The following is a 131,841-nucleotide window of genomic DNA, read 5'->3' on the forward strand; positions in this document are numbered from 1 at the left end:
AGTAAGGTAGCAGACCATTTGAATGCATTGCAATTAAGTCAACTGTTCTGTTCACGTTTTAGGGAGTAAAAGTGGCCGTTCATAACAAAATTGAATTCCCATTATACTTGAGGGATTAGTTGAAAATTGTTGTTTCATCCTAAATCTTCTAATGCTTGAAACATGCCTTAGTAGATCTTAAATAAAAGATCCCTCAAATCTATAACAAAAACTACATGCTATGAGAAAATGAAACACTGTCATGAACACATGTATGAATGCTAATAAACAGGAATGCATATATGCATATGCACAGAGTTTTCCTCCAACACCGATAGATATTTGAAAATAAACTTATGCACTCAGAGAAAATCTCAATATTTATAATTCTCACCTTGTCATCGACATCAGTGAAATTTCGCACATAGGTAACTTCATAGCCCAAGTGTTGTAGGTATCTGCAGAGTTCAAATTCACTGTAAAGCGTGACTACTTTCCACATATTAATTATCACTCCTTCATACCTAATACAATTAGAATATTTCCGGGCACACTAATAAAGCAGACCACTAAATGACAATTGCATGAACGATATGCCAATAGCCCAAGCTGAAAAAATGGAATCACCTGCCCGGTTTAAAAGGTTGTTTAAGGCCAACCCCATTTCAGCTTGGAATTAGTTTATATTGGAGAGGACATCAATCTTAAATTGACATCGATTTAAAGGTCCACTAAAGTTTGCTCGGTAAGGTCCGCATAGGGTTCACCAAGTCAGAGGAAAGTGCAAACTAAGAAAAAAAAAACAAAGAGTTTGTACCCTGGTGGTTAAAAACACTGTATCTCATTTGTCCTTCAGGTTCCACAAAATACTATTTGAGTCTTTGTGCAGGAATTAAAATTCAAGACCATATTCGAATTCTGTATGTGCAAGAGGCCATCTAACAAAATCAAAAAATTTCACTAAGCTTTCATATTAGTTTACTGAATGGCATCATTCGCTGCACGAAAAACACACATCGCTTTCTAGTTTTTTTTCTTCTGTTTACAAGAAATGGCATTATACATTGTTAATTCCCATGCCTTTTTTTCTGTACAGAAAAAAAAAATGCTTTGGGAATAACATTTCTTTGTTACCATTACATAATAAATAGCCGAAATTGTTGGATCCGTAGCTAAATTAGCAACAAAAGCTTACTCTTGATTGGCCATTTTCTTCTAATTCTCATCCTATTAGATATCATAAAAACGGAAAATGAGTTCCAATCAAAATAGAGACGCACAAAGTGTGCGATTGAAATTCAAGAGACATGCCTGCAGAGGACGTCGAAGTTGACGGCCGCACGAGCGTGGCCGAGGTGGCTGAGGGCGTAGGCGGTGACGCCGCAGACGTACATGGCAACACGCCCCGGCACGTGCGGCTTGAAGATCTCCTTCTGCTGAGTCAAGGAGTTGTACACCCTGAATTCCTCCTCCTTCGCCATCCCACCTACACGTACAACTCACCTCTCCTTCCCTCTCTCTGTCTCTCCCAGTGCGCGCGTAAGAACGCAAGAAAACCCTAAATCTAAGAAGCCTGCTTCTTTTTTTTTTTTTCCTTTCCAAGTTTGTTCTCTTTTCTTTCTAAAGCAACCTAAGAAGCCCGTTGTCCGTTGATTCGCCGTAGATGAAAAAAAGGAGGGATTGCGTGCATGCCGTTATATTTTACTCGCTGTGAGATTCCCAATCTAACGTGTTTTCTGCCATTATGATCTTTATTAGTTAATGAAAAAGGAAAATTACAGAATTGATTTCTGTTCAGATTTATTATTTTAAAATAAATTATGGTAAGCCATTTAATTCTTTTGCAAATTTATAATATTTTAAAAATACAGAAAATTTATAATAGTTTTGTGAGAACAAATAGACAAAATTTATTGTGCGGACATATAAAAAAAAAAACTAAACTAAACCAAGGTTTACTCTGCAGGAATGGGTTCGAAGGGCCCTGTCTTGTAGAGGTTCCCCATATCAAAAATAAATAAATAGATAACCTAGTTGCATATATGTTAATATGTCATTGTATTTTCAACAATAAAATGTAATGTTTTTTTATTTTTTGACATGTCCGCACAAGAGGGGGGGAGATTCAAATTAGTGACTTCTGCTTCATAATGCATGATTTCCAGCCAATTGAGCTACCCTTGAGGACAAGACAACTTAATGTCATGTTTGACTGTTATATAAAAATGTTTAAATTCAATGGGTTGGATCTCAACTTTGATAAATTTCAACACCAAAATAGAAGATATTAAATTTGTTATTTAGTAAAATAATTTTTTTTTTTTTTTTAAAAAAAAAAAACATATCTATTGATATACCTAAATGAAAAATAAATTAAAAAATATTCGTCAAGAGCTCAACCCTCTCATGTTGACATAAATAATACAACATAATAATTTGATAAATGCTGTATAAATTATCACGTTGTTTACAATAAACTTATAATTAAAGTTATATTATCCCTAACAACAACAACAACAACATAATAATAATAAGTTGGTCGTTGTAAGAGGGACTTGTCAACGGCTGTTCGATTTGGGCCATAAAATTAGGCCAACCTCAGATTCAACGACGCTGCAGCCCAGCACATATGGGCCTAGCCGTCGTTCATGTATCACATTTTCTGTGCCCCGTAATGGTTCACGACCGAGAATGACCCAAAAGCAAAAAGGACCAAATGAAAATGTGCTTTCATTTGCCCACAGTGTATTTTTGGGCCATTTTTTGTAGTCTAACTCTAAAAACAAATGAATCACTCCTTTCTTCTTTCAATTCTCATTACAAAATGAGTCTCCTTTCTCTAGATAGATAGCTCAATCAAATCATTATTTTTCATTGTCCGACACATAACAAAAAAAAGGGAAATTACAGTTTACACCCTTATAGTTGACAGCGTTTTTCAATTCGAATATCAAAGTTTTAATTTTTGCAATCCACCCCCACAAAGTTTCAATTTTTTTCAATTCGATCAATATTATCTCAAAATTCACATATTACCCCTAATTTTTATTTTTTATTTTTTTATTTTTTTAAAAATGTGGGGTACAAAAATGGCCAGATGGCCAAAGGGGTGGCTACGGCCAACCCGGATTTTTTTTAAAAAAAAATTATAAAAAATAAAAAATAAAAAATTATGGATAATAGAGGAAGTTTTGGATACAATTGGTTAAATTGCAAAAATTTGAAACTTTAAGGCGGTGGATTACAAAAATTAAAACTTTAGTGTTCAAATTGAAAAACGCTATCAACTTTGAGGGAGTAAACTACAATTTTTTGAAAAAAATATCTCATTTTTCACATGTTATATATATTAACAAGGAAAAATGCAAAGCTTAGAAGTTTGGGACTCGCATGAAAAGGCGTTCTCTTTGGTAAGATCAGATCTCACATCTTCTATCACAATTCACTTATGCTCGCGGGAGGAACGAGGAATTTTAGTATAGGGAACAAAAATTAATTAATTAATTAATTAAATTTTAAAGGTTTACCTTATAAACAAAAAAAATAAAAATAAAAAATGTATTAAATTTTTAAGGAGGCTGAAGTCCTCTCAAGCCTTGTACTAAGTCCACCCCTACCTTATACTAATACGGTGTAAAGTTAGTATATGTGCTAACTTGTTTCTTAAGAGCACACTAGTAATCAAATGGGCAGCTTCATAATATTTAGGAAAAATTACAGTTTACCTTCTCAAAGTTGACAGCGTTTTTCAATTCTAACACTAAAGTTTCAATTTTTTGCAATTCACCCCCACAAAGTTTCAATTTTTTTCAATTCAACTAATATTATCCCAAATTTTTCATATTGCCTCTAATTTTTATTTTTATGAAGAAAAAAAACAAATTTGGGGTGTAAAAATGGCCAGATGGCCAAAGAGCCACCCCGAATTTTTATGAAAAATAAAAAAATAAAAATTAGGGGCAATGTAGGAAACTTTGGATAGAATTGGTCAAATTGCAAAAATTTGAAACTTTAGGGGTGGATTGCAAAAATTGAAACTTTAGTGTTCGAATTAAAAAACGTTGTCAACTTTAGGAGGGTAAACTGTAATTTTCCCTAATATTTATGGGTCCAGTCTCTCAAACTCTACCTCATTTTCTTTTATTATGATCAAAAGCGATAAAATTTTCTTTTCTAATCCTTTGTTTTTTTCCCCCCTATTTTACTTAAAAAAACACAGGTTCTTCCTCGTTTTTCTTTTATTATGATCAGTGGTAAAATTCTCATTTCTAATCCTTTTTCTTTCTTCCTATTTTACTTACAAAAAACCGGTAGATATTTTATTCGGTATTTGTGCTTTACCTCTTTATCAACTAGTTTGGATGTTGAAGGCATTATAGCACGATGAAGTGTTATTATTTGGGGTTTTAGCAAGAAGAATCCGGACCAGATGTAATACAGTATTGTAGGGAGGGGGGGGGGGGGGGGGGGGGGGTGTAATACAGTATTGTGGGGGGGGGGGGGGGGGTGTGTGGATTTCACCCCTCCCAACCGAATTGTCCTAGAAGCGAACGGAAAAAACACCTCATTTTAGAAAGTATAACGTTAATTGGGATGTGGCTATTAATTCAATAATGAGAAGAATAGGTGTTAGAATAATAGTAAGAGATTATTTGGGCCAAGTTCATGCAACTTCTGGTAAGACATTCCACTCAGTGCAGGAGCCGGTTGTGGCTGAAGCAATGTGAGCTTTACTTACAGCTAAGTTTAGCAGGGATTTGGGCATCCATGATATATAACTTGAAGGTGATTCTATGCAAGTGGTCCAAGCAATACGATATCCTGGTATACAATGGAGCACCTATAGGCATATATCGGGAGATACAAGATGGGTTTTTAATTCGTTGAAGAGTTGGACCATTGGTCACGTGAAGAGAGCAGCGAATTCGGCAGTTCACAAACTTGCAAAGGTAGCCATGAATAATATTATCGATAAAATTTGAATGGAGGAAGTTCCGATGTGTATATTTGATATTGTTACTCTATATCAACTTGCTTTTCCTAGTTAGAATCTTTGGGCTCTAGATGTTTATTCATTTTTATATGAAATGAAATCAGATATTATTTCAAAAAACTAGTTACTTCGGTTTGAAAAGGTATCATAAATAATTTATGTAAACATCTTATAAATGCAATTAACACTATAGTCCAAAAATTTAATAGCCATTATTATTATTATTCACTTCAAAAATTGAACGGTTCCTGTTTACCGGGAGCAGGCGCTCATTTCTTGAGAATATTCGAAGAAAAGTCGTCTTAGCTTTTCATGAAAGCATTTGACTATTAGCAAACGCCAATCCATACCAGAAAAGACTAAAGACATTGACCAAAACCAGGAAAGTGCGTCCAGATGCCCTACGCTCCACTGCTTATCTCCATCCAATCAAATCAATAACAAAGATGGCAACTTAGCTACATTGAATAATTTATTCAAACCAACTACTCTGCCACTCAATAAAAAAATTCACAGCTCCACACAGTGAAAAATCTCTGAACAAACAGTGAAATCAAAGCCTATCTCCACATCAACAAAAATCTTGTGGAGAATAGACAACAAAGGAACAAAAAATAAATAAAACAAAAACAACAAAACTTGATAACAGCATGCCATGTCCAATACTTCTTTCTCTGTTTTCTTTCCTCTGTTTTTTTGGGTAAATAAATTAATCCATGTTCAGCACTTGGTTGAGTTGCTAAAGTGATTCCTGCCTCTGCATTCTCATCTCTTCGTAGAATCTCCGGATAAACCTCTCAGCCCTTTGATCAACTGAATCTTCTTCATCTCCCGAATCAAACGGCTCCAAGAATTGCCCTGCAATGGCAGGCAAAGCAGGTAAAGATTCTAATCTATAATCTGCATTCCCTTTTTCAGCTCCCAAACTACCCAAACATGTACAATGAAATAACATCGAATAGATATCTCGAAGCCTTCGGCTTTTGGACTGGTTTCTGTGGTACTGAAAGAGGGGAGTGCTCGAAGCAGAGAACTGGTACTCTTCAAGAAAACCATAGTTGTAATGCTTGAGAAGCTTGAACTTCTTAAGCTTCCTTGCTTTCTTAAGAAAAATGAGCTTAGGAATGATGGGTTTTCTCATTTTGGCAACGAAGATTGAAACTTTGAGAAGATTTGAGAGCTTTTGGAGAATGGGTAATCTTTTTCTGGCCATTTTTCTGGCAGCTCTGTAAGGTAAGCAGAAAGGTTGGCTGGAGGCTTTGGGAGAGCTTCGAGGGTGGAGACATGGGTAGGGAAGCTTTTAACGAAGCATAAAAGGTGAATGATTTAGACGGATCTGAGTTGTGGTGCGGAGCCAAGCTGTAAAAAGATGGTGTGGTCGGTTGCATTTTGGACGCATATTATAATATATAAAGCAATAAGCAGCTAGCCGTTGCATCCCAGGTGGGTCTCGTACTAAGTTTTCCGAGTTTGAAGTTTTCCCTTTCTTTTACTTTTCCAAGTTTGAAGTTTGAATTTGGAGGCTTAATAGAAATTGAGGCACAAGGCAAAAACTTAAAATACAGTATTTTTAATTTTAAAATATTAATATAATAAAATTTTATAAGGCTCTGTTTACTTCAACGTAAAATGGTTTCCGTCGGAAAATATTTTCAGGGAAGTCATTTTTCCTGAAAATATTTTCCACCGAAAACATTTTACGGTGTTTACTTCGCGCACGGAAAATCAATTTTTTTAAAAAATATTTTCAAAAACAAATTTTAATTTTTTTAATTTTTAAAAATATTTTTTAAAAAAACTATTAATATAAAAAACTATTAATTTTTATATTAGCTATTCAACTGTACTAAAAATCAATTTTTTTATTTTTTTTTAAAATATTTTATACTAACCTATAAATATAATTTTTATTCATAATATAAAATAATTTATGTTTGATTGTTAAAATTCGACAAAAACAATCAACCTATCTGAGAATATTTTTTGATTTTCTATTTTTTCAGAAAAAAAAAAAAAGAAAAAAAAAAGTATTTTGAAAGTACTGTATCTAAAAATGTCCATACATCAATATTACGAATATTCCACATCTAGGAAGATTGATATATATGAAAGGGTAAGTACGTTAAAAAAGAAAAAAAAGAAAAAAAATAAAAGAAAAAACCATGAATTCTAAAATTCAACCATAAATATTACAATATTTTGGCCAAAGAACTACCATCCAAGTTCATTAGTATCTTACTACATATCGATAATACACAAATTCTAATTTCCATGGTTTTTGAAGAAGTTGTCCAACCAAAACTTTCTAAGTTTTGGTCAATACAATCTTGTCTGCTTATTTGGTCAATACAATCTTGTCTGCTTCCATAAAGAATACTATCCATATAAATCTCTCTTTCATACTCTTGATTAACATGAGGTTCCCTTCGTAATACTCTCCTAGATCTAATATCTTTTAAGATTACAAGCCCAACAGCAAGAACAGATGCAACTGTGGTCGTAACTGTCGAAAGAATTGTTTCATCCATCTACAAACAACATAAAAATAAGCAATAAGCAATAAATCATATATGCATTGTTTCCAATTCATCCAAGGATAACATGACAAAAAGTAATGTCAATGAAATCCAATTTCCTGGTGTGTGCCAATTATCAATCCTCCCTGACAAATTCAATCCTCAAACACTTTGATATGCCATACACCTACTATACTGATGTAAAAACAAGAAGTGCAAAATAATAATTGACCTCTAAAGTCTGAGAAAGCTTCCTGAAGTTTCTCTGATGTGGTTCTCTTGTTAAGCCCTTTAAGCACAAATGTTGAATGGTTCTATCAGGCCATATATAATCATGCATATATTACTCCAACAGCACAAGGAAATTTCCTGCTAATACAAGTAGCTGCCAAGACACTAACCACAGTTGGTGGCAGTCCCAACAGTATACCTTGGTCGATCCCCTTATCAACAATTGTAATAGAGAAAGACAACCTCTTTCCAACAATCCATTTGCATCAAGGGGAATGAAGGAATAATGGGAAATGTCTATGGAATTAACTTAAAACAATCCAAAATATTCTGCCTTACCACTCTACCCCTATCTGATGCTTAACTTACATTCCCTCAAGCAATTCATCAAACAGAAAAAGTGCAACCCACAAACAACACAGATCTCGTTTCCATCAAAATTACCTCACTCTGGCATAGAATAAAAGATTCAATTCCAGTGAGATACTACTACATGGTTTGATCAACACAATCAACCAAAGAAATCGAGGGACTACTACATACCGATTAGCCTCTAAGGCCAAACTACTGAGAAAGCTCAATGAGGCCCTAAAAGACGTACATACCAGCCTAGTGGAAGGCTTCACTCCCTCATATATATATATATATCCCGGATGCACTACTACGCCCAGGTAGATTCTCTTATCTCTTTTTACTAGATTTACTCTCTCTCAACTAGGGCCTTGACTAATTTGGGAGTCAGAATTCCTCCAGTTTACATACTAGCGAACTTTCTGACGATCTCTTCTCTATTTTACAGGCGGAGCTTCTCCTCGAAAGACGGTATGAGGCCACTGTTGGTTTTTGATATCAACACATTTCCCCTCCGTTAATAGGGAGGCAGAGACAACAAAATCGACAAAAGTGAATGAAAACCACAAAATCACACCTTTCTCGCTTTTTCTCCCACCCACAAGTTTCATAATTTCTTTTGCCACAGTGGGTACGTACTTGAAATGGAATTCAATTACATTACAAAAAGATCATATTTTTTATTGGGTTTGTTTCATCAGAAACTCATTCAAGTTTCGATACCCATTTCACCAAAACATCTCAAACCCCAGGAAGTCAAAGCCTTTAATCCATGGGGGTAACTATTGCGTAACTACGAAAATATAAAGAGAATAGCAGAATATGGGAAAATTGAGACAAAAGAATTTACTTGTAGTTCGGTTGTTAGACACATCAAAGATACAACAGTACTGCTGTTATTATGGGTCAATCCAGATTCTTCTCTGTACTGCTGTTATTTGGGCATGCAATTTTCTAGTTAAAAGTACATATTGTAGATACATATTCTAGTTAATCAATTCTAACACTCTCTCTGGTTTCCGGGAAGGCCAAGGAAAAAGAAAAATCATTCATTTCACAAGCTCGTATACCGGAAAGACCATAAAAGACCGGAATCCGAGTCTTTTCTCGGCAGCCAAACAAAGCATAACTCGAAACAACAAGAAGAAGAAAAGTAGGCCTTGAGGGGAAAGAGAACAGAGGATCTAAAAATTTCCTGTACACGAGAATCAAGCCAAGAGCCACAGAAAATCAGAAGGAAATAAAAACCCATTCGGTTGAGGTTCATCTCAAAATCAGAACTTCCAAGAATCAACAATCAAAAACAACCCATAACAACAAAGATCATAGAAGTTCTCATTTTCCAAAATCCACACCCTAGACCCAAAACCTAAATCGCAAATCTGATACGTTAATAGGGAAAGAAACCAAAATCAAAATCGCTCCATGATTTCTAGTTGTCCAACAGAGAAAGAAACCAAAATTAAACGAAAATTACCAAGAGAAATTCGTAGATTTGAATCACTCCATACATATGGTTCAACAAAGAAAGAGAAAGATGAGAGTACCTGCGTCGGGCTTGAAGAGTGAAGCTCGGCCGAGAGAGAGATGAGCGGTGCAGGTGAAGGAGAATCAGCAGCTGTGCGTGAAGGAGAAGGTGAAGGTGAAGGTGAAGGAGAGTGCGCGAAGGTGAGGAGTTGGGGGGGGGGGGGGGGTGTTTGGTTTTTTTTGTAATCAGGAGAGTGTCGGGATTTTTTTGATTGGGCAGGGAAAATGGTTTACGAATTTAAAAAGTGTAAACCATTTTCCTTAGAAATGTAAAGGTTTTTTGGTCAAACCGAAAATGATTTCGGTTTGACCACCATTTTACGGCGTAGTAAACACCGTAAAATGCGGAAAATATTTTCTGGAAATCATTTTACGTCGAAGTAAACGGAGCCTAACTATTAAAAATTTAATTTAAAATCATTATTCTTGCTTTTTGAAATGCAAAATTACTAATCAAATTTTCATGTTCAAGTTTTGTTAATATATTATTCTCAGTAAACAATATGACTAATCTATTTTATCTTTCTTGTAAGTAAGATTTAAGAGAAATGCAATTTCACAATCCCTTATTTATCTCGCATCAATCTTCATTCATCTTCTTTATTGTCTTTTCTTTTTTATTAAATGTTGTTTTGGTACTTGTGATTAGGGTTATTATCAAATGGCCACTTCAGTTTCATAAAGTGTCTGTAACACCTCGGTCCTATATTGAGAAGATGAGAAGAAGCTTACATAGAATGGATGGTTCATAGAGATAGTCATGGGTGTTAAGTCCCACATTGCCTAGTTACTAGGTGAAACCGGGCTTTATAATTAATTATAGGGAAACTCCAACTTGACTAGTCCTTTTGAGGTAATAGAGCAGATGTAGCTAGCGCTTTTTCCTGGGTCGTTACAGTGTCACAAGTGGTACTTGACGTTAATCAAAATACCCACTTAGTGTCTCTGTCCAAGTTTCGTCCATTTGTTTGATGGAGGTCCACGCCACTATTCATTAAAACGTGACACTTGTCCCTTGTAGCATTGTTGCCTCCTTAGATGCCAAAGTAATACAAAATTATCATCTCAAATGCCAAAATAAAAAATAAAAATAAAAATTACCTAAACTTATACTAAAACATAAATAAATAAATAAAAACCACCTTCATGGCTAAAATGGGGTAGTTAGCCACCTCCAATTTTGTCTAATTTTTAGCTTTTTTGGGTGTTTTTTTTTTTTTTTGGTGAGATATAGTGATGGATGCAATACACAGATCGGAACAAAAGCCTCTACCACTGGATCTGACCAAGTAAATACAAAGAGACATAAAACAAAAACCAACAAAAACTTAAAAGAAAATACAAAAACACCAACAAAACAACCAGCAAACATGAGTAGCGACTGAAGCACGAGAGGTGGGGTGTATTGACGGGTGTGTGGAGGTTGAATCAAAGCGTGACAAGCGACGTTGGGAAGTTAGGAAGCCGAGGAGCATGGTGGGCTGGCATGTGGGGAAAAGAAATTGATAGAAGATAATAGATCTAGCTTTGAAAAAACCAGATATAAAAACCCAATCAGCTTTGGGGATGTGATGCACGACACAATGGAGATTTGGTGGAGACATGGCAGAGAAGGCTGGGCGAAGGGTATGGAGGAGGTCGGAGCTCCTAGTATGTTTGGAAACAACAAAAAAAAACATCAAAAAAACACCAATAACAGGAAATAGAGCAAAGAATGTAAGAGATGGGGAGGAGTAAAGGAAAAGGGTCCATTCCTCCTCCCCTAAAAAGCCTCACAAGGAGGTGGAATGCCCTCATAGCATTCCCAGCATTTTCCCTTTGATTTTCCATAAATGTAAAGAATAAAATTACTTTTTGTTTTTCTATCCAAATATACTCCACATTAACTTCTCTCATCTTTTCCTATATCAATTAAATATTATTTTTTTACAAAATATAAGTTCCCACTACTCTCAACTATTTTATAAAATTTTAACATAATCCTCAATGAAAGATAAGAAAATGAGAGATGAGAGAGGATACATAAATAATTTGTATTAAAATAATGCATAAGAAAACTCTTTTGGTTTCATGCACGCTAGGTAGAACTGTAGCATTTTTAATATTTAGGGGATCAATAGTGTATATGTTGTTGATGATTTTTTTTTTTTTTGTGACTTTTTTTGACATTTTTTCTATATGTAGGGAACAGAATGAGTTATAATAGCATTCCCAGCAGACTCCCTATAAGAGAGTCTGTTCTCTAAGTTTAGGAAATATGTCCAAAAAATCGCAAAAAAATTATACAGCATACTTCTTAAATGAACCCTAAACATTATGATTGGTACAGTGGAACCCAATATTTTGGAATCTACTATTGCAATTCTTATGATTATTAAAAAAAAAAAAAAAAAAAATTATCTCTTCTTTCCTCTCTCCTCTCATGTCTTACAATTCTCTCATAAGAATTGCAATATATATATATATATTGTGAATGATTAAGATAAGCTATTTGAGTGTATTTTGACATAAGAAAACAAAAAGTAATTTGAATCCTTAAATGTAGGGAAAATTACAAAGAAACTGCTGGTAATGCTCTAAGGGAACTGTTAGGAATGCTCTCACAAAAGAGGTGAAAAAAACCCTCACAAGAGGTGGAAGATTTTCTAGAGAGAGGTTAGAGTTTCTCTCTAGAATGTTTATTTTCAGGGTCCGTGCTATGATTAGAGTTATATGAAGGATATTACAATTTTTATTATAAAATTATTTACAAACTGATATGATAGTTCAAAATTAATAAAATAATTAAACAAAAAATATAACCCATAAATTTATCTTAATTATTTCACCTTGCAAATTAGTTTGTAAATAATTTTGCAATAAAAGTTATAAATTTCTAAGCATTTTCCATTCGAAAAAAGTATCATCTATGAAGCTAAAAACCAAGGTCATATATTCTCCAACTCACCTAATTTTTACCTTTAAAAAAAAAAAAAAATTACCTAATTTTGTTTATTTATTATTTTCACCGTTTTTCACCATTCTCTCGTCCCAAGTGTTTTTCCTTCGATTTTCTGATTTATGTTACAGAGAAGGAATAATATTCTAATAGCAATTGAGATTCCTTTGGTGGTGTATAAAATATACAATACAATATACGTACATGCGACACGGAATACCGCGAAAGTAGTTTTCTTTAACGTTACACCTTCCTCTCTTTCTGTGTCACTTTCAATTAATTTGTATACCCAACTCCTGGCAGCTGCCTCAGATGCTTTAACCGTTTGTTGAAGAAAACGTTGCTTGTGTCGTGTCTAATTGAATAGGAATAAATTAATCGAGATAAAATACCTTTACTTATATCACTGTACGACCATATCTCTCTATACCGCAGATAAAACACGTGTTCCGGTACTTCATGTTTCGTATGTGGTCCATCACATTAACCTAATGATGCTCCTACGGCTACGAACCCTAAGGCCAATATTTACATACATGTATCTTATATTGTATATTTGTATATATCTATGCGTTTTTTTTTTTTTTAAATGAAATAAAATAACTACCTCTCATCAATAAAAACTTTAATTGTCAAATTCACCAATTTTTAAGGGGAAAATTCGTCTGGATTATTCTTGAAGGATTATATTCATCCTTTTAATTCATCATCATCATATATATATATATATATATATATATATATAAGTGAAGGCTTGCAAAAGTCTTTAGAGAGCACTTCTCTCTCTCTCTCCTCCCTCTCCAAAGAATTTTTTTCTCTTTGTAAGTGCCTTCTATGGTCATGTAATTATCGGTGCTCCCTTCTCTGTTATGATTTTCAAGTTTGCTTGTTGTTACAGTAGATATTGTTTAACGCAGCTACTCTTTTGAATTGCCCCAAAAAAAAGTCATTTCAAGCAACCTTTTTCTTGGTCGATGGATCATAAATCCAATGAGCTTAGACCATTCATTTGACCAATTTCTAGTAAATTTTTAGATTTTCATTGCACTGTAATGATTGCACTGAAATTGTTGTTGAATTGTCGGGCCCAAATTTTTGTTTTCTCTTTGTTGTTCTTTACTCCCTTGCATTACCTTAGTGAACCAAAAAAAAAAAAAGGCCCTTCCTAATAAGGAATGACACCCAATTAAGACCTTACTACGTTAAAAAAAAAAAAAGAAAAGGAAAATGATGGGTTTCCTTTGACCAATTCAAATATTATGATCAACCGTGTATTTTAACTCAAAGAGTCTGCACTATCCTTGACATCAAATTGTAGCCGTTTGTACATCCATGGCATTATATATCATTACACTTTGGAGGATTCATTTTGTTTTTTCTTGGTATGTTTTTCTAATTTCTCAAAATGAAAAGATGATGCCCCTCCTCTGGTTTGGTCCTCAAGAAGTATAAAAGGAGAATATAAGGTAAACACTTGAGTATGGCTTCGTTCCAGATACTCCATTATTGACTGTGTTTTTTCACATGTATTAATCATTTATGGTGCATTTCTCTGAGCAGCAAATATTGGGAGATAAAAAAATAATAAATTAAATTAAATTAAATTAAATTAAAGAAGTTTATTCTGTTATAAATCAACATCCATAGTTTAATAATGATATTTCTCATTTCAAATGTGAAAACAAAATGTACAATTCATTGTAACTACAAGATTAAGAACATTCTTCTTTTTTTTTTGTTTGGCAAAAAAACATAAAAGTTGTTAAAAACAGATGCCTCTCAATGGTAATGGTTGTGATTTCTCATGTAGGCTAAGTGAAATGAGGCAATTGGTAATTGGATTGGATCGAGATTGACTATAATTTTTTGTTTGGATTATAAGATGCCTGATTACATTCGCAAGAAGTTTTTAATAAAAATACTTTTTTCAAACAGGCATTTGAACAGTTAAAGACATGTTCAGACACGTAAAACCTAGTTATCAAACCTCTTTAAATTGTCTTTATGCTCGATTGCATTTGTATTGTTCGAGCAGGTTTTTAAATAATCTACGTAATTTTTAATTGCCAATTTGTTTGCATTATAATTTAGAAAGATAATTGCTGAACATATGAGTCCAATTGAAATAGGTTTGTGAAGTATATATAAACTAACTCAATTAATGAACCTCACAATGTCTTAAAATCTTGGCCAAGAAAAATGTTAGGAGAATAACTATTTGAGTTCGTTCCATTAACAATTGGGTGACCATGTTAATTTTTTAATTCAATAATTTACATCATCACGATGAGTTGCCCATTGCGAAGGCAATTTCTTTCTTTCACCATATATTTTTTTTACCTGGAAAGTGAAAAAAAAAATAATAATAAAAAAAAAAATTACTTATTTATTTTTGTGTCAACTTACATGGTTTTGAAATTCAAAATTGTATTCAGGGTGACGTTGTGGAGAATTTATAGGCAAGAAATAAATATTTTATAATTTAAGAAAATATTTTCAACTGAAAAAGGTTGGAACGGTGGGCCATTTTTATCGTGACTACTACAATTTTGAAATTTTTGATTGAGATTTTGCTAAGCAATCACAAAAACGCAAGAGGTGGACGGTGTTGGAGTGTTTTTAAAAAATCAGTAATTAAAAACATTGAAGATTAATGATCCCCCATCCTCATCCCCTCGAAAACGAAAAAAATAAAAAATAAATTGTCTGTTTTTGGACTTAAATTAATTCCTAGATTCTCAAGAAAATAACCGTGCCCAACTCGGATTACAATTTCCATTGTCGTTTTAAGTTCAAATCGGCAAAAAAAAAAAAAAAGGCTTGAATAAATCAACGGTAACAAGAAGAGATCATAAAACACAACTACATCCAACGGTTGCCATGTGCACCGTCACTCAAAAACGACGTATCACCCGGGAACAAACCCATGGCGCATTTTAGCGTCCGTCTCATTAACCCGAACGTTAAAACCGCCCTCTCTCTACCCATTCGCCTCACTTCTATATAAACTTCGTTTCCCGGCGATATTGAGAGAGAGAGAGAGAGAGAGAGAGAAAGAGAACAAACACACCAACAACTACAAAAAAAAAATTCCGATAAACAAAAGTCGGAAAATCTTAGGGAGAAGAGAGAAGGGAAGAGAGCTCTGATTTGAGTGCTCTCTGTGGAGTTTATTCTCTCCGTGGAGTCTATTCCGATAGATGGTGTGTGCGCGTGTGGGCGGAGACGGAGAGAGACCGCGGATATCTGAGAAGGCCATGGCGATGGGACAGGAGAGATCGAAGGCTCTGCACAATTTCACGCTGCCGTGTCTGAAGTGGGGGAACCAGAGGTACCTGAGGTGCAAGAAACCGAGTACTCCGGACGACGTTGTCGAAGTCGATCGGCGATCTCCGGTTCCGAGGCCGGAGAGCTCGCCGGCGACGCGGCGCAGGGAATTGGAGAGGAAGAGGAGGAGGGATTGGAAACCGGAGGAGGGGATCGAGGCGGTGAGAGAGAAGCTGATGTTTGATCTGAAAACGGCAGCGGATAAGATGAAAGACGCGATCTTTAGGAAGGAAGTGGAGGAAGATGAAGAGGAAGAGGAAATTGAAGAGGAGGAGGAGGAGATAGAGGAGGAGGCAGAGGAGTCGGCGTCGGCGGCGGCGGATGCGGCGAGGCCGTGGAATCTGAGGACGAGGAGGGCGGCATGTAAGGCTCCGATTGGAGGAGGGAAGGGGTTGAGGATCGAGGAGAGAAAGAAGGTGAATTCGTCTTCGCCGTTGAGGAGCGATAACAATGGCAGCGCGAGGTCGCCGAGGCTGAGAGGCGGCGTCGGAGGAGGAGCGGCGGAGAAGAAGGAGGAAAGGACCAAGTTGACGGTGTCGCTGTCGAGGAAGGAGGTCGAGGAGGATTTCATGGCGTTTCTGGGCCAGAGGCCGGCCAGGAGGCCCAAGAAGCGGCCCAGAACTGTTCAGAAGCAATTGGATGTAAGCACGACAAATCTTCTTTCTTTTCGCTTTCCTTGATGGTCTTGCGCCGTTGCGTTTGTGTGGGGGGTTTGATTTGGTGTTTATGTTTTCGATGTTTGTTTTCTGTGCAGTCGTTATTTCCGGGGTTGTGGTTGTCGGAGGTTACGCTCGATTCGTACAAGGTTCCTGAAGCCGCCGAGAACGGCAAGGTAATTGCTCTGTCCTCTGTCGGTTTTTGGTCTTGATTGGTGGCTGAGAAAATCTGAGAAATTTTGTTTCACCTCTAATGTCCTGATTCCTGAATTCGCCTCTGAAAAATGGCATTCGTGAAAGATTTTGTTTTCAGTTGCTTTTTGGTTCCGATCATTAGGTTTGTTTAACTTGGTGAGCTCAACGCCTGTTTTTTCTTTCTTGCAGAGGTAGCAATGGGAATGGCGGCCTGGATGGAATGTTTCAAAGCTTCTGTTTGCTGACTACCGGTAACTGGTGACGCTGACTAGTTGTATACCACACCATCTTTGTAAATGGGAAACTTGATATAAGTGTTGATTTCCCAACTTGTGGTGCATGTCCAGTTGCTTTTAAGTGCTAATTTTTGTTATGATCATGATTCGTTTTTTCTTTTTCTTTCTTTCTTTCTTTCTTCCTTCTTATCTGAATAATCTTGTGTAAAGGAAAGATCCTCAATGGATGTTATTAGATGAAAGAGAAGTTTTTCGTTTTATGAGTTTGATTTTCTGAGCACCTCTAATCAAGTTGGATTGTTCTCACTTCTCAGTCAACCCAATTTGATGTTTGTCTGGGTTAATTTGTTTGCGTTAAAAACATCCATTGAAGAGTGCATGCATTTATGTGACAATTTTGAAATTTTCATCTGTTTATTTTATTTTTCCTAATCTATCATACTGTGGCTTTGTTCTTTGTCTTCTACTCAATAGTAGGAGTAAGCATTAATGGTAGAACATTACTATTGAGCTCTGCTCACATACATTTAGAGGTGAAAATCATACCTCATACACATGTTTTTGGCTTGAATTTTACACTGCTGCAAAAGTCTTTTGTTTCCCTACAACAATGTAGGAGGGCTACTTCTTGTGTTCATCATTTGGTGATATTTGAAGTGTGAGATCCTTGTTGGTGTACAAGTTGTAGGTTAAGGGAAAAAGCTCAAAAGTCTTTTTGCATCTGTGATATGGGTACGAGATACTGCTTATTTTACAAAGCGATTTACATTATATTCCATGATTCTTGTGTATACTATTGAGATAAGAAGTTGATTGGTTGTTACTGATTTTGAATGGAGAGAAATTCTTTATGCAGACATGATCAGCCAAAGGATTTCTTTTGTGGTGACAATGTTTGTATGTTCTAAAAGAACCCCATATTTCTTCTTCTTGGATGCTTCTTATTGGATGAAATGTTCAGATGATACAATGGTCTCATTGGATGCTTCTTATTCCTTTCTCTACGGACTTCTTCTGATACTTGATGACCGTCGGCAAAACCCTAGAAATTGGGTAGTAAAAACTCGTTTTGAGCTTCCAAGATTTTTAAGCTGGAACCGTTTGATTGACGGTGTCATATGATGAGCACAATTTGGCGCAATTGGACCGACACCCAAATGCTGTTAATTGAGTCGACTAGTTGACCAATTTTTTCCTTTGGGCCCAAAGCTGATTATGAAATTCTCGTCCATATTTTGGTGTCCCATCTCTTGGTTACAGGTGCCGCGTGCCGAGTCTTCAGACCCAAGCCGCCTCCGCGTCCTTGCTCCTGGACGCAGCTTATTGCCACTCTGCTTGCGACCTTTCGGACCTTTTATTTTTCCTCTTTAGCTTGAAAGATGGCTAGTTTTTACTTTGCCATCTTTTTTAATAAGAAAGAAAATGTATAATAAGTCTTTGAGTTAATCTTTTAAAATTTAAAATTTTTAAATTTTTTCTTTTCTTTTGAAAATTTACTCTCAATTGAAATGATAATAAAATTCAATTAAAAATTAAAAAATTAATTTTTTATTAATTTAATTTAAAAATTAAATCTAAAAAAAAAATAAAAAATTAAAGCCACTCCTGGCCACCACCCAACCCCTACAGGGTGGCCCCAGGTGGTTTGGGGTGGCTCCCAGCCATCCCATGGGGGAACAGAATCCTCTCCAGTCCATAATGGACTGGAGAATATCCGGTTCATGATGAGGATTTCTCCTCATAAATCTTATGGTTAAAAATGAGACACATATCCCACTAAAATATATATATTATTTTAAATTAAAAATAAATTAATAAAAAAAGAAGGGGGTGGCTAGTGTGGCCGGCCACCCCCATTTTGGGGTAGGGGGTGGCTCAAGCCACCCCAATGGCCGGCCAGGGGGTGGCCGAGCCACCCCCATGGCCGGCCAGGGTGGTTCGGCCACCCCCATCTTGCAAAAGGGGGTGGCTCCCAATGTTCTTGGGGGTGGTGCGGCCACCCCCTTTTTGCAAGATGGGGGTGGCCGAACCACCCCCATGGGCCGGGCCGACCATTGGGGGTGGCTTGAGCCACCCCTACCCCAAAATGGGGGTGGCCAACCACCCCCTTCTTTTTTTTTCTTTTTTTATTTTATTTTATTTTAATTTAAAATAATATTTTATTATTATTTTTTTAGTAAGATATGTGTCTCATTTTTAGCCATAGGATTTATGAGGATAAATCCTCATCATGAACTGGATATTCTCCGGTCCATAATGGACTGGAGAGGATCCTGTTCCCCCCATGGGTGGTTTGGAGTGGCCCGAAGGCCACTCCATAGCGGGTGGGTCAATTTTTTTTTTTAGATTTAATTTTTTAAATTAAATTAATAAAAAAATTAATAGTTTAATCGGTAAAACGGTGCGTTTTGAGTAGCCTTAACGGCTGTTAACAAAATTTTACAGCAAAAATTTTATTGACATTTCAATTGATCCAAAGAGTAAATTTTCAAAAAAAAAAAAAAAAAAAAAACTCTTGGAGTTTTAAATTTTGAAGGGTTGACTCATGAACTTATTATACATTTTCCATTAATAAAAATAAGGAGAAATTTACTTTAAATTCTTGAATTACTGTGCATTTAAGAAAACTCTTCAAAATTCAAAAACTCTCAATTTACACCCATGAACTTTCAATTTCAATCAATTTACCTCCATCCGTTAGTTTTAGCCGTTAACTTTAAACGGAAATGCCTAAAAAGACCAAATTACCCTTCGATTTTTTTTTAAAAAAAATTGAAATTGAAGGTAAATTTAGAATTTTATAAAAAAACTCAAGGGTATAAACGTTATTTTATCACTTTTAACATTTAAAATTTCTACGGAGAGGGGTCAATTGAATCAAGGTAAAAGCTCAGGGGGTTCAATTGAGAGTTTTTGAAATTGAATGGGGTCTTCTCAAAATACGCAATAGTTAAAGGGTCTAAAGTGAAGTTTCTCCTAAAAACAATCGATACATATTCTCTATTGTTTAGAAACACTACAAATGAAGAAAGAAATAATAAAAATAATAATATTTAAATACAATAGCGAACATGGATAGTTAAAATAGAAAATGTGATTCTTTAACTAAAATTCACTAAGCTAGATGCAGATGCTCCATACACATGAAAATTGGTACTTTTTCCTACATTTGCGGTTGGACAAAATTTTTCAAATTAGGTTGCTGAAAAATGTTTCAACTTAGTTGAATGATAGTCATATATCAGTCTATTAAATAACATTACTCTTAAGCATAACATATTATATAGTCAAAGTGATTGACAACTAAATCCATCCGTACTTCAGCTAAATTAGGTTAAAGAAAAATTCTTTCACCCATTTTTGTGCATTTCTCTTTTTAAAATGCACATAAAAATCACTCTCTAAAGATATATGTTAGTTTAATAGACTACTTTTTTTTTTTTTCCTAATAAAAAAGGGTAGGCCAAAGAGACCAATTATGGCTATTCTACTAATGCGTGACCATAGTAGTACCTACCCGCTGAGAATTGCACAAGAGAGGCCTAGACGATAGGAACCGTAGGCGCTCTATCAAGTCCAAGTGTGCCATAGCTTGACCTAGTCCCACCAAGGCATCAGTATATGTGGAGATTCTTCATTACGGAGATTCGAACCCACGACCTAGTACATACCTAACCACTTTGAAAATTTTCTTGGGCTATTAAATGATAAAAACTCACAGGAGTATATAGGTCTTTAGTAGAGTAACTTAAAAGAAATGGCTGGGCCCTGTTGGGCTCAGACGCATGTGCCTTATTATAACGCCGAGTGAGATAACAATTTGAGGACCAAGCTAGGCCAGGATGGACCGGAACCGGCCCATGGACACTCCTAGTTCTGTTGGGTTGTTATCGACCAAAAAAATGAAGGTATCACCTATACACGTCTAGAAGATTTCTTTTGGTTTAAAAAATGCACCCCAAATCACTTTAAAATAAAAAAAACATTGAGGTGATGGTACGATGTGGAGGCCTCACCAAGTGCATCTTTTCGACAAATACTTTCAAAAACTTTCAAAAACCAGTTTGCTTACTGTTTATCAAAAACACACGTCATGCTGTTACTGGCCACCCCATGGCCAAAGGGGGGGTGGCCAGCCGCCCCCAATGTAGCTATCTCAAAAAAAAATTTCTGTTTTATATATATATAAAATTTTTTAATCTTTTGAATTTTTTTAAAAAATATTTTTTTAAAATTAATTATATGACACGTGACGACATTTGATTGGTGCTGACATAACATTTCGTTAAGTTTTGGACATAATTTTAACGGTAGTGCTATCTCGATTTTTATGAAAGCTACAATTACCTTCTGTAATAAAAATGAAATCATAAGGAGAAAAAAATAAAGTGTTGAAATCCTAGAGGGCAAAAGAGTATTTAACCTTTTATCTAATTTTCAATCATATTATGCCACGTCAGTTTGTAAATTTTTTTTGTAAACCTAACATTTTTCAAGTATATATATAGAGCTTGTAACATTTTATTTGAGCAAATAATTATAATTGGTCCCCTAAATTTTTTTCAAGGACCTCGATTGACCAACGGTTAAAAGAAGGTTGATTTTCAATTCAGGTTGATTATGGAGAACAAATGTTGACGAAGCTTAACTGCTCTAATCTTGTTGTGTTTGACGCTTTAGAAAGCTCATCTAATGAGAGATTAGGGATCCATGAAATGGGCCATGTTAGGTTTGTGATATCTTAGCTAATACAGACAAGTAGAGTATTTATTAGAAGACCAATCTTTAGATTATCAAGCTAAAAGTTAGAGGACCCCCTCAATCAATGATCTCTTTTTAAATCCCCAATCCCTTTGAAGCAACTGTTTTTGTCCTAATGTCACATTTAAAACAAATTACCAAATTGATGCTCCCCATCCATGCCCCGTGCAACTCACGTGTCCCGGTGATGGGTGTGTGCTACATGACCCGACATCTTTTTTTGTTTTCAGTGGCAGATCTTTGGCTCCCATCTCTATAACTATGCCTTCTTTTCACTATAAAAAATTAAAAACTTTCATATCCAATAATCCAATATTCACCGAATTGCTTCAAAAACTATAGTCTCCAATAGGGGTGGACAAATTAACCTTATATTGCTTATTGATAGCCACCGAACCATCACAGACTGATAATCGATTTCTGGCGGTCGGTAGGCAGAATAAAAATAATGTTTTGTGTTATAAAAATAACAGAGGGATAAAGTAGACATTATATTATAGTATATTTATATTTAAAATGAATTAGATTTCATTTACATTAGTTTTGAAATCAGTATTTTTTTATTAGAGATAAACATGCGTCTATTTAAATTTCAATTATCTAGTTATTTATTTTAGAGTCAGGATTGCATTAGTTATCTTTTTAGGTTTATCTGTATAGGAGTTTTACTCCAGGTCTAAATCGTTGTAATCTTCATATTTAAAGGATTATATTTTAATAAAAAAAAAATCAGAAAATTAATCTCAAACCTTGAGTTTGAAAAGAGTTTTTAGGTTTCCTCAAAATCAAAATTTAAAAAGTGTAGGTTCCCTCATAATCTAAGGTCTAAGTTCTAAGGGAACCTAAATTCTATCCCCGTTACGTATTCACGTAACATTTTGACATCGGTTCGGTTCGGTAGAATTTTTTGTCGATTAACTGACTTAACCGATTTTTCAAGTGAATTTTGAATTTTATTTGGTAACTTTCCTTATTGTATTTGTCTAGCTGATTTATGGTTGTCATTTTGGTCTGTGTTCTATGAACTTACTTTTTCTTTTAATTTATAAAACATATTCTTTATTGATTCTATAGTCACAAGGAAGATGGATAAATCTTAACATAAAAACTTATAACCGACCACCTATTTACCGACTAACCGATTAACCGAAAAAGTCGAAACTATTCATTATGAAGTTGGTTAATTAATCAACTGACTTTTACGAATACCGACCGAACCAATACCCACCCCGAGTCTCTGATAGTCTATTTCTTGGACTGTGAGCTAAGAAACTATTAGACTGGGCCATTTATTTGACCCCTTGGCTTTCTAAGATGTTCGGTTCTATTATGTACCGTGATATTTGTGCTAGGTTTATGTTGGGGGTGCTAGTGCTAAAGTTTTTTTTAATACAATCTCACTTATAAATAAAAATAAAAATTGAAGAGTATGTTTATAATAATACAAAAGAAAACACCCAAAGAAGCCATCAATCAAAGTCTAAAAGAACAAAAGACAATCACATTAAATATTAACAAAGAATTCAAAAGATAAAAAGAGAGAAAAAGCATAGGATCGGAGAGCCACAAAAGAAGGAAGCCTTGTTTCTCTGTCTCCCAGGCCCATAACATGTTGATGTGCATGAAAATTACTGCCCATCCAATCCTCCCACTGTAGTCTTCACTCTTCCCAAAGGAAGGTGAAAAAAAAAAAAATTATGATTTATGACACTCCATTTAATTTCTAAAGACTATTTTCATTTTCAGTAAAAAATTCTTTGAATTTACAGAGTCTGATCACATGCTGGTTCATGAAACAGAGTGATTGAATGACAGCTAAATCCATCAGTACTTGAACATGAACCAGGAAAGAAGCCATGAACATCATTTCTTCTTCTTTTTAACCTTACCGTTACAGAAGAGAGAACCAAATCCGAAAAAACTTACAGTTACTTTGGAAATGTACGGCGGTGCAAGGTTCAATACTGGACTAATTCGAACTCCATTGCCGTAAGATCCAGAATTCTTCTTTAACGAAGGCCTCTGTGACGAACTATATGAATAATAATATGTACTCGGACATGATGCCGATGACTTTCTACTTGACACCGACGGTTGTTTCTGCAAATTCGGCTTCTGGGTTTCCTTTGAAAGATTTGTTTGTTTTGAATTCGGAGCAGAACCGGTTGAATTGCTTCTGGACAAGAATTGTAATGAGCGGATTAAGCTTCGGCTTCTTGCGCTATCACAGTTGAGGCTGCTACTTCTCTTGAACTGCCAGAAAGATTTTGATGGAGGCTTTTCTTCCACGTCAAAACTGCCGGACAAGAACTCTTTTAGCCTCTTCTTTTCTGTATTTACAGTACAAGAAGGCAAAGAACAAGAAGAAACAGGGTCAGATCCGCGAACTTCATCTGGGTTTGTGACATTTTGCTTGATTTCTTTAGCGCGGATCTTGCCGTTGGAGAAAAGCTCGTCAGCCGGAGACAGCTCCTGCACAAAGCTACTGCCAATGCAGAAAACGAAGTCGGAGCCGGAATCCAAGAGGGTCAGGTCCGAGCGCCGGCGATGATCTTCATTTGGCAAAACATCTGTCTGGTTCAGATCATGGGAAAACGAGATTCTGGGGCTGATTCCTGCGCTGGAAATCTCCGAGCAGACATCGATGGCCATGGCTTATGAGACAGCAACCAAATCTATATCTGAGGAAGTGGAGCAGTTTAAAATGTTGGGTTTCGTTTCAGACCAGCCGCTAAAAAAGTTTGAAAAACAAGCTGCAAAGAATGTCACAGATTTGGAGTCAAAAAGGAAGGAAACGGTGGGAAAAGTCAGAAATTGCAGGCTTAGCTTTTCTTTTTGTCTGAGCCATGGGCGTCTTTTATATATACTGGGAAATCAGGGGTGTGATCGATTATGGATAGCGAAGCAGAGTGACAATTGAGATTGATTCCATTGTTCGAAGTTATCATCAGAAAACAAAAAGATGAGTAAAGGGAATGAAAGCAGTTGAATTGAAGCACCGAAAGGCTACAAAAGGATCCCTCTCTCGGTGGTTTCCAAAGACACTTTTTTTTTTCTTTTTTTTTTTTTTGGGTTCACTTCAGGAACGGTAACCCACCAGAAATGAAAGCGATATATATACACAAGGGGATATATGAGGGAGGGCTTAAAACTATTTGGTAATAAGCATTTACATTATAAAGGGTATGCTGCAATTATCTGCCTAAAATGAGGAGAGAGAGGGGAGGAAAATATTAACAAAAAATATATATGTGACAGGGAGCTTGGGTAGGGGAGTTCGAGGAATCAAAGAAATTTTCAAAGTGATTAGGTACGCATCAGTGGCATGGGTTTGAATTTCGCAATAAAATTATACATGCCTCATTAATACAAGATAATTTGGTTTTTATTGATGGCCTGGTAGGACTGAATCATGCTATGGCTCAATCAGATTTAAGGGAATATCTGCAGTTTTCATTGTCTAAACTCTTCGTGTACGGTCTAGTGGGTAAATGCTACTATAGTCACGCTTAAATAGAATAACCACAATTGATCTCCTATAATATATGTATTGTAGTTTTTTCAACTGTTCAAATTGAATTTAACTTCTCTCTTGCTCATAATTTTTTTTTTTTAAAAAAAAGAAATTAAATATGGACAAAAGTGTGATGTTATTTAGTAAATTATTATATAACTATCATATAATTGAGAAGACGTAACAGTCAAAATTACTTTTTATTTTTTGTAAGTCTTTGTCTAAAAGTTCATTTTTTACTGTCAAATCAATAAATTATATAATAATCGTATAATAATCCACTGCATAACATTTATCTTAAACAAATCACACCCTTTTCATGTAAAATTCAAATTGGGGGCAAGTGGAATCACAAGGTTAATAATGGAGACGCTAACAATTATATGCCACCCCGTGTAGGGTCCACTGATTTAATTTGTATGGTTTCACATAGGTAGGTTAATTATTAATTCGTGACTTAAAAATATATATATATTATTATTAAATCCGTGACCATGCTATCTATATATCTAATATCATTACAACCTACTGAAATAATTCTTCATCACTTGATGGCATGCATTGCATAAAGGCAAACCATGACATAAGGCTGCCTAATTTAGGGCAGTCAGAAGAGTGTATATGTCTCTACCAAGACTAGCATCAATACAATTATTATGCTCCTCATCCTGCACTTAACTCCAAAATCATATGACTTGCCCAACAAAATATATATATATATAAACCAAAAAATCATTTGCATTTTCATCATACTAAAAATAATATTCTAGTTTAAAAAGGAGACGAATGATATTTTTATTATCGCTCTTTAAGTACGGAATAATGAGTGACGTCATGATCCAGTGTTTGATTGATTTTAACAGTTCCAAAACGTGCCGTTTAAGAAAAAATAACAATGGAGTTAACGAAGAATGAAATTTTTGAAAGTGCAGTTTAGCATTTGATAAATTTTGTAGAAGAGTGTTGTTTTTGTCGATTGGGCCTTTAAAATCATGAGTTTTTTAAAACGAGTAATAGTATACATCTTCTAGTTCTCCTTTCATCTTCTAAAGCCTATTTGGTGTGGTTACTCATTTGGTGCATGAAAATTGATTTTTTAGTTCGAAAACCACGTCACATAAGCTTTGAGATGAAAATTAATCAATAAAATTACTATTTAAAAACACACTTATTTGCCTACCGTTTGAAAACGTACATTTAAACCGAACATAATGTTTAAAAAGCAGGTTGGATGTGCCAAATCGTGGGGTCAAACGGATTCTTGTAACCCGACAAGATATATAAGAGTTAAATCACTAGATAAATAATACAAACAAAAAGTCATATTAACAAAAAATAATTTGTACAAACTAATTACCATCTCCGTGATCTTTAGACTTTATTATACACTTTTTTTTGGGGGGGGGGTGGGGGGCTGTCAACATTGCAGCTGTTACTTGATAGCACAGCAAGTGAACAAGATCTCGTGTTGATGTTGGTTCACTCATAAATTGCTGTTTCCCCTGAATTTTTCATTATCGGCATCGTCATTATCGTTGTTTATTGGTTTGACGGTGGACAAATATCCAAGGAAGAAAAATCTTGGGGGGGTTGGGTTGGAGGAGGCATCTCACTTGGACCGGCAAAAATGGGGGGAGGACGAGAAAAGACAGGGGGCTGTCAGACTATCCCAAGTCCTTGTCAGCATTGATCATTCCTCGGCAGGCACATGTTAAAGACCACTCATGTCACGTTGGCTCTATTGGACGCATTCCTCATCTCCTAGGAAAAGTTTTTAACCCCCCCTCTTTTTTATTTTTTATTTTTTGAAATTATACTTATTTCCTTTTATTAACCACTTAATTTATAATATTTCATGTTTTTGTCTTACAAATTTAATATAAATATTTTTATTTTCTCTCTTTTCTTTCATCTTTTTGTCTTTAATTGTGAATTGTATTAAAATTTTGTGAAAAAAATGAGGGTAAGTAAGAAATTTGTATTTTGTAAATAAATAATATTTGAATGGTAAGAAAAAGTATTGTAAAATATATTTTCATAAGAAATAAAAAAATATTTATGTGCTATAAACTTAGGAAAAATTAAAGGGAAGCTGCTGCTAGTGCTCTAACTCATTCAATTATAATTTTTCATTAAACTCAACAAAAAAAAAAAGAATAATGTGTGATACACGTAAAATATCAATTACCTCTTATCATATATGTAAAAAATATAAGAGAAATGGTAGAGATCATTAAGTTCCTTATATTTGACTTATTGTCTTATAGATTTAATAGATTAATTATTAGATTTGTGAGGTTTACCATTGACCCATTGACTTATGTGTGGAGTCTACATAAGTCCACAAATTTAATTAATTTGTGAGATGAACATAGAAAAAATATGGACCATTAGGATTAAAATATAATAGTGTCCTTAATTTTTTTTTAATTATCAATGGAGACCCACGATGAGACTATCTCCTTCCATAGAGAATACTCAGAATAGAGACCCATAATCAGCCTGTGGGTCTCTGGTCGTGGAGACCCACAACCTAGCTATGAGTCTCATGCAAAACCTTAGGCGATGGACAAGGAGTTTACTTAAATATGTAGACGGGGGGCTGTCGGACTATCCGCAGTCCTTGTCACCGTTGCTATTGACTTTACTTTCTTGCTCAAAGGGCTGCTTTTTCTTCTGTAGTTTTTTTCTACCCTCTTTTCTCTGTTTGGGCAATGAGAAAATGAGGGAAAGAGATATTTTTTTGGATCTTAATTTTTGAAAATCTGAGACTCGGCATGTTTGGTTGTATTTTGCTCTCTTCTTAAGAACACGTTTCATTTCTGGTGGGTGATGTGTCTCTATCTTTCTGGATTTATATTATTTGCTACGTTATTAAGTTTCACAGAATCAGTCTATCAGAAATGCAGCATTTCTAAAAGCATATCAATGTTTTATATTTTTTCTCTTGTTAAAATTATATATTTTACAGAATGTCTTTCTACTGATTTGTCTCTTTAATTTATCTTTTCATCGCCAATGCTTATGTCGATTGCCTAACTAGGTTGTCTTTGATTACCATTTTTTTTTTTTGTAGAGAAAATTCTTCCATCTTTGTTGGACCAGGGTCTGGCCCATGAGAAAGCCCACCAAACCCAAAGAGTCCCACACAGGAGCGGGCTCAGATCCTTCGACGAGCCCAGTCCACATGTGACTTGAAAGCCCAATCCGCGACACAAACTGGCCCCGCGGACTGGAGACGTGAAGGCCCACGGTCCCAGACCGCGGACCGTGTCACAGTCCGATGCTCGTATGCCGGGTTCACACACCTCGATAACGAGCCCAAATGCCTTCGCCAAAAGCCAAGCTACGCGTGATCCCTACTAGGGGTGGGCAAAAACCCGCCCAACCCGCAAAACCGATCCGCCCCGCCCCGATCCGCCCCGAAAAAGCCGGATTTTAAGTCATTTTTCGCGGGTACGGGTGGTTTTTTCCCAAACCCGGGCGGGGCGGGGCGGGTTACGGGTTATAACAAAAATTTCCCCCGGATACCCGACCCGCCCCGCATTAATCAAATAAACTTAAAAAATAAAAACCCTACCTTTCTCCAGCCGCCTCCCCCTTTCCACTTTTTTTTTTTCCCCCTTCTCCTCTCTTCCTCTCAGTCTCGCCTCTCTCTCTCTCTGCTGTCTCGCCTCTCTCCCTCTCTCTCATCTCTCTTCCTCTCCCTCGTACGACTCTTCTCTCATCTGCGCCGCCGCTCAACCTCCGCCGATCCAGGTTTTTTTCTTCTCTAGAACTCTTTCATGAATGGGGATCCAAGAGATCTCGGGGTTTAGCAACTTCTGATTGTTGGGTTGTTTGTTTAGAAGGAAAATAGATGATAAATCTGCAGAAGAAATGAAAATGGAGGAGAAGAAAGAGAAGAAGAAAGAAACCCGCACAACCCGCCCAACCCGCCCCGATCTACCCCGCCCCGATCTACCCCGACCCGCGCGGATTTTGTTCCTTGTGCCAGACACTCGGGTTGAAATTTTCCAACCCGCAGGGTGCGGGTTCGGGTAGGAAAACTGCAGAAATCCGCCCCGAACCGACCCGTGCCCACCCCTAATCCCTACAAATAGGTTTCGTTGATAAAGGTTCACCTTGCCTCAATAGAAGAGAAAGCAAGCGTTTAATCAGAATAAAGTAGTCGTCACATTAGATGGGTTCTGTCACATCCTCGTCCCATTGAAGAACGCACCGTACCCCGAAGGCTTGACATAGCCATACCGAAGTCAGGCGAACTGCTCCGTCTGTCAGTCCCCAATCCCTAGGCGACACGTGTTGAGCTTCGGGGTAGTCGTGGGGCGAATCTCGAGGAAAAGAAGTATAAATGCTGAAAATTTGTAAATTAGAAGGGCATGTTTTTTATTTTCTTGAGAATTAGTAAAAGAAAGAAGAACAGTAATAAATTAAAAAAAGAAAAAGAAAGAGAGATTAATTTTTCATGAAATTTTTGGGATCCAATTCTATGCATTTTCCAGTAAGAATTAAGTGAGTGGCCGGCAAACTGTGTGAACAATCTTCATTCCATAATAAGATATCTAGAGCGTAAAGCTCTTACATAGAAACATAGCAAAAAGTTATGAAAAGTACAACATTGTAGATACACTGAATATTTAACAATAAAAAACGTATTTACCTCATCCGATCCAACTCATGTACACACTTCATTTAAGGGGCCAATCTGCTACGGGCACACTAAATTTTAATACATTGGTAGGTCTTATCCCTAAAGAAACAAGTTTTATTGACCCGGCCGTAAGACATCAAAACTATTCCTCCTCAACTCAAAGGCCATGATAACACAACAAAACCAAAAAAAAACCAACATCAATGGCAAGATTTAGCAAGAAAATGGCAAAGGAAACCTGGTGCGTGAGATCCACACGATCCACACTCTAGGTCACACAAACCACATTCGGCGCGTGCCAAAAAAAGAGAGAAAAGGTCTGGTGTCTACAGGGTAGAATGGCACTTAGGAAAAGCATGTAGTGGTGCGTACGGGCTTGGGCTAGCGACAAAAGAGTAGGTCGGCAAAACAAGGAGCCGATCTAAGTTTCCGAGCAAAATATCGATGAAACCCAAGCGCAAAAATAAGCCAAAAGACGAGATGGAAGAGACGGCTACTGTTGTTGCTGCTGAATTTGGACGCTGCTACTGGATTCCAAAATCAAACCGTAGCAAAGAAAAGGAAAGAAATAACAAAAAAAGGAGAGAGGAGGGAGGGATGGAAAAGGGTCTCACTAAAGAGGGACTAGAGAGAGGCTAGGGTTTTTTGTTATGTTCAGTTCTTCAATGAATCAGAAAAAAGAAGTTGGCAGTTAAGGAACGGTTGGTAAAATTGCTCTCATTTTTGTGTACTGTTTTGTTTTCTCTTCCTTTTCCATTTACCTTTCATTAAATTTCATCGTATCAACAATCTCCAACACTTTGAAAAACCAGAAGACTGATTTTGGGATGGATTGTTGGATTATTTACCCTGTGAATCTTTTTAGTTTGAATTTCTTACGATTGTGCAAGAAATTGCGGGTGCATGTTAACGTTTGACAATGTGGTAAGCAACTCAGCCGAAAATATATCTGTTCATACATGGTAAATATTGATGAAATATCATAACAATTTAGAGCATCACCAGCAGTATTAGGTATTTTACCTAGTAAAAAAGTATAATTCTTTACTTTAGCTATTTTTTTTTTCACTACATACTCCAAAAGATTCTCTATTTTATTCTCTACTTAGTTTAAAATATTATTTCTCATTCTTTTTTTATTATATGATTGCCAACACTTAATTAAAGAAAAAACAAACACATATATAAAAATCATTCATAAAAATAAAAATAAACACATATGAAAAACATTTATCTCATATGCAGATACTAATTCTTAAAATTAATAACATAAATAAATTTTTTAATTCAACTGCAATTGATTTATTTTCATCTATGTGTTTCTATGCATAATTTCTTTTTTTGCATTAAATTTTTTCATCAAACTGCAATTGATTTGTTTTCATCCGTGTGTTTCCATGAAATAAATTTTTTTCTGCATTCAATTTTTTAATCAAACTGTGTGAAGAAATTTTGTGAGCGAGAGAGATAAATTGTGTGAATAAATTTTGTATTTGAGAGAGAGAGACGTAGTAAATGTGAAGAGGTGTTCAGAAGAAATAAAAGATGTTGCGTGAAAAGAGGTGAAATAAATAAATAATAATAAAAAATAAAAAAATTTATTCATCTAGTGTGTTACAGTGAATAGTTTTAAATTGCTATTCACTGTAACAATGTAGCTATTATAGTTAATGGCAAGCTACTCCGTTATAGCTAAAAAAAAGAGTAATAATAACTAAATATAACTAATATTAGTCTTTTAGCTAAGCTGCTGGAGATGGTAATTACCGAATATATTGAAAAATCAGGAAAAATGTTGAAATATACTGGTTTTTTTTTTTTTTTTTGTAACAAAATATACTGGTTGATACATCGGTTTATCAGTCAATACATAAGAAAGTATCCAAAAATATCAAATTAAAAAAAAAAGAAAGGAGTTACCAACATCTCGTATTTCAATAACACCGATATTTTCCACATTTAAAACCTTGATTTCACTAAAGAAAACTAAAAATTGCTTGCATGAAAAAAAAAAGGAAGATTCAGTAAAATATAGATTTTAAAAATTGTATCATATATATATATATATATATATATATATATATATTTTGAGTAAAATATTCCATCATATTAATTAATATGTTTAATGGATATAGCGGATTGGGTTGCAACTTGCAAATGCATTGCTTGGAGTACAAGGCCCGAGGCAGTGGCGGGGACGGGTCAATGGTGACCGGGTCCTCGTCCTCCTTACATTTTCCACCGGGACCAGTTAGTACAAATATTCCGTTGATTTCCAAATTCGACCTAAACACAAAGAATCTAAAATAGAATCTCACCCCCCAAAACGCTAACAACGCCCCCCACAGATACTCTTTATCTCTCTTGGTTCTTACATTTAAGATTTATTAGGGTTTTTCCGTCAGTTTCTCAACCCGCCTCACTCCCAAACATTGACGCCAAAGGTCCGTCACGTTCTGAGAGAATGCCGGGGAAGGGTGAGAGCTCCGATAAGGAGAAGCACCTGGAGTCGTTTCTCAAGATCGGATTGGACGAGCGAACTGCGGGAAACACCGTCGCCAACAAGAAGGTCACGGCCAATCTGGTTGCTGTGATTGACGAGGTATTTGAACTTTCCCTTTTCCTCTCACACAGAACAGATTTGATTGGCTTAAGGCTTCTGCTTCCATCTATTTGGCTGCTGAGAAAATCGAGGAAGTGAAATTGAACTTGCTATCGAGGTTTTCGAGTTTTAAAGAATGAGTGAAGAAGAAGCTCAGTCAAAGTTGAGATAATCGGATTGGTTTTTTCAAGCTTAAAATTGAAGTACTTCTATTTTTTTCCCTTTGATTTCCTGGTGTCCCTTCTCAACCAACCGGAGCCTCCCTTGTTGAGATTTCTTTTGTTATTGCCTCTTCTGGAAGCTATTTGTTTATTTTATGAGTATGCATGTCTTGTTCACAAACTAATGCATTTGGTGATTTATTTTTGTTTTTTGTTGTTGTTGTGATTTTCAGGCTGGTGTAACTGATGGATGCAGTCGGACCGTTGGAAATCTCCTATACACGGTAAGTTAAATTTTTGAAGCAATAATTATGATATCTTGAAAATTTGCTTTCAGAAGTAGTAGCTCTTTTCATGTGAAGTTAATCCTATTTTTATCAAAATATGATTCTGGTCTCTGAACTGTTTGTCATATTCAAGTTTCATTCTTGAATGATTGATTTAACACAGTCCTTAAAATTTTAAAAACGCATCAAGTTACCCTTACGCACGCATGGTGGAGGGATCAATATTGTGTTTTGACCTTATATTAATTTTCCGTCAGCACTATTACAATTAATATGACTTTTTGCTGTGTGCCATATGCGTGACAGGTTGCTACAAAGTACCCAGCAAACGCTCTTGTGCATCGCCCAGCATTGCTGCAATACATTGTTTCCTCAAAGGTTTTGTCTTCTAAACAGCAATCACGACTTTGAATTCTATTATTCAAACGGCTGATTTTGCTCTCGTCTTTGCGAAGTTTTGATGGGATTGATTTATTTTAGAAAAGTTTCTGGATGTAATATTATTCTTACACAGTTTCTTCTTTGCAGATTAAAACTACAGCCCAGTTAGATGCAGCTCTTTCATTTTTTGGAGCTACTGCTTCGGAGGATTTCAAATTGAATGAATTTGAAGAAGCATGTGGTGTTGGTATGAAGAAAAAAAGAGCATTCTTTGACTTATTTTCGATGTTCAGGATGTTCAATACATTGTTTCTTAGTGTTTTTCATATATCAAATTGGAAGCTTTCATTCAATTCTCAGTCGGGAGTGTGCGGTTTTTTTGTTTGTTTGTTTTTAAGAGTGTAGTGGTTTTTTTTTTTTTTTTTTTTTTTTTTTTTTTTTAAAAAGAACTTCTTGCTTCATTTTAGACATTGATAACTTCATTGTTTATGCAACCAGGTGTTGAGGTTTCGGAGGAAGAAATTGAACGAGCTGTTAATGAGGTTTTTGAAGAGAATAAGAATGTGATTTTAGAGCAACGTTATCGAACGAATGGTTAGTAATTTTATTTATGTACTTTGATTTCCGCACTTTATTAAATGGTTTATCATATTATGATATAGACATATTGTAAACATTGTTACACTTGCTCTGGATCATTTTGTGATCAATTGGTTTGTTGTATGTGTAATACTCCAGTCTCATATTGGGAAGATGAGAAGTAGCCTATAAAGAATGGGTGGTTTATAAAAATAGTCATGAGTGCTAAGTCTCACATTGCCTAGTTATTAGTTAAAACTGGGCTGTATAAGGGATTTTAGGGAAGCTCAAAATTGACTAGTCATTTTGGGGTAATATTGTAGATATGGCCAACACTTTTTCCTGGATCGTTACACATGGTATTAGAGCCACCTAGTAGTGTCATGTGGTGCTTTAGCACTGCATGACGTGGCTCTAATCGGGATGTCAGGGGTTTAAGAGGAGAGTTTGTAACACTCCGGCCCTACATTGGAAGGATGAGGAAAAACCCACAGAGTGGGTGATTTATAAAGAAAGTCATGATTACTAAGTCCTACGTTGCATAGTTATTAGGTGAAATTAGGCTTTATAAGGGATTCTAGGAAATCTTCAATTTGACTAGTCCTTTTAGTGTGATAGTGCTAATGTGGCTAGCACTTTTTCTTAGATCGTTACAATATGCGTGGGAGTGCTGTGGGGGTGTATCTGTCCATAGGCTTATTTGTAAATGCATGACTTGTCAGCCTTTATTTATTTGTCCAGCCCCACCAGTTCATGCTTTTCCATACTATTCTTTTTATCATGATAACTTATTACTATTTTGTTCTATGAACATGCGCACCTGCTTCTATTTCTTGTGGTAAACATGTAACACATTCTGTTCAGCACTTAAATTTTATTATTATTTTTTTTTGGGGGGTCTCTAGTGGGTGAATTACTAGGGCATGTTCGGAAGAGGCACCCATGGGCTGATCCAAAGATTGTCAAGGTAATGTTTTTTCAATTTTATTAAAGTCTGATAGATTATCAACTTAATTTAATTCAAATTTTCACTAAGACCATTCTGCTTGCAATTATTTTTTTCCTTCCCCCCCCCACCCTCCCCTTCCTATTACAGCAATTCGTCGATGCGAAGTTGTATGATTTACTTGGTGAAAGGACTGCAGCAGATGATGAAAAGCCAACCAAAAAGAAAAAAGAAAAGCCTGCTAAAGTAGAGGTGGAGACATTTGCAGGGATTTTTTTTTATTTTTTATTTCTTTTCTCTTTTTTCCCAATTTTTCTACTCCCTTTTAAAATGCCACTGATAATTTTCTCCCCACTTTATACTTATGTAGGTTAAAACTGTTGCTGTTGTTACTCCAGAGCCATCTGAAGAAGATATTAATCCATTTTTGATATTCCCTCAACCGGAGGAAAATTTCAAGGTAAATAGTTGGCTATTTCTAATTTTTATTATGATCCCTTTTCAACTGTTCCTATTATTTGCTCATAGCTTCTTACTCTGTTTGGTGTTATTGACTCTGAATTTTTCCTACCACTTAACACATATGTTTATAAAATGTTAAAAAAAAGTGTAATATTTCTTTGCAAGCTTGTGTCATTTGGTGTGATGATTATAAATTGTGAATTAACAAGAAGATAAGTTAAGAAATAAGTGAAAAGGTTGGTCAGATAATATTTTATGAGCTTCTTCATTATTTATCTATGTGAAAACATCATTTTCTAATCATTGTAGTGATATTGAAAAGGATGTAGTGATATACTACTGAAGCGTTGATATTTTTTCATTGGATTCTTATTATTGTTGAATAATTCAGGATTTGATGCTGTTCACTAACCCACCGTTGTTTATGATATGTAATTCAAAACTGATATCAAGCTCATGCATATGTTGTTGTTACTCTGACTTATAAGCTAAGCAGTTAACAAGTTCATGATTGTCTTTTCTTGCTGGCTATAGTTCCTTGTTGACTTTTGAGTTCAGCTTTACACGTCATCACATATGCACCTCTGCATAAGCATTTTAAGATATATCACAATTCTCTTGTTTTTCAGGTGCATACTGAAGTATTTTTCAGTGATGGTTCTATCCTGAGATGTTGCAATACAAAGGAACTGCTTGAAAAACACTTAAAAGCAACAGGAGGAAAAGTTTTAACCCGCTTTCCTCCTGAACCAAATGGGTATCTACATATTGGTCATGCCAAGGTAAATAACATAATTAAGTTAGATTAGCTATTTGTTTAAATCTCCTCATTCTAGTTATATTATGGTTACTCAGGCGATGTTTATTGACTTTGGCTTGGCAAAAGAGAGAGGTGGTGGCTGCTACCTTAGGTGAGAATTTCACACACTGCTTCTTTGATATTCCCTCTGTGCTGCAAAAATAGTCCTTTTTCATAAAGCAAAAGTTTTAAGAACAATTATTAAAATGCTTTTCATCTACTTGCTTTATAACATTTTCCAATTTATCTTCTTTTTTTTAAAAAAAGAAAAATTAAAAGTGGAAAAGCACATTTAGACATTTGTAATTAATGGGAAAGCAAAATTTTAATTTAGTAAATATATGAAATCTATCTTTGACTTTGGAGCATGGACAAAGATTTTGAGATGTCTAAGAATGGAAATGTGGACACCTGTATGGGACAGAGGAAGGATATTTTTGGTGCTATCAATGTATCCCCCCTTTTTTTTTTGTGTGTGTGTGTGGAAGTTGTTATGAATATTTAATGGTCAGTCACCTATCTTGAGTGTTTTTAATCCAGTTTAATGGCTTGATGTTTCAAGTGCACTATCTTGAGTGTTTTTAATCCAGTTTAATGTCTTGATGTTTCAAGTGCACTATCTGTAAGATAGATTCAGATTATAAAATGAAAACAATCTTGTTTTCCAACATTTATGTTCTTTTGAATCTTTAAATGACAGGAATTGGTTTGCATATAGAAGCCAGTTTTGATAAGATATTGTTCTGCTGCACCCCTGACTGGCATGTTTTGGTTATGTAGATTATAGTTGGTATTGTTTTCATGCATCAAAGTTTGTAAATTTGTTCTATTTTCACCTATCAAGGTTCTGTTATACATATGTCAGCATTAGTCAAAGCTTCTATTTGTTGATGTATTATAATCTGGTTGGTTCTCCTTGGGCACGGTAGAGTAGGACTCAGAAATATGGTTTGTGTGTGTGTGCATGGATGCAGAGCATTATAGTGTCAGATGGCCGAAAACATATACTCTGTAATTAAAAGAACTTAAATTTACTCCCTTAAGAAACTAAAAGAATGCTGTTCATACTTTGTTAGTTTGCTACAAGACAAGTGATTCTTTGGTTTATTGTTTGTTACGAATGTTATAAACTCCCTTTTAATTTTCCATATGCTCTTTAAGAATTGAGAAGAGATAAAAGAAATTTCCAGTTTCTCTTGCATCTGAGTTTGATCCCTGATTTGTTGCACTAGGTATGATGACACAAATCCCCAAGCTGAAAAGAAAGAGTACATTGATCATATCGAAGAAATTGTACAGTGGATGGGTTGGGAGCCCTTTAAGGTATAGTGGTTTCTCTACATTGATGGTGTATCCTCTGTTGTGCTGCCCTTTGTTTTGGCAACTCTTGGGTTTGCTGAATTTTGCAGATTACTTACACCAGTGATTACTTCCAAGATTTGTATGATTTAGCAGTGGAGCTCATACGAAGGGGTCATGCATATGTTGATCATCAGGTTGTTGTTTGATAATTTGATAAAATACTTATTATCTGAAAATTTAAAACATTATTTTCTTATTCTATTTGCTGTGAATTAGCTCTTGCTGCAAGGGTGTGGTGCAGTGCCACTTCCAGCTAGGATTTGACTCATCCAAGCCAAACTATCAATTTTATGGCAAAGTTGATTGCATGACTTGATGTTATCAAGTTATGTAGTTATGTGTAGTAACATGGGCTTTTGACTGTAATCTTTTTGTCCCATTATGTTCTTCCTTGCTTTGGCGAATGAAGGGTTGTAGCTGAGGCTGTTGAGTTCGAGTGTTTTATATTTTCTTTAATAGAATTTGATTAGGAAAAGAGGAAAAGGAAAAGAAGAGTCTATGCTTGGCACTTATACATTGCTTTTGTGGGATTATTTTCTTAATCAATCTTGATATAAGGTTCCTGACTCTCTGATAATTTGTTTTAGACACCTGACGAAATAAAGGAGTACAGGGAAAAAAAGATGAACAGTCCTTGGAGGGACAGACCAGTTGCAGAATCTTTGAGACTTTTTGATGATATGAGAAGAGGTCTTATTGAAGAAGGGACAGCAACATTGAGGATGAAGCAAGACATGCAGAGTGATAATTATAATATGTACGACCTTATTGCTTATCGGATCAAGGCAAGTTTGCACCACTGAACATCTTTGATTGCTCAAATTCGTGGAGATTGTATTCAGTGGTCTGGATTTTTTTTTTTTTTCTTTTCAGTTTACTCCTCATCCACATGCTGGAGACAAGTGGTGTATCTATCCCAGTTATGATTATGCTCACTGTATTGTGGATTCTCTTGAGAATATTACACATTCGGTATGTTTCCCACCCTTGATAGGTATCATTTCCTGATTCATTTGTAGAAAAATTCAAGATTTTTATTGTTGTCAAATGTATCTAAGGAACTTGTCTTGCCTTTTAAAAGATATTTAAGAATGCAAAGCATCCTTCGGCGAGTTAAATGATGTGTTATTTGAAAAATTAAGGTCGACTTTTTGATTAGTAATCTCAGAACAGATTGGATGACTTGGTGTTGTTGGTCGTTTATTTCTTGTGATAGCCACCTGTTATTGAAGCTTCCAAAATAATAACTGGAATATCCATGGTTTGATAGATGTCAGAAGATTGATAGATCTTTAGATAGGTCTTTCCATGTGATTTCTTGTGGTGTAGCCTGATTTTGACCAAAGGAAAGACAGATATAGCAGTATCCAGATTAGTTGTGGGTTTTCATGAAGTGTGTTCTAGTATCCAGATTAGTTCGGGGTTTTTTCTCTTGGGGATGGGGGGGAGCGTGTTCTAGATTTAACTCGGTTTAAACAATTCGTTTTTTTTTTTCCTTAACTTAGATGATTGCTGGACATGGGACTTTGCCTGCCCTTTAAAAAAATTGTGTTATAGGAGTTGCCTTCTTCCCCCAGCCGTAATAAAGATCAGTTGACTGTTCTTGTTATGAAGCTTGTTTTATTATTTATTGCAGCTGGTGCCTGCTTCGTTCTTGTTACTTGTTATGTGTTGGAAAGTGGGGTTAGTGATGTATTGTTAACTTCCTACCTTGTTTTATGGTCATTCATAAGGTAACACAGTTTTTTGGTAACTGGTGCCTTTTATGGTTCCTGTTAACAGTTTGGGTTTGAAAGTTTGGTGTTTGTTTGCTTTGAACTAAACATCTGAGGTCCGTTTTATTTTGATGTGCTAGTCTCTCCATAACATTTGCTTGTTAGCTTGTTGGAAGCCTCAAATGCAGATAAGCTAATATCCATAAGTTATTTTGATGCACTCCCTTTTGTGTGCAATAGAAGGTCTTCACCATCTGATTTTCGTTCTTGACAATCAGTTATATATTCTTTGTAAAGTGTGTCAACACTTTTAATCAACTTTTGGATGTTTTATGCAGCTGTGTACACTTGAGTTCGAGACACGTCGTGCTTCATACTATTGGTTATTACATGCGCTTGGCCTTTACCAGCCATATGTATGGGAATATTCACGACTGAATGTTACTAACACCGTGATGTCAAAGCGTAAGGTGAGTGAGAACATGTCTGTTGAAAGATTTAAAAAATGTTATCTTATCATGCTCTTCTATTATTTATCTCTATAATGATTGAATATGGTATATCTTTGCAGTTAAATCGATTGGTAACGGATAGGTGGGTTGATGGTTGGGATGACCCTCGCCTTATGACGCTGGCTGGTTTGCGTCGTAGGGGTGTGACTTCAACTGCAATTAATGCTTTTGTTCGAGGAATTGGGATCACTAGAAGGTTTGATATGTGTTATGGGCATTCCTGAGAACATGGAAAATATGTAAGATTTATGATGCTTTGTTATCTTAAATGTGTTATCTTGTGTTACAGTGATAATAGTACAATAAATTTGGATCGCCTTGAGTATCACATAAGAGAAGAACTAAACAAAACAGTGCCTCGAGCAATGGTTGTGTTACATCCGCTCAAGGTTTGCATCTTGTTTTGCACTGTTTCTAGAATATGTTTTTCACTCAATGTATCACTGATCCTTTCTGTGTTTCAAGGTTGTTATTACAAACCTAGAAGCTGGCTCAATAATAGATCTTGATGCAAAGAGATGGCCTGATGCTCAAACAGATGATGCATCTGCCTTTTACAAGGTGACATTCTTTTAAGAATAAAATTATAGTCGTGTTTTTTTGAGAATAATACTGCTGCTATTAAGACTTGAACAATCAGCAAGGCAACATATCATTCTGTGTTGATTCATTTTGGCAACACTTGTCCTAAAGTGTGACAAGTGTGTGATTGATCTTAATACGATAATATATATGCGGTCTTCTAATGCAATGCACTAACATCAATTATGAGAATAAAGCTTTTCTATTTAAATTGCTATTTTCATTCTAATGAAAAACCATATTTTGCTCCAAATTGCAGTTTGTAATCTGTTACTGGTTGTGCTTTTTGCTGCTTCTCCTTAGGTTCCGTTTTCAAATGTTGTATACATTGAACATTCTGATTTCCGGGTGAAAGATTCAAAGGATTACTATGGCCTTGCTCCTGGTAAATCTGTGCTACTCAGGTATGTATATTACCAGTTCATATCTGCCCATCAGATTGAGCAAAGATGTGCTTCATACTCAGGATCCTTTTTGCTGGTGCAGATATGCATTTCCCATAAAGTGCACCGAAGTTATCCTAGATGACGATAAGGAGACTGTTCTAGAGATCCGGGCTGAGTATGATGCTTCTAAGAAGACAAAGCCTAAGGTTTTGCTGGATTTCCTGTTTAAACCTGAACTTCTTTTCTGCAATACAAAATTAAATTGGTGCTTGCTGCTGAGTATATTTTTCATGGATTACCTATAATAATTTTTTGGTCCATTCATTTATCATGCAGGGGGTTCTCCATTGGGTAGCTGAATCTTCCCTCGGGGTTGATCCTCTCAAGGTGGAAGTTAGATTGTTTGACAAATTGTTCCTTTCGGAGGTTGGCAAACATATACCATCTAAGGCTGTCTTATTCTTCTCTCGCTCTCTGCTTTATTTTTGAAAATATGACGTATGCTTACCTGTGTTCTAATTATTGTATCAGAACCCTGCTGAGCTTGATGATTGGCTTGGTGATCTGAACCCTGAGTCCAAAGTGGTGGTTCCAAGTGCATATGCTGTATCCTTGCTGCAGAATGCTACAGTCGGGGACAGATTTCAGTTCGAAAGGCTTGGTAGAGTCCAGAACCCTTTCATTATTATTCCTATATTGAATATTTTGGTGATTTAATTGTAAAATAAAAAGAGTTGCACGTTGCATGGCATAGATATATTTGTGCATCAAGTTCTAATGTAATGCAACTGCATAAAGTTCTGATCCTTCTCACCTAATTGGCTAAAAATATTAATCTGGATTTCAATTTACACGGTTGGTGAGGGTAAATTCTTAAAATGGATCTTTCTAATCCAAATTTTATCTAGCTGGGTTGGCATTTTGTCCCCATCGGGTTTATGCATATTATTGGCTTCAACAAGCCGTGGATATTGTCTTTAGCCAAGACTTGCAGCATTTGTTGTCGCTTGTTTCTCTCTATTTTGTGATTTTGCTATGTTTCTTCTGAGTGCATTCCGAAATCATGTTTCCTTTCCTGTGTTGATTGTATGGTTCTCTATATGCAATATCAGGTTATTTTGCGGTTGATAAAGATTCCACCCCTGAAAAGCTCGTCTTCAATAGAACAGTCACGCTAAAAGACAGCTATAGCAAGGTTGCAAAGTAGGTCTATGCCCTCGGAAAGCTTAAGATGGAATGTGGCAAGGAGGAGGTACAATATTTGGAATATTTTGTATACAAATTACTCAACAAATTGTTCACCACATTTTACAAGTACATTATACATCATGGTTAGTGAGGTTTGCGCAACTTTAATTTCATGCACTGTATATGTGGGAAAATCTATTGAAATTTACTATCCCACTTCTGTAATCCGTTAGTTATGTGTTCCTTGAAGAGTTCTTTGTTTATAGATAAAACTGGTTTCTGCATTTGGGGGGATTGGGCCGGGTGCTGTTCATCCGCCAACATGATGCTTGAAATTTTGTATCGTTTTGGAATTACTATTCATTTTCTTGCCTTTTCTTTTATATATGCACTCATAAATTTCTTCTATTCATCCGAAACGGGAGTGGTGGCTTATTATATAAGTGGGTGAGCAGGTCTATCTTCAATAATACCATGCACTCGACCTGTCTAAGCTCCTTTTTTTCTTTTTTTTTCCTAGTCAGAAAAAAAAGAGACCCTCTAAGGCCTTAACTCGAAGAATATCTTTTGGCGTTATTATTTATATATCTTGACTTTCAACTAGAACACAAATTCTTGACCTCTTTTTCTTCTTCCGCTATTATTTCGCCATCGTAGTTTTTTTTGAATCAATTTTGCCCAGAAAAGACAAGTGGAAAAGAAAAAGGCAATGAGAAAAAAGAAAAGTCACCTTTCAAACAATCTGTTGTAGTCATCTCTCTCGAACCGCTCTCCCTCCCCCACAAAACAAACTCCTGAACCGCGTCACTCCGTCAGTGTCGTCACTGAACTAAACGGAGCTTTCCCTTTCCTCCACTCTCTCATTTCTTCTTATTTATTTATTTATTTCTCTAATATTTTGTGGGAAGATCAAAGTTTAATCCGCCTCCACTATCCCACACGCCTCTTCACTGTTCACCCCCTTTGGATCTTCCACAAGCTCAGCCTCTAGCTGCCCTCTTCACCGGCGCTTGGGCCCCATGCGTTGTCCTTTATGGTGGTATCCCATTCCAGATCTTTCCGTCAAGAGAGCTCATCCCCACATCATTCAATAAAGCGGGAATGGATCTCTCTTTTGCCTAGGGCTGTTGTAGAGTATGCTCTTTTTGTTCAAGGATGCGGGAAATGCAACCTCTATCGATTGCATCATCGCATCTTTTCAGCGATCTATTTATCGGATTGCATTAAATACAACCATCATGGCAGCTCTCTCCTCGACCTTTTGGTCAAGGAACTATGAGACACGATTTGTTTGGATTCATTTTTTTATTATATTTAAACTGTGATGATTATTTTTTATGCTTTTTTTGTTGGAGTCTTTGCCCCACATTTTGTAGGGTTTTTTTTTTTTTTTTTTTTTTGGGTTTAATGGAATGGCTCAGGCAAACCAAAAAAAAAAAAGAAAAAATCAATCTTGAGTAGTTGACCGACGGTTCAGCATTAATCTCTAATCATCAAATCACAGGAGTCCGACATATATCGATTTCAACACTGGGAAGTGTTGTAAGGAAGTCTGAAATTGCTCAAACAATCAATCACTTGAGAGCATCCACGTTAAGCTCTCCATTTCTAACATTTCTTTAAAATTTTAACAAAATCTACAAAAAGCTCTCCACATCAAACTCTCTATCAAACGTTAAATAAAACATTTGATCTCCTCTTCAAATCTAAAGACACGAAAAGCAAATGTTATTTCTTCAAATCTAAAGACACAAAAAACAAATGTTATTTATTTTATAAGATTATTTTATTTGACTCTGGCGCCAAGCTTTTGGTGATTTTTTCCCTCCAGAGTTTCATCTCCTCCCCTTTTTACCTTTTCTCCCCTTCCATTTTTCTTTTCGTCACACCACCAAGAGCAAGAGAGAACATACAGAGATGGAAATTTCTGTCCACCGTCAGCCATGGAAATTTCTGTTTCCATTGTTCTCTCCCGCTCTCGCTCTCGCTCTCTGTGAAATCGATCAGGGACTCTGATTTTATCTGCTCTCAGCCTCTCTCTCTTCTCAGTTTTTGATCTTCTCTCAGCCTCTCTCTCTCCTCGTGTTTGATCTGTGCTTAGCCTCTCTCTCCGTCTCAAGTATGCTTTTCCGACGATTGAACTCTTAGATTTATTTGGGATTTTGTATACTGCAAAACTTTCGGGATTATTATTCGCCATTAATGGGCAGTGTTAAGGACAAAAGCATGCCCGGGTGTAGGCAACCCACACCTAGGTGTTATGAGCTGCAAAATCACCCAGCAAAATACACAACTGCATTAATTGATTGATGTCCATCGGTTAATAAATTAAATGCATTCATCAATGAAATCTCTTGAATTAAAAATGCAGTTGGGCATAAAAAAGAATTCCATGTATATGAGCATGAAAGTGAGTTTTATGGTAGTTAAAGTAGTTTGGTTTCACAATAAAAAAAAATAATATTTAGTTAAAGTAGAAAATTATTTAGAGAGTTTGATATTTGGAAGTCTTTAAAAGTGACTAACCATATCTAAAAACGCACATTTTGAAAGTTAAATTTAACTAAATTTTCAAGAGCTTGATGTGGATGCTCTGACTCGATATACGAATAAACCAATATTCAACAATTGTACGATCTGATGCAGTTCTCTCTCTCTCTCTCTTATTCTCGAATAATCGAGTACCGTCAAAAACTATCATCTCCATCAGCATTAGGTATTTTATCAAGTGAAAAAAGTACAACTTTTTACTTTAGCTATTGTTTTTTCACTACACACTCCAACAGATTCTCTATTTCATTTTTTACTTGCTTTAAAATATTATTTCTTATTTTTTTTATTTATTATATTATTGCCAACACTTAATTAAAGAGAAAAACAAACACATATATAGAAATTATTCATAAAAACAAAAATAGAGAGAAGGGCGTGAGAGTAGGGAGAGCTTAAACCCATCACTCAGCAGTAGAAGAAGACAAAGGAGGGAGATAGAGAGAAGGGTGGGAGGGAGGGAAGAACAAAAAGAAGAGCGAGAGGAAAGAGAAAAAAGATGAGAATAAATAAATGATTTGTGTGAAAGAAAAAAAAAAAGGGGGGGGAATGCAGTTTACCCCTCCTGAAGTTTCATGAGTTTTTCAATTTTAATTCCAAAGTTTAAAAATTAGCAATCTACCCTCCTGAAGTTTCAAAATTTGGTAATTTAAACATTATATTACTAATTTCCGTTAAATTGGACGGAAATTTTTTTAAAAAAGCCTAAGGGTAATGATGTAATTTCATAGATTTCCGTCCATTTAGACGGAAAAATTAAACGGAGGGTTTAAATTGCCAATTTTTGAACTTTGAGGTTAAAATTGAAAAACTCTTAAAACTTCAGGGGGGTAATCTACATTTTTCCTAAAAAAAAAATGTTGCTAGCTTAAGAGAGGTGTTTCGGTGGAAGAATAAATGGTTTTGAGTGAAAAAGAGGAGAATACCGAAACAATAAACAAAGAAAAAGCAATAGTTTGAAATAATATTTTATTCATCTAGTGTGCTACAGTGAATAAACACTAAATTGCTATTCACTGTAGCAGTTAAGGCATTCTATCTCATGTGAAGCTATTCTGTTGGAGTTAAAAAAAGAGCAAAAATAGCTAAATGTAGCTAATATCTCTCTTTTAGCTAAACCGTTAGAAATGTTCCAAATGGAGGACCCAATTAGCTTCGCTTGAAGCCGGCACCGTCCGTGGCTTTTTCCCTCACGGGCATCCTCCGGTGAGAGCTTATGAGAGGAAAGTTGGCGTCAAGTAATGGAGACGAATGCGAAGACCAATCCAAAAGAGAATATGCAAAAGGAGCACAAGCAATTTGCGTAGACAACCGAAAATGAGAAAAAAAAAAAACCAACCAAATTCCACTAAATGAAATGAGTGCAATATGTATCACAATATCAGTGACACCATATTAGATTCAACGAATACATAAATAGATGAAGAATATGTTGAAGTGGCACTATATATGCCTTTAGATCAAAAAAAGATATTCTCTATTTCACCAATTTCTTCTAAGTTGGATTCACACGTTACTCTTTTTATTAAAAAAAAAAAAAAAACTATTATTTCCAATATTAACTCTTTTTCATTTGTCCCTTTTAATGCATGCACTTATTGTTAATCCCTCCGGTTATCGTTTACTATGATAAGTGATAACACTTGATCTCAATTAGATCAATTGATTTGATTGAAGCTTATCAACTTTCAAAGTGGAAGCGTAAGCAACGAACATCCTTAAATTATCTTCAACTTTAGTGCCTTTCACTTCAATGGACCTACCTCTATCATGTTTCATAATTTCATTCTTTTTTGACTTTGTACCACCATCATTCATGGGTTACTAGCATCTACTAGCAATTTTTTTTTTTAAGGTAGATGCATCTACTTATTCAAACTATCACTTAATTTGTAATGTCTTTCAAACTTAAAAAAATTATAATATCACATGCCAATCAACCAAGTACTTTTAGTTATCTTATTTGCGGGCTAGATATTAAATCCTAACAAAAGACGGGTAGTACACGATTCACATGACATTTTTTTTGACACAAGCAAACCATGATATGTATGAAAATACAACTAAGGAGTATTATTGTCATTTTGCACACGGCCAATTTTTTATCAGATTTAACGAAAAATCTTAATAGAAGAGATATCGGTAAGGAACACCGAACTTTTTAAAGTTTGGAAAAGTAAAAAAAAAAAAAAAAAAAGAGAAATTGGATAATAGTTGAAGGAGTAAAATGTAGGTTTCCTAAAATACAAGATTTCTCTCACACACACACACCTATGAAAAAGTGTCGTGATATTTCCAATAATTGACACATTTCTTCCAAATCCTTTGGCTTGAATAGGCACACGCTTTGGGTTGGTCCTAGAAGTTATGGGGTTAGAATTAGATGACCAATAAGGGAGGCGGAGGGCTCTTGCGAAGAAAGAAAAGAAGAGAAAAGAAAAGGACGTGTGGGTGTGTGGGAGTTTAGTCTCTTCACGCTTCGGTGTGATTGTGAAAGGGTGATTTGATTGAAAATGTGAATGGATGGGTGTCTAATCCATCTCGCTTTCAAGGTTCCAACTCACATGGAAACTTAGCACAAATTATTTACTTGGGGTGTGTTTGGTAAAGAATTTGAAAAAGGGAGTGAATTGAAATTATAGTAGATTTAATTGATGTAAAAAAAAAGTACGACTATTTTGTATGAAAAAGTGAAAAAAAAAAAAAAAAATTGTTTTTTAGTAATTTTTTTTATTTGAATAGTAATAAAAAATGATTGATGTAATGTAAAAAATAAGAATATTGAAATTGATTTTGAGATGAATTTTTTGAGTATTTGGGTCCTAACTAGTCCAATCCCTTGGCAATCATGCCCGAACATGCTTAGATGCCCACTTTTCCAAAAGCATAAACTATCTCATCTTGATCCGACTACCGCGGTGCTAGCTCCTGATAAATTTTTGATTTTTTTTGTTTAATTTTTTTTTTTTTATATTCTTTTTAAGATAAACATTATTTTTGTATTTTTAATTGTTTGTTAATATTTTTAGTTTGAGAAAAGAAAATAACATTGTTAACAAAACAATGCCATTGTTAGATCCATAATCAAACTTAATACTATCTTTGACTATACATTAAACAATAACGATAAGCTAACTGAGCTAATGGGCCAAGTAATTTCCTTTATTAATGCAGTACTAATTGGGTTGCAAGTCCAATTAGTATATACTGCTAATTAGTATTTCACTATAATTGGCTTGCCTCATAAATAAAATGGGCCATGTTGTCCGTTTTAGTTTCTTTTTGTCGGTCATTTAATTAGTATTTTAATATTAAACATGTAAAATATAGGGTTGGATATCGGTTATATCGGTCCGGTTATACGGGTTACCGATTACCGGCCGGTAAGCAATCGGTTAATCGTTTCCTAACCGATTACCGACCAATAAAAAATGATACCGAAAATTATCGATCATATTAGTAATCGGTTAAACCAGTTTTCGTGGGTCGATGGCCATGGAGTAGAAATGTAGAATAACTAGAAAATAAAGAAAAAGAGAAACAAAAAGAAGGAAAAAGCAAATTAATTGATGGGCATACCTTTAGAGAAATCGAAAGTCGAGAGAGTATGAGGCTTTAGAACTGATTTCACAATTTTCTCTACCTTGGGACTTCGTCGCTGACAGCTTTGAGAGTTCGACAAGAATCGGTGACAGTCGTAGGTGGCTTCGGTTTTTCTGAGACTAAAATTCCCAAATGATAATCCAGAGGCTAATCCAGCAAAACCCATCAATCAATAGAGAAAAACCAACGAAATACTAGAGTCTAGAGATTACCTGCGAGGTTGCGACTCGGCAAGAGAGGGGTGTTAGGCATGCGAGCGTGCGACAGTGCGAGAGAGTGAGAGAGGACTAAGGAGACTTAATAGAGTGGAGGCTGCAGACGGGACTCGAGGGACGAAGGGAGGGAGTTTTAGGGTTAGGGGAAAAGAGAGCTTCAACTGGTCTATATATTGAAACCAAAATGACGTCTTTTTTGTTTCATTAAAATTATTAAATTATAAAAAATTAAAAATCCTTATCGGTTGCGGTTAACCGATTACCGCAACTGATAACTAAAAATTAAAATTTTTTAACCGATAACTATCGGTTGCGGTTAATATCGGTTCGGTTAAATGTGATTTGTCGGTAATCGGTTAATCTGCCCACCCCTAGTAAAATATTTAATAAAATGAGCAGAGTTTGAAGTAATGGCTTTTGCTACTAATATTAAATTATCAATTATTTCAAAATTTTAATCTAATGTGAGATAATAAATATAATCATTGAATCAATATTTTAACAAAAAGTAGGGCTATCAACAACGGCAAATTAGGATTGTGTTCTATAAAAGAATTGTGGGATTGCAATGTTATAATTTTCTTCGGAAAAAAAAAAAAAGGATGCTTATTTAGCACTGGGAGTCTGGGATGGTCAAATAGGTGGTGAAAAGGATACACTAGTTGAGAATTTTATAGGACAACTAAACATAACATAAAGATGTTTAGGATTAATCAAATTAGTTGTCTTCCTAGTCATGGTCATGTCCTTGGCATTAATTCTTCTACGTACTCTTTTTTGTTTTGTTTTTTCTATGCTAGAGAACAAAGATTACAGTACTTTCCGTGATTCATCTACACCTCAGATTTTTTCTGTGGTTTACAAGATGGCAATACTTTTCCTCCTTGAGTGACATATTCAGTTAATTTAATATATATCTCGTCTCCGTCAATTAAGCCAGGATTGAATAGAGTACCCTAAGGTTATGGCCTAGCTGGATTGGTCAAAGTTAGCAACGTATCAAGACCAAGCAATTTCTTCAATGAATTTCAAAAAAAAAAAAAAAAAAAAAAGAGCAGCAAATTACCAAATGACAAGTATGCCAACCAACACAAGTAGTTTTCTTACACGTTAAGCCGTGTCCAAAGGGCAGATAACCTACCAAGCATGGCCATGGATCCACAAGAAGAGCTCTCCTGTTTTAGTTTGAACATGATTTTCCCTTTTTCATTTGTACCTTTCGGGCATTGATGACGAATACCCTATTTATGTAAAAACTCGCATAATGAGGAGAGGGACCCACGTCGGAAGAAGGGGTCAGAGAAAAATTATGAACAAAATTTTTTTTTAACTGAGTTAGAGAAATTTTCAACAACCTGATTTATAAAACTATAATGTATCATTTGAGCATGTGAGAATCACATTATTTTTTTTTAGTAGTTTTATAAAAATCATTTGCTTCTCACATACTAAGAAACACATGACAGTTTTATAAAAAGACAAATTATGTCCTAAAATTGACTTTTGTCCATTATCACGTGTTTTTTTAATAGCATGTTGAATCACATGCATCTGCCCATTTTATGTTTCAATTCAAAAATGATCTTATCACATAGCAACGGTCTAATGGGGCTAAAGGTGTTGTCTCATAGTAATGCATTAAGAAGGTAATACAAAGTGGGAGTTTGAAAATATAAACTTTTGCTGAAAACGACTTGAAGTTTATCATACTTTTTGCTGGTGTTACTTGTACTTCCCTCAAGCCTTTGTATGTGAATTTTGATGATTGAAACCACTATTCACTGATCACCTGGTGCATCAACATGTGGGGGCTGCTTTAGTGTTCACAGTCATGCTTGAACAGAATGTATGTAATTGAGGATTACATATTGAAAAGTTTTTGTTAAACATATTCTGAAAACCCTAAAGAATGATGATCACCATGAAAACAAGGCTAGCTTCCTTCCTAACTATATATGATAGATATGTAGAAAGGATCTTGAAACAAATAGTTTTCACTTTTCATGAGTAGCATGTCCTTTTGATGAATATGATGCCTTCCACATCAAAGAAAAATGATGGTGATTGGACAAGTTCAAAATTCCAGGGAGTTGAGGTCATGCCAAGTATATATTCATTGAATTTATATGTGCAAGGAATTCTCAAGCACTAAAATCTGCAGCCTACGTGGAAGCATTTTGTTGTTTTAGGTTTTCTGCCATGCCATTCCCTGTAATTTTAGGCCTTTTTTTTTTCTCTACTGTATTGATTGTATTGGAGTCTTTGTCTTGTATACTTTCCCTTCAAATTTCCCCTTCGTATTTGCTTAAAAAAAAAAAAAGAAGGGGTTTGGCTTTATAATCATCTTCGGAAAAAAAGAGTTTCAAACTACTTTTAAGAAGTGACAGCCCATATGCAGAGGAGTTGGTCCACAGTCGTAATTATCTCAATGAATTTTGGCAAGCTCTGGTACTTGAATATTTTGGAGAAGAGAAGCATTTTCTGGCCCCCTTCCTGCTTAACAGCACCTTCACCACATTCACCGCCCTTTCCTAAGAAACATGTACATAATAATGTATGTGCCCCCACAACTAGATGTGACTCCACCTTCCTTTCTTTCTTTCTTTCTTTTACTTGCTATATATCTATCCCAATATGGTTTGCATTATAGGGTGACATCTGCAAATAATAAATTTATTGGCTTGTTGAAAATGCATTGATAACAACCCCCATCTGGGAAAAGATACATTTGCTTCATCTATACACATGTCTTGTCCAACTCCTATACACCCCACTACAGAATATCACTCACTTTATACATACATCATTCATCAGTAAAATTCAAATTTGCTGTATTTAGATTTTCAGTTTCATAACAAAACCTTCAAAATATAATATTGGGGTAGTTGAGTTACAATGAGTATATAATTATATATATATATATATAACCCTATCTGGATCAGTACAATGACTAAAATCATGATGATCTATATGGGTGGGAGCTAGCTTCACATAATTTCATTCATATTCCATAAAGAATTTGCCATGTTGTCAGAAAGCCAATCACTATCTGCCATATGGCAATCAAACAGAGAGTTCTCATAGGTGTCCGTTGCTGACATGGGGTCCAGGATGAGTTCCTCCGTGTCAAAACTTCTGCCGTCTACAAGGTGACAATCACTTAGATTTGGATGGTTGTAGACTGTAGCAGTGCAATTATCAAAGGCATGGAAAGGAGCTGCTGGGTGTTGAGGAACTTGAGACTCCTCTTTTGAGATTTTCATATTGGAATATTCTGAACTTGAATTTTCATTGTGATGATGATTTAAAGTAATGGGCATCATCAGCTTTCTTGGTGGAGGAGATGCTGAGGATACAAGGGAAGGAGCTGAAGAATTTATAGGGGGGGAAGAAGTTTGCTCCATCTTCTGCAGCAATCTTGGCATCCAAAAACACCTTACTGCATCAACAAACTTCTTGCTATTAGACTCGATATTAAGCTGCCGCGCCTGCTTTTGCACCCTTGTTCTCCAATAGTTCTTGATTTCATTATCTGTTCTTCCTGGTAGATGCTGCGCAATCTTTGACCATCTGGATTTCCCAAAATCAACAACACCAAAAACCAATCAAACCCTAGCCCGCTCAAAATTTCCAAAAACAGAAGAGCAAAAATCAGAAATTAATTTCACCTATTGCCCCACTTGGAATGGAGTTCAAGAATCAAGAGCTGCTCTTGGGGCGTAAGATTCCCGCGCTTAATATCGGGTTTTAAATAATTCAGCCATCTCAATCTACAGCTTTTCCCAGTTCTCTTCAGTCCTTTTACAGTGAAGACAAAAGAAAAAAAGCGAGTCAACTCAATTGAAGAAACGAATTAGAATATCTATCTTATATAATTAATGTGATAGAAAAATGGTTCGTTAATTTACCTGCACATTTAGCCAACATATTCCAACGACCTTCTCCGTGACAGGCAATGTAATGGATGAGCATACTATCCTCTTCAAGAGTCCATGGACCTCTTCTTAGCTCCATATCTTCTTCACTAGATTTGCACACCCTCTTTGTAGCAGCAGGCATATCTTCTCTCTCTCTCTCTCTCTCTCTCTCTCTCTCTGTGTCTCTTGGAGGTGGTGGAAAAGGTTCCTTTTTTTCTTTTTGTGTGTTTAACTTAGATCTGTGAAAGTAACACTAGAAGCCATGGATTTATAGAATCCAAGAGGGTTCAAAACTACAGCTTGGATAAAGAAAAGTAATCACTGATTAGAATTTATCCACATGCTCTTGCCTCTCCGTAGAAAATAAAATAAAAAAAATAAAAAAAGAATAGAACTTTTAGAGATGGGCTGCGTCGTAGGTGGCAAATCTAGTTGGCTAGGTGATGGTAAAGATTGGTCCTACCTAGGTTATCTCCAGGTCATGAAAAATACAATTAGAGAGACCCTGACCACATTAAAGTGTTTTCAATCGTCATCAATCAAGAATGATGTGAGACACTTGCTTGGGCTGCTGCCAGCTGCCAGCTGCCTTTAATCCTCATTCAAATCACAAGGCCATGATCATCTCATTGTCTCTCAAGTGGGTCCACCGTGAATTGTTTGTTAATTCATTTGCTTTGATTCTTTGAATAATTTAATCTCGAGTGTGCGAAATTAAAATAATATTATAAACGATAATAAAAATGAAGTTGTACGACTATATCTCATTTAATAATTGAGTTTACTATCAGCTTAGTATTAAACTAAAATAGGCTTATATTTAATTGCAAAAAATGCATTTTACCCCCCTAAATTTGATTTCTATTTTAATTTGAATCCCAATATTTAAAAATTTGCAATATACTATCATAAAGTTTTAAAAATTTGCAATTCAAACCCTCTATTACTAATCGCCGTTTCAGTAGACGAAAATTTCACCACGTGAGACGCACGTGACATTTTTTGTCTTATCCTCCCCAAATTGCTCCTAAAAAAAAAAAAAAAACCCCTGGGCCACCCCATCTAGCTAGCTTGGGGGTAGCCGAGCCACCCCCAAGGAGCCAAAGGGGGTGGCCCAAGTTTTTTATTTTTTTGGGCAATTTGTAGAGTTTTACATAATGGAATTTTCGTCTACTCTGATGGCGATGAATAAGGGATGGTTCAAATTGAAATTTTTTGAAATTTCAAATAGGTACAATACAAATTTTTAAACATTAGGGTTCAAATTGAAAAAGAAGTCAACTTCAAAGGATAAAGTCAATTTTCCCCTAATTAATTAGAGCATTTAGATTGAAAATGCCACTCAACAAACTCTCCACTCAATGTTAGATTTAATACTCTCTCTGAATGTACATAGCAAAAGGTGAAAGTTATTTAACTTTTTAATGACATTTCCTGCTTCTCTTTCCAAAAGTGAAAGGAAAAATGTAAAGAAAGCAAAAAAATAATGATATTTAATTTCTTAAAGAGACAAATTTGATAACTTGACAGTCAGTTTCACTAATAAAAAATAATATTTAGTTAAAGTAGATAAATATTTAGAGAGTTTGACGTAAATCAATAGAAGTAAATTTTAATTTTTGTTTGAACAGCTCAATATCAATGATTCAAGTGAGAAATTAAACTCATAAGAGGAGGAGAGATAAGAATTGGGCTTGAAAAAGCCCCGTGTTTCCTTCGGGGAATGATTCATTCCATTGGCTTGTGCTTCTAGATATTGGTAAACAAAGAAGCGTGATTGACTGGGCAAAAAATATTGCATGATAAAACTTAACAAAGTAAACGTGGAAATATATGTAGTGTGTGTTGAGTAGGGCGGCATTGAAGCATGTTGCGAATTTTATTTGTGTAGTGAAGATATATTATATGCTTTGCTCCAACCACACCAAACATTGTTTTTCCTTATGCCCTGTTTGTTTCTCCAACCCCATCGAAGCTAGAGACAAAGCACTCCCAAAGGATCACGTGCAGATTCCATCAAACTGAAATAGATTAATTATTAATAGTCAAACAGAGTGCAGCTAAATTTGACTGTGTTACTGTTCACCTTCATGTTGCGTCACTTGCAGTCTATCTATAATTGTTTATTGAATACAGAGAAATAAACAAATTCTATTCGAGAATTGTTTATTTGCCACTAAAAATTACTACTTTTACTGTTTATCAATGATGTTTGAATATTTAATATTATTTTTCTAAGTTGATTGATTTCTTTATGTATTTTAGGGTTTAGTACAAGCCCACTACTTATTCTTTCTATAAATTACGAGTTATGTATGATATTTCAATACAATACTCAATAGTAAAGATGTAGTTTGTAAATTCTCTTTACGCATCCGCTCTCTTCCCTCTCATTTCTCTCTTTATTCAATATATTTAATAGATAAGGAAGTAGATGAGTGTTAGACATACTCTTAAAGGTTTGTTTGGGTGTGCGTTAGAGGGGATAAAAAGTGAGTTTAACACTCAAAAATTCGTTTGAAGAAAAAATACTCGTTTGGTAAAATAAAAAAAATTAAAAGTACTTTTAAAGATTCAAAAAACTCAAAAATAGTCAAAATGCATTTTAACAAAACCTTAAAAATAAATATTTTGTCAAGAAAAACACTTTTTGCCTTTAAAACTCTATTTCTCGAACACAAACCAAAAAATGCTCTAAGTATTCACTCTATGACATGACAGTAAAAATCATCATAAAAGTTATACGAAAATAAACACTTGAGGTAGACATGCACTGCTTTTATTTTTTTCAGACTCTATCGCTCTCACATGCACAAAAGAGAGTACTAGGAAGGGAACATTGAATGTGGGGGATAGTAGTGGGGATCAGAGAGGCTTGAAGATAGGAATGGATTTGTATGAGAATCAATAATTGAAGGTGCAAGGTGGGATTTGTACTGGTGTGGAGACTTGATTCTCACAAGGATAGAGTAATATTCCATTTCGAGTAAATAGCTGTATCACTGGACAGATGCCTTTATCACTCCAAACCCTTTTCTTTTTGTTATGCTAATTAAACCTAAGGTTAATTGCTCATCATCATATGACTTTGTTTTACATAAAATGTCCATGCAATTTTATTTTTATTCACTATATACAATATTACTTCCCTCAATAATTGCGACTACAAATTGACATGAACATGACAATAATTTAAAGTGCACGCGTGCTTATGTGGCAGAAAACTGCCTATGAATGAGGCTATGAACTAACATGTATTATTTGGAAAGAGAGAGATGGACGAGGCGGAAGGAGGGAGGGGACTGGTATAGGCCATGGCCTCCCTTTCAATATCTTAAAAATAAAGAAATAAATTAAATAAATAATGTAAGGTATTGGTCTTGCCCATAATAATTTTTGGTTCCGTCCTTGTGGAAGCAAGCATGATGACGATGCATAGTTATTTTGTTTGATATACACGTATGCAATAAATTTTACAAACTCACCACACAAATTATGCATATCAACATGACGAGTAACTGTAACTACTTTTTCTTCGCGTGACCATAGTAGTCCTACATGTCCACTTAAAATTAATAACAAGATCAGGGACTTCAACGATGAAAAACGGTAGACACTCCTTCAAGCCCAGTTGTGTCATGGCCTGACCCAGTTTCACTAGAATAACCTAAGAGCATCACCAATGAGCTCTTTAAAATGTACAATTACCCAAAATTTAGAGAAGATTCTAAAAAGCACCCATTTATCAAGCTCTCCATCATTTCTCCGCATTATCTATTGTCAGAATCTCTTTGGTGGTTAGTTTCAATCAACTAACAATCAATAAAAAATAATATTTAATTAAAGTAGAAAAATATTTAGAGAGCTCGATATTTAGTGTTTGTAAAAAGTAGTTAGATAAAATAACAAAACTAGATTTTTTTTTAGCTAAAATTTAGAGAGCTCATTGGTAATGCTTTAAGGTGGTTTATGTTGAAAATATTCGCTTCGGGCCGGGATTCGAATTCACGTTCTAGAGCGTACTCAACCGCTTGAAACCAGTTAAGTACTGTGCATATATAGATAATTAGATAGGGGTGTCTGGTAATTAAGCTGTGACTTGCGTAATCAATCGGTAGTTTGATTCTAAGCTTGGAGAATCTTGACTCTTCATGGTCACGGCACTTGTTCTCCTCACATGATCGATTCCACATAAAAGACACAAATACTGACTGACTTATGTGCATAAAAAAACAAAGATTGTCTATAATTTGAAAAATTAAATTATTTAATTCTCCGTTTTTATCGACTTAAATTTGTTGAAATAAGTGCTGATTTAACAGTGTATCGTAATTCGCTATTTATGCTTAATTATAATTTATACGATCAGTTTTGCAATGTAATGTATTTGAAGTTTAGATTAGATTCTTATTCTTCCCTTTCCTCATTTCTAATTTGATTTTACGTTTGATTCCACAAAGTACACCATCATTGCATATCCTCATAGCTAGGCATGAGGGCAATATATGCCATTTTCATATGTCGATCGTATGCTCTCTCTCTCTCTCACATTCCCTTTTCCCAATTTGGTGATGATGGAAAAATTTCAGAAAATAAATAAATAAATAAAAAATGACCCCAAAGTATGGAGGCCAGGCAGTACTATCTACCATGGTAGGTCCTCATGAAAGTATTGGTGGACTGACAATTAACCAAAAATTCCTTGCAAGGCAGCATTTTATTCTTTGACAGAACCTCAAGGTGATGGAACAAAATACAAAAGTAAAAGACCCCACACCCTCCATCCAACCCAAACTGGACAGCATGAAACACAATATGCCCATTTTACAGCATCATCTCTGTGCCACAATATGCCCATTTTATTACCATACCTAATTGAAATCCTTGTTTCCAAGTCATAAGACAAAATTTTCTTAATTATTATCAGCTGGCATATTGAGCTAACCAAGGTGTAAGGTGAAACGTTTAATTAGTAGCTCCTAAGTGTTGTTTCCGAGTCATAAATCTGTCTTTTTCCACTCGAGCAATGATGTTGGATGTCATGGTTTTGCATCATGTTCCTCAAAAGGTAGTTTAATTTGGTTTCTGAAACAACTAAAATGTGCCCACAGGAACATTGCATTTGCACTTGAGGCATGAGGCTTAAAAGTAAGATCCCAACATGTGATTAAAAATAAATAAATAAATAATTTAACCCGCTACACTTGTATCTCACTTTCATCTCTTTTGATTGATGTGACACTGGCATATCATTTCGGCTAATGTAGCAGTGGCACATCGACCCTTCTTAAAAAAAAATTTCAAAAATTGATGATTACTGTCACATTAATATAATAAAATAAAAGTTTGACAAAAATTAACATTACTTTAAAGAGAAAATTTTTTTATCAGAGATGGAGAGTTACCAATTACCCTTTGCCTTTTTGTTAAAAAAAAATTAACAAAGATAGAGATAGTTACCAATTATCCTTTGCCTTCTTTTTTTTTTTTTTTAATAATTTATTATTTTATTATTATTATTTTTATTGAATTACCCTTTGCCTCCTTGAATGCATGATAATACAGTTAAATCATAGGTCATCCCTTCAATGACGTGTTTGAATATAGAACCATCATAAATCTTGTCACATCATCGAGCGTTTGGTCATTCAGGAATTTAATTTTATAGTACATGTTCATATAATTGGTACTGTTTGGATATTTATGAGGGATTGGATGTGATGGGTTAAAGTGATAAGAGTTCCACATCAACCCACCCAGTAAACCTGACAATAATCAAGATTCAAGAACGAGTGATTAATATTAATATGTATTATATATTAACTAAAATTCAATGGCATAAGTTTTTGCATTTACATAATTTCTTAATATGTTAGGAAATAAAAAGATAATTTTTTTTTTTAATCTTATGAAGTATATTTTTGTTATTTTAGACAGTAAAAAGGAGATATTATAAAAAATTAAAGCATTATAATTCGAATGACTTATACTAGGAGTTGCATGTAATTCCTTCAAGAGCCCATGAGTGATGCAGGACTGAGGAGGGGTTGTGGTCCAGAATTCAAACAATCTACTAGAGTTCAAAGTCACATTCTGTAGCTCTTCTTTGATGAGCTCACAAATGGGCCATGTTAGTTTTGAAGTAACATGGATTTTTTCACGCTCTGGGATGCACGAATTGCCTCGATCACCAAGTTCTCAACCGCTTTAATGTTGACAATTTTATGGTCGTACCTTAGCAATTTGGTTACCTACTTTTATTGTGGCTATCATGAGTCTAGAATGCTATCTTTCGCAAATCCTCCCTATGGACTCGAATTTGATAGTAACTTGAACGAAGATCTAACTTAGGAACTACTGTGCTCCTCCCAATTCATCAAGTAGCTGATTTATAACTAAATTCAGATACTTGTCGTTCAAAACTTGATAGTCCACGCACATTTGCCAAGTTCCGTCATTTTGCGTACAAGTAACCTAGGTGAAGAATAGGGGTTGAGTCGGTTGACAATGGGATTTTATGATGCGGGCGTCTCGCATTTCTTGCACGATCCTTTTTAATCTCTGTTTTTCTGAAAATTTGGGTAATGGTACAATCACACATTGGTTGGTGCACTTTCTAGCAAGAGAGGAATTCAGTGAACTTGTATTCTTTGAGGCGAGAGCCATTTTGGTTTGGAAAAATATTAAAAAATTTCGATAGCAATAATGGTTCCAATTCCGAACTGAGTTCCTTTATTGATGTCGCATCTTCACTCCTTCATTGTAATAAGGGAAAAATATAAAAAAGCCCCCCAAACTACCAGCCGTTTTCGATTTAGCCCCCTAATGTTCCAAAAGTGATAAAGTAGCCCCCTAAACTACCAAACTATTGCATTTTTGCCACTCCGTTAGTCAAAACCGTCAGTTTGGACGGAAACTGCAAAACGACGTCGTTTGTTACAGGTAAGTTACTACAATGCCCTTTTGGGAAAAATATAAAAAAGCCCCCCAAACTACCAGCCGTTTTCATTTTAGCCCCCTAATATTCAGAAAGTGATAAAGTAGCCCCCAAACTATCAAACAATTGCAATTTGGCCACTCCGTTATTCATTACCGTCAAATATGATGAAAAATTTAAAACTACATCGTTTTGGCAATGGTAAGTTACCAAAATGCCATTTTTGGAAAAAAAATATCATATTAAAACAAGCAAGCAAAACGGCGTCGTTTTGCTTGAAATTAGGGTTTCCTTACACTTACCAAAATGATGCCACTTTGGTAAGTGTTAGGAATTAAAAGAAAAAACCCTAGACCCCACGCAGGTGACCCACGAAAAAACCCCCAACCCCAGTTTATCTTTCTCCCCAAAACCACCGGCCACCACGTCGTCTATCTCCGACAGCCTGTAAATCTTACCCATAACTCAATCTTTTTATTGTATTTCATGGTATAGCTGTCGGATCGGTGTTGTTTATCTACGAACGTGATTTTTTGTTTGATTTCTACAATGGGTAAGAATTTTTCGGTGGCGCTTCGTAGCTAGTGGATGGTGTGGCCGGCGGTGATGGATGGTGGTGGCAGGGGCAGTCGTTTTGAGAGAAAGAGAGAGAGGGGCGTTGCGTTATTTTCACTTGAGGGAGAAGGTTGCCGGAGATAGAACGATGTGGTGGTCGGCGGTTTGGGGGAGAGAGATAAACTGGGGTTGGGGGTTTTTTCTGCGTGGTGTCTAAGGTTTTTTCTTTTTATTCCTAACACTTATCAAAACGGCGCCGTTTTGGTAAGTGTAAGGAAACCCTAATTTCAAGCAAAACGGCGCCATTTAGCGTGCTTGTTTTAATATGATTTTTTTTTTCTAAAAGGGCATTTTAGTAACTTACCATTGTCAAAACGACGTAGTTTTGAATTTTTCATCATATTTGACAATAATGACTAACGGAGTAGCCAAATTGCAACTGTTTGGTAGTTAGGGGGATACTTTATCACTTTCTGAACATTAGGGGGCTAAAATGAAAACGGCTGGTAGTTTGGGGGGCTTTTTTATATTTTTCTCAAAAGGGCATTGTAGTAACTTACCCGTAACAAACGACGTCGTTTTGCAGTTTCCGTCCAAACTGACGGTTTTGACTAACGGAGTGGCCAAAATGCAATAATTTGGTAGTTTGGGGGGCTACTTTATCACTTTTGGAACATTAGGGGGCTAAATCGAAAACGGCTGGTAGTTTGTGGGGCTTTTTTATATTTTTCCCTTGTAATAAGTATCCCTTACAATTCTTTTTCAAAATTCGTTTCATCACGTGGTTACCTAAAAGTTAGAGAATTTGAATATTTTTTTTACCTTGTTTTAATTTAGCATAGGCTAATGAGATTTATAATCTAGAGTGTTACAATTCAAATATATAAACTTTCTTTGAGATAAGAGATAATCTCTTTAAGATAATAGATAATGTAATCTATCTATAGAGTTTCAAATATGTAATTTATCCTAATCTAAAATACAGCTTGTTATCTTGAGTCTTGTGACATGTAAAATTTCTCAGATAAATTACCATGTAGAAAAGCATTTTGAATATCAATTTGCCTAAGTGACCAACCAGATGAAATTGCAATAGATAATACCAAACGTACTGTTGTTGGTTTAATTACCGGGCTGTAGGTATCTGAGTAGTCGATTCCAGCTTGTTGGTGAAATCCTTTTGCCACTAATCGTGCCTTGTAGTGATCAACTGAACCATCCGCCTTCCTTTTTATACAAAATACCCATTTGCATCTAACTAAATTCTTGGCTGTAGAGACATAAACTAAATACCAAGTATTATTTTGTAAGAGTGCATCAAACTCATAATTCATAGCCGTTCTCCGGTGAGGATCCATGGAGGCTTGTGTATAGCATGTGGGTTTTGTAATATTGAGAGCACTGTCAGCTATGAGAGCATGTGGGGATGAGTATTTTGTGGAATCATCAGAGAAGGGCTTTGGTTTGGTAATATTATTTTTTGCTCGTGTGAGCATAGGATGGTTATTTACTGGTACGACTGGTATAGGGATATCTAGGTTAGTTTCGGCAATTGGAGAAGATGATGAAGATATGTGATGGAGGGGTTGTTGAGCAGGGGACAACGGCACGTGAGGCGTGGGATTTATTGAGGAGAGAATATTGGGCATATGAGTTGGTGTAGTTTGTGGCGTGGGCTGTGCAGAAGGATAAGTCACGGGTTGGGTGGAGAGAGGAATGGATGGGCACACGGTTTGGACTCTAGTTGAGGGATTATTGTCATGTGTAGGTGGGAATGGGACTCTAGCTGGAGGATTATTACCTTGTACGTGTGGGATTCTAACTGCAGGGGTATTGCTGTATATGGTTGGGATTCTAGATTGGAGGAGTATTGCATGAGGGTAGGTGTCAGACGTAGGAAATAGAGGTTGTTGGATAATAATAGGATTTGTTGGGTAGAGATGGGTATTATCTGGAGGATTTTGTGTTTCAATGGATAAAGGAGTTTGGAGGGGAAATATGTTTTCTTCGAAAACGTCTTTGGATATGTAAAGACGACCAGTTTTGAGATTGAGACACGGATAACCCTTATGACGTATACTATAACCCAAAAAAATACACTGCACAAATCGAGGTTGCAGTTTATGAAAATTATATAGACGAAGATTTGGCCAACAAGCACACCCAAAAATATGTAAAAGTGTGTAATCCGGAGAATCTTTGAATAAAATTTCATAAGGAGATGAATTTTTCAAAAGAGGTGTGGGCATGCGATTTATGAGATAACATGCAGTTTGAAAAGCTTGTTCCCAATATTCAAATGGAACATGAGCATGAGAGAGTAGAGCTAATCCAGTTTCGATTATGTGACGGTGTTTGCGCTCCACAGCTCCATTTTGTTGGTGTGTGTGTGGACAAGAGAGACGATGAGAAATACCCAAATTTGTGAGAATTTTGTTGAGGGAGCGATATTAGCCTCTCCAATCAGATTGAATGTTTTTTTTTTTTTTTTAATTTTTGAGTTAAAATATTGTTCAACATATTTTTAGAATTTCAGAAAAATAGGGCAAACATCACTTTTGTAAGATGTTGGAAATAACCACGTATAATAACTATAGGCATCTAAAAATGAAACAAAAAATTTATTGCCATTTATGGAAAACATAGGAGCCAGTCCCCAAACATTAGTGTATATCAATTCAAGAGGATAATTAATACGTGTTGAGGACAAAGAAAAAGGAAGTTGTTTGCTTTTTGACATGTGACAAGCAAAGCATGTCAAAGGCTGATTATTTGAAGAAACTAGTAAATTAAATCTAGACAAAACATTTAAACAAATGCGAAAAGCTAGATGCCCAAGCCGTGCATGCCAATTTTGAGAAGATGTGCGTTCCCCAACATGAACAAATGCAGTTTTGGGCGACACAGAGGATAAATGAGACTGAATTGCAGACTGAGAGACATATGGAGGTGGACGACTAAGAGAGACCTTGACTGAGAGCTTATATAGCTCACAATCATTTAGGCCTTGAAGAAGAATTTTCCCCGACCCCTGTTCCTTTATAAACAAATACGAAGGATGAAACTCAATGAAAGTATTGGTTTCAATAGTGAATTTATGAACAAATAGTAATTTTTTTGTGATGGATGGAACATGTAAAACATTTTGCAATAGAAAATATGCATTAGGAGAGGATAGAAGGGTGTCACTCGTATTTTGAATGGTTAAACCCGTACCATTACTCATACGGACTAGGTCAGATCCGGTGTAGTTGATGGATAGGTGGTTGAGATTATTGAAATCGAATGCGAGGTGATGGGTGGCACCGAAATCATCGGATGTGAGGTGATGGGTGGCGCCAGAATCAGGGTACCAATTTTCGTCTAAACCGCCTGATGGGGTGGAGAAGTTGGCTTACATGAGGGGATGAGGCTCTCGGGTGGTGATATGTTCTTTATAGCATTGGTAGCAATCAATTGCAACATGACCCAGACGATTACAAATCTGGCAAAGAAGACGTGTGGATGAGGATCCACGGTTGTAGGAGCCACGACCATTTGGAAAGGAGCCACGGTAGTATGCACGGTGGAGGGAGGATCCACAACTGGAGTTGTTGAAGTGGCCTCCACGGTTGCCACGGCCACCGCGGTGAGGTGGGTTTCGGGAGGCAAAATGCACGATTGCCATTGATGAAGGGTAGGAGGTATTGACATGAAGGGAAAAAAAAATACGTAGGAAGAAAAGACGTTGTTCTGATACCATGTAAAGTCAAAGAATTTGAATTTTTTTCACCTTGCTTTAATCTAGCATAGGCTAATGATATTTATAATCTGGAGCATTACAATTCAAATATATAAACTTTATTTGAGATAAGAGATAATCTCTTTAAGACAAGAGATAATGTAATCTATCTATAGAGTTTCAAATATGTAATTTATCATAATCTAAAATACAGCTTGTTATCTTGAGTTTGTTGGGATAAGACAGGAAATTATCTTATGGGAGTATTTATCATTTACAGTTACTAACAATAGTGTTACTACGTTTTCTTTGGAATATCACTATTTTCATTCATCGTAAGCTTCATGGTTAATTTGGAGAAATTTCAAAAAGCCGAATCATATAAACATTGAACAAAGGAGCTGAAATATTGAACACTCACATTACAAATCATATATATATAAAAGCTGAATCACTCTAAAAAATTCTTTAATATTACGACATGTGGCGTAAATCCTTTTTTTTTAAAAGGATAAACTGGTTTTTTAAGGCATACTTTTTTAATCGATTTTTTAAGAGTGAACCGGTTTTTAAATAGTGAACCGGTCATTAAATTAGCTTAATTAAGACATTTAATTATATTTCAATAATTTTCCTTATATGTAATTTCATTAAATTCAAACATTTAATGCACAATATTAAGTATTATTAATGTCCAAATCAAATAAGGAAACAAATAATACAAATCAAATTATTATGTATTAATACTTTTAGTTACTTTAATATTTTTAATTCAAATTTAGAAAAGGTTGGAGAAGACGATTTTTTTTTTTTTTTTTTTTACATATACTTTGTGCATGTAATAATAGATCATTTATAAAATAAGAATTTTTTTTTTCTAAATAATAAGCCATTGAAAAACTGTTTGATTAATAATGGAACAAAATAAAAATCTCCCAATTATTTCGGATTTTTTTTTTTCCCTCTCTCTCTCTTCCCACGTCTCTTTATCAACTCTTCAAATATAACAACCTAAAAAATCAACTTGAAGTAATTCTTTTTCTCAATCTTCTGTGTATGTTTTTTATTTGAGAAAAACTAAAACGTCAAGAATTAACTTTGTTTTTTTTTTTTCCCCTCTCTCCACTCTTCAACAATAATAACCTAAAAATTCAATCCCGAAGTACTTCTTATTCTTAACCTTTCAAAAACGCAATTTTTTAAAAAAAATCAATTTTTAAATCGTACTTATTAAAACTGCAATCTCAAATGAACCCTTAATACGAATAACACAATCCTCTCTAAACAATTGTAATTGAGTATTAACTGTATTTGTAGGTTGTTTATTTTTTTTAGTTTGTTCTTTGATAAAAATCGCAACTTATGAATTAAGATAATAAATTGTTTGGATTTTTAGTGGGCTAATGGAAGATTATAGTGTGTTTATTTGATTTTTGTGAAAAAAAAAACAGATAATTAAACATTGAACCTGAGATGATTTATCACGTTAAATGCTGAGTGCAATATTTTGTTTTATTAGGTACTTATAAAATAAAAAGATTTTGTTTATTTTTGCACTGTATTTGATTCCGTCTTGGGTTTCTATTTAATTGAAAATTTTGTTGCTTTGATTTATCTTTGTGTATCTATGTATAAATTTTTCACAATAGTAAATTGATTATTTTTATATTTGTTTCTCTAGAAAGTTTCTTTGTATTGAAATATAATAGGTATTACATCAATACGATTTTATGTTTTAATTCATTTGAATATTTTATTGGATTTTTTTTTTTTTCATTTTTGTGATTTACTTGGATTTTCTAGCATTTTTTTGAAAGTGTTGAAGAGATTTATTTGATTGAATTAAATATTGAGTGAAATATGTGTTTTATTTTGTATTAAAAAGAAGAGATAAGATTTTGTTTATTTTACTCTGTATTTTTCTGAAATGATTATAATTTTATGGATTTTATTTGTATTGAAATATAATAAGTATCACATCAATAATATCAGAGTTTTCTACTAATTTTCTATTAATACTTTGATAATCGGAATTCAAGTTTTATTCTTGCTATTTTTTTTCCTTTTATACTTTTCATTAAGTACATGTTTGGTACACTTCAAAAAAGAAAAAGTACATGTTCAGCATTGTACTGGTGTATAACATTTAGTATGTACTTTCATTAAAAGAGGCGTGATAAATTTTTGCACACACCTATTCTAATTTATAATGAAAAATAAGATGTGATGCGTTTAAGTTTTTGAAATTATATTATAATATGTGCAGATTATGTGCTAGTTTTGATAATTTAAAGACGGGCATTACAAAAATCATTCCAATTGGAAGGAATAAGTGGAGATTTTTCTTTTTCTTTTTCTAATTTTTCCAAATTAATTTAGAAAAATTTTGGCCCATAAAATATAAACAATGTCCTTGGGCCGAAAACAAAGCAGTAATTTGAACATACAGCAGGAAGGCAGTGAGTAGCTAGTAGTGGGTGCAGAGCCGTTAAAACAGTTGCATGAATTGTAACGCCCACTAATTGGCACCACCTTCCCCAATTCTCCACCTCTTCAGCCCACAGGGCATGTCGCAATTGCACGCGCTTTCGCCGGCCCACCCAATGCACGCGGCGGTTCTCGCCTCGCGTGTCAAGTCTAAGTGGCTCCAACTCCGCCGCCCACTCGCAGCTTTTCCCTTGACCGGGCCGCTCTCGCTGCCGCGCGTCCGATCACTCCCAGCCGCTAGAAGCTGCAGGGCACTCGCAGTTTTGGACCTCAAAGGTGGCAAAGGGTACTTGCAGCTCAGTCTCTCTCTCTCTCTCTTTGTTTTTTGGGTTTAACTGGAGCTTTCTCGTAGCATTTCTAAAAGAAATCAATTAGGACCTTTTTTGGGTTAAATCTATCCCCCTTGATTTGCAGAATGAGTGGGTTCCTTTATGTTGAGTTCAAAGTTCGTGATTACGAGCTGGATCAGTATGGAGTAGTCAACAATGCTGTCTATGCAAGTTACTGCCAACAAGGTGAGACTATTTGTGTATCAATTCCTGTCAAAAACGTGAGCAATTTTGGCTTCATGATTTAATTTCAAACTTAGCCACCTGAAATTTCTTGTAACTGATAAGGGGGGGACAGTAGTTTTATGCCATTGATTTTTATGTTCCATGAGCATGGTGTATGAGGGCAGTTTGTGCGGATAATGTAATGGGAATTCCGTAAAAGAGTGAAATTAATTAGGAATCTTGAGGCTATCATAGTCCTTGTGTGATTCTAAGAAACTGATGAGAATGCTAGATCTGAAAGTTCATATGAATGCATAATACTGATAGTAAATTATGTTGGAAATAATTTGGATGGTGTACAAATTCTCATTGATACGAAATAATTACAATATGAGATTAACAATAAAATAAATAAAATAAAAGAGATGAAAAGTAGAGTATAGAACGATCTCACAATATGCTATAGAATCACGCAAGTGCGTTATCTTTAAAGGTTTGATTCATGCCTTCTGGAGTGTATAACTCGGTACGATCGGATCATTTGACACGCAACCTCCCAGGATTAGACTATAGCGTCTACCTTCGTTAAGGACGCACTTCCAATAACGAAGAGTAATAGAACAACCCATTTGTCAAAGTCGATGAGAGACAGCAAAATAATTGAAATAGAAAAGCTACTCATATAGCATATGACTTTATGCCTTGAAAAACAAGTGCTTGTCAACATTTGGTACCATATATGAAAGAAAAGAAGTAATCATCTTTTTTCAAAGCTAAATCCTTATTTATACAAATGTGTGGGCTATTTTCTTTTAAAGCTCATTACATGTATTCATGTATTAAAGATAGATGGTCAACACTACTTGACCATGCGTTAAGGACAAATGGTCTTTAATGTGATGAAATAAATTAACCAACGGTAAAAAGGAATCAATGGTTATAAAAGTTTTATGGACCAAACGGTCATAGACCATGAAGATAGATGATAAAATCTGTTTGGTCAATAACCGTAAAGATAATAAAATCTCATGAAAATATTTTAATGTCAAACGGTAAAACATTTGGAATAACTGAAAAATATAGTTAAAACCAATAGCAAAATAATAAATTGCTTGTAACATAGACAACAAATTACTCCCAAATTGTTGTACTTGTTTTTCCATTGTAACAATTGAATAATATCATTGACGGAAGATATATTTGATGAAAGATTCGCTTGTATATGTTGTACATTTACTTGAAGGAAGAAAGAATACAAGCACAGATCTTGAGTAATTTGCATTTTTTGTTTTGAAATTCATATTTGGCTCGATTAAATAGATCTGAAGTGTGTGTGTGTGTGTGTGTGTGTGTTTCTCAAATCTGGATGGGCATTCTTAAGGACTGATAGTTAGAAGTTGGCTTGAAGGGGTTCTTCCCAGTTCCCAGTGTCTGGGAATGAATTGGATGATGTAGGACAGATTTTGAGAAATTGTTTTATGTATTTTGTGGTGGGCTTTAGGGATGAAAGTTGGGAATTTAAGGCTAGGAAGTAGGGATTATGGAACTATGCCTTTAGGGTTCGTTTAAAGAATTAGTTGTGCAAAAGACAAGGTTAAAGGGTTCAAAACATCCAGGAAAAGGGTGGAGGATTTTAAGATCAAAGGATTGCAAGAGGAAGAATCTTCAAGCTGTGAAGAGAACCGTGATTTGCAACATGAACAGTGACCAATAGAAAGAGAAGAAGAAAAGAATGCACTCTAGCCTCTAGGCATACAAGCCTTCCATAGACCAGAACACTCAATTTTATTATTAAACTCTGAATTATTTGAGTATAGTGAGACACTTGTATAGATTCTGGATATTAATTTCACTAATAAGCTTGGAACTCTTTGACTAATAAACAAATTCCTAGTTGGAATTTGCCAAAACTTACACATAAGAACCCATATGCTAAAGAAGACTTATTTATTAACAAAATAAACCCAGGCCCTCAAATATAGCCCACAGGGCCACAACCAGCAATTATAGAATCATGAAATATCATTTGACTCTAGAAAAACCAAAAATAAAATAAAATGTTATTGACCTCATTTACTACCATGGACACTTGTTCTTGGACGCTTGGTTGTGCCTTAGTTTTGGGCTTTAAAAGAGGATGTTTCTTCTCTATCCATGCAATGGTTGTGCCATCACTGGCTCTTCTACTTTCCCTAGCATTTTCAAGAGCCTGCCCTCTTTACACTCGCTAACAATTGATGAATTTTCCTGAAATCAGCTCGTTTTGAACTTATGGAAAGGATTGGCGTCAGCATTGATGCAGTTGTGCGCAGTGGTGATGCATTAGCACTGTCAGAATTGTCCCTCAAATTCCTTGCACCTCTAAGAGTATGCCTTTGATCTTTACAGCACACTATCTATTTATTTTATCATTATTCATTAAATTCGTGAGTCAGTTAATAGAATCCTGTTACACATACTTCTTCATTACGTCTTTGTCTATTCCAAAGTAAATGTTATAGTGTAATACAGCTGTTGATCTCAAGCAAGTGATATATTAGCTTAGGACATTTTTGCAAAGAAGAATGGCTTCAAATAGCTTAGAATTAGCTTGGTATTCATGAAGCACTGTTTTTACAATTTAAACATGCTTTTATTCCTTTTAGTAAGCAGTGTAAAGCTGTTGCATTTTCGTGATTGATAGGATTCGTCTTGGTACATTATAAGCTCTTGATCATCTCAATATTAATCATATCTGTTCTTATGGTGTTTCATGTCCATCTAGAGTGGAGATAGATTTGTAGTAAAGGTGAGGATCTCTGGCTCCTCGGCTGCCCGGTTATACTTTGATCATTTCATCTCCAAACTGCCAAATCAAGAGGTTTGTTATCTAGGCACCAATTTTGTTAACCATCTGAAGGATAGATGTTCAGTAACTTTGATAACATTTCATGCAGCCTATTTTAGAAGCAAAGGGCACAGTAGTTTGGCTTGACAAAAACTACCATCCTGTCCGTATTCCACCAGAAGTGAGGTCTAAAATTGTTCAATTTATACGCCATGAAGATTCTCAACTGCAAAGAGAAATCAACGGAACCGATTTTGTGGCCGAGGACCCATTGGTGTAGGTAACTTGTTTCCCTGTTCGTTCTTGTTTTGCCTTGGAAAAAGAGGAAAGGAAAAAATGATTCTAGCCGCAAATTACAAATTTATCAAGGAAAGCTTCTCAGCTTGAGAAGGAAATATTCCTTCGCATAGGATTCATCATACTTATTCAGTTCATTTGTTTGTCTGATGCAAATACAATTATATGAAAGAATGAGAGCCGTTGGAATCTCTAGCTTTTGTTCAAGCCCTGTAGTCCGCTAGCAGTCCTGTATGTGTTGGTATTTGTTTTAGATCGAATGATAATAGAAACCCTCCCACTCCCAAATCTCTTTTTCCAATGGCTTTAACACTAGATATTTCCTTTTAGAATAATGCTACCCTTAGGCCCCGTTTGGTTTGCAGAATAGACCCTTGGATTGGACTAGCTAACACTAGGTATAACTAATCCTTTGTTTGGTAACACTCTATTCTTGGAAATAGTCTATTCCCATGGGACTACTAATCTCATACACACAGGGTTAGCTAAGCCACTAAAAAATGAGTGGCTTAGCTAATCATTTCCTGTGGGATTAAATTAATTGTGTAAATTGCCACAAAAAACTCCACTTGTGGGATTAAATTTCGTTCTCTCTCTCTCTGATTCTTCTATATTTCACACTCTCTCTCTCTCTATATATATATATATATATATATATATATATATATATATCTCCGTCTCTATATTTCGTTCTTTTTTTTTTTTTTTTTTTAATCTCTCTTTCTATTTTCTCTCTAATTTTTCTGGTACAGTTTTTCGGCAAGTGCAAACAATTTTTTTTTTCCTCTTTACGCCATCTCCCTTCTCTGTACCGTTTCTCAGTTTTTTTTTTTTTTTTTTTTTTTTTTTTTTTTTTTAATTCTGTTTTTTTATTTATTTTAATTCTCTGTACATTCTCCAACTATATTTTTTTGATTTCAATATTGAGTTTGATTCTATTTTCTCCAACTATATTTTTTTTATATAAATAATTTTGTAGCATAATTGCAACAACAACAAAAAAAAAAGGCCACATACCTGACATAATTAAAAACAAAAAAGAAAAATAAATTATAGTAAAGTTGTTTATGTTTAAAAAAAAAAAAAAAAATGAAAGTCCTTAATAATATAAATTGTATTTGTATTTTAAGGGTATTTTAGGAAATTTGATCACAATATGATTCCATTCATCAACATATTGCATTGTACCAAACAAAAGAATATGATTAGCTAGTCTATTCGAGCGTTACAACCAAACAAAGGAATAGGAATAGCTAATCTATTCCACACTCTTCTATTCTCAGTAGTAGCTAATCCTTTTCTAATGGACTAGATATTCCGCGAACCAAACGAAGACTTACTCTTACTTCTTTACACAATTTTTTCACAAATTGATCAAAATCCAATAAAGATTCATTTCATATCTAATGGTGGTTTTAAAAGCCACCTATATGTGCAAAAAAATTGTGTAAAAAAAATGGGAGTACGTGTAGCATTACTCTTTATTGATTATAAAGGGCAAAGTGTAAGTGGAGTTGAAACGGTTTATAGAATTGAAGCATATTATTTAAGTTGCTGGCCAAGATAAAGACATTTTAAATCACATTGCATTATGTACACCAATAGATACAACAAAATAAAATATTAACTATAAAATGAATTTTATTTCCATTTCAAGGACCCTATTCGGGGACAACTTAGGTCATTTTGTTGCATTATAGATGTCGTAAATAAAGTTAAGAAATTGATTGATAGATTAAGAAATTGATTGGTAGATTTAAGGAGTCAAATTGATGTATTCAAGAGATTTTATTGCTGATTTCTTTTGAGTCCAAAAGAGGCCCACGGTATAGCGTTTTACACACTGGATCTGTGGGCTACACAATGACAGGTAGCCATTTTTCTTCTCTTGAACCCTTTGTCCCTGGTGGATGCTTGTTCAATGACAATGACAGGAGATCTTACCAGCACAGCTAATTGACAATCTATTTTATTATTAGTTCACATATGTGACGCGTGGCGGGACAAAATTAATTGGGTCCAATCATTTTATTTAGTTGTTAATAATCAAGTTATTTGTCGTCCTAAGGGTAACTCAATCGGTTAAAAACTATGCCTCATGAAACAGAGGTTACTAGTTTGAATCATCATTCTCCTTCCTTTATTTGTACATGTAAAAAAAAAAAAATTGAGTTACTTGTATTTCAATTTGCATTTTATTTAATTTTTAATGAGTTTAAGTTGTTATTTTGTGAGACTTAAATACAGGGGCGGAACCAGGATTTGTTATTTGGGGGGACGAACTTACGTAGACATGAGCGGTGATAATAATGAGGGGTTGAACTTATGAGATTTTTGAATCATTGAGAAGAGTATTTACACCGCATGATCCCCAGGTTCATTCGTTTATATGCCAGGGTGCCAACAAAAGTAATTTAGCATTATGGAGTTGTGCTTATGGTCAACAACTCAGTTGTTTATGTTCTTAGAAGATGAAACAGGTAAGAAATTAAGTTTGATGATTTTTCAAGGAAAAAATATATATATCTGCCTATGCTGCATTGCTGCGTGCGTTTATATTCTTTAGAAGAAAAAAAAAAAGATAAGGAATTAAGTTGGATGATTTTCAAAGGACAAAAGACGTTGCAGTTTTATTACAAATTAATTTTTCAAAACAAACGAATCCAAATGTGAATCAACCATCAGAAACATATAAGAATACAGATAAAACTACTCTGCTAATAAATATCTACATTCAAATGTAAATGTTTAAATTCAAGTTTGTAGTGTCATTTCTTGTAAACGGAGTGTAACTACATTTGTTATATCTACCTACGTTGAAGGTAAGGAAGTCAAATTACAACATCATTATATTGTGTTATTCCTTACACTATAACCTAAGAAATTAAATTAATTCCCTAAATTTCAAGAAGTAAAATGAATATTGAATGGGGAGAAAAAGAGAAGGAGAAGAAGGATTGTCATTCACTTCTGTCTTGAATGCTGCAAAGGAGCAGAGGCTGGAAACAAATAGAGTCCAAAGAGAATCAGTTGAGTAAAAATATATACAAAAAGGTTTTGGGGGGACAAATATTAAATATTGGGGGATGCTCATTGTGGAAAACCTCTAATATGTGGGTTATTTTTTTTCTAAGCCCCTAATAAGAGGGGTTGAAAAAACTTTTGGGGGGACATTCGTCCCCCCAACACACAACGTGGGTCCGCCCCTGCTTAAATATATTGTTAAATATATTGGAGAGCGGAATAAAGAGAGAGAGAAGAAGCATATAAGGATTACATTATATTATTTTCTTCTATATTATTAATATATTTACATAACTCTCTATTTATAAAGAAATAAGAAGTAGTAGGCAAAAAATGCTAGACTAAACCTTAGAACATATAAGGCAACATAATAAAATAATATCAAATATTCTAACAAAGACAATAATGAATTTAACCCAAAGTCAATCAAAACAGTTTTATGAGTTATGTAGGAATAGACCCAATTCCTAGCAATTTACAGTCGGAATTGTTAATAATTTTTAATCCAAAAATAAATATGAGAAACTTTATGAGATCCACTTGCTTGAAAGATGAGTCATATATTTAAGATTTTAAAATAAATAGTAATTTAATAATTATCTTTCTCATATTTATTATCTAAATTATTAGCTATTGGGATAATAAATTTGTTAAAAATCTCTATTAGGGAGGAATTACATGCACTGAGGAGACTCGAGAGGGCTCATGACGTGACAAAACTTGCATTAGCTGAGAAATTATGAGGATGGTTAGCTTGGGTCCCCATCAGAAGCAACCCCACCCTCGTGACACGTGTTGGTCTTATATTTAATCCGAATGGATGAAAACAACTGCGAACAAACAATCAAAGGGCGTGTGGTATCTGCCATCTTGTGGACTCGTTGTTGGTTTGATTGTGAAATGCAGATAAGTTCCCCAAAGCCAAAGCAGGAGGTGACAGACACGAGAGAGAGAGAGAGAGAGAAGTAATGGAGGAGGGAAAGAGCGAACAGAAGAAGAAGGTGATGGTGGCAATAGACGAGAGCGAGTGTAGCCGCTACGCACTCCTCTGGGCTCTCGAGAATCTTCACGAAACCATCGCCGTTTCCGAGCTCATCCTCTTTACTGTACAGCCCATTGTTGACCTCAGTTACGCTATGGTTTCCACTCTCGGCGCTGCCCGTACGTTTTTCTCTCTCTCTATTAATGCTCTTTTCGTAATTTACGATCCATCAAATCAATTGTGTTTCTTTGTGAATTATTCTTTTTTCTCTTCTCTGTTTTTACAGCGCCGGATTTGATTACATCTATCCAAGAAAATCAGAAGAAGATAGCATTAACCTTGTTGGAGAAAGCTAAGGACATCTGCGCCAAGCATGGGGTATATTTTTGCTTCTTCTTCGCTCATTGTCTAGTCTACAATTTGCATTCTGAAAATGGTGTTATTCTTTCCTAATTTGATTTCTCAAATACAATTATCCTATACCCTTTATATATAATAACTCCAACGGCATGTGAATTTACATGTTGACTTTTTCCATCTTTATTTTTATATGAAGTTCATGTGAATTTATATAAGTTCTTATATATATATATATAAAAAACATTCTTTATGATATAATTCAAAAGCACACCTCCTTAATCCCCCCTACTCTCTGTTATTGCCTCCCCCCTACCCCCCCTCAAAAAATAAAAAACTTCTATGGGATGGATAAAGTACATTTTTATTTTTTTATTTTTTTTTACCTTGCTATAGATAGTTGCAAACACAATGACACAAGTTGGGGATCCTAAAAGCACAATACATGAAGCAGTGGAGAAACTCAACATTCAATTGCTTGTATTGGGCAGCCATGGTCGTGGAGCTATACAGAGGTTAGTAGCTAAGAGTTATCACTTGTCCATGCCTTAGTTTATTTATTTTTTATTTTTTATTCTCATTTTCTTTAAACTGCGAAGTGTTTCTTTCAGAAGTATTGCATGTGTTCATGCCGGAATATCATTATTTTCTTAAAGTAATAAAATTGTTTCAAATTTATAAATCAGAAGACATGGTGCATTGCACAACCAATATTAACTCGGTTAGATACTTTCTTCCACCAAGTTAAGGAAATCCTTAGCGCAAACTCATAGATGTGTTTCAAAGGAATTATCATGTACTAGTTGTTGGTGTAGTGTATCCGAAGCTTTAAGCTCAGGTATACTTAAATCAGAAGTGTATACGCACCAGCATATGCTTTTTGTTTTTACAGAATGGTTTAACTCTTTGATTAATGTGTTTCTTTGCTCATGGTATCTAAGTATCTTTTTTACTAATTTTGCTGTCATGCTGGTGTTGATAGCATATCAGTTGCCATAACTGAGGAAAAGAGATGCCACCATTCTCTTTTTCTTTTATTGGTAGGTTTATACACGCTCTGAATGGGTTTTGAGCCTACGACCTTACCTTTTACCCCTATTCTTATGTGTAGTTGGGGAAGGAGACGACACCATTTACTACTATGTATAGCATCATACCCATAATTCTTTTCATGTTAATACTTTTAGCATGTAAATTGTCTTTTTTCTGCTTGCATGCATATATTGGTGCCTTGGCTGTGCTATAGAAGACAGGTTAGCATTCCATCTTGAAATACTAATGCAAATTTGTCGGGACAGGGTGTTCTTGGGAAGCATCAGCAATTACTGTGTTCAATATGTCAAGTGCCCCGTTCTTGTCGTGAGAAAAACAGTTTGACGAAAGAACTGTCTATGTATCGTTGTTCCAAAGAAACGAGCAAGAAAGATTTCTATCTTTTCCAACTTAACGTATGATAAGAACAAAAAAATTTGTCTGTAGATATTCTGTTTGGCTTAATGGAGAATTGTGTCTTGTGGAAATACAGAACTTAAAAGCTGTAAATTGAATAAATGCAATACGCTTGATTTAGCTTCTGCTATGTATCTAATTTGATGGACTACATGAGTTTTGTTTGCTTGTATAGTTGTATAGCATTGGATCTTTTCCCAAAATTTGATTTTGAGACATTGCCGGCTTCAAGTCTATAGCTACTCATTAGAAGCTTTTGTCAATTTTGGTTTGGCTTGCTTCCTCATTTCTTTCATTAGTACTGTCTTGGCCATTGCTCTCACTGCATAACCCTAACTATCATTCATTAGGTAATGCTTCTGTGGCCATCTTCTATATCGTAGTTGATTTGGTGGAATTTGTTGATTTTGTGGGATCAAAAACCTCAAGGTTAACCTATTTGTTGTGCTGGTGGTGGAAGGGAAACACATAGGATCTTCCTTTTCCTTGGACCTATAAACCAGTAGACAAGACTCTCTATCTTCCTGCCCCTTCTTTGCTTAGTTCAAAGCTCAAGGTCAAATATGGGGCCATGTCCTCTAAACACCTCCTAATCTGTTCAATAAGACCATCCAATCCCTGTATAACAGATAAACTTCCATCCACCTTCATTAGCCACTCTTGATCTGCTTCGTAGATGTTATCCTTTCATCAAAAAGCATTTTGATTCTATTTCTGATTGATGGTTTCTGCTGAATGCTTTTTGGTGATGGAGATTGATAAGCATGGATTTAATGAGCAGCACCAGTCTCTCTCCGAATGATGTATCTGTTAGTCTTTTTTCAGTAAACAGAAAACAGAAGATGAAAAAAAAAAGTGCAATTTTATTGAAGTATTCATTAAATGATTCAATTTCTTATTTTGTATCGGCTTGATCTTTTAGGATAAATTGTAATTTAATATAATATCAAAGAGTTTTGCTTGCCTCACTTATTGAAGGGAAGGTTTGAACCTATTAAGGGTGACTATTTAAATGCTAAATGATTAAATTCACAATTTTTTACTAGCTTAAGCTTTTGAGATAAATGACGATTTAACAAATTTTTTTTTATTATAAAGGCTCAAAATCTAAAATCTTAATCTCACATGTGGCAAAAAGAAATTTTATTTTATATAATTCTCTAATCGTAATCAATAAAAATATGCACGAGAAAAGAAAGACATTTTAGCTCATACCAATAGCCTTTTATTTTATTGCCAGGCAGTAAGAGACTCCCACAACCCACCCTCCGCCTGCACAATGGTGGGGGGTCACAAGGGCAGGGTCGCTCACAACCAACCATAGCACAAGAGAGGGGTCCCTCACAACCCACCATAGCACAAGAGAGGGTGGGTCACAAGAGATCCCCAACCCCCACAACCACCTCCTCTCAACCTGTCTTCCGCCCCGTGGAGGTGGTTACAACAGCGAGTCTACCTTGTGGAGGTGGTTGCAATGATAGGGGGATTCCCATGACCCACCCCAGCACAAGAGAAAGTGGTTCCTAAGGAGAGACATGATAGGGTGAGTCACCGGAGACGCCCATAACCCTTCCAACCTGGAAGAGGATGGGTTAAAGAGGCCCCCCCTCTGCAAGATGGGGTTCCCAATGAGCCACCTCAAAAAGGTGGAGGTGGGTTGTCTGAAAGCCCCACCACCAATAGCAAAGAAGTTTTTCCCACTGCCACCTTTTTCTTTTCTTTTTTCCCTGTTTGAGCGATATACTAGCCCGATATGAACCAAATATACACGAGAAGAAATGCAACGTGCTTTTCTACTCATGAATACAAGGGGGCGCGGGGTTGATCATATCATTCCGCTTTGTAGCCTCTTTTGGCGCCTTATTTATCTTGTGTGTTTTCCTTCTCGCATACTGTAAAGTTATGGATCAAATAATAGAAGAGATAGAAAGGTGCTTTATCATGTTACAAGCTATCGAGGGATCAATAATATTCTCCTAAGCAAAACAATCTTTACACTGTCTCCTCTCAGAAATAGTACAAGGATTGAGTTGCTCATCATTTTACTCTAACATCACATCCACAGAAGCTGCAGCAGCTGGCTTTGAAGATTTTCTTTTGTTCTTACCTGTAATTTATGCACATGATATGAGTAGAGAATTTACATAAAATGGTCCACAAACAAAAAATGATTAATAACTTGAAATGGCCGCAAGGACAAAGCTGTACATGAGAAGATCTTACCTCTGCGCTTTAGTTGTTTAAGCTTCAGACTCTTCTTCACGTGAAATGTTGTTGGCGTTCTGTTGATGTCTTGAGATGTGCCTGGTTTCAAAAATAAACTTAGCACAGCTTAAATTTAATGCAGAAACAAACTTAGAACAGCTTGAATTCAACATTGAATGCAATGCAGACAATAATGACCTACATATTGTATCACTGTCTAAGATGAACATAGCCTGCAAAAAACAAATTTGCTATGTTTCTCAGACAGTTTGCTCTGAACATGTGGGGGAATGGTCTCTGGTCATCAATACAACTAAATAAGAGAGAAAAAAATGACCACAGCCAATCCAAACACCAATACGGTTCGATATTGGTAAGTCCTTGACAGTCCTAGCATGAGCTAACACCAATACATTTCGTTATTGGTAAGTCCTTGACAGCCCTAGCATGAACTTGAAAGACCATAGGCAAGAATTATTTCAAAACATAGTCAATGTGGTAAGGTAGAACGATACTCTTCACCCAACTCAGGAACTAGTTACTTGTATAACTTATTACCTTCATTCAATTGAGTCACCATCTGCCACTTACTAAGGCAAAATCAAAATATGTTTTGTTTTCCGCAATTCCAGAAACATAAAGTCACAGCTTACTATAGGATGCGGAATACAATAGCCATCCAATACTTGAGCCATAGCTCATAGGCCAGGCCACCAACCTCACCGGCCACAACCACCCTAAATAACCAAAACATTCATCATACGATGCATTTGAGCTATAATTTTTCAAACAAATCGTTATGCAACATTAGAATCTTGTCTAGCTTTAGAAAATGTGGTTTTCTCATTTAGTTCTTTTACTATAATTTCCGAACGCCCTTTAATATATTTAACATTAGCAATTCACAGGCTACAATAGCCATAATGAATGTACATAAACATAACCCAAGGACAACAAATAGCAAATTTCAGTGAAAAGAATGTGTAGAGTGCGCGTGCGAGGGTGTTTTAAAGGTACCTTCAGCTGCTGCCATTTCCACATCTTCCATGCTCACCAGACCCCTCTCCACAGCCTCCTTCTGAACCTGCATCTCAGAAAACCCACAAAATTAACCTAAACGAGAGAACAGGTACAAAATTCGCATTCGCAGCACAAGGTACGAGTTCTTAAACCACAAAATACAAGTATCTAAAAAGTGCCTGATTTTCTATTATATCTATATCTTTTAGGAACTAATCTTTAGCAAAATTCAAGTTTCACATACAATTACAGCGAGAGGCAGAGAGAAGGTGTACCCTGCGCCATTTTTTTAAGAGCTTGCGCTTGCGTTTGCCAGAGATAGATTGGGGCTGGGGCTTGATCTTGAGTTTGCCAGAGGAAGGGTCTCCATGAATCGCTCTCTTCTTCTCTGCTAATCGAGCTCTCCTCCTCTTTTGCACCACGTTGAACTTCGCCATCTCTCTCAAAATGCTCACTCCCTATCACTAAAACCCTAACTCCCCCTCTCGCCTACACTTGTTATTTCTCTCTACTCTCTAGGGTTGCTGTTTCACTTCACATTAACCGGTCCAGACCCAAGCCCCAATATTTGTAAAGTATGGGCTGGGCTTCAGCCTAGTCTATGCTTCAGCCCATCTTTGCGTCCCTGGATTGGGCTGTATTGGGCCCTCAATTTTGACTATCTAATATATTTACAAATTTTGGAGAAAACAACTTCTTGTTTTTCTTTCTATCTTTTGAAAAAAACAAGAAGAGGAGGAAAGTTCATTTCGTGAAGCCTTAGCAAAAAAAAAAAGCAACCTTTTTTATTTATTTTATTTTCATTTAATTTTACTTCCTTTTCTCATAAGAAAAATGCAAGGAAGGTTGATTTTTTTGGTGTGTGATGTTAGGGGTATTAAATTTTTACTATAAGGCTATAAGCTTATTGCAAATTGACATGGTAGTTTATGTAGCACTTACCACGCCAACCAATAAAAATGTGGATATCAGATGGCAGTTCATATAACACTTATCACATTTACAAATTGAAGGTATTAGTTCATGCATCACCCATTTTCATAAAATGTAGATCTTCACATAAGTTTGTAAAAGAATTGTAGTAAAAGTTATAATATCTAAAGTATTTTTCTTTGTTTATACTCACTATACCCTTCTTCATAGCCTAGGTGCCATCGGGGGTGGTTGCACAAGGTTTGGGGTGGGCCGTGGGTGAGTAACCACCCCCAATGGCTAGTTGGCCACCATTCATTTTTTGGGTGCCGAAAATAATAATGAACTTTATAAGAAAATGTATTATGGGGAATTTGGTAGAAAATAATTCCATTCTAATTAAGAAATTTGGTCATTCATTTACTATCATCAAATAAAATGAATCAGTTATTCATTGTTGAGCGATTTTAGATACAAAGTTGCTGATTTAAGGATTTAAAATCGTAAGATTTAGAATTGTAGAAGACAACTTTATTATTATTTGGAAACACTTTGCATTCGAAATTTCAAATCCATCCCGTACTTTAATTACACTATTATACTTGATATAAAAAAAAACCCGTATACTAGTTGATATCTTTAAACGATAAAAAAAATATTATAACAATTCAATTTTATATTTTGCAAAGTTAAGTTAATTTCGGATATCTTTAAAAATGAAGAATTGTCCATAAATCACACAAAAAAAATAAAAGTATATTTTTAATTTTAATTTTTTTAAATACATCTTTTAATAAAAAGGAGAAGGGTTACAGGGAACAAAAAGTTCAAGAGGGACGAGCTCCCCAATAACAAAGTCAAAAAAAAAAAAAAAAAAGCACTTGAATCAGGAAACAAACAAATAGGTAATTAGTGAAATGACCCTCACAGGGTCAAAGATGTCCTGATTCTTTATACCTTGGGCAGAAGCCGAAGAATGGGCCATATAAACTAGTATAGGCACCAAAACAGAGGGAAGGGCATGACCCTCTTCAACCCTACTCAAACTCCCAATAAAGGGTCCTTGAGCAGGGGCACGACGCAAGAAAGACCACTCTCAAGAAACCTTTCAACCCTACTCAAACAGATAGGGACATGGCCCTCAAAAAATCCTTCAACCCTACCCAAACCTTGCTAGGTAAAAATAACAACCACAAATAGGGGGTTGAGGAGGAGGCAACTCGGAACAAAATCGTGTTTGTCTTTTACCATAAAATCTTAGGTCATTGCCTTTTTTTTATTCTGACAAAAAGATAATAAAAGAACATATTAATTTAAAAAGAAAAAATAAATATGTGTATTGGTAACATATTTTTATTCACGAAATACAATAGACAAGAAGATTATGTGGTGCTCCTACACCCTAGTAGGAACAGAACAGAAACATCAGTTTAACTCTAGAACTATTGTTTGGTTACGGCCACGTCTCGATTGCATACAACATACGGTTTTCTCCCTGCAGGTATGAAATTGCATAGGGATATCTCGACGACTCGACCTCATGTCTAAACTAAAACCTCAGTACGAGGAAATGGAGTCTAAAAATCCTATAGGCATTTGGCTTCGATTTCCTCAAGCGTAAGCCCCTTTGTCTCTGGTACCACGAAAAATATGAAAAACAGAGATGCCACAGCAATTGCCCCAAATGCATAAAACAAAATTCCAGCTCCCAGCAATGCCTGTAACCAAATGTGAAAAAATTGTAAGAATTTCCCGATGATCATGCAAAATTAATGAAGAATGTGACAATTAAGTGGATAATTTAATGGTAAGGTACGTGTGCATGTTCATGCACGTGTGTGTATGTATAAACTATAATCAACATGATTTTATATGCACAACCAGAAAAGGACTTGAGGTTTGATAACAGAAGTTGAAAAGCATCTGAAAATTCAAAAACCGCAGAGTTAACTTTTTGCAAGAATGACCAGGTATAGTTGCACAAGGTTTGGGAAACACTTGTTCTATGTTCATGTGGCTGTGTGTGCATATGCGTGTTTATGCATGTTTTCTCTGTAAACAAACAATTCTTTGGGAGATAAAACACCCTACTACGACCAATAATGTCAAAGGACAAAGATGACAAGACAGCCATATTCTCTCTAAAAAAGCTAAGGGTTTGTTTGACAAAAAAATTTAGAATGTGCTTTTTGCTTTTTGGTTATGATGTGACATAAACGTAAAAGTAGCTTTGAGTATTTTGTGTATTGAGTTGTTTGTTAATGCTTTTGCAAAAAGCTACTTTAAAAAGCATCACCAAATGAGCCCTAAATTATCAAAAACTTGATCACATTCTCAATTAGACAGAAACTAAGATAAACTGGCAAATAAGTACTTTGATTATAGCATGTATCTACGTATTAAAGTGAAATCTGTGGGATGCGCCTTCTGGTAATCTTGATGATGTATTACTACTTATGACATGAATAAAAGATGATGTTAACTCCAGAAATCTAAAGGAAATAATGTTGGCAAAACAGAAACTATTGAGAGACTTTGGCACCTTCAAAGGGGAAAACGCAAATGTCACCAGTGCATTTGCTCCAAAATTTACAAGCACTGCAATACTGAGTCCTCGCCCTCTAAGGCGTAAAGGGAAAATCTCTGAAATCATTAGCCAACCAATAGGGCCAAAAGATAACTGCAAGACCAATTTCAAGAGTCACACCGTTATGTGGTACAAAATGAAACATATTGGAAATAAAAGCTCTAAGCCAAGCGAACAGAATAAGTTGAAAATTGGATGTTTTGAGATAGTTTAAATAACAAGTTTCAAATTTGGCAAAAAAAAAAAAATCTCTCTTTAATAAATCTGCAGAAATGGACAGAAATTTCTGCCATAAAGATATTATTATTTCTCTGCCATACATGTGATAAAACAATATGCTGGGCTTGTTATTAAATTAGAACTTTTGCCCTCACATCTGTGAATCAATTTCTCAAGAAAAATCTACTATTACGTCACCAGAAAGTACAACGGAAACCATTAGAACCATGCAGTTGACAAAAGCCAAAAGTTAATGTCCACTACCTAAGTCATGTAGAACTCCTATTAAGTATGTTTATGATCACAAATCTACTTAATACTGGTACTAAGTTCTACCTGATTGAAGGGACATCTCTCACTACACATGATTAATCATTCACCAGAAGGTTTCAAATACGAGGATAACCATATTACAGAAAGATGCATCAAGTGCTCGTGATCACTATGTCCACCCTCAGCATGTTTATGATTTCAATAATGAAACTGGAATATTTTTTCCTCTGTTTAGTGTCTAGCAATAAAAAGCTATCCAAATTTTCCTCCCTAAAGATGGTTCATTGTTTATTATATATTAATCCTTTTAGTTTCATTTCACTATCACACCTGCCTTTTCAGTAACCCTTGTGCATGAAATAGCCTCTAAATCATCTTTGATGCAATAATATTACGTATGGATGATCAAAGTTTTTAAATAGAGATAAGTTGGATTTATTAACTAAATTGGACAAACCTCCAAAGGCAGAAGAACTAATGCATCCTTTTGAACCTTGGGCTTGGGGTATTACCAACATTTACAATGATGTCTATGTTGCATACTGCACAGATTTTGCCACATACCCTTTAATATCTTTGGTCCTACCCGACAGATTTTGATGTACTTAGACTAGGAGAAAGAGGAAGACACCAAAAATCCTGTAGCCAGATCCTGGGTTTAAGGTCCACTCAAGGATCATTTTAAGTGTTTAACAAGATAATAGACTGTTATTATTCCATTTCTTTAAATCAATTCTTCTAGCAATATTATTATGCGCTCAAAGTTGGCCTCGCATTATGAAATAGATGAGTACCTAACAACAGACAGATAAGAGGGAGGGAAAAAAAAATAGTAAGTGCCCTCTGTCCCTCCCCCTCTCTCTCTCTCTCTCTCTCTCTGGGGGCCAAGTGTCTTCCAACGTATTGACATACATATAAATCAAATCAAAGGCAATTGTAATTCTTAACAGCCACTAAGAATTTTTTAAATATTCTACACCATTAAATTTTACAGTATATTTACATATTTAGCAGTTGTCTACATGGAAAGCAAAATCAGATATGATATGTAATGCAGCACATTATCAGAAGTGTAATATTGTACACTATAATATTGAAGAATTTGCATAATATGGGATAAATAAGGCTGATACGTAGATCTTGTTTCCTGGAAAGAGTAGCTTCTAAAAATGAAGAAATGAACCTATCATGACTTTGATGGAAGTTCGGGTAAGATCTATTTTCTTTTGCTACAAAAACAGGAGGGGATTCTGCCAATAATTTAACAGTTATTCCTGCTAGTGCACAATAATTAGATCTCCACTATTAACTGCCTTTAACAGACACCACACATAAATAAGTTTGCAAACCACATCTCAATTTTCACCAGCACCACAGCACGTGTATAGAAACAGATTCTACACCATGATCGTATAAAAATCTTTCATCATACCAAAGCACAAAGTTCTGAGATGAGAACTTCAATAAGGAATGAAACTAATATTTCTAATTACCTGGTAACACCCAACATACAACAGCAGAGCTACAACAGCCATAACGGGTGCATCATCCAGGAAAAGGTAATATGACCCCAGAAGGAATAGAGAGATAACCTGTTACATAAAATATATATATTATTCATATTTCTAAAATGTTGTTCAGAAGTCCATTTTTTCAGATAATTGGAACTCCCATGCCTTAATTATTCCCCTCTTTTCTACTTCAACCAAAAATAAAAAGGAATGGGCTGGCCTCACAATTTCAGTAACAAGTCAAATGTCACATCCATTCATCTCAACATTTTTTATTTGAAAAATGAACCAACCAAACATTTGTAAAGAAATGTAGGGACTTACCATCCCAGCAACACCTCCAAGTAATAAAGGTCTTCTCCCAAGTCTATCAACTACAAGAACTGCTACTCCAGTCATGATCAACTACACAAAACAGAAGAAAATTTTCATTAAAATTCCTGAGCTCTTTGATGGGGAGAATGGGTTTTTTTTTGGGGGGGAGGGGGGGAAGAGAGGGAGACAGTCTGATGGGGTGATCCTTTGTATAGAGAACTCGTATCAAAAGAGAAGATAACATCTATCATCACTTACATGATTAATTTCAAAGGTAAACAATGTACACACATGCATAACACCGTACTAAATAATTCAGAGAAATAATAAGCAATATTTAACCTTTTATGCAGGGAAAAATTGTCGCATTTGAAACCTACATTCTTACGCATGCACGCCAGTGTCAATATTAATAAAAAACAATGTTATTACATGCACAAATGTACACAGCACAGGTACATAGATAAGCACTATATCATAAAATAAATTAATGACATCATAGATTCACTACATAAATAATTTCAAAAAATGTGGAACAAAAAGTGGTCAAGATGGATATTTTGTCCTCGTTTGCACCATTTAATACCTCAAATGCTTATGGATAGAAACAAAAAGTTTGGCAAAAAGTTTGGCCAAAACCTTTTTTTTTATAAGTAATTTTTTTGCCCCAAGGGGAGAGAGAAGGAAATATTCGAACTAGTAACTTCCACTTCATGAGGTCAAAACTAGAAGTCTCTCTAGTTTTGACCAAACTTTATTTATTTATTTTTTTTCCCTCCAAAAAAGTTTGGCCAAACTACAGACTTCTTCCATCTATAAGCCTTAGAAAGTATTAAAAGAAAAAAAAAAAAAAAAAAAGGGTGCTCCGACCCCCTTTGGGTTTAGGCGAAAATATACAGGCCTCCCTTGTATTTCCTAAAATGTAATGTTGTCCATGTTAGAGGATTCCATCAATAGAATATGTAAATTAATAGTCCTGCCTTTTTTTTGTTTTTTGACAAAAAATCAGGAACTATAATTCATTTTGAGCAAAAAAAAATGAAATATGATGCACAAATGGGGACAGAGGGTATGGGTCTAAGAGAAAAGATTTAAGATCATCTTAGAATAAGAAGATTAGGGATATTTTAGGTCTTTCACATAATATTAAAAGTTCTATTAACAATTTTTTTCAATATCAGTTAAGGATTGGACCGAAGTGTATGATAAATATAAATCAAATGGGAGGTATGAGCATTTCTTAGAAATAGGAGGGAGGCCCGTGTATTTTTTATCAAATTCAGAGGAGGTTGAAATATTTTAGCCTAAATATTTTTTGGGTTACATAAGAAACATTATTTAACAATTTCAAATGTCATGAAATACCTAAGGATAATTGGATTACGTCCTAAACATGCATAAAACATAAATCCAATTATTCAAAAGGGAAAAAAAAAAGGTCACCTTCAATAAACCAAGTAAAATTGAGACCCGCGTTGCATCGGATGCTGCAGAAAATCCTGCACTCTACATGAATATAAGGTCAGGATGCAAGTACACTTGACCCAGTAAGAAGCACAGTGACTGTCATTATACAATTAGAACCTTAGATCTAAATCAATAAAATACCTGAATTTTCATAGGAAAAAAAAAAGGAAGGTACGGTACCTGAAGGATAGATGCAGCATAGTATAGCACACTCGGTTGCCCAGTGATCTGCCGTCAAAGTTAATGATGCATATCAGCCAGAGTCGGTAGTTATTACTTCTCATCCATTGTAATAAGTAATTAAATACCTGCTGAAACAAGACTAATCCTGCGCCAATTATGAGGGCCTTCTTGCATTTTCCTTTGAACATTTCCCCTAGAGTAGCTTCTTTTTCTTCGCCAACATATGAAAGCTCATCCAGTATCTCATCTACTTGTTCAGGAGCTGAGTCACCAAAGGCTGGACCCCTGAGCCGGCACAAGCAATATATTGCAGTCTCTTTTAATTCCTGCATGTTGCCTTTTCCCTGAATGGCACGTAAAAGCAGCCATCTAGGTGATGCTGGCAGCCAACACATTCCGATTCCCATAATCACCGACAAAGGAGTACTAGCTGCATACATGTAGCGCCAACCAGCAACTACGTCAACTAAAAGGCTACCAATTCCATAACCTCCCTGCACAAGATTGCAGTTGCTTACTATTTTCAGACTATAATCAGGTACACTAACTATATATATTGATTATATTTGAGGAAGCTAGAAAAGAGAATGGTAAATCCAAGGCAGCTCTTATTGGCTTCACTTCATGTATTACATGCCCTAAAACAAATTCAAGTCCTCAGATCAAAGTTGAAGCACTTACAACCATCCCAAGAACTATGAAGAATTCCTTCAAAGAGATTAGTCGACCACGTATCGGACTTGGAGCCGTCTCAGCAATGTACATAGGAGCTGCATGCATTGCCTAAAAGTGAAGAAATTGAAAATCATGTCTCACATCAAAAAAAAAACAAAAAAAACAAAAAACAACAACAACACATATTTAGACCTCTATATCTTTAAGAATGCATTAACAGTCAACTCTTTCATAGACAAAGAGATATTTGCTTTTCCTAGTTGCTCTTTTCTTTGCAAATCTATTCCCCACCTTAACTTCTCCAAAACTAACAAAATCGCAAGTGCACTTTGAATTGAAAAGACCAAAACATAATCAATACTTTTATTATGAAATACTTCACATAAACAATTAATGGATTTAACATTTTATTACATATGCCTAGTAATGCATACACCTAGTGGATTAGTTTGAGTTTGTACAAAGTACTCAAGGAAAATAGAGGCATATGCATATGCATGTCAACATGGAAATGATAGCACCCAGATATGTGTGTACAGTTGTGTTAACATGGAAATGGTAATGCATAAAACATATATTCTTTGCTTGCATATCTACAATGTATATCTGTACATCTATTTGTAAGTCCATATATGTAAATATGTATAGATTAAAAAAAGCATGATGATTATTACCAGTCCAATTCCTATGCCAAACACAAAGCGCCCAATGACCATAATAGGCAAGTCAGGTGCTAATGCAGTTATGAGAGCTCCAACCAAATACAATAAAGAAGCTGCAATCAACTCCCTTCTTCTTCCTTTGGTTCAAATTCACCATTAAACTTCATCAAGACATGCAGAATATCATACATATCAAATGCACAGCTCAAACTTCAATAGAGAAACTAACCTAGGAAGTCAGCAACATTAAAGGCCAAGACAGAACCAATCAATGCACCATATAATGAGCCACTAGTCTGCAAAAGGCAGCATCCACGACATTAGAAACAAAAACAAGGGCGTAATCGTTTTTCACCATCAATGTAAAAGTTCAAGAAACAACTCCTTGTATCCACCCACAAAATGACTACAACAACAATAGATTCAGTTGGAAACTCACAATAAGACCAATCTCCACAGAAGATAAGTTGTACCATGATATTCCACTTAATGTGGCTGACTGCAAAAAGACACAGGCTATTAAGAAAAAGAAAAAAAAAATGTCATTAACTTGGCTTTTTTATTCAGGAAAAACAATTCATTAATTTGGAGCATGAGTCCTAAAAAGACTGAATAGACATGCATAAGCTGCAATTGAGTCTGTCCTTAGAGCAAGGAAAAATACACCTTTTTTGTCTATTAAGATCACTGAGAATTTATAATTAGAAGAAAGAGACCGGGCCAGGTCAGATGAATTATAGTGCTGCTCAGTTCATAAGTACATTGAAAGCATACCTCTATAGAGATTGTAGCACAAGATGTGGATCCAATGTCATATCCATATAGTAGTCCTCCAAGAGCAGGGAAGAGAAATCTGAAAATATCGACAAATCTTAAGACTTAAGAGTACGTATGAAGTAATTACGTAGAATTTTGTTTCATTCTAAGTGCAATCACATGATCAGTTTGATCACTTGGTATTAGTAATAGTGGGGCATGAATAATACCAGTCTGGTGGCACCCAGCAGGCAAGTCAAGTCAGTATTGAGGTGGGTTCAAAATTGGGTTAACTGTTTCGTTCACGAGTTGCCAAACAAAGAAACGAACAAAAAATTTGTAGCATCATATATTTACCACAAATAACACTTGATATCTAGATTATCACAATCATTGCAAAATTAAACCTGCAATTGGTTAATTATATCCTATACATTATAAGGGAAACCAAAAAAAGAATTACAGCCTGAGAACCTAAAGAGCAACTGCTAATGTGGCATTGCATTCGAGTGTTGACATGGATACTAACATGTCAAATGAGACACGCGTGACAAATAGCAAACCGTTAACTTTGACGGTAAAGTGATAGAGGGACCCTTTTTTTTTTTTTTTTGACATGTCCACGTAAGGGGATGGAGATTCAATCTAGTGACCTCCACTTCATGAATCATGGTTTCCAGATGATTGAGCTACCACTTGGGGGCGATAGAGGGACCTATTTTAAACTTGCACAAAACCTAAAGATCATATTCTTAAAATTGAAAATCCAATGATTAAATCCAAATCAATTGAAAACCTAAGGGCTAAATATGATTTTTCCCACAAAGAAGAAGAGTTGACAATTGCATAAATAAATTTATTTACAAAGACAAGACCTGAAATTCACAGATTTTAGCATGATATTCCAACAAGTGTTTTTCACAACCAGCATAACAGTAACTAAGAATCTCCATTATGCATAAACTAATATCTTTAAGTACATTAAGTTTGTAAAAAAACTACAGGACACAAATAATCTTTCAAAAGCGGTTTCTAGTACATTTACGTCAATCGATTAGATATTACATGATTAAACTATACCATCTATAGTTAATTGTCTTAGACAATATTGTATGGATAAACTTCCCCATACACTATGTTGCTAAATTTTTTAAATCTGGCACACAGCAACTATGTGAAATACCTAAAACCATACTCACACAGGTTGAAAAATAGATGTTGATTGTCATTACGAATTGGAGAAGCTTCCACTTCACATATGCCCCCAAACAAACAAGAAGAATACAGAGACACAAACACAGATCATGGAGTCTATACAAGTGTAACATATCCCACTTCTAAAACTTGAAAATTCCATTGAAGAACCTTGATTCCAAAATTTTTATCTCGTGAAAAAGTTGATAACTCCGATTCGTATTAATTAAATGTGGATTCACAAATTTTCAGACAACACATCAATCTGCCTTTGAGTTTATATTAGAATTTAAATTCAAGTGAAGAAAGCTGAAAATCTAAGTTCTTTTACATTTCCAGCAAACGTTCACTGCCTTATTTTTTTTCAATTACTCAGCCAATTTATCCATTTCCTCCTGTTATCAAATTTCTCCAGTGTTTTGCCAAACTCTATGAGAAGGATGCTAAATTTTAACTTGTCCCAACTAGTGGCCAAATATCAATATCGTATAACTAGAGGCATGACAATTCACATGCCAATCTTGAGGTAATTTGGTACAGAAGAGCAAAATTTTACAACATAAGCTGAATATACTCACGGGAAGATTGCAGCGAGAACAGAGTAGTTTTCAGAACCGTGAAACCCATTTATGAGAGGCTCCTCTACCCCGCCAATCTCACCTGAAGACTTTCCTACCTAATAAACAGCAACATAACAATTTAATACTTCAAACTATAATCTTAATCACCAAATACAGTATAAATTCGAAAATTCCATCTCTCTGGCTTTTTGTTTGTTTTTTCTTACACTTTCTATGCGTTCAAGCGTAAATTTAAAATAACGTACATATGTGTAATCTTATATTGAAAGAAATTTCACAAATAATCTCAAACACTAAAACTAAACAACATCTTCTTTCTTTTCCTTTGTGTTTCTAAAAAAGCACCAAGGAAAAGAGAAGAAAGTTGCTTCCAAATCTTCAGTATCCTCTCTGATAATGGTCACAAAAAGAAATTTTAAAATTTTTCTTTTTTTTTTTTGGAAAAGTTCAAAAAAAGAAAGAAATGTAGGGCAATCCCGTCGCTCTGGCTGCAGAAAGCTAGAGCAGCAGAGCGGCCGTGGCAGCCCCCAGGTTGCTAATGTGCGCCTATCGCACTATCGTGCGCCACGATTCAACCTCTCCCGTGGAATACCACGCCACCCCTTCCTCAAGAGGAAAGCGCTCGGAATTCAGAAAACATCCAAGAGAGAGCACCCAAACAGACCATAAAGCAATAAATTTAAAAAAATAATAATAATAATAAAAAAACCAACTTTTCAGAACAAATAAGTTAGAGGGAATTGAAGACCTTTCCGAGAGACGACAGCGTGTGCTGCTCAGGATCAGACGCCATTTTTAGCTCGGGACTCAGAGATTGGAACCAAAGAAGGAAATCAAAATGACGTGACGAGTAATCGAGTAGCGACTGGAAATGTAAGTCTTTAAAATCTTAAAGAGAGAGAGAGACAGGCAGAAATAGATGGGTAGCCAGTAGGTAGGGAACCTGTGAAATGCGATCAGAGCGAAGAGAAAGGTAGTTAAAGATTTACGGCGCGAGCTTGCGAAGGAAGTTTGGTTGGGTGGCACTGGCACCCGAAACAAAAGCTTTTTGCTTTGGATTTCTTTGATTTTTTCTAATCCAACCTTCAAATTGGATGCTGACGAGTGATGACCGAGGTAGGTAAATTTAAATAGGTTGCTGGCTTGCTGCCTTAGCTTGCTGCCTTCTGGATTAATATACAAATTAAAATTGCTTGGATGCTTACAAAAAAAAAAAAAAAAAAAAAAGAAATCACGTGGATGAAGCGTGTCCAAAACATTTTTCTGAAGTTGCTCTTACCACGCCACCACCTCCTGTTCAAACTTCAATCAAGGTGAGGTCTGATCCCTACAAGAATATGTATCCCTACAAAGATTATTATTATTATTTTAAATAAGGTGGAACACACCGTTTTGAATTGACTTGAAAAAAACCCCAACATCACTTGCGAAGAAGTGGGCAAAGAATTTGCAGGTGAGAGGGAGATGTAGAAATGAGGCCGGAGAAACCATATAGTTGAGACACCAACGACGCTCGCATGGCCTCTTGCATCGATGTAAAAAACTAATAATAAAAATTGTAGTACTTCTATCAACGCTTCAGTTTGACATGCTTATTTTTAATTAAGCAAGATGTCTTTTACTAGTCTAGTAGAGCAAAGCACATCCTATCACACATACATGATACAACATACAACATACGGATACAACTTGGACAACATGACTCCCAACCTTGTTAGTACCACTTTTGTGGTGGACATAATCGTTCTAGTTCTTTCTACATCATTTTCTTCCTTAAAGTCCAAGGAGAAAAGTACGTGTAATTAAATAGCACGGATCCTTGTCACTATTCAATTAATTAGACCACGGATTCAAAGTCCCAATCCCACAAAAATATTTTGGAAAATGCAATTAATTAAGAGCTCTCCTCATGGGCTTCAATTAGCTCTCCATTTTAGGCCACGTTTGGTAATGTTTACGCTTAATTACTTACTAGATATAAAGAAGATTGGCATAGGAATCTTATAAGCCAAATTTTGTTGAAAACCTCTCTCATTTGACTGGATGTGATTATTTGAATATTATCAATTTTGATTGCCACTTGTGATTATTTTTTCCTCCAATAGAGAGACAAGTGAAGTCCCAGAGCATGTCTCATAACCGGACAGAACTGGAATCTAAACGGCTTTGAAAGTTAGAAGGCAATAACCGTTGGAGTAGAGTATCACCCGATTGACCATCGGGTGCCTGCCTTAAGTCACCTCTGCAGGCACTTTGTTTCTCAAACTACGGCTTCTCTGCAGGCAAATAAAACCTTCATTCGTCTAAGAATTTTTAATAAATAACGAAATTGCATTATGATTTACTCATCTTGACCATCTTTTCCCGTATGAATCTCTCAACTGTAGGATTTAAATGGTGAGAGGAGAATATCACTCCTTCATTTCTCTTGTTTGATTATTGGAGGAAAAGTGGGGGAGAGGCTGAAAAAGGCCTTTAAGGATGTTTTCCTGTCGGCATTTAAAAATGTTTCTCCAAATTCTTTTTGTGCCTCCTTAGTCCTTGGATATAATGGTCAATAATTTTTTGTGGATATTCAAAAAGGACAAGAAAAGGAATTTTACCCCTTTTGCCCGGAACACAATTCAAGCTTGGCTCCTTCCACAAACATATACATGTTTGGCAATGGAATGGAAAAAAGGAGTAGAACGGTACTGTAGCAAATTTGATTGATATGAAAAAAAAAATGTAAGAATATTTTATATAAAAAAGTAAAAAAAAAAAAATTGTTTTGTAGTGATTTTTTTATTTGAATAGTAATAAAAAGTGATTGATGTGATGTAAAAAAATAAGAATGTTATGATTGATTTTGAGAAAAAAATTTTTTGAAACTTCGGGTTCTTGGGTCTGGCCCTTCCCCAAACACATGTTTGGCAAAGGAATGGACTTAGGAAGTTAACCGGTACCGTAGTAAATTTGATTTATATAAGAGGAAAAAATAAAAATGTTTTGTATAAAAAAATGAAAAAAAAAATTGTTTTGTAGTGATTTTTTTATTTGAATAGTAATAAAAAGTAATTGATGTGATGTAAAAAATAAAAATGTTGAAGTTGATTTTGAGAGAAATTTTTTAGATTTTTGGGTCCAATCCAGCCCATTCTTTTGCCAAACACAGCCATAGCCTCAAACTCAACTCGATTATAATTGTCTCTGCCTCCAGCTTACATCGTACAAACCAAGCAAGTTGAGCTTGAATCCCAACTGGTGATGAACAAGCCAAGTCAAATTTATATACAAGCAGCTCAGAAGCCTAGCTAAACTTTCAAGTTGAGCTTGAAAAAACTAAACTTGGACCCCATCCTCCAATGGAAATTTTTCTTTATAATTTTAATCTTTAAGCATATGCAAATATGTTTATGTAATTTTTAAATGAGTTTTAAATAAGCTAAAAACAAGCCAAGTCAAATTAATATACAAGCAGCTCAAAAGTGTAGTTTCTAGCATTACTCATTGTGAAATGTTGTTAGACTGTATTGTCATCATGTATATATGATTTTTTGCTAAATGATGACAATACACTCTAACAACATTTCACAATGAGTAATGCTAGAAACTACACTTTTATCCCATTTTTATCACACTTTGTTGACCCTTTGGATCAGCCCCTATATATATATATATATATATCAACGATTGATTAGCACACACATAAGCAAAATGAGAGAAAAGTAAAATAAAAGTACAGTTTCTAATATTACTCTTTCACAGTAGGTTCCATTAACCAGATAATGAAGTTAAATGGGTCACTGTTTCTTCTAGTGAAACATGTGTAAAGATCTCAAAGCTTCAAATGGAACAAGGCATTTATTCATGAATCTGGGAGACAAATATCCAGAAGATTTCCGAGTTTTACTGGGGATTTGAGCTGAAGGAATGGCTTAGGCCTTGGTGGGTTCCCATGGTTGGTATCTGGTCCAGTTTCTCTGCCCTGGATTAAGGGCATGTCCCTTGGAATGATAGATCAACTCTTCACCCTCTCCAGAAAAGTTTTCCTTGTGCTCAATCCCATACCTCTTTGGTTTCAGCATCAGAAGCTGAACAAATGCATTGTTTGTTAAGCACATTTTTTTTTCAAAACAAGGTATCATACAAAGTAAGGAAAACGACTTGCCTCATCTCCAGTGTTATCGGTTATGTAATGGAGCCAACCATGCCATTCTGCAGGCACCTGAGAAGCATTGTAGCGACCCTTCTCCGCATATTCCACCCACCTGTGTCGCCCTACAAAATCCCCGAAAAATCACAAGCTGTAGAAAGGCATCAAGCAATAATATAGAAACGATGGAAAACTATAATGATGGTATGCTTTAAAGCTTGCATAAAAAGATGCAAAGTATCTTGATTAAAGGCATTATTATATTTGCTCTTGTTTATGGTGACAATTCTCCCCAAACATGTGCACACATAAAATAGAAGCATGAAACTAATGTTCTTATGGAATAAGGCATGATCCTGTTGGATAATTGTAAGCAACAGAGAACCAATCAAATGTATAAGTGAAACAAATCTACCCCAAGCGGTTTTTTCTCCTTTTTTTTCAAGAAGGAAAAAAAGTTTCAGTCCTAAAATAATGTATCCATGATGAATGCAGAGGTGTTAGCCATTAGAATGGTGATATTAATATGGTACTATTATAAGATACAAACACCCTCGAATACCCACCAAATTATTATAGATGAGAATGTTAAGGAAATAACATTGATCCAAAAAGCCCTAAAATAGTTGGATATTTATTTGATTAAATCCTTAATCCTTAAGATCATAACATTCCATCACGCTTCAAAATTCAACGTCCACAATAGTCATTCTATCGACACTAACCTAATGATAACCCTCTCTCTTTTGGCAGCTCCACTATCAATATTAAATGGCATAACACTGTGCTCATACATAATACCAATACATTTTAATCCAGCCTATACGTTACCCCCTCTATGACTCGAACCCGTGACATGGTACCTGCTTCGATACCAATTGTTAAAAGCCTAACCATTAATCCAAAAACTTTAGGATTGTTGGATACTGATTACGTTAAACCCTTAACCCTTAGGAACGTAACAGAGCAGCAAATAATAACCAACGTATTCCCTCTAAACAGGGGAAGAAAATCAATTTTAAATCATAATGGAAGACAGAAAGTTTAAACCTATTGTGCTTCTACACCAAGCAGAAAGATCTTCTAGGGCCATATTCTTGATGTACTTTTTCGCAGTTCTATGTTCATAGGCCCCAAAGTGATGAACATCAAAACATGCTTGCAAGCAGATGGACAACCAATCAGAGCATTTGGACGTCACATAAATTTTTTTTTTTAACTTATGTCTTCTTTCACAACAGCATTCATGAAATCTACCTGGCCACATGCATCAAGGGATGTTTTAGTACTCAGTGAAATTATGAAGACTCAAACATTTGTCATCATCATCATTTTTTTTTTTTTTTTATAATTAATGTGAATATTATTAAAAAAGTGCAGAGGGACGCAACTCTAATGCAAAAATATATACAATAGAAACCCCTCCAGAATATACAGAGAGCACATATTCAAGAACTCATCTATAGTCGGGACAACACTAAGATGATGAGCCAACGCCCACAAGTGTAGCATAGAGATCATATTCTTCCTCATCCCATCCACCGAACACTCCTTATCCTCAAACGTTCAGGCATTCCTCTCCCGCCAAATACACCATGTGATGCACAAAGGAACCATCCTCCAAATGACTTTAGAGATATCCCTACCCCCCACCTGATTCCAACAAGAAAGCAAGTCAAGGAACCTTTGCGGCATGACCCACTCCATACCGAACAAAGTAAAAACATAGTTCCATAACCGAGTAGCCACTTCACAATGAATCAACAAATGATCTACGGATTCCCCATTCTTTTTACACATACAACACCATTTCACTACCACAATACTCTTCTATCGCAAATTGTCATGTGTCAAAATTTTGCCGAGAGCCGTAGTCCACCCAAAAAATGCCACTCGCGAAGGCACTTTAGAGCGCCAAATACTCTTCCATGAAAACACCTCACAATCTGAAATGGACAAGGCCTTATAGAATGACTTCACCTTTAAACGTACCCTTTTTAGACGAGGACCATCAAATACGGTCCGCATTACCATAAAAAACCTTACAAGAGTACAGCAATTCAAAAAAAGATGAGACCACATCCAATTCCCAATCCTGGGCGGAACGCACAAAAATGACATTCCACTCAACCATCCCATTCCTCCAACTAAAATTATCCTTCACCCACGCTTCTTTGTACCTCGCAATACTAAACAGGGAAGGGAAAGCATGCTTCAACGGTTGATCGTCACACCAAATATCATGCCAGAAGCAAACTTTCAAAATGACTCATTCAACCATCATCATCATTCAAAATGGCTCCATTTCTAAATGACTTCCAAATACCATAGATAAAACTATGGAAAGAATCCATATTCACAGCATAGCCGAATATGCTGTAATAAATCTCTCGCGCAAGTGAGGGGAAAAAAAGTTTTCTTTTTCTTTTTCTACTCAAATTCATATTCAGTTGACAAATAATAAAAGACCAAACTGTAAGGCTCTGCCCAGTATTTGGTCTCCAGGCAAATGACAGGTAAACATTGAATACATGATTTTGAAAGATTTGGAGCATATATACCTGATGTTTCAGAAATGGAAACACCATGAACAATCAGAAGAACCCTCAATAAAAACTGTGAGAGTGAAAAGCAGGCTGCATAACTATAATATAAGACGATTACAGTTTCTAAGAATTTTCAATTGGTAAAGATATTGAAATAGCGAGAATAGCTGAAAGACACAGAAAAACTAACCATACTGAATGTCAAGTTTCTCATAATAGCGGTTACCAACTTTATCAACTCCCACAAGCTTAGCTCCTATATTGTGGATCTTAGTTTGCCTGAATCAATCAAACAAAAACAAATTGAGTTGCTTAAGATAAAGGTCGGCGTTTTAATACAATTATGTCATTTGAAATATGAAGATTATGGAATTAGACAATATAAAAAATTATGTAGTTAGAGATAGCAATTGATAATGCCTTCTCAGACTTCATAATGTGTGTGAGAAGGAAAAAGACAAAATTACCAAAAGATATAGCACAACTGTAAAGGAGGCATATGGACCAATTAAAATCATGAAAAAAGTTGTGCCTATCTACTGGGATACTTAGTAGAGCAATTCTAGAAGATGACTACGCAATCTACTGGGATACTTAGTAGAGCATTTCTAGAAGATGACTAAGCAATCTCCCTCCACCTCGCCTCTTCCACTAACCCATACTTCTTCTCTTTCTAGAATATGACTAAGCAATCTCCCTCCACCTAATCCTCTTTCCTCTAACCCATACTTTCTTTCCTTTCTTTGTTAAAGCAGTTCATTTTCATACAACCACCTTCCTATGATCATATCCAATAAGTCGTGCATATCACGTCCAGTAAGTATAGCAATTCTAGAAGATGACTAAGCAATCTCTCACCACCTCATTGTCTTTTCTCTGACTCATACTTTCTTTTCTTTCTTTGTAAAAGCAGTTCACTATCCATACAGCCACCTTCCTTACATCATGTCCAATATCATATTCTTAATCAATCCAAAAACTATTCTTGTGGCTATTATGTATTAAATTAAACACTAAAGAACCCTTACTTTCACCATGCTGACCAGACTGTGTTTCTAAGTAGCACCACTCAAATGAAATACTTATCAAGCTGCCTAGAATCTAGAGGCTGACAATGATAAATGAAAGGTAAGACCATATAAAAGAAATTCCGAGAAGAAATCATTTCTTTTATCAAAAAAACTTCTCTGAAGGTTCTTTCACTCATGTCATAAAGATTCAGAGCCCCCTTGGACCTTAACCCTTATGGCAAAGGGAAAAAGGTCACTGATCTTTAGGTTCAGAAAACGTCAAACCACCACTGCCAATGCACTATAGTTCTGGGGAAAGTTAGGCAGTGTGCTTCATAGTTAAACATGACTCATAACCGTACAAACATTAGATAACTACAGTGACCATAATGTTCCCAACATGGATAAAAAGACTATGTCATACTAAAGCAGAAAGCAATCCCTAATACTTTCGTTGGGGATAGAGTTCTCCAAATGATTCATTATACCACATAAGCCGAGCCCAATTTTGAAGAAGTTACCCTTGACACTTTTCTAGTGACTTTAATTTATAGTTAAAACATAGTAACCAACTTTTTATTATCTATACCTCAATTTTTTTTTTTTTTTTTTTACTCTCCTTTAAAAACCATAACATTAATTCCTGCAACCTGGAATTTAAACAGTAAATTTTGGTTTCTTTATGAGAATTTTAGACTGGCCCACAATAATATCAATATAAGATATGCAAAGAACATTCAATTGATAGATCTCCTATTCACCATATGCATATAGCTAACAATACTCATAATATCAACAAAAATAGAATTGGAGAACCGCGTCAAATATACTCATTTGTGTAAGAGAGTTTATTGCTAAATCCTGTAATGAGTCCACAAATTGTAAAGTATTAGTCAAGTGATTTGACTTACAAAAGGTTTCCATCAGAAAGGCAATTCCTGTAAAGAAAAAAACAGAACACAAGAAAGCAGTCAGTGCAGAACGTTATATGAGAAGCAATGAAAGGGCCAATCAAATCATTCAAAAAAAAAACATCTCACTGAAGAATGTGAGGCCAGAAGAACAGCACAAACTTGACTGGCATTGAAGAATAATTTGCTAATCAAGCCAAACAAAGAATGCATATCCCAAGGTAACAACTACTTAGCAATCATCAATTTCGTTGATTCTACAAGTGATCTCTCTATCCACAAATGAATATATCCACAAATAAATAAGATAACCATAGCCATTCAGTAAGCATCTATTTGGTTGCCCATAAAGTTAACCAGACCAAAAGAAAGTAAAACTTAAAAATTTCATGTTTCATATAATTTTAATTTCGAGGAAATGAAATGTTTACCCACCACAAGTAAGCCCTATAATCGTACTATTAAGTTTCCTGAGCTCCCAACAAAAAGTTTCAGATATTACGTTTTCTCAGCAACCAATAAATGAACGATAGACTAAAAAATTTTTACTCATCTTGTTTATCATTTTACACTATTTTATGTTCTTTCCCAAGGATTTCCGAGCAACCAAACAAAGGGTGAAACAACAGCGACAAAATCACTCATCCAGGAGACCAATTTGTACTTTCACTTAAACTTTTTTTTTTTTTTGCTAATAAAATGAAGGAAAAACAAAGCTAATTGGAACTCCAAAGGAGCTTCCATCACAGCTCAATTTCTTTTGGTTTCCTCAAATTTCTCACCACCAGAACTAAAACTTCAATCATAAAAGAATTCTTATTTTGAATCCGTTCCGGAAAAAGAAACAGAAATCATTTACGCAACAAAAAAAAATACAGATAAAGCTGGGCAAGACTGAGATCTTTCACATATAGAAGAAACCAATAAATTTGGAAACAGAAAGGCAATTTGGTTGGCATTGAAAAACCCAAACATAGAATTTTCGGACATGAAGCTATGGATGAGATATTTGTTACAGAAATTATAAAGAGAAATACAATTAATAGGAAATGTAAGTGAGTTAGAGGTATGTACACGTAGCCCTCTTCCTTGAGCTCCCTGAAGAAGTTGCCCAGGCCTCTCTCTCTGATCGCCTTCAACGCGTTCTTCACCACCGACGATGCCATCTCCCTCTGTCCCTGTTATTCTCCCTTCAATGTCATATATATTTTTCTTAAGATTATTATTATGTTTTTCTTAAGATTTGCTTGAAAACGTGATTTTGAAGTGGAGTCCATCCACTTATGTTTTTTCATATGAATAAAAATAAGAGAAAAAATAAATGAAGGTACCTATCTTGTAATTTGATTAAGAGAATAATTTTATAAGGTCTTGGTATGTTTTTGTTCCTTCTAATAAGAACAGACAAATCAGCATAACAAAAATATATATAAACACTTAATTTTTTTTTTTCTAGAATACCTAAAACAAAAAATTATAGAATAAATTTTTAATATTTTCCTCCCTATACCCACCCCAACCGCCAACTTGCCGCCAGCTAGCCCACGCCTTGCCGAAGATGACATCGGGTTAGAGAACGCTGGTGCTCCCCCTCCCTCTCTCCGGTGCTCCCTCTCTCTCTCACCGGTGCTCCCCCTCTCTCGCTCACTGGCGTCAACAAATAAATTTTCTCTTTGATGTATGACGCCATCTTTGGCGTGGGTTGGCCGGCGGTGGGTTGGTGACCAAAGTTGGTTTAGGGAGGAAAAATAAGAAAAATTTATTCTATAAGATTTATTGTTTTAGGTATTCTATAAAAAAAAAATTAAAAAAAATTAAAAAATTAAAAAAGAAAAAAGAAAAAGGTGTTTATGTATATTTTTGTTATGGTGTTCTGTGCTGATTTGCCGTGCTCTTATTGGAGGGCACAAAGACCTTGGTTTGTGCCAACTGCTAAGACCTTATAGAAGTTATTCTCGTTGATTAATATTGACTTATTTTTTAGTTTGTTTGATGTCAAATATTTTATGTCATAAATGTTTTCAGCAAAAAATGATTTCTTGTAAAACCTTTTTTAGTATTTAGCATGTATGAAAAATCTCCTATTTTTTCAGTATAGTTACTCACTCATCATATTTTTATTTTTATTTTACATGTCCGTACAAGATAAGAGAAATAAATTAAGGAGATTCGAACTAATAATCTCTACTTTTTGAGGTATAATCCTAGCCAAATAAACCACTCATTGTGAACACTCTTCACAAACGTATGAGACAATAGAGCTAAGACTTTGCAACAATGAGTAACAAAGCTTGTATTAGAAACTCCTTCAACAACATTTAGGAAGCTTTATGAACAACCTTACCAAAAGGCTTTTTGATGGTAACCCACAATTGATAAACATAAATATTATAGATAATGAATTCCTTTCGAGCAAGGGAGATCACAAATGAATTCAATTATGATTTAAAACAAACATAAAATATTTTTCATTAATTATTATTTTTCGTTGCATCAAATATTTGAAAAATATTTTTTCATAAATTATTTTACGCCGAAACAAACGAAGCCTTAATCGCAAATAACTTATTTGAGATGCAAAAAGTGACAAAAAAAGATTGGTAAGCAACATTAATAAATGCGTTATGCACCCAACTTTCAGTCTTTCATCAAAAAATTTGATTGAAATCATCATAGTAACATACTAGCATTAATTATATAGTGATACGTGTTTTCTGTAATAAAATTAAAATTAAAAAATATATGGTATATATATAAAATAAATAAATAAATAAAATTAAAGGGGTGGGCCAGGGAGGGTGGATGAATCCACTAAGCACAACATTGTCAAATACTTAAAAATTTTATTATTAAGAGTTTAAATGATAATAAGACACCGTTAATTTTGACGGTAAAATAAAATAATAATCTATTTGAAATATAGGAGAAATCTAAAAAATTTATTATTGAAATTAAAAATCTAAGGACTAAATTTAAATTAAATAAAAAATCTAAGAGCTAAATATGATTTTTCCATAAAATAAATATTTAATTTAAATTTCTTATTCCTCTCGTCCTTAAATTAATTTTTAGCATTTTATATAATTTTGTTAGTTGTTGTTATTGTTTTGTCAATTTTGGAATTGGAAATTAAAATATTATTATAAATTTAAGTGTATCAAAGCTTAGTAATTGTAATTTTTTTTTCTTTCTATATTTCTCAACAATAAGGTTTATTTTCTAGATACATAATGAATAATTGAGTATATAAAGATAATAGGAATGTAGAGCCGATTCGGGTGACCAACGGGTCCAGCAGTGGTTGTACAATTCATGGCAGGGAGTGCGTCCTGGGTACGGCCCAGCCCATCAGCAATCACAAAGTTGTTCCACTCCACATCGAGTTCGGAGTCAAGTTCGAGCCGCCTTGCCGTTTAAAACGATTTCGGAACGGGCCTAGGTCCAACATAGTATTTACGTGGCAATCATTCATTGGCCCGACATACATCACCGTCGCTCTCTCTCTTTCTGAGTGAGTCTTTCATCTTTTTTCCTTAATCGTAGAATAAAGCGGAGAGAGAAACAGAAGCTAAAATCGTTCGTGACAGAATCTTAGTTCAGAATCTAAAGGTAACTCAAAATGTTGAATTTTATAGGTTTTTGTTTGTGATAATTTACTCATTTGATTTCTAAAGATATTGAATTTGGGTTATACTTCTTTTGTGGGGTCGTGTTCTCAGAAATTCGACTGCCGAAACTAAATCCTGGGTTTTGTGGGTGTGTTTGGTTGCCGAGAAACTGAGAATGAAAATATTAAAAATAACAACTTAAAGATTTTGGGGCTTTCTGCTTTGTGTTGATGCTATGGGATTCTATATTGATTGGGTCTCGAATTATGATGTATTTGACTAGAAATTGTTTTCGTTTTGGATTTATGGTTCGTAATTATAATTTTGTCTGTCATTATTTTGTTTTGCTTAATTTTCCTATGCTTTCTCAGTGATCGAATTTTGGTTCACGATTTGTAGCTCTCCTGATGGCATCATTTGGAATTATTGATTATTTGGTAGCTTAGGAAATTGAGGAAAAGATAAGAAATTGAAGATAGGTGAAGCTTATGGCTTATTTCTTATTTTGCTTAGTTGAGTGTTTTTTTTTTTTTTTTTGGGGTGGGGGGGGGGGGGGGAGGAGGTTTGTTTGTTTGGTTCATAAATCATGGAAAATTTAATATTCAATATTATCTGGAATGACAAGTTTGTAATCACATGAAGAAAAAAAGTTGTGTTTAACATGTTAGGGATTTTGATTTGCTTTCATATATGGTTGAGTTTTTAATTGAATGATATGGTTTAACAGTGTCTGTAGGAAAATGATGAGGCTGCAGACGTATGCTGGGCTTAGTTTAATTGCGACTCTAGCGGTTATTTATCATGCTTTTAACAGTAGAGGCCAGTTCTACCCGGCCACGGTTTATTTATCGACCTCTAAGATCAGTTTGGTGCTTCTTCTCAACATGGGTCTGGTCATTATGTGCATCTTGTGGCAATTGACCAAACGGGTATTCCTTGGTCCCCTTCGGGAAGCAGAGGTTGAGAGGCTAAATGAGCAGTCGTGGAGGGAGGTTATGGAAATCCTATTTGCAATCACTATTTTCCGGCAGGACTTTTCAGTTACGTTTCTTGCTATGGTCACGGCTCTCTTGTTAATCAAGGCTTTGCATTGGTTGGCTCAGAAGAGGGTTGAGTATATTGAGACCACTCCATCAGTACCCATGTTGTCTCACATTCGGATTGTTTCTTTTATGGGGTTCCTCCTTCTCCTAGATAGTCTCTTTTTATACAGTAATATAAAACATTTGCTAGCGACAAAGCATGCTTCTGTTTCACTCTTCTTTTCATTTGAGTAAGTCATCTATCTTTATGCTTCTTTTTAATTATTTTCAGTTGTGTTAAATATGTTCTTCACGATTGCATTATCATGACTAGTGAAGCCATTTTGTTTTATGACTGCTATTTCATATGCAAATGCCCATTTATATGAATTGAAATTAGAAATGCGCTTGCTTCATCGGAACAAATTGTTACTGATGAATTTAATATGTAAATTCAAGTTTAATGCTTTCACTTTTACCAAATGCTTAGAAATAGCTTGGCCTTCTTAACATAAAGTGACTGTTAGGGGGATAACTGAACTGGTTAGATTTTGAATTATAAGGACTTATAATCCAAGAAGGAAAGGCAAAAATACAGGAGATTAAGAACTAGAATTTATCATTAGATTCGAAGATGTGATAGAATTTGAATCAGCATCAGGGATGCCTGGTAAGATCGATCTAGATGGAAGAAGGATAAATGATTTTTTTTTTTTTTGGTAAGGATAAATAATTATCTGAGATTCACAAAAACTCGAAGGCAGATTGACGAAACCATAGCAAGGTGCCTGTTCTAGAAGATGGTTTTCCTGACTTGCCAAGAGAAATCTGAATGCTCATCCAACGTTGATACAAAAAAGTTGTTAGAAGATATCGGGGTTTATGTAGCCTTAATTTTCAACAATAGGGTTTTTAACTGCTTGTCTTCTCTTCAAACAAAATTGAGAAATACTCAAAGTGAGGTATTGTTAAACCCTTGGTACGTAAGTTGCGGTCAACTACCACTTGCACAACTTTAAAAGGTCTGAAGAGATACTCTTTTGTTTTCTATAACAAACAAGGTAACAAGGATCAGTTTATTGTATCTGTTAAGTAGTAACTCCATTGATCCAAAATTGTCAAATTGCCATTTCCATGCCATTGCTTCACATTAGTCTCTGCTTCCAAATCTGAACCAATATCGTCTTTTCCGCAACAAGTTACAAACTTGACTAATTGCTCCACACCCTCCACCGCCTGAAAATGTTAGCCCTCTTCTTTAGCATCCATTATGTGTATCATATGCATTTGCGAGATTCCTTTCTACTTCCTTATGGCCATGAATGCTTAGGATATCTCGATTGACTTTAGTGACATATATCATTTTCTGGTATGTGCATTATGTCTCTGCAAATACTTAATTCTGTTATATGGTTATGGGTTTGATGTGAATACATAATCATACATAGTTTCAAAGTCCTCTATTTTGGGTGTTTCTTATTACTGTAATGTCTATTACATTGTACCTCAGGTACATGATACTGGCTACAACAACTGTGTCGACGTTTGTGAAATATGTGTTCTATGTTAGTGACATGCTTATGGAGGGACAGTGGGAAAGGAAGCCTGTCTACACATTTTACTTGGAACTTATCAGGGACTTGCTTCATTTGTCTATGTATCTGTGCTTCTTCCTCGTGATCTTTATGTAAGTAATCTACTTACTCACTTACCCGAAAAATAAAATCTGTGCACCCTTAAATTTTACATATTCGCTTGTGTATGCAGATAATTATACCTAGATTACTTGTATACAAACACAGACACATGGTATCCTATTGGACAATGCTCAAAACCACATACATCTCCACATGTTGACTATGATAATTTGACTACCTACATACACAGAGATATATGTGAACTTAATAAAGATTGTGCCACTTATAGTTATGCATTATGGGTCCTTTTGCATAATATGGAGATTAATTAATGGTGTGCTTACTCAGTTTTCTGATTAAAAGAATCTCCACCTTTCACTTATAGGAAAAAAAGATTCCACCCCCTTTTTATCTGTTTTAAATCTTATATTATGCTTAAAGATCCAAGATTAGCTTCACATATCTCTTATAAGGGGAAATTACACTTACCTCCCCAAACTTTAGTCCAATTTGCAATGCCCCCCCAAACTTCCAAAATTTGCAATGTCCCCTACTAATCTACCAAGTCCTTTCATTTACCCCATCCATTATGATAGAAAATCCTACCAAAGGAGGTGTCATGTGCATTTCATGCGACCTGTTTTGTCAAAAATGGACGGTTATACCTCTGCTGAGATGTGGTGAAAATACAACTATGCCCTTATATATGTATATATATATTTTTAAAACAAAAATCCTTTGCAGGTCATGCACAGTCACCAAACCCACGGCCAGCTGTAGGTCTCCTTTTTGTTTGAATTTTTATTCAGAAGAGGTATTATTGTCATTTTGGGTCACATGTATCGCATGTGACTCATTTTCCATCGGATTTAACGAAAAACCTAATGGAGGGGGTTAAGTGAACGGGCTTGGTAGATTAGTAAAGTTTTGAAGTTTGGGGGGGGGGGGGGGGGGGGGGGGTTGGAAGTCAACCTTAGTTCAAACTCCAATAATGTGAGATGGGTATGCTTGAGCTTAAATTTGAACTTAGTGTTTGAGCTTGCATTGGGCTGGATTCAACTTGGATCTGAATTGGTTGGAGAAACTAGGTATCATGATCTCTTTGATGTTGATGAGGGACTCCGTGGATTTATTTTATACGCATTATGAAAGTTGCTATGAATGAGGTACTGAACATTTGAGAATCAATCTGGGACCTGTCATGGCATGTTGATTTTGTGTGCAAGAGAGTAAAAGCCTGGATGGTGGCGAAGGCATGGGATGTTACTTCAATGGAGAAGAATAGTGCTGGATTCCCTTTTTTTCACTAAGAATAATTACGTACTTGCTCTAGTATCAGCTTAAACCCAGCTATAAGTTGCCCAATATGGCCTACGAAAAGGTTCAAACTGCTACCTAGCTTTGGCATGTCTATGCCGGTGCACTTGCAAGTTTGTCAACATGGAAAAAGGCTAAAATAGTCATTACCTGTTTTATGTTCCATTTTCCTTTCCATCATTATTCACTCCATTGCTAACCCAAGAGGTTGGCTCGAGTGGTAAGTCACTTGAACTTGATGCCTCATGAAGAATCAGGTCTAAGGTTCGACCTCCTTGAGTTCAAACAATTTCGTGGGAGCAACTCCCGCGGTTGAAAGCCCGAGTTTTACCCTACCCATATGAAGGGGGCGCTTTGCACAGTGTCCCGAGGATCTAGACGGGGCAAAGCGCCAGATATCCTAGTTATCAAAAAAATTATTCACTCCATTGCTAGGTAGTTTTGATGTGATTCCTATCTAGATGGTATACTTCATTGTTTTCCACTAAATTTTTTATTGTTAAACTAGTTTGTAGTTAGTTTTATTTTCTTTTGATTGTTGATATATTATATTTTGCCTCTCTTTTCTGTTTTTTACATCTTTATTTTTATGTTTAGTTTATGTCTATATCCTATATGTGACTGACTTTGAGTTGGATTTTATAGGAACTATGGTGTTCCTTTGCACTTAATACGAGAGCTTTATGAGACATTTAGGAATTTTAAGATTCGTGTTGCTGATTACATTCGTTATCGAAAGATCACTTCAAACATGAATGATCGATTTCCCGATGCAACACCAGAAGAACTTAATGCGTGAGTTCTACCGTTTGCTATTGTTATGTTTGTGATACACATACATATTAGTATTCTTAATTGTTTCTGATGGGTTTGCAGAAGTGATGCAACCTGCATTATTTGTCGCGAAGAGATGACGACGGCCAAGAAACTAATTTGTGGGCATCTATTTCATGTGCATTGTCTCCGATCATGGTTAGAGCGACAACATACTTGTCCTACTTGCAGAGCCCTAGTTGTACCACCTGAAAATGGGACAAGTACAGCTGCAGGGCATGGATCACGGCCAGATGTTAATCAGATGGGTAATTGCATTTATTGCAATACACTTGTACTTATCTCTTAAAAAAAAAAGAGTTCTTCGCTGTAATATTTTGAACTCATTTATTGATATTTTAGAAAGACATTGACGGACTATTTTAACTGGGAACAGGGACAGGCACAGGAAGTACATCTGCTCAGGGTTCTGTTGGTACTGGTGTGGCAGGTGATAATTTGAGCCAGCATCAAGTCAGACTCCAAGCTGCTGCTGCAGCCGCCTCAATATATGAGAAATCTTATGTTTATCCATCTGCAAATACACTAGTATGGTATGCACCTTTGTGCTACAAAATGTGTATGTTCTTGTTCAGGTCATCTGTTGGCATGTTTTTGTATGTGTAGTGTCTGCCTGGTGGGTTTAGGTGGGTGGAGCATGGGTATGCTTCCTATCTGGATCACACAATTTTTAGACATAGGATGCAAGAACTCTCAAAAAACAAAAATGTTAGTGCTATAACTTATTTCTTAATTCTTCCTTTATATTCTCCTATTGTAGGATGGTTTAAGAAATGATGCATTATTATTCTGATAGTGCATAAAGTTTTGGGATGGTGCAGTCAGGTTACTCGAGTGCTGTTTGACTTAGTTGACATTGCAAAACATATTAATAACAAAAGCTGCAAAATATACATCGAAGGCTTGAAGGTAGACTAGGATTTAGAGGTTCTAGGTTGAACATATGACTGACGATGACCCTGATGAGTTAAAACATGAACCAAGGAGCCAACTCAGATTTACTTGGGATCAAGGCTTAGTTGATTTGAGTTTAATTTAGTTTTGAGACCAACTGTTTCACTAATATAATTGGTAGGTTGAGTCTTATACATACTCTTCTTTGCAGGTCCCCTGGATATGCCATACTTCCTAAGGTTCAAGGAAATTTGGCTGATTCTAGTAATGCAGAATCTAGTGGAGAACGAGCTTCCGTTGTACAACCACAACAGTTTGCAATCTCTGGTGGACCTGCAAACTTGTCCTTTCCTCAATTTCCACACACTGTTTTTGTTCCTTTCCAGGCGCCTGGAGCCAATGTGACCAACGGAGAGAGGTTTGGCAGCGATCTAAATATACCAGACTCACAGCTGGAAGCTCAGAAACAATTTCTTAGACAGCAGATTGAGGTACGGTAAATTGTCATGCTGATGATTTTGTCAAAGTGGTATATGCTTTGTTGCTACCATTTTCTGCTTGCGTAAATGTGACTGCATGGGTTGTATGTATATTCTTACTGCATGTTAATGGATACCAATTGATAAGGTCACATACATCAGATATAACGAGCAAAATGTAACCATGAACGAACTTATCAAGAAAAAATGTAACCATGAACTTCTAAACTGTCATATGACATGCTCTCTGTCTCTGAGAATTTAAAAATGACCTTGATCTTGGTAAATTGAGTTAGCTTTTTGTTTGTTTGTTTCTTGCTGGAAAATCAAGAAAAAATAGTCCTCGTCTCAAAACATTGGGTGTACGTATATGTTAGTGGTTGTATGCATAAAAGCAATTGCCACGTGTGTTTAGTATCAGCAGGTTACTGATTGCAATTTAAGCAGATGGGAAGGGTATGACATCCATATCAAATTTTGACAAGCTTAGGCCCCAAGGATTCATTTTTCCTCTTATTAATTGCATTACATGACTGCCCTACAATTCTAGTCATATTTGGTTTCCGTGAAGCCTTTAATTAACATTGTTGCATTTTAAGAAAATAAACGAACTTGATTCTGTTGTAATGTTGTGGTCACTGCCCCTTTTCATGCAGGCCCTGCAAAATCAGCTCCACACTCTTCAGAAGCCGAAAGTGGAGGAAAACAAGGACAAGGGTCCCTCAACACCATCGGATAGTAAAGGAAAGACTGTTGCATCTGCATCTTCATCTGTTTCAGACTGTGGTCGTCATGGGGAGAATGACGAGGTTGACACATAACCTTTGGATAATTACAGACGTATGTACAAGGAGACTGCAGAATGTGAATACAGGGAAAAGAAACAATAGACATTACAACGCTTCATCTTTAAGAGCCGTTGATGTGAGCAATGTTGGGAGGAACTAAGCCCCCTTCCGTTTTTTTTCCTTTCTTTTTTCCCTTTTTCTAATCCTATTGATTTGTAGGCTTCGAATTATATCAATTTGTGCCAAAGTGTATTTCGGCTTTTGATGTAAAAATGTGCTTATTTATTAATGGATTCTAATGCATGCCGACAGATAAATCTCTCTCTATTCCTTTCTCCCATCCATATGATACAAACAAAGCTATTTTTCCATTAATAGTCCCAGTTATTAGGAAATAATCTTTTGGAGCCCAGCTCTTTAATGTGGACTTAAGGTAAAACGTAATTAAGGGTGAGTTACTGTTTGAAATATCGCAACTACTTTTACAGTAACTACTGTATTTTCTTTATACATGTATATATTTGCTCTGTGAAGAGATGAGTTAATGATTTGCGGATTTGGGAGCTTTGGCAGTACTACTGTGTCTTGACACAAGTTCAGAGGATGAAATTGATTTTTTTTTTACAATTTTTTGCCCTAATTGTAGAGGGTAGAAGGAATTGTAGAGACCCACAACCCCTCTCACATTCTCTGCCCAAATGCGAGGACCCGAACATTTCGGGCATCTCTATTGGCCATTTCTTGTCGAAATCGTTATTGTAGCATCACATTAATTAAATCGGGAAATGAATCCAAAATAACGTGTAAAAGTAAACAACAAATATGAACATATTATGTACATGTGAACATATAACGAAGTGTATATAATGTTAGTTGTGCATGTGATTTAGACTATAGAGGATAACTAGGGCCACTACTCGTCGTATTTGCGTCAAAATTAGTAACATATACTTTCTTGATCACAACTAAGCATGCAAAATAAGGTGGTTTTGGTAATTGCCTCTTCGATTCGTCACTCAAATTCATATCCAGTTGACAAGACAAACTAGGCAACCATTCCACGTATACCCCATAAATGACAAGATTTGCACTGCCATCCGAATCCCATCAAAAAAAGCATAAATGAAGAATTTTCATTTTCAATCATCAATCCCATAAAATGACGAATGTGCTTACTTAAACAATTAAGGGTTAAACTCTACTTAACTCCTTCAAACTACTATTACAATAATAATCTACCTATCAAATTACCAAAACAATGACAATGTGCCCCCAATGCTAGCAAAATGACAAAATTACCCCTATAGAATTTTCAATAAGACAAAAATACCTTTAAAAATTTGAAGAAAAAAATTTTAGTATTTTTGTTTTTATTTTAGTAAGGGTAATTTCGTCATTTTGTTAAAATTGATGATACATTGTCATTGTTTTGGTAGTTTGGAGGGTAAATTGTCGCAATTGTTAGTTTGAGGAGTAGATTGTCATTGGAGTAGTAGTTTGAAGGGGTTAAATGAACGTTACCCAACAATTAATTTATAAAAAAAAAAGAGACTCCTCACGAATTACCACTTATTTGTAATGTTTCTCATAAACTTAAAAATAAATAAAGAAATAAAATAAATAAAAATAAAACTGAGTTGGGGCGGGCCTACCTTAAGCTTTCAATGTCCTCCCTATCCCTCCGTTTGGATTTTTCGTTAAATTCTAACAAAATTTTCAAAATAACCCATTGTTTTAGCCAAAATATTTAATTTTTTTTGCAAAGATTGATGCATGAGTCTTTTTGTAAATACAGTTAAATTCAGACCAACGCCTTAATCTTTTCAATTTTTTCTTCTTCTTTTTCCCCTAAAATAATGGGGGTATTTTGGAAAAAGTTAATGGAAGGGTGCGATTGCAAATAATTGAAAGATTGATATACTAAATTGAAAAAAATTGAACTTTAAGGGGAACACTACAAAAGTAATGACAATTTACGGGGTTAAATAAAGTTTCTACAAAATATAATTTTCTTTCTATGACCTTGACAATTATGACTTTTCGCACTCCTATACGTAGCTTTTTAAAGAAATTGCTAAAGAATGAAAAATAAATTGCTAAAGATTTCATCACTACATAGTCATAGATGATATACTGGGCATATTTTATTTCATAAAAGACCATCCTCGAGCATAATTCGAAGGAGATGCCAAGTTCTTTTTATTTTATTTTTATTTTTTTTACAAGTCTATATATTCTATAAGCTTGCTATGTATGATTCAAAAGTTGAGTTTTAAGGATTTTTATTTTATTTTAGTGAAAGCGTCAATGCACATAAACATTTGCATAGTTTAGATCCTCTTGTTACAATTTTTTCATTCATTTGCACTTAAAATTAAATTTACAATTAAGACTGAACTCCAAATCATGAGACCAATAATACATTAGCGGTAGAAATTGACGGATTCGTGTCTTACATCACCAATAGTGTTTTAGGTCAATCGATTACCACTAAGAAGTTCCATGTCAACAAGAGTTCGAATTGCCATCATCATCAAGACAATCATTTCACAAAGTCTATTGGGAATGAGATTCTTGTGTTTCTGTTTTATCTTTTTGTGGTGTGACTTATCTTCATTCATTCGATAGTGAGACTATACCAAACTCCATTGTTGACCAGTCCTATTTAATATGGATTTATATTTATTTCATGTTCTTCTTCTTTTGTCCACCGAATATAAACAAAATTATAATTCAATTAATTTACAAGTCGTTCAAACTCCAATGAAATTGTACATATATACAATATGGAATTAATAGGTGCTCGAGTTTTTTTTTTTTTTTTTTCTTTTTTTTTTGGAAAGTAGGAGAAAATTATGGGTGAATATCCTTTCATGATGTCCCATATAATTGAGGTTAGGGCATAATTTAGATGAGATGAACATCTTTCCATGTGGCCACAACCCACAAACATGCACTTTGTTCTATCACATATGATATGTGCAAAGTAAGCTTCAAAGTTAGACTGCAATTGGATTCATAAGTGAGATTATGATTAATTAAGTTAGATTTTCCATAGAGCTCACTCTAGATTTGACCCTTTTTTGTTCAAATCAAACTTAATGAATATATTCTTGTTAATATGGAGAAACAGTTGAATGCTAGCTACAAATGAAAATTAGTTTTAATTAACTTTGAAGCAAGACTCACATGCATATTCTTTTTGACATGTCTGTACAAGAGGGGGAGGGGGATTCGAATTAGTGACCTCCACTTCATTAAGTGTGGTCCCAACCGATTGAGCTACCTCTTGGGAACTCACATGCATATTCTTGTTCGAACATGTGACAAAATAAATCCATGAGCAAAAACATAATTTGAAAAATAAAAGCAAAGCAAATATTAGTTAGTAAGTTTTAAAATAAAATTCATTTACCTATTTTTGTCAACAAATATTATCGCAAACTTGATCTTGAAGAGACGACTCAAGAGAGGATGGAGACCTTTAGGGATATATGACTAATATTCAAATCTGCCCCTACCTTTATTGTGTCGTTTAGTGAACATACTCAATTATTTTTGGGCCTTAACTTGTATTAGAACAACATTCCCAACTAATTAGTACTATTAATTTGGACCTAGATCGGGTAAATAGGGATCTAAAAATTTAAATCAACGGCCTAGCTACTCAACACTATCAATATGCTGAGATAATATCACATGCATCAAATACAAACAAACAATATTGAACATTAAACAATATCATGTATCATTGTATCAATCAAGAAACAATATATATATATACATGGTATTTTTCATGTAGCAATCTAAATAGAAAAAATAAAAATAAAAATTATACGACACTAAACAAATATCATTACTAGGACTAACAAGTACAAGACTTATGACATGTTTGGTTCGCTAAATGACTATTTTATTATGAAAACAAATAGTTATTACTGAGAATGAAAGAATCTGGAATATAATAGCTATTTTTATTCCTTAATTAGTGAAAAACACTATACCGACTCCAATAACTTGTTTATCACAATTTATGCGGAATTAATACTATGAAGTAATAAACAATTCAATCAACCAAAATATATAAAGCAATAAAGAGGCAGATACAGATATTTTGGTTACGAAAATGAAACATTTTAGAAACCGATCTAAAAGTAAAACCTCTCTGGGGCAGCCAAACCCAGGAAATCACTATCAAAAAATTATCCTGAGATTACAGACACTAGGAACATTTACAACCCTTTATAAGACCTTGGCTTTGTAAGATCGACAAACTTGCAACTCATCTCTTTGCTCACAATCTTCTTCAACGTGATTCTCCTTTACCGAACTCTTCTGATAGACTTATCAACCGTAGATTTATTAAAGGAATAACTAAAACTCTAAGAGATTCAATTTAACGCTCACCACATATGATCTCTTTTAGCACAGCCTCCGACGAACTCTCTGGGGTGAAAGTTCGTGCATCTCTCTTCTATAATGATGTATATATATCATCAACAAAACCCTAGACCTAACCCACTTCAAATCACGTTTTTGGGCCTAAAACTTACAGGGTGTCCGGACAGATTAATGAGCTGTCCAGACAGGACTTTGCGGAGCAGAAACAGAGTTTTTGGAAATGCGGTCCGGACTCGGGGAAGGCCTATCTGGACAGGGCATGCAATGGGTGAAACAACATTCTAAAAATGCTGTCTAGCCTTGATCAACAGCTCCGATTGATAAGCGTTTGTGGTCCGATTGAGCTAAAATTTTGCAGGGACGTTCATAACACATGAATCTACATTATGAACGGCGGAGATTGGATTCTGAGCATTATATATTAGTGTTTAAGCCCGTAAACAGTTACCTCTGCATTTTAGAACTAAATTAAGCCAATACAATAACTAACAATTAGTATGATCATGAAATTTCAAAAATATGATTGTTAGAGAAAGAATATTTAAATGGAATGGTGAAAATTGATAACTAAATTAAAATACTTCTATAGAAACTTTGAAAAAATTAGTAGATTAAAAATATAAATAAATAAGTGGTCCTTAATTAACTAACTTATATATAGCTGAACATTAATTTGGTGGATGTGAATAATTAATGCTAGAATTTCAACATTGTCGATCAATTATTTCTTTTTTAAGTTCAATTATTAATTAACGAGGGAGGGAGTACTTTTTATCAACGATACAGAAGAACACAACGTATACGAAAAGTATGGTCTGGATAATTCTAGTACGCAATTGAAAGCATCAAAAGTACAACGTGATAGCTTAATCATTTAATGTGTAACGAAAAAAGAATACACTAAAAAAGCACAAAAACATTTGCATAGCTTAATTAGATGCTCTTATTTCAATTTTTTTCATTCATTTAATTGCACTTGAAATTATGATTACGTACACCAGTAATATTACATCAGAATACCATTGCATGATGCCCCGTATAATTAAGGTAATTAGGGCATAATTAATTTAGATGAGCTCAATATCTTTCCCATATATATGTGGGCCTGTGGATTTAATTCATACCCAGTACTACAAAGTAACAAAGCCATAGAAGAAAGATAAAGGTTTTCCATCACCCAAGTGAAAAAAGAAGAAACATGTGGTTGATCATGCTGAAGGTTTTCAGCTTGCAAGTCTTAGGAATCCTGTTTGTCGGAGCCTTCCATTGCCAAGCTTGTATTCGTCATACTTTTGTGGTAAGTAATATCTTATATATATATATTAATTACCTATATATTCTTTCTATATATTATTTCTTACTTCTTTTTGTTTTTTATTTTTTATTTTTAAAAGAGAATATTAATATTTCATAGATTGATCAAAGACAGATAAGATTGTTTTATCAAAACTACATCATGTTAAGTATGACTTGAATTAAAAGTCTTGGTGGGACCCAGTGGTTTGTCTCCTTCTTCAAGTAGGAGAGGTTCTTGGTTCAACCGGTTTGCTTCTTTACATGTGGGTTTTGGAGTCCTTCTCCTATGTGTAATTGGACTCTTTGTTTGACTTATAGTAGAAGTCCTAGACCAACATGTAAAATAAGAGTTAAGCTTCTATATAAGGAACAAAGTACAAGGTGAATGGGTGTGTGCCAAAAACGTGAAGCACCAAAGGGAGGAGAAAAAAGAGAGAATTTGAGAGGAGGTACAAGGGCAACAAGGGTGTTTTCTTTTTGGTGGTTTTTGGAGGAGCCAAAAACAAGTTATTAGAAGAAAAATGTGTTGCAGAGTGAGAGAAGAAAATAGAGATCAGTCGCCATCTCTTCCAACAAAAGAAGAGTTTGTACATCTGTCTTTTGTATTCTATTTTGGAAATAATCTCTCTTGTGTGATAGTGAGATTTGGGTGTATTGGGGCTTTGGGATCTGAGTAATTTTCTTTCTACTAATTTTGTACTCAATCTTTTGATAGTGAATTTTTTCCGGGTCGTCTCCGCCAGTGGATGTAGGCTTGTTAAGCCGAACCACTTAAATCTTTGTGTCGTGTGTGATTTGATTGCCTAATCTTTGTTATTTCGCATTCTTCTTATTTTTCGCATCTCACGGGTCTTGGGAAATAGGATTAATTTCCTAACACATCACTAATACACACCAAAGTTTCATGTCTTCAGGTCTTTCCAATGATATGTTTACAAGTCGCTTTGGCCAAGCCATGGGGCCTATTAGCCTCACGACACACATGGTTGTAGTTCCAGTTTGAGAAACACCGAAGCACAGTTCTCGTATCAGTCACAAGATGTCCATACCCGTGGGTGAATATCCATATTCCGCATGTAAAGTACTGTGAAATTAACCCACGCATTTTTAAGTTCAAGCAATAATGAATTATCTGGTCGTTGTTTCTTTGATGCCTTGCGGGAATCCATATCCAAATGACAAGGCAAGCTAGCATTCCACAAGATATAATCAGCTAATTTAGTATTTAAAATCTCAGTATATATGTTTAAAACTTATGATAGTTTATTAGAATCTGTGGTCCTGATAACTTGGATCGATCAGGCTTATTTATCACATATATATGCTGACGCTTATTTATTCCATCAAGTTGTGGCTAAAGCAACGTAAAGTAGTAATTGTGGGAATTATAACGCCACCAATTATTGTAGAAAACAGAAAGAACAATAGCATATATCCTCTTAAGTAAGTTCAATCCACAAATATTTTGCCATTCGATCGTCACCAATATTCATTGTCAGATCGAGGGGCCAGCAGGCAACAGCTTCGATCAACACGGTGGCATGTCCGGTGGTGGGGGGATGATATGCGCCTTTGGGCCTTTCCCATTTTTCACTACGAACGCCATGTCCATGCCCCATGTCATGTGCCTATCAAAATGGCAGTGCATAAACCAAACTCCTATATATTCACACAAAGCATAAACATTAATTAGCGTCATTCATGTAATTGTAATAATAGGTCCCCAAGAGATAGCTTAATCGGCTAGAGACCACGCCTTATGAAGCGAATGTCACTAGTTCGAATCCCCCCTCCCCCCATCTTGTGTGGACATGTCAAAAAAAAAAAAAAATAATAATAATAATAATAGGTTTAAGTTATAGAAAGAGTAAGGTAACTTCACTTTAGACTTCTGAATTACTATATGATTTAAGAAGCCCCTTAATTAAACTTCAAAATCTCTTAATTTAGACTCTGAACTTTCAATTGCAGTCAATTTGAATCCCTCTGTCAGATCTAGCCGTTAACTTCCCTGATTTACCCCTAAAAAGACCAAAATATCCCTGATTATTTATTTATTTATTTGAAATTAAGGGTAAATTTAAAATTTTATAAAAAAAATCATAGGTATAAACGTCATTGTCTCACTTTTAACTTCTAAAATCTGACGGAAGAGTTCAAATTGATTGCAATTGAAAGTCCAGGGTTCCAAATTCAGAGGTTTTGAAGTTTGAGAACTTCTCAAATCACTTGGTAATTGAGGGGCGTAAAGTGAAGTTACCCCCAACGAGTAATATTATTTAGTAGATTATTATAATTTATATATTTTATGATGTAAGCGAAAAAAATTAACATATATATATATATATATATATATATATATATATATATATATATATATAGTAATTGTAGTGCGACTAACCAGGATTGCTGGCCTTGAATCTAATGGTAGTCCAGCCGTTTAAAGGGACAGCAATGGTGTTCTGAAGAGGAGGGTCAACAAGATTATATCCCAAAGGGTCCTTGTCCTTGTCAAAGTTTCCAAGACCCGATCCAACAACGAAGAAACTAAATCCATGGAGATGCATTGGATGATCATTCCCACCCACCAAATTCGTGCCTTGAAAAACAATCTCTACGGTCGCGTTATAATCCAATATCTTCACCTTCGTCCCACGTTTCGGTGTCTCTAGGTACAACGGCAAGTCCTCCGCCGTGAAATTGAATATCAACGGCGGGAAGTCTGGAAAACGAGTCCCAAACACTCCATTGATGTGGTAATAATAAGCTTGCAATATATCGATGGAGGGGTTCACAAAGCTTATGTTGTTGATGCTAGTAGCTAATCGTGTCTTATTAGGCCCTTCACATGAATTGTTTGGACACGGGAACGTGTTGACGGAAATCGTGAAAAACATTTTTTTGGTTATGTTTGTTGGGACCTTAATGGGATGATTTTTGTCGGCTAAGCTTCGAAGGCTTCTGGTGAAACTAAGTTCGGCGTTGGTGTCGTTGTAGTAAGGAAGATAGGGTAAGGAAGGAGGTGAAGATGGTGTATAGTTTCCACTGTATTGAACAACAGCAGTGGTGGTTGTGTTATCGAAGGCAACCGCAGAGGGACCGGAGTAAACTCTAGCAGCCATGTAGTAGTGGTCAGGCTGCTCATTAGCTTTCAACAAAACGTCGAAGGTTTGGCCGGGGGATATTGCGACGTAGGATGTTTCTAATGGCTTGGTGTAGCTGCCATCTGTCCCGACCACAGTAAGGTTGTGTTTGGCGACAGCGAAAAAGAGAATTTCTTGCGCGGCAGCATTTACTAGGCGGAGTAGATATGTCTTGCCGACATCAACCTTAAGCTTGAATGTGTCTGCAAAAGGTGAATTACAATTTTAGAGGTGAGGATTGACTTCATTTCTTTTCTTTTTCGTATGGTTAACGAAATGGTGACTTTAATATTATTATTCTCATGATGGATCAAAGATTCAAACTTGAGCTACATGTGCGCTAGCAAATTAAACTGGACCAAACCATGTGTACGTTTGACCTATGACATTCATTGCCAATTGTAAATTCTTTCAGAAAAATTGTCTCATTTATGGGTGCTACTACTTACTAATTTAATTCATAGATCAATCATATCCTCTATAGAAAAATCTAAACTCTGAAGTAAACATTATTTGACTTGACAATAAAAATTACTAACAAAATTACTAAAAAGCCCATTATTCTCTTTTCTTTTTTTTTTCAACTTAATTAAAACAATATTAAAAAAAAAATTAAATTAAATGGGTGGCCAACCACCCACTGGGTGGGTGGTCGACCATCCATTTAATTTTTTATATTTTGTTTGTTTAGTCTGGGGTGGCTGCGGCCACCCCAGAAGCCAAATCTAGGGTGGCCAGGCCACCCCTAAAAAGCATCGATCGGGAGTGGCCTTAGCCACCCCGAAACGCCACGGGGTGGTCGCACCACCCCCGGAGCGCCTAGGGGACCACCACGATGGGATCTGGGGATGGTAGCGCCACCCCTCCACCCACTTTATTTTTCTTTTTTTTTTTCTATTATTATTTCTTTTATAAGATTGGAATAAAAAGGAAAAAAAAATATGGGTATTGTTTTGGAAAATGCAGTCAATTCCTTAGGAATAACTATTCCTCTCATTTTTTAGAGAAATGGCTATTCATGTGTGCAAGGGATTAGTGATTCCCACGGAATAATTATTTCTAAGAATAGGCCCTTACCAAACAAAGGAATGCATGGCTATTCCATAGGAATAACTTTTCCATTCTAAGGGTCTATTTCGCAAATCAAACGGGCCTTACTTTTTGTATTTGTATAAATACAAATAAATCTGTGAATTTTGTTTTTAACATTTTATTCATATATTTTATAGCTGACAAATCAATCCATTTACTTGATAAAGATCACCTTTAACTATAGAACAAAGAGGTGAGAGCTGGCTAATTAAGGACAATTTATAGTGCTTGAAAAAATCTCATGATTATTGATGTATGAAGACGAGGAAATAATTAAATAAAAGAAATCTAGCTAGTTAGCTCAAGGACAATGGTATAAGCTTATGAAAAATTAATAAACCAAACTTGAATATATATAGTCTTCTTCTTTTTTCTTCTGGGAAATTTATAAGCATTGTTTCCCGCGCGATTAGCAATCTACCTATCTCCTTCCTTCACTGGCAATATTTTTCCCATCTTTTCATTTTAGTTACTAATTAACTTCAATATTAATACTAATTTGTACAAAATATAAAAGAAATACTTAATTATAAATACGTTTGACCTGGTTTTGAGCAGGGATAAAGATCACCAGGTTGGCCATTGATACTAAAAGCATCAGAAACATTGGGGGCTCCTCCCGTTTGAAGAGCTTCATCATAAATCTCCAGTATATCTTTCTTCCACCATTCTCCTACAATACCAAATTAAATTGCCATTAATCATTTCCATTAAATTTGTACAGATTTCCATTGAGATCGAAGACTTTTTTATTATACCTAAGATGATGGGAACCTCTGCATGAGGAAGGGGGAAAGGATAGTTGGTTCCATGCTTAGGATATATGATTATAGCACCGTGAACGGTATCTCTCCACCACTTACTGTGGGCGTGCCACCATAGAGTCCCTTCCTCTATGGAAAATATAATCTTTTGGCGAAATCTACCGCCCGGTTGAATTGGGCATTGTGTGATATATTCAGGACCGTCCGACCACGGATACCTTGGCTGCCTTACTCCATGCCTGCAAAATTATTACTTACAAATAATATTGTCATATTATATTAAATTAACCAATTAATATAAGAAATGAATCATTACCAATGAATAGTTATGTTATGATTGCCCTTGTTATAAACATCAACAATGATTGTGTCTCCTTTGTGGACATGTAGTGTTGGTCCAGGAAACAGGCCATTAACTGTCAAGATGTTCTTTGTGCTGCACAGTCTCACGTATGGAGTTTCTTCTACCTACAATATTATAGATAACTCATAACCAAACATATCCATAGATTAATATGTGTACATGCAATTAAGACATATATATATATATATATATATATATATATATATATATATAAAATCATAAGTAATAGTTCATCTTGTGTCCAAAAAATTCGGTGACTTTTAAAATCATCATTTAATCAAAATTTAATAGTGATCAATCATTATAAGTTTAGTAGTGATTTTAAGAGCCACACAAGAAAGACTTCCATCTAGCATTATTCGGGTTTTTTACACCCCATTAATTCATCTCGATCATGAGGAAATTAGTAGCATATATATATATATATATATATGGATATTAGTTAATTACCACAAAGGTATGACGAACTGAAGCTAGGGATTGGATCGCTCCGACAAAGAGGATCCCTAAGACTTGGAAGATGAAAAGCTTGAGGATCAACCACATTCTTTCTTGTATGAATATTTGTAGTACTGAGTGTGAATTATGGATGTGATGAGAGCTAGTGGTGTACCATTAATTAGATGCATGCATGCTTAAATACACTGGCAACACCAGGAAAGCACGCATCTTCCCCTAAATTCAACTTTAATTACAATTTATATATATATATATATATATAAGTCTTTTTCGTCGACCCAAGTGGCCAAGTGTCTTGTTTCTAGCTATTTCAATTTACTAATTGTGTAGCTTTCCTGTCAAACACGTTACACGTGTTCGTAAAAGTCGACATGCATATAGTGCCATAAATCAATCTCGTAATCTCTAAGACAACTAATTGAAAATTGATTAGTAGGTATATATCTTTTCTTCTAAAGCATGATCAATTGACGATTGTTTATGTTTGAACTTATTATAGATTGGAATTATATAGACCATGGCCTCTAAATAATTTAGCATGTTGACCAACCGTGACACGATAAAGGTTGGGGCAATGACACGTATAATATTTCTAAAGGTCACCATTTCTCTACAAGACCAAAATTGCGATAAATTTATTGACAAAAACAAATAAATGAATTTTATTTTATGTCGGAAAGGTTGATGATAGAAGGACGCTTTTGATTGGTAGTTTTCTTAAGTTGAAATGTGCACTCAAAGGACTTGACCAACTAGTCTTTTTTATTATTATTATTTATTTTTTAAAATAAGGGTGCCATTGTATGTACTTTTTAAGAAGCAAACAACACAAAAGACAATTCATGATAAAAGGTTTGTTTGTTCTCTTAGGTTTTTTTTTTTTTTTAATTAAACAATGACGAGTGGGATCCCTGAGTGTTCCTACTTCCTACGAATTGGTCAATTGATCCCATCGTCGAGGGTATTAATAATACGATGTTGTTTCTTTTTGTTTTCTTGGTTTTCTTAGATGGGTTTATTTCCGTTTTAGTACACGCAATTAGGAAGTCAATACATATCTCTTATGTGGTCCAATAAATGCACATTTTTTCCTGAAATAAAACCCATACACGCATACATATATCAGACAAAGTTTTCCTCTAAATTGGGTCGGAGGAGTTTCCTTCAATCTAGTCTATAAAAGTGACATATGTCACTTTTTTTAATAACAAATGAGATGCACATGAGTTTACATATATGGTAGTCATATACATAAATTTCCAACTGATTTGTAATTTTTTTTTTAACAAACCAAACATGTATCCAATAACAACATGCGAGAATCACATTTGTTTTAATAGCATGTGTTTTCACATGCCTAAAAGACAACATGTCATTTTTAAAGGATGATTTGTAGGCTCTACAAATACACAAATCATTATGGACGTAAATTTTCTTCAAATTAGTCGGAAGGAAATAATCTTGCAACCCATTTAAAATAGTTCAAAGTATCTATAAACATTTAAAATTCACATGAAATTCTTAACACGTCATTAATAACAGCTTACTAACTTAGACTAAATTTGATGAGGGATGATAGACACCCAACTATTTTGTCCTACTTGTGTCCAACTTTTGCCTTCTTTTTTAATTTTTTTTTTTTAAAAAAATCAAAAATGAAAAAAATGTCTGAAGCAATAATATCCATTTTTGGTCCTTCTACTATTTGGTATTTTTTAAAAAAAATAAAAAATGGTATTTTTCTTCATAATAATGACATTTTTTATTTTTTTAAAAGTAATTTTTCTTCATAATAATGACATTTTTTTAATAATTTGGGCCTTTAACATTTTTCAAATTTAATGTGCATTTTAAATGTTTATAGACATTTTGCACTATTTTAAATAGGTTAGAAAATATTTCCTCCAAATTGGTTTAGAAAAAAATTATGTCCCATCATTATTGCTTGAAATTAAAAATTGCTTGGGTATCGTATCACACTTCACGTGCCAAATATCTGTATTTCCGCCTGGCCTATCCCATTCCCTTCTGAAATAGATCTTTAGTCCCTTGCAAGCTTTGAATCAATCTAACTATCCTTGGGCAACCAATGAGACCTTTCTTCCTTGCATGGTTAGAAGATCCAAGGCAAAAGTCATGATTAGTTGTTTGATTACGACACATGGTTGATTTCCTTGTTGATGTGTCGTACTCAAACAGTTTACTACATATTAGCACACAATTTGTCAGTCAAACCATACTTGTTTCTCTTGGTTACCGCCACAAGAAAAATTATCAGCATTGCGCGTTTAGCTACTTCTATAAATTATTAACTTCATTTCTTTTTTTGTGGATAATCATTCGAGAGAGATCTTTTTTTTAAAAAAAAAAAAAAAAAAGATTCATCATTCAAAATATTTAAAATAAAAATCTAAACAAAGGCGCACATACAGGAGGGTCATTACCCATTCCAACGCGAAATCATGAAAACGGTCGGAGCCCATCAGATTAACTTCCAACCATTTGGACGGAATTTCATTCACTGATTCCTCTCGCCCCCCCCCCCCCCATTTTGCTCATAGTTTAATGTATTTTTAGTAACAAATATAAAGCTGTCTGGAAACAAGTAAAAATATCACAAAAGGAAGAAAGAAGAAATGAAAAGTCTGTATCTAACAACCAGAGGTAACCTTTATTTTTCTGTCTGCGAAATTCTAACTCAAGAGGCCATGAAAGATCAACTTCAAGCAGGAAGCTTAAGCTTCTCACGGTTCTTCCAGCTGAACACAAACCAGACAAAGTTAGTTATTTGGAAAGCAAGCAACCTACAAAAAGCCAGTTTTTAGGTGTTTGTTTCTATCAAGTGTCATTTTCCAGCAGGGGGGAAAATCACATTTAACCTTTTTACTGAAGTTGCTACATTTTTCTCTAGACAGAAGGAAAACATGTCATGTTGTTGTAGCTTTTGATACTCATTCCAACAAACTTTTTTTCCCACAGGGAAACAAAGCCAGTGGTTACTGTAGAAACAAGTGAAGTGGGAAGGAGAGGAAAGGGAAAAAGTAGAATGTTGGCAAGTACCTCTTGATATAGTAGTAGAAAAAGTCAGCATAAAGAGCCGTCTGAACCAAGCCCGATATCCAAGCTGTGTATTTGACAAAAGTTCATTAAAAAATATTACTGTAAAATGAGCTGGTAATTAAAGTGCAAGCAAAGGCAAACTTACGTATCCAGCGATATTTGTGATTCTCCATGAAGAAACGGTAAACCCAATTGAGGATATACAGAGCTCAATAAGCACTACAAGATTATCAGACATGAATGTCACCACACAAAACCAGATTTCATGGCAACAACCAAAAAGAGCGTCAAGTGAACCATATCAATACACTCAAATCCTAGATGATTTCAGCTAATATTTGACGTATAAGTCAGCTGAAAGCTGCAAAGCATCATTAATTTAAAAAACAAATAGTAAAAACGAAAAAGGTTGTCCTTAACAAAAAAAAGAAACTACATCAATGGACATCTGGAAATTCCTCAAAAGAGAGAGTCAGTCCTCAAGCTTTGTACAAATATAGAGTATCGAAGGTAGGAGAACTAAAATTGCCCTCATTTCACCTATTCTATAGTAGTCTCCCCATACTTCAATTAAAGGAAAAAAAGATGCTCACATATACTTGAGTATTATGTAGTGGTCTCGCCATACTTCAAAAACAATATGTTAACATGTGGCACAGAACTTGTTGGATTAGTTCAGTTATCCATATTAGTGTGCACAAACTATGCAAAACATGATTGATTAGTTTAAAAAATCCATTTTATACTACCAAATTGTGTCGAAATACTAAGAAAAGTGCAAAATCATTTCCTGTGAAAATGGTGGTTACCAACCCCAAAGTGAAGTCATGACATATGAGGACAATGTAATGTACCACGTTGAGATTCTTAAAATGCATTTAATAGCTCTCTCTATTTCCCTATAAAAATTAAGAAATCTACTACTGCTTCATCAATGGAAATAGGATTTTCTCTATTTTAAATAAAATTGAGATGAGTCATTTCATGGTCAATATTTGCGAAAAAATCTCACAATGAAAGAGGTGATCAACAAACTCCCCACTTTTGTTACACATACACCACCAATTCACCACAACATCCTTCTTTTATAAGTTATCCAAAGTTAAATTTTCCCTAAGCGGAACACAAATATACTACTCAAACTATTTATGAAACTTGAGATACTATAAATTTCACCAATATAATCTTAATTTTTTGGGCAAAATCTCATGGTTTTTCAAATGCCCTGGAATTCTACATAACCACAAAAAGCACAGCAACCTCCCCCATAATGATTGTTGGCCATAACATTCAATTGATGTTCCCATAGGCTCATGAAAAATGAAGATGAGCCCATCTCACGTGACCAACATGAACATTGAGTGGTGGTCCAATCAAGAATTCTTTCACACTTTGGCCCAAATTCCTTCAGTCCTAAAGGGGATAGATATTTTGTCATTCACGAGAAACCTTTCATTAGGCCATTGGAACTTGACTTAGCCCGTAAAAGAGCGGGGAAAGATATTAAGCACATGTAATCAAAATTCTCAAGTTCTACCTAAGGGCCATAGAAAAAGAACACCAGCCTACAATCAACCTAACCAGAAAATTTATCTTTTAATTCCTCACTATATGTTTGGTTGACAAATGCATAGCTCAAAATCCTACCATTTTCCTTTTTGGAAAGATCTACATGCATAGCTTATTTGGTTACATCATGATCTCCCAATCCTTATTATGAAGAATAACTGTGTGTATGCAGAACCATATGTGTAGGCACACCCTAAAGTTGGAGATCTACATATGTGTAGACACACACTAAAGTTGGAGACATGCCCCTTACGATACAGTCAGACAATATGAAACATAGAGAGAGCACCAAAAACATGAAAATAGAAAACAAAAATTTGATAAGTAACATGAAAAAAGAAAAAATTGCTTTATGTACAATGAATAAATCCAAAGCAGAACGAAGAATAAATATGATTAAACTAAATTCCCTATGCATCAAGATCACTAGGACAGAAAGAATATATCCCAGCTTCTGCTAAAGAAAATAGGTGACATACCCAAGAAGAAATACATAGTCTCCAGTTAAGGTGTCAATGTTCCTTGACTTTTGTAGTAATACCAATTGCGGTAAGATTGCTACTGCTTCAAGGTATAGTGAAAATGTCCACAGAACCTTCAAATTGGGTCAACATTCCATCAGAAATTATATCAAATTGCAAATAAGTACAACATTACTTATCAAAAAAAAACTGATAGTTTCCTTTAATCAAGCACCAGAAAAGATTTCTAAAAAATAGAAATATTATTAATGATTAATGTTAGGGAGAGAGAATGCTATGCCATGTTATATTCTTCTAGAAGATAACTATGGTGAGGTGTCCCTGTACAACTGTCCCTACCAGCCATCTCTTTCCTGAATATTCTGTCATATTGTCATATTGTAAATGTATGATTCTCCTATATATATGGAATGACTGGAATGAGGGCCATGACACAAAGAAAGTTCTTCCTTTTCATAGAATCGTTTCCTATTGCATTAACAATTAGTAAAGACATGATAGACGTGTGATTATTATTAGTCTTTCATAAAATGATTGCTTGTGGCACTAAAACCAAACCCAACTTTGTGAAAGATGATTGTAAGTATCTTCTCTCCCTTGATGTGGTTGCAAAAGCTGGTTTTCACCTCTTATAAGGGCGAAGATCACAACCCTTTACAAGTGAGTAATTTCCACTCAAGTTCATAACGGTACAAGGATTCCTACTGAATTTTATTAGCACCTGCTTCCTTCCTATCTCTATTTGTATCAGTAATTGTTCATTACCCTGAAATTGTAACATTCTTTATGTTACCTCATGAAACCTGACTTATTTGTTGATATTTTTTAACTCGATATTAATATTCATTTTTTCAAGGATATTCCACAGACTAGAGATGAGCCATTCCAAGAAAAGATACACACACACACACACACACACACACACATTCTTGTATGTATTTGTACTTTCCTCTGTGTGTGTGCGTGTGTAATATGCATATGTACACTCATTCCAAGTATGTATGCATGTATGCATGTAAATGAATGGGAACATATTAGCCATTGTAATTCACATAACGGATCTTGTGCTTTCATCAAATTTTTATGGCATGCCTTGAAACTACAATTATATTGGTTGCTTTCTTTTAAACTATGTATGTGTGCTAAAATGAAATCAATTTGATCATTCCAATATATAAATTTGAACAAAATTTCTGAGGAGACACTTTTACTGACTGGAAAATATTATCCTCATGCTGGATGTCCTCCCCACAGCACTAAATCATTTGTATCAGTAAAATGTCTTTTCTGGCAACTTCTATAGATGCTGTGAATAAAGTTATTCTCTAACTTTCCAATGAAATCTCTAAAATTGTAAAGCAAATACTATGTTGCTCCAAGAAAAATTATCACTGCAATTTTTTAGTCGCTACAAGAAGAACTATAAAACTAAAATGCCATATTTCCAAAAACATGAAAGGTCAAACCCAAATTGTTGTCAGAGCACCATGTTTGACCTTAGTTCAAGGGTAGATTAAGTCTTGAACAATTATTTGTAGCACTTGTATCGAGTAATAATTTAATATGATTCTCTTTGGATGCGTTTATCTATAAAAAAATATAGTTAAGTAAAACAAAGACCAAAGTATTCCTTACCTCAATTACATGAAAAGAACGGTGGATCAAAAGAGCCAGTAGAACGGATAGCAGTATAAGAAAGTAATGTCTAAAGGTATCTTCACCCTTGCTGTATGTTTGCTTCACTACTTTGTGGTACCTCATATACCAGACAATACCAATCGAAGTTCCGAGAAAGACTAGCTTCATAGCCGTGTTATAGACAGAGTAGTACTTCGTGAACAAGTCTAGGTATCGAGTAAGAAAGACTATGACATACAGTTCTTGAGTCTTAAGCGAAATTCCTGGGGCAAGTAAAACTAATGTTAGCCTTACGAAAGGGTTAAAAATATTCATATGGTTACAAGCCAAAAAATTGATAAACTATGGATAAAAGAAGTATATGCATTGTTGCCTCTTGCTTGCTTTAAGGTACCACCCACTCTTGGAATCCCTTAACTGGGTTCCTCTAATTGAAGTGCAAAATGCAGCAGTGTAAGTTGCAAGTTGCTCATCTATTCCAAATCTTGTTTTCAGAAAGATTTACAACTATGCAACCTTATCTTCCACTCATTCATATACTAATCTCAATCCTGTTCCAAAAGGTTACCCAGATGCCAGATGATTTTCACCCAGCATAACATCCAAAGATTCACTGTATTATTCGTAACTCTGGGTGTTTAGTCAATAGTGAAAAAATCTATATAACTGTTACATTTTTATTCCAACAGAAGAATAGTAAATATACTTGTGTGTCTATCTGTCTGTCTGCGTGTTTGAAAAGTGCATTACTTATTGAAGAACTTCGCTTAAAAAAAGAAGGGTATTTGGAAATACAAAATTTCCTCTATCATTATTCAATTGAAGCAATATTTCATTGAGAAAAATAAGCAGTAATAAATACTAATAGCATAGAAAAACAGGAAGAACAATATGGAAATCAGGGAAAAGGGGATTTTATATGCAGTTCCATAAATTAACATCTGCAAAACTAGCGACACACTACCAATTAGAACAACAAAATGCTTTAGCCAAATTGTTACTTAGATCAAAGTTCCAAAAACACGTTAACAAACTGTTCTTTCTACAATCAGAAACACTGTTTAGGAAAGAAAAGAAAAAAAACCCCATTTTGAGAAATGAAAATTTAGAGAATTTGAGAAATAACTTTCTTTTATCAATATTGCAAATGAAAAGCTTTTTAAATGAACAACCATCAACTATCTATCACTTGTTATAGCTAAAATTAAAACTATATAAGCACCAAACAACAACAATATTGTTAATGAGAAAAAATAAAATAAAAATTGGTAGGTGAATAAATTTCACCAACCCAAAATTAAGTGAACAACTCAACACATAAATTATACAATGAAACAACAAGGAGCAACTCAGCCGCTCACAAATGCAAGCAAACGACTTGGGAGGAATAGGAAATTAAGCTGAAACATATATAGCATGAAGAGTATACCAGCACAAGATTTCATGGTGCGGATCTTAAGGAGCAGGACCACAATGCTGAGGAGGTGGGTCATGTCCCCTAACAATCTGAAAAGGTTCATGATTACTGCAGCCGCAACTCCTTCTTTCCCTTTCCTTTCTCTTCTTCTCCTTTATCTTGATTTCTTGTCTTTCCGTTTCTTTCTTCTTCATCTTTGTGGGGTTTTGAGTCTGCACGCGTGTCGTTGACACACCCTTCTTCCAAGTCGCGAAGTCTATTCCGTACTATTATTATATTTTCCGAGTCCAAAAACATGGATATGGATTATGGAAGACTACGACGTGAACGAGTTATGACCCGTTTAACCAGAACCAAGACAAACATATGTTGTGTTTCTTTTGCCCAGACAAAGATTATGTTTTTTTTTTTTTTGGCCAGACAGACAAAGATTATGTTAAGTACGTGTGAATGCTATTTTAGTAATGTAAATTTGTTAGGATTGGTTTACTGGAGCGAGAATGTGCATGACAAACCGGACTCGGATATGGTGTAATACTTTTTGTTGTCCTTGCTTCCTTCATTTTAAATGAAGGGTCCAAATAATAACATTAAGATATTAAACAAAAAATGAAAATGCTATATCAAACGTGGTTGCAGCCTCTCATCATTCTCATTGCTTTTAACTCAATTTTCAAACTAATATGTGTCCATTTTAAAATGGAGTATTAGACTTCCAACTATTTTACAATTTTTTAACACGTGTTAGTATTTGATTCAAATATGTTAAAATTATTATTTTAATGGTTGAGATTTAGAAGTGTGTGTGACAATCTTGTAAATGTTGGATGCATGTCATTTTAACATATAGCAGAGGGTATTCAATAACGTATGTGTTTGCTAAGATCATGCGGGATTTAACATATTAAAAGTAACGTAAAGTCAGCAGCTTATTGTTTAGTTAGAAAAGTCGTTAAACCTGTCATATATAGTGTTTGGATTGAGAAAATTTCCAATTATATCTATGATATTGTAATTAGTGAGCAAATATCCCTCGGTTCATCCCTTCATTCATAAGAATATATTTGTTAAAAAAGAAAAAAAATTGTTGGTGTACATTGACAAAAGATTGTAGGAACATGAAACTAAGGCCAATAAAAAATTGCAGGAAAGTTTTGGTATTGGTCTTTTTTTTTTGGGTGGGGTTGAAATCTCAATATCCCCGTGAAAATTAACTAGCCACTTAAATGTTCACCATTTGACAAGTAATATTAATTATTGGCATTGTAACCCCCGAGTTTAATAAATACGAGACAAATAGAAACTTAGAATTTAATAAATAAAAAGCCGAGCTAAGCAAAAATTTGGTTGAGCACGCGGAGGGTCGTAGGCATTTGATAAAATACAGGCCAAAGAATTAATTAAAAAACATTATAATAATTTTCGCTACAAAGGTGTGGCGTTCGAACACGGAGGATTTGTGACAAGTCAATTAGGGGAGCGTGCGAGAAAACAAATGACCGTGATCGATTAGGGACGAATCTTGATTGACCACTTTCGAACGGTATAATGCTTTTTAAATTTTTAAAGAAAACTACAAGAAACAAATAAATAAGAGCAGAACATAAAGCTAAAAGTGGTGGATCTTTTTCACTACAAATGGGGAAAGAAGGAAGATGGGGTAGGTAGGTGAGTAAGAATTCAACCGAAGAAAACTCTTGTTGTAGCCCAATAAACCACATGGTGGGCGGAGAAGTTGGCACTTTTGTTAACTTTCCTTACCTTCCAGGAAGAGGAGAAAATAATGGAGGAAATGGAGACCGAGATGATATTCGCAATTTTCCAATTTGAGACCATGGAAGGGTGGAGAAGAGCTGTAATAACCACCTGAGAATCACCTTCGAAAGAGAACACTGAGAGCTTCAGAGATGTAGACGGAGAAATTGCAAGAGACGCTGCCAAGGCTTCCCCCCATAAGTTGGATTAAATAAGGGGTTGATTTGAGAAATAGCCTTTATAATTCTCCCATTCGAGTCTCGGTAAACAGCACTTTGAGTAGAGAAGGACTCACGAATTCCTGTATCAAAATTTATCTTAAAAGTATTAGGCTCTGGAGGGGACTAAAGTTCAGTAGGGGAACACCTTTTCCAAGCCTCAAAATGATCATAAAAAACTTTTTTGACAGAGTAAGAGAGGGACTTTGCATCTGGGATTACGCCATTATGAACTGCTTGGTTTTTGCTAAATCACATTAGATCACAAAAAACATAAGCAAATATTTGAAATAAATGAGCATCTTTTTTAGGGATGCCTAGACCAAAACAAGGATTGATAATACAATTTAACCAATTAGACATATTTAAGTTAGACCAGACTAAAGAATCAAGAGGCCAAAAAGAGTCCATGTGTTGCTGATGGTGTGGGTTGGGTGAAACACGGAACAATATAACGCGTATCAAATGCGTCTAACCTTATCGCATCCAAACAATGTAACATGGGACTCAAGCGTACAAGGCACCTTGCCAAATGGCGTCAACCAAATTGAATGAGTTAAAAGCTGCAACTGCAATAACTATTGGACAAGAGTTTCATCCACTCAAATGTATCACTATGGGGAGCCCTAATACTCTTTGTGTTAAGAAGAATGATAAGTCTATGCGAATGTACGTAAACTACTAGGAGTATTTACTCGTGAACATACTCTGGTTCAGCTCGACTAAGCTAAACTCTACAATTAAATGGGCTGATCGTGAACACGTATTCCACAAAGGACATAAATTTCTTGTAATACAGTCTATCAAACTGTCATGTATCACAATATGCGGCAAACATATGATTTGAAAAACATATATTATTTTTATAAAATTATTAAAAACATTGTAAAAAAGAATACTTGCCATTTTATGTAGATATACAAGTCGGTATCAGTTATCACTGTACCAGTACCATCCCTGGCCTAATCCCATTCTACCAAGCCCATGCTTCGTGTAGTTTTTCGTAGACGGCTTACAGCTACTATGCTATATAATTAAATCCACAATTGCACGACAACCCGGGCCGACCAATAAAAGCCCATCTAAATCCTACAAAGACCCCATAATGCCCCTTTAAATCCCACCCTTTCCCCCCTCTCTCCCTGCCCCCACCCCCACTCCCACGCCCAATTTTTGATATTCTGGCC

The 131,841-nt window shown here is 35.1% G+C and overlaps 13 protein-coding genes and 1 pseudogene across 14 annotated transcripts in view; 5 read left to right on the forward strand and 9 right to left on the reverse strand.

Annotated features, from left to right (window-relative positions):
* Nucleotides 1-1,582, reverse strand: part of LOC132183366 (Cysteinyl-tRNA synthetase, class Ia family protein) — a 9,761-nt gene extending 8,179 nt beyond the window's left edge. The window contains exons 1-2 of the mRNA XM_059596799.2: nucleotides 1,291-1,582; nucleotides 374-437 (exon numbers count right to left, since the gene is read on the reverse strand). Of these exons, the coding sequence (XP_059452782.2) occupies nucleotides 374-437; nucleotides 1,291-1,460 (234 nt within the window). The 5' untranslated portion in view covers nucleotides 1,461-1,582. The remainder of the gene's footprint in view (nucleotides 1-373; nucleotides 438-1,290) is intronic.
* A 3,786-nt stretch (nucleotides 1,583-5,368) lies between these two features.
* On the reverse strand, nucleotides 5,369-6,323 carry LOC132167807 (cotton fiber protein). The gene has a single exon (XM_059578836.2). The coding sequence runs from the start codon at nucleotides 6,183-6,185 to the stop codon at nucleotides 5,712-5,714; it is 474 nt and encodes a 157-aa protein (XP_059434819.2). The 5' UTR covers nucleotides 6,186-6,323; the 3' UTR covers nucleotides 5,369-5,711.
* A 9,212-nt stretch (nucleotides 6,324-15,535) lies between these two features.
* Nucleotides 15,536-17,209, forward strand: LOC132165003 (uncharacterized). Its single transcript, XM_059575520.2, has 3 exons — nucleotides 15,536-16,503; nucleotides 16,617-16,694; nucleotides 16,903-17,209. Exons 1-3 carry the CDS (start codon nucleotides 15,736-15,738, stop codon nucleotides 16,906-16,908), a joined length of 852 nt encoding a protein of 283 aa, XP_059431503.2. The 5' UTR covers nucleotides 15,536-15,735; the 3' UTR covers nucleotides 16,909-17,209.
* Nucleotides 17,210-23,199: 5,990 nt separating this feature from the next.
* LOC132165885 (membrane-associated kinase regulator) lies at nucleotides 23,200-24,767 on the reverse strand. The gene has a single exon (XM_059576577.2). It carries the CDS (start codon nucleotides 24,360-24,362, stop codon nucleotides 23,574-23,576), a length of 789 nt encoding a protein of 262 aa, XP_059432560.1. The 5' UTR covers nucleotides 24,363-24,767; the 3' UTR covers nucleotides 23,200-23,573.
* A 7,299-nt stretch (nucleotides 24,768-32,066) lies between these two features.
* Nucleotides 32,067-42,223, forward strand: LOC132181208 (glutamine--tRNA ligase). Its single transcript, XM_059594328.2, has 23 exons — nucleotides 32,067-32,480; nucleotides 32,875-32,925; nucleotides 33,235-33,306; nucleotides 33,457-33,556; nucleotides 33,808-33,903; nucleotides 34,794-34,855; nucleotides 34,985-35,086; nucleotides 35,205-35,294; nucleotides 35,926-36,078; nucleotides 36,152-36,207; nucleotides 37,328-37,418; nucleotides 37,505-37,591; nucleotides 38,045-38,242; nucleotides 38,331-38,429; nucleotides 39,511-39,642; nucleotides 39,744-39,880; nucleotides 39,974-40,073; nucleotides 40,150-40,245; nucleotides 40,570-40,670; nucleotides 40,753-40,858; nucleotides 40,989-41,078; nucleotides 41,184-41,313; nucleotides 41,765-42,223. The coding sequence occupies exons 1-23, from the start codon at nucleotides 32,343-32,345 to the stop codon at nucleotides 41,857-41,859; spliced, it is 2,382 nt and encodes a 793-aa protein (XP_059450311.2). The 5' UTR covers nucleotides 32,067-32,342; the 3' UTR covers nucleotides 41,860-42,223.
* Nucleotides 42,224-50,867: 8,644 nt separating this feature from the next.
* LOC132184900 (transcription factor MYB62) lies at nucleotides 50,868-52,453 on the reverse strand. The gene is made up of 3 exons (XM_059598694.2): nucleotides 52,117-52,453; nucleotides 51,877-52,006; nucleotides 50,868-51,778 (listed from the first exon to the last, which is right to left on the reverse strand). The coding sequence occupies exons 1-3, from the start codon at nucleotides 52,265-52,267 to the stop codon at nucleotides 51,196-51,198; spliced, it is 864 nt and encodes a 287-aa protein (XP_059454677.2). The 5' UTR covers nucleotides 52,268-52,453; the 3' UTR covers nucleotides 50,868-51,195.
* A 13,336-nt stretch (nucleotides 52,454-65,789) lies between these two features.
* LOC132187521 (acyl-acyl carrier protein thioesterase TE3, chloroplastic) lies at nucleotides 65,790-70,041 on the forward strand. The gene is made up of 5 exons (XM_059601864.2): nucleotides 65,790-66,111; nucleotides 66,240-66,340; nucleotides 68,577-68,686; nucleotides 69,084-69,179; nucleotides 69,256-70,041. The coding sequence occupies exons 1-5, from the start codon at nucleotides 65,906-65,908 to the stop codon at nucleotides 69,424-69,426; spliced, it is 684 nt and encodes a 227-aa protein (XP_059457847.1). The 5' UTR covers nucleotides 65,790-65,905; the 3' UTR covers nucleotides 69,427-70,041.
* Nucleotides 70,042-73,346: 3,305 nt separating this feature from the next.
* Nucleotides 73,347-75,381, forward strand: LOC132187531 (Adenine nucleotide alpha hydrolases-like superfamily protein). The gene is made up of 4 exons (XM_088513843.1): nucleotides 73,347-73,628; nucleotides 73,736-73,827; nucleotides 74,203-74,321; nucleotides 75,105-75,381. The coding sequence occupies exons 1-4, from the start codon at nucleotides 73,436-73,438 to the stop codon at nucleotides 75,181-75,183; spliced, it is 483 nt and encodes a 160-aa protein (XP_088369969.1). The 5' UTR covers nucleotides 73,347-73,435; the 3' UTR covers nucleotides 75,184-75,381.
* Nucleotides 75,382-77,145: 1,764 nt separating this feature from the next.
* LOC132167132 (uncharacterized) lies at nucleotides 77,146-79,005 on the reverse strand. Its single transcript, XM_088513590.1, has 4 exons — nucleotides 78,756-79,005; nucleotides 78,478-78,544; nucleotides 77,479-77,559; nucleotides 77,146-77,362 (listed from the first exon to the last, which is right to left on the reverse strand). The coding sequence occupies exons 1-4, from the start codon at nucleotides 78,915-78,917 to the stop codon at nucleotides 77,298-77,300; spliced, it is 375 nt and encodes a 124-aa protein (XP_088369716.1). The 5' UTR covers nucleotides 78,918-79,005; the 3' UTR covers nucleotides 77,146-77,297.
* Nucleotides 79,006-80,685: 1,680 nt separating this feature from the next.
* Nucleotides 80,686-90,934, reverse strand: LOC132191078 (D-xylose-proton symporter-like 2). Its single transcript, XM_059606096.2, has 14 exons — nucleotides 90,564-90,934; nucleotides 89,813-89,910; nucleotides 88,059-88,137; nucleotides 87,724-87,783; nucleotides 87,514-87,580; nucleotides 87,297-87,421; nucleotides 86,629-86,730; nucleotides 86,073-86,441; nucleotides 85,945-85,992; nucleotides 85,741-85,803; nucleotides 84,307-84,387; nucleotides 83,965-84,063; nucleotides 81,935-82,072; nucleotides 80,686-81,110 (listed from the first exon to the last, which is right to left on the reverse strand). The coding sequence occupies exons 1-14, from the start codon at nucleotides 90,606-90,608 to the stop codon at nucleotides 80,979-80,981; spliced, it is 1,506 nt and encodes a 501-aa protein (XP_059462079.1). The 5' UTR covers nucleotides 90,609-90,934; the 3' UTR covers nucleotides 80,686-80,978.
* A 2,589-nt stretch (nucleotides 90,935-93,523) lies between these two features.
* On the reverse strand, nucleotides 93,524-99,648 carry LOC132168103 (NADH:ubiquinone oxidoreductase, 17.2kDa subunit). Its single transcript, XM_059579183.2, has 5 exons — nucleotides 99,492-99,648; nucleotides 98,418-98,444; nucleotides 96,687-96,775; nucleotides 93,966-94,075; nucleotides 93,524-93,888 (listed from the first exon to the last, which is right to left on the reverse strand). Exons 1-5 carry the CDS (start codon nucleotides 99,581-99,583, stop codon nucleotides 93,733-93,735), a joined length of 474 nt encoding a protein of 157 aa, XP_059435166.2. The 5' UTR covers nucleotides 99,584-99,648; the 3' UTR covers nucleotides 93,524-93,732.
* A 2,274-nt stretch (nucleotides 99,649-101,922) lies between these two features.
* On the forward strand, nucleotides 101,923-109,323 carry LOC132166990 (ERAD-associated E3 ubiquitin-protein ligase HRD1B). 2 transcript variants are annotated; one of them, XM_059577872.2, is made up of 8 exons: nucleotides 101,923-102,026; nucleotides 102,753-103,298; nucleotides 104,558-104,734; nucleotides 106,647-106,796; nucleotides 106,878-107,083; nucleotides 107,212-107,368; nucleotides 107,941-108,220; nucleotides 108,865-109,323. In XM_059577872.2, exons 2-8 carry the CDS (start codon nucleotides 102,766-102,768, stop codon nucleotides 109,027-109,029), a joined length of 1,668 nt encoding a protein of 555 aa, XP_059433855.1. In that variant the 5' UTR covers nucleotides 101,923-102,026; nucleotides 102,753-102,765; the 3' UTR covers nucleotides 109,030-109,323. The 2 variants fall into 2 exon arrangements, with proteins under 2 accessions (XP_059433855.1, XP_059433856.1); XM_059577873.2 differs by lacking the exon at nucleotides 101,923-102,026 and adding an exon at nucleotides 102,423-102,504.
* Nucleotides 109,324-116,137: 6,814 nt separating this feature from the next.
* Nucleotides 116,138-120,602, reverse strand: TT10 (Laccase/Diphenol oxidase family protein). The gene is made up of 6 exons (XM_059584036.2): nucleotides 120,507-120,602; nucleotides 120,009-120,160; nucleotides 119,687-119,931; nucleotides 119,473-119,601; nucleotides 117,095-118,039; nucleotides 116,138-116,352 (listed from the first exon to the last, which is right to left on the reverse strand). The coding sequence occupies exons 1-6, from the start codon at nucleotides 120,600-120,602 to the stop codon at nucleotides 116,222-116,224; spliced, it is 1,698 nt and encodes a 565-aa protein (XP_059440019.2). The 3' UTR covers nucleotides 116,138-116,221.
* Nucleotides 120,603-123,237: 2,635 nt separating this feature from the next.
* Nucleotides 123,238-128,784, reverse strand: LOC132167838 (ER lumen protein-retaining receptor B-like; annotated as a pseudogene).
* Between the last annotated feature and the right edge of the window lie 3,057 nt (nucleotides 128,785-131,841).

Source organism: Corylus avellana, chromosome 2 (assembly GCF_965113065.1).
Source record: "Corylus avellana chromosome 2, dhCorAvel1.hap1.2, whole genome shotgun sequence".
Classification (NCBI taxonomy): Eukaryota; Viridiplantae; Streptophyta; class Magnoliopsida; order Fagales; family Betulaceae; genus Corylus; species Corylus avellana.

Excerpts from the sequence above, each read along its gene's own strand:
- LOC132187531 (XM_088513843.1), top strand. The coding sequence starts at position 73,436 with ATGGAGGAGGGAAAGAGCGAACAGAAGAAGAAGGTGATGGTGGCAATA. Across the intron at positions 73,828-74,202 it reads ACATCTGCGCCAAGCATGGG|ATAGTTGCAAACACAATGAC; the intron begins GTATATTTTTGC and ends ACCTTGCTATAG. Across the intron at positions 74,322-75,104 it reads GGTCGTGGAGCTATACAGAG|GGTGTTCTTGGGAAGCATCA; the intron begins GTTAGTAGCTAA and ends TTGTCGGGACAG.
- LOC132187521 (XM_059601864.2), top strand. The coding sequence starts at position 65,906 with ATGTCGCAATTGCACGCGCTTTCGCCGGCCCACCCAATGCACGCGGCG. Across the intron at positions 66,112-66,239 it reads GACCTCAAAGGTGGCAAAGG|AATGAGTGGGTTCCTTTATG; the intron begins GTACTTGCAGCT and ends CTTGATTTGCAG. Across the intron at positions 66,341-68,576 it reads TGCAAGTTACTGCCAACAAG|CTCGTTTTGAACTTATGGAA; the intron begins GTGAGACTATTT and ends TCCTGAAATCAG.
- LOC132165885 (XM_059576577.2), bottom strand. The coding sequence starts at position 24,362 with ATGGCCATCGATGTCTGCTCGGAGATTTCCAGCGCAGGAATCAGCCCC.
- LOC132184900 (XM_059598694.2), bottom strand. The coding sequence starts at position 52,267 with ATGCCTGCTGCTACAAAGAGGGTGTGCAAATCTAGTGAAGAAGATATG. Across the intron at positions 52,007-52,116 it reads TATGTTGGCTAAATGTGCAG|GACTGAAGAGAACTGGGAAA; the intron begins GTAAATTAACGA and ends TCACTGTAAAAG. Across the intron at positions 51,779-51,876 it reads CATTCCAAGTGGGGCAATAG|ATGGTCAAAGATTGCGCAGC; the intron begins GTGAAATTAATT and ends TGGGAAATCCAG.
- LOC132166990 (XM_059577872.2), top strand. The coding sequence starts at position 102,766 with ATGATGAGGCTGCAGACGTATGCTGGGCTTAGTTTAATTGCGACTCTA. Across the intron at positions 106,797-106,877 it reads ACACCAGAAGAACTTAATGC|AAGTGATGCAACCTGCATTA; the intron begins GTGAGTTCTACC and ends ATGGGTTTGCAG. Across the intron at positions 107,369-107,940 it reads TCTGCAAATACACTAGTATG|GTCCCCTGGATATGCCATAC; the intron begins GTATGCACCTTT and ends TCTTCTTTGCAG.
- LOC132191078 (XM_059606096.2), bottom strand. The coding sequence starts at position 90,608 with ATGGCGTCTGATCCTGAGCAGCACACGCTGTCGTCTCTCGGAAAG. Across the intron at positions 87,581-87,723 it reads CTGTGGAGATTGGTCTTATT|ACTAGTGGCTCATTATATGG; the intron begins GTGAGTTTCCAA and ends TGCCTTTTGCAG. Across the intron at positions 84,388-85,740 it reads TTTTACTTGGTTTATTGAAG|TTGATCATGACTGGAGTAGC; the intron begins GTGACCTTTTTT and ends TGTTTTGTGTAG.
- TT10 (XM_059584036.2), bottom strand. The coding sequence starts at position 120,602 with ATGTGGTTGATCCTCAAGCTTTTCATCTTCCAAGTCTTAGGGATCCTC. Across the intron at positions 119,602-119,686 it reads AGAGGTTCCCATCATCTTAG|GAGAATGGTGGAAGAAAGAT; the intron begins GTATAATAAAAA and ends TTGGTATTGTAG. Across the intron at positions 116,353-117,094 it reads ATTCAAGGCCAGCAATCCTG|GAGTTTGGTTTATGCACTGC; the intron begins GTTAGTCGCACT and ends GTGAATATATAG.
- LOC132181208 (XM_059594328.2), top strand. The coding sequence starts at position 32,343 with ATGCCGGGGAAGGGTGAGAGCTCCGATAAGGAGAAGCACCTGGAGTCG. Across the intron at positions 33,307-33,456 it reads AATACATTGTTTCCTCAAAG|ATTAAAACTACAGCCCAGTT; the intron begins GTTTTGTCTTCT and ends TCTTCTTTGCAG. Across the intron at positions 39,643-39,743 it reads CCGTGATGTCAAAGCGTAAG|TTAAATCGATTGGTAACGGA; the intron begins GTGAGTGAGAAC and ends ATATCTTTGCAG.
- LOC132167807 (XM_059578836.2), bottom strand. The coding sequence starts at position 6,185 with ATGGCCAGAAAAAGATTACCCATTCTCCAAAAGCTCTCAAATCTTCTC.
- LOC132165003 (XM_059575520.2), top strand. The coding sequence starts at position 15,736 with ATGGTGTGTGCGCGTGTGGGCGGAGACGGAGAGAGACCGCGGATATCT. Across the intron at positions 16,504-16,616 it reads CTGTTCAGAAGCAATTGGAT|TCGTTATTTCCGGGGTTGTG; the intron begins GTAAGCACGACA and ends TTTTCTGTGCAG.
- LOC132168103 (XM_059579183.2), bottom strand. The coding sequence starts at position 99,583 with ATGGCATCGTCGGTGGTGAAGAACGCGTTGAAGGCGATCAGAGAGAGA. Across the intron at positions 98,445-99,491 it reads CTCAAGGAAGAGGGCTACGT|GAATTGCCTTTCTGATGGAA; the intron begins GTACATACCTCT and ends TTTTCTTTACAG. Across the intron at positions 96,776-98,417 it reads CTTTCTGATGGAAACCTTTT|GCAAACTAAGATCCACAATA; the intron begins GTAAGTCAAATC and ends TGATTGATTCAG.
- LOC132167132 (XM_088513590.1), bottom strand. The coding sequence starts at position 78,917 with ATGGCGAAGTTCAACGTGGTGCAAAAGAGGAGGAGAGCTCGATTAGCA. Across the intron at positions 78,545-78,755 it reads TCTTAAAAAAATGGCGCAGG|GTTCAGAAGGAGGCTGTGGA; the intron begins GTACACCTTCTC and ends TCTGAGATGCAG. Across the intron at positions 77,560-78,477 it reads GGAAATGGCAGCAGCTGAAG|GCACATCTCAAGACATCAAC; the intron begins GTACCTTTAAAA and ends TTTTGAAACCAG.